This window comes from Ziziphus jujuba, chromosome 10 (assembly GCF_031755915.1).
Source record: "Ziziphus jujuba cultivar Dongzao chromosome 10, ASM3175591v1".
NCBI lineage: Eukaryota > Viridiplantae > Streptophyta > Magnoliopsida > Rosales > Rhamnaceae > Ziziphus > Ziziphus jujuba.
Window position 1 is genome coordinate 3689896 of NC_083388.1, and position 143744 is coordinate 3833639.

At 32.7% G+C, this 143744-nt stretch overlaps 14 protein-coding genes, 1 long non-coding RNA gene, 1 other non-coding gene and 2 pseudogenes across 20 annotated transcripts; 10 read left to right on the forward strand and 8 right to left on the reverse strand.

The window, feature by feature from the left end:
- The first annotated feature begins 2692 nt into the window (after positions 1 to 2692).
- Positions 2693 to 4136, forward strand: LOC107410541 (uncharacterized protein At4g22758). The gene is made up of 2 exons (XM_016017985.4): positions 2693 to 3433; positions 3575 to 4136. Exons 1-2 carry the CDS (start codon positions 3031 to 3033, stop codon positions 3787 to 3789), a joined length of 618 nt encoding a protein of 205 aa, XP_015873471.1. The 5' UTR covers positions 2693 to 3030; the 3' UTR covers positions 3790 to 4136.
- Positions 4137 to 8694: 4558 nt separating this feature from the next.
- Positions 8695 to 11982, forward strand: LOC107410531 (histone deacetylase HDT1). Its single transcript, XM_048469170.2, has 10 exons — positions 8695 to 8851; positions 9544 to 9614; positions 9736 to 9950; positions 10180 to 10193; positions 10293 to 10349; positions 10433 to 10629; positions 11146 to 11217; positions 11317 to 11407; positions 11497 to 11632; positions 11708 to 11982. The coding sequence occupies exons 1-10, from the start codon at positions 8839 to 8841 to the stop codon at positions 11766 to 11768; spliced, it is 927 nt and encodes a 308-aa protein (XP_048325127.1). The 5' UTR covers positions 8695 to 8838; the 3' UTR covers positions 11769 to 11982.
- Positions 11983 to 12929: 947 nt separating this feature from the next.
- Positions 12930 to 16181, reverse strand: LOC107410530 (splicing factor U2af small subunit B). Of its 4 annotated transcripts, none has more exons than XM_016017971.4 (6): positions 15858 to 16181; positions 15575 to 15661; positions 15390 to 15471; positions 15143 to 15269; positions 14613 to 15045; positions 12930 to 13292 (listed from the first exon to the last, which is right to left on the reverse strand). In XM_016017971.4, exons 1-5 carry the CDS (start codon positions 16092 to 16094, stop codon positions 14631 to 14633), a joined length of 948 nt encoding a protein of 315 aa, XP_015873457.1. In that variant the 5' UTR covers positions 16095 to 16181; the 3' UTR covers positions 12930 to 13292; positions 14613 to 14630. The 4 variants fall into 4 exon arrangements, with proteins under 4 accessions (XP_015873457.1, XP_015873455.1, XP_015873456.1 ...); XM_016017969.3 differs by having other exon boundaries at positions 12930 to 13221; positions 15858 to 16180; XM_016017970.4 differs by having other exon boundaries at positions 12930 to 14482; positions 15858 to 16180.
- A 230-nt stretch (positions 16182 to 16411) lies between these two features.
- TRNAL-UAA (transfer RNA leucine (anticodon UAA)) lies at positions 16412 to 16494 on the forward strand. Its single transcript has one exon. It is a non-coding gene; the product is annotated as a tRNA-Leu (tRNA).
- Positions 16495 to 19760: 3266 nt separating this feature from the next.
- LOC107410520 (E3 ubiquitin-protein ligase RSL1) lies at positions 19761 to 21405 on the forward strand. Its single transcript, XM_016017952.4, has 2 exons — positions 19761 to 20890; positions 21196 to 21405. Exons 1-2 carry the CDS (start codon positions 19944 to 19946, stop codon positions 21230 to 21232), a joined length of 984 nt encoding a protein of 327 aa, XP_015873438.2. The 5' UTR covers positions 19761 to 19943; the 3' UTR covers positions 21233 to 21405.
- A 1299-nt stretch (positions 21406 to 22704) lies between these two features.
- LOC112490556 (E3 ubiquitin-protein ligase RSL1-like) lies at positions 22705 to 23506 on the forward strand (annotated as a pseudogene).
- Positions 23507 to 25308: 1802 nt separating this feature from the next.
- On the forward strand, positions 25309 to 26269 carry LOC107410495 (E3 ubiquitin-protein ligase RSL1). The gene is made up of 2 exons (XM_025070506.3): positions 25309 to 26051; positions 26188 to 26269. The coding sequence occupies exons 1-2, from the start codon at positions 25309 to 25311 to the stop codon at positions 26267 to 26269; spliced, it is 825 nt and encodes a 274-aa protein (XP_024926274.2).
- A 1669-nt stretch (positions 26270 to 27938) lies between these two features.
- LOC107410526 (E3 ubiquitin-protein ligase RSL1-like) lies at positions 27939 to 29918 on the forward strand (annotated as a pseudogene).
- Positions 29919 to 37439: 7521 nt separating this feature from the next.
- LOC107410516 (E3 ubiquitin-protein ligase RSL1) lies at positions 37440 to 40098 on the forward strand. Its single transcript, XM_016017947.4, has 2 exons — positions 37440 to 38552; positions 39837 to 40098. The coding sequence occupies exons 1-2, from the start codon at positions 37642 to 37644 to the stop codon at positions 39916 to 39918; spliced, it is 993 nt and encodes a 330-aa protein (XP_015873433.3). The 5' UTR covers positions 37440 to 37641; the 3' UTR covers positions 39919 to 40098.
- Positions 40099 to 40604: 506 nt separating this feature from the next.
- On the reverse strand, positions 40605 to 46824 carry LOC107410498 (probable disease resistance protein At4g27220). The gene is made up of 4 exons (XM_048468519.2): positions 43934 to 46824; positions 42209 to 43663; positions 41253 to 42076; positions 40605 to 40888 (listed from the first exon to the last, which is right to left on the reverse strand). The coding sequence occupies exons 1-3, from the start codon at positions 46784 to 46786 to the stop codon at positions 41732 to 41734; spliced, it is 4653 nt and encodes a 1550-aa protein (XP_048324476.2). The 5' UTR covers positions 46787 to 46824; the 3' UTR covers positions 40605 to 40888; positions 41253 to 41731.
- A 2745-nt stretch (positions 46825 to 49569) lies between these two features.
- LOC132799627 (disease resistance protein RPS5-like) lies at positions 49570 to 50322 on the forward strand. The gene has a single exon (XM_060811937.1). It carries the CDS (start codon positions 49570 to 49572, stop codon positions 50320 to 50322), a length of 753 nt encoding a protein of 250 aa, XP_060667920.1.
- Positions 50323 to 72535: 22213 nt separating this feature from the next.
- LOC107410500 (uncharacterized) lies at positions 72536 to 76346 on the reverse strand. The gene is made up of 4 exons (XM_025070413.3): positions 75744 to 76346; positions 74049 to 75497; positions 73083 to 73908; positions 72536 to 72711 (listed from the first exon to the last, which is right to left on the reverse strand). Exons 1-3 carry the CDS (start codon positions 76344 to 76346, stop codon positions 73090 to 73092), a joined length of 2871 nt encoding a protein of 956 aa, XP_024926181.3. The 3' UTR covers positions 72536 to 72711; positions 73083 to 73089.
- A 39-nt stretch (positions 76347 to 76385) lies between these two features.
- Positions 76386 to 78596, reverse strand: LOC112490560 (disease resistance protein At4g27190-like). The gene has a single exon (XM_025070511.3). The coding sequence runs from the start codon at positions 78594 to 78596 to the stop codon at positions 76386 to 76388; it is 2211 nt and encodes a 736-aa protein (XP_024926279.3).
- A 2987-nt stretch (positions 78597 to 81583) lies between these two features.
- Positions 81584 to 83343, forward strand: LOC132799628 (putative disease resistance protein At1g63350). Its single transcript, XM_060811939.1, has 4 exons — positions 81584 to 81709; positions 81794 to 82456; positions 82564 to 82800; positions 82942 to 83343. The coding sequence occupies exons 1-4, from the start codon at positions 81584 to 81586 to the stop codon at positions 83341 to 83343; spliced, it is 1428 nt and encodes a 475-aa protein (XP_060667922.1).
- Positions 83344 to 97780: 14437 nt separating this feature from the next.
- Positions 97781 to 107924, reverse strand: LOC132799629 (probable disease resistance protein At4g27220). Its single transcript, XM_060811940.1, has 10 exons — positions 107690 to 107924; positions 107406 to 107603; positions 107055 to 107252; positions 106625 to 106873; positions 105936 to 106416; positions 105381 to 105667; positions 104774 to 105250; positions 104300 to 104535; positions 98161 to 98517; positions 97781 to 97897 (listed from the first exon to the last, which is right to left on the reverse strand). Exons 1-10 carry the CDS (start codon positions 107922 to 107924, stop codon positions 97781 to 97783), a joined length of 2835 nt encoding a protein of 944 aa, XP_060667923.1.
- Positions 107925 to 116744: 8820 nt separating this feature from the next.
- LOC107410504 (uncharacterized) lies at positions 116745 to 120709 on the reverse strand. Of its 2 annotated transcripts, XM_025070414.3 has the most exons (4): positions 119867 to 120709; positions 118154 to 119605; positions 117188 to 118013; positions 116745 to 116828 (listed from the first exon to the last, which is right to left on the reverse strand). In XM_025070414.3, the coding sequence occupies exons 1-3, from the start codon at positions 120695 to 120697 to the stop codon at positions 117195 to 117197; spliced, it is 3102 nt and encodes a 1033-aa protein (XP_024926182.3). In that variant the 5' UTR covers positions 120698 to 120709; the 3' UTR covers positions 116745 to 116828; positions 117188 to 117194. The 2 variants fall into 2 exon arrangements, with proteins under 2 accessions (XP_024926182.3, XP_060668457.1); XM_060812474.1 differs by lacking the exon at positions 116745 to 116828 and having other exon boundaries at positions 117082 to 118013.
- Positions 120710 to 121006: 297 nt separating this feature from the next.
- Positions 121007 to 122245, reverse strand: LOC132799301 (disease resistance protein At4g27190-like). Its single transcript, XM_060811941.1, has one exon. It carries the CDS (start codon positions 122243 to 122245, stop codon positions 121007 to 121009), a length of 1239 nt encoding a protein of 412 aa, XP_060667924.1.
- A 416-nt stretch (positions 122246 to 122661) lies between these two features.
- On the reverse strand, positions 122662 to 138464 carry LOC112490500 (uncharacterized). Its single transcript, XR_009634670.1, has 3 exons — positions 137983 to 138464; positions 137689 to 137819; positions 122662 to 123119 (listed from the first exon to the last, which is right to left on the reverse strand). It is a non-coding gene; the product is annotated as an uncharacterized LOC112490500 (long non-coding RNA).
- Between the last annotated feature and the right edge of the window lie 5280 nt (positions 138465 to 143744).

Genomic DNA, 143744 nt, shown 5'->3' on the forward strand with positions numbered 1-143744 from the left:
AGAAAAAGAAAACATATAAAATAGCACGAATCAAACATAAATACGGTGATGGATGTTTGATTAATATTGTAAATGGTTAATTTAATTATTTAGAAGCTTTTTTTTTTTGGGCGCCATTTTATTTAGAGCATTGCCATTGAATAGGCGAAATTATAAAATCTCTAATTGGTAAATTTGAAAGAAATTTTATTTATCTATTTATTTATTTTCCGTTGTTGGAGTGAATTATAACAGTATAAACAAAACTAATTTGTTCTCGTTTTATAAAATAATTTTGTTGGGATAGAAAAAATAAAAATAAAGATGTTATAACCTCCAGTGAAAAAACAAATTAATATTGTTATTGTACGCCATATCCTTAGATAAATGGAAGCCACCTTTAGCTACAACCGTATCAACGTCAGGTTGTTTCTTACAAATATATATATATGTGTGTATATATATATTCTCCTTACTTAATAATCGCATATAGCACGTGTATATTTAAAATGAAAATGGAGGATTTTAAATATATAATCTCCTTACTTAATAATAGCACATAGCACGTGTATATTTAAAATGAAAATGGAGGAAACAAAAATGATTCATTTTGATATATACTAAAACAAATATTACTTTTTTCTATTTTTTATATATAATAATTTTTAAAATATATATTTTAATTTTGAAGATGAATGATTAGAAGTCATATTCATTGTATTTGTATGAAGAAACGATGGAATTTTGACATTGAATTATTTTTTAAAATTAAATTAATAAATTATCATTATAATAGAACTTTGATGCACTAAATCTTATTTCAGGATCATCTGGGAGTATTATATTAATCTTCGATTTGAATCCAACTCTTGCTCTAATGAACAAATCCATGAAAAAAAAAAATTTGTATTTTCTAAAATTCACAGCTCATTCCTACATAAGACTCACATGTAATATACATTTGATTAATTGGAAATTAAAAATAATATGTAAAAAAAAAAAAGAAAAAAAAAAAAGAAAAAAGAAAAGGAGAAGCTAGTTTATCTCCATATTTTTAGCTGGAAACTGTGAGCAAAAGCAAGCAGGCAATACAAATTAATGTTGTAGCTAGCTAGTGGCAAAACAGTTGAAACAATCGTTTGCATTTTGTGGTTTAAAGTGTGCGTACTGCTGAGTAATAAATGTGTCCGATTCTCTCTCAAAAAGCCATTCGTCATCTTTCGAACTTTTAACTTTTATCAGTCTCTACTCTTTTACTCCTACACCATCTTTACCACACAAACAAACACAGCCTATATTCCCTCCCTTTCTATCTCCGGTGTGTGACACTTTCTCATCAACTACTAATTTGTGGTTTTCACTTTCTTTTATGTACTCTGTATACGATCTATTTTCAATATAGAATTACAGCAGAAAAGTCTAAAAGTTTACAATTGGTTCATGCATTTGCTCTCAAAATCAGAAGAAGTAAATAAATAAAATCTACAACCATTACCATATCCATATATAATGAATTTATTTTCCAACTTAAAATTTTTATTTTTACCAAATGAGAATTATTGGAATTACAAAAAGAAAAAAAAAACTGATATTAAAAAACGGATTAACATAAAACCAGTATATATCTTAGCTGTGACCAATGCTTAAAAAAAAAAAAAAAATCAAATAAATAATCTGATCTAGTTACGGGGAAGAATAAATTTGCACTGTCCGATCGATCCGATCAACCATTGTTGAACGCACCGGTTCAAGTGATTTATAATAACTCGTGTGCTGCGGACAAAATGGATGATTGCAACCTCACGTCAAAATATGATAACCGAACAGTTACTCGTATATTCCTGGGCCACGTGGCAGTTGTAGGGGTTGTTGGGCCAATTATTTCGTTTTTCGCTCCCTCTTCGAGCGTACAACCTCCCCCAGGACTGACCCTCACCACCCAACTCCAATCACGGCTTAGACATCATCATCAATGTCTCGGCTCCATGATCTGTTGAACATTTGATCCAAAATTACCCCTACATGTTCAATTTTAGAGGGTAAAAGGTACAAACCTCTACAGCAGAATTGTTTAAAAAAATTGTACATGACCAATCACGAAACTTCTCAATTCGGCAATGTGCTTTCGAGTGCAGTTCCATAAAGTATGTACACGTGCCAAACACTACATAAAAAAAAAAGCCCCAGCCCAACAGTCTGAGAGTCCCACAGCCGCCTTGGCAGGGCAAATAATTGTCTAAGTGACGTTCTCACCGTTTACGCAAAACTCTTTTTTTTTTCCTTCTGTTTTGTTTTGTTTTTTTTTTTTTTTTTTTTGAGACGGCCATTCCACAAATACACGTCCACGTGTTCACGTCGTTCTTTCCAACTAGGTTGGCGTTGCTCACCACTGGCCCCCGCGCACGTTAGCAAAAAGAATCCGTTAAACCAATACACTCTTATCCTTGTCCACACACATGTCCGATGGCACGGGTAGTAGCCGGTTAACCCTTTGCCTTTGCTTATTTGACGGTTGACCGTGAATCTTAAAAACTTGTTTAAAACTTTTTTTATAACACCTGATCAGGCACGCTTTGGTTGTCAGGTAAACCGGCTATAGGCGGTCATTTACTTAGCAAAATATCGTGATAGTTTTACCATTGTTTTTTTTTTTTTTTTTTTTTTTAATTTCCTTTTTATCTTCCCCTGTCCATATAAAATCCCAAGGAGGGCTTGGGTTGGTTCCTCGTCCGCTTCTCGCTCCTTGTTTTCCCAAGCTTTTTGATTTTGGCCTTTTTTTATGTCCTCCTCCGTCAGAATTACATTTATACCCCTCTGGTTATGATAGCTCTGTCTCATCGGAAACCAGAGAGCCGAAGCTCCTCCTCAGCTCTCGGTTTCCCTCGCCTCAGATTTTACCGGTACCGGCGCTTGAGGTAACCGCCGGCGAGCCAAACTGAATTTGCCCGGAACAAGATAAGAAAGAAAGCTTTTTCCATTTTTAGCTGTGGTGGGTTTTTTTTTTTTTTTGGATAGATAGATATATATATCCGAATTCATATAGTCACGAAAATGCCGAGTCCGAAGAGTCACCGGAGAGGGCAGGAGGATAGGAATCACAACAGAAGAGGAAGACTGTCGGAGAGATCGTCGTCGTTTCACAGTGAGAGTCCGGCGTCTAACAGCTTGCAACTTCGCCGGCCGAAAACCTTGCCGGACTTGCTTAGTAATTCAGCCAGAAATACATCCGGAATGGCGTTTTTCGATGGACCGCCAAAACTCACAAAGTTGTTGCTCAACGTGACGATTCAGGGGAGTCTTGGTGCCGTACAGGTGGTGATGTCGCCGGAATCGACGGTCGGAGATCTAGTCACCGCGTCGGTGCGTCAGTACGCGAAGGAAGGGCGCCGTCCGATCTTAACGACCACCGATCCTTCCAAATTCGACCTCCATTACTCGCAGTTTAGCTTAGAAAGTAAGCCTAAATTAATCAAATTTTGAATGATTATTTGAATTAATTACGCTGTTTGATTTGGAATTTTTTTTCAAAGGCGGTGATAGATATTTGATATCGACTGTTGTTTGGTTACGCTTATGTGATTGAATTTGATCACAGGTTTGGATAGGGAAGAGAAGCTGATTTCCCTAGGATCCAGAAACTTCTTCTTGTGCCTGAGGAAATCTGAAGCTGCAGCAGAACAGAGTGAGATTGGGATTGGCAGTGCTAGCGGTGTCGCAACGACGTCGTCTTCTTCATGTTCCAAAGAAGCTAGTAAAGCAGTCGCCAAAACTGGGTTTGCTTGGCTCAAGTTCATGGATTTCTTGCTGTAATTTTGGAATATGATTTCTTGTGTATATTAATTTTAAAAAAAGAAAAAAAAAGATTTTTTTTTTTTTGGCCTATATATAGTTAAAAGGTGTGTTAGATGACATCTCATTTTCTGAAACCTTTTTGCAATTGAAGGTTTCCATTAGAAGTTAAATTTAGCTATGGTGCACCAGCTCACAGGCAGATTTAGAGTTTTTGCAAGCAGAAAAAGAAAAAAATAATATTATAAATGCATTATAATAATTATTTGAATGTAAAGCCCTTTTAATTCATGCCCTTCTAAATGGTTATGAATTTATTTGTAATTTGTATATATGTAATGGTAAAAAGTTTGGCCAATTTTGTATAATTTGTTTTTGTTTGGTGATGAATAATCATGAAAATTGACATTCGAAATTGCAGTTGTCAATTTTCCTTTCTTCTTTTTTTAATTTGAAATTTAGTTTTGTTCCTTGTTAAACAATAACCATCACTATTAAAAAAACAAAATATTGGATTTGAAAAAGAGTTCAACAGGAAAAGAAAAAAATAAAAAAAATCTAGTTTTGGGATAAGTTTTTATATATTCCACTTTGGCAAAATGAGTTCAGAGTTTTTTATTTTATTGGAAATATTATAAAAGAAAAAAATAAAAAGGAAATTATCGGAAAAAAGATGATAGAGGCTTGGGGAAGACTGTTAATTATATGTGATAAGGGAGGGAAGGGAAGGTAGCTGTGATAATGATGAGTATCTCTTTCATATGTCATGTATGTAAGCTCATTCTAGGTTCATCTTTATCCCTGCATCCTGTAGGTATTTTTACTTGTGTATATATGTACATATATTTAAAAAAAAAAATAAATACATATTGGATTGTGTTCCCAAAAAAACAAAAAAATAAAAAATTGAATGGGTCAGATGGAGAAGATCCATATTAGTTGCCTCTTTATTTTGCTTCAGGAAAATAGATAACTATAAATATATATACATATATTAATAAGATTCTCAATTTAAAGGTATATTTATTTTGACATTGAATAAAAAAAAATGGCGTATTTACTCTTAGAATAATTTTTAAGTCACCGCGTTTTGACTGAATCCACCTTCTACTAAATATGAGAAAATATGAATCACAAGGATAATTCCCTAGATTTGATTAGGATTGGTTGCTTACTAAAGATTACTAAACACCTACTCCAACTACACCTTTTTTTTTTTTTTCTTTCTTTTTTTTTTGTGGTAATTAAAATTCCTAGTTTTAGAATTTTGGCCTTCAGACAGTTTTTTATATTCTCATAATAATTTTTTTTTTTTTTGGGATGAAATGAAAAATTAAAATCTGAATGAGCTTTGTCCAACAGTTACATCAAAGATTTTGTCCAAACCCAATCAACAAACTAACAGGGAACACGTTATCAGAAAACGCACGCATTTTTGCCTCCTAATTAGAAAACAGTACCATACCCACCCATTTTCTCACCATTGGTTTCCAATTTTTATTTTATTTTTCGATGGAATATTAATAATTTTTACATTTTTTTTCCCACAACACAACAAATAAAAAATAAAATCAGTGTACCTGCTTGCACGAATTTTGTGTTCAATTCGATTGATTTATTTAGCACACACAATAAAATTGTGTTGATAATTAATTAGACAACAAGATTCCCGGACGAAATTCCTCATCCATTGTGTGCAACAATGGAAACAATTTCCACGTTTTGTATGATTCACAAAAATATTTTTGCAAAAACAATTCATTAATTATTTTGTCTGTCTATTTATAAAAATATGGGAGTGGCACCGAAATTTCGTGTCTTCTTCTTCCATTCATTCATCTTTAGACACGATCATTTATTCTTTTTCTAATGCTTTCAATTTTGAATAAATAATTATTTCCGTTTTAGAGGAATCCCATTGGTTTAGCTGTCTAATGCTTCCAAATAATTCCATTTTAATAATCCAGCTCTAAAAAGTAATAGTAGTCAAGTATTAGATGTTTTGAAAGTTTAATGCATTGCATCTGAGCATTTTTATACCCAAACGAGCAATAAATTAATTGTAAATATTGATTGAAGATGGAAAATTTGAATTTAAAATCATTATTTGAAGAAATTTAAGTTTATCGCTTCGATGTTTCAATAGAAATGTATTTAAAGTCAATAAGTTATTTTTATGATTTTATTGTTAATTTTGCATTCTAGTTTTAATAAGGCAGCTCTAGCTTAATCCCTTGTCCTACTCAATTTGCCAACATTATGATACAACAAGATTATCAGATTTTATGACACCTAATTTCTTAGAATAGATAAGATGCGCAGTATCGGTTGAGTTCAGTTTTGCCGGCTCTCTCTCTCTCTCTCTCTTTATTGTTTTATTTATTTATTTGGTTTTTCTCACTAAGAAAGTAGAAAACCAATCCAGTCATATCGGAAATTTGACTTTGAAAACTCACTCAAATGAAGAATGAAACCGAAAACCCAAATAGAAATAGAAGTAATGGAACAAACTTATATTAGTTATATATATTATTATGTGCATGTAATTGTATGGTATTTATATACTCCCTACATCAGTTCGTATATGAAATTCGATAAAAATATTTAGCAACCGTATACTTCAATGGCATAAATTTAATTGGTATCTTTCAGATTAAATTAGGGTTCTTCGTATTTAGTAGAACCCCCATGGTAAAATATTTCAAAGTTGTTGAAACGTCAACAAATTTTATATAACTTTAAGACGGCAAGATCATATATATTTTTCAAGTTTCAATCATATATATTTTTCAAGTTTCAACCAATAAAGGAAACAAGAAATAATGGAAAACAAGAAATCCCACCTTCCCTCCACCCCCAACCCAAAATAAAATTAAAAAAAAAAAAAAAACATAGAACTTCTTTAGCCACCTGTTTTTAAAACAGTTTTCTGTTCTGTAAAATAGAAAATTATTTTTAAAACAAAAAATTACTTGTTTGACCACCAATTTTAAAAAGCAAATGGAAAAAAAAAATTTGAAAAATAATAAAATGATGTTTTCACTTGTTTTGAAAATAATAAAATACATATAATTTTAATTTGTTTTCTTTATCGTTTTTCTTTAGTCTGCGTTTCTCTATTTTATAAAGAAAAATTTGTAGAGAGAAAATATTACTTCAATTATTTTGAATATCTTAGAAAGAGAAAATTGTAGAGAAAGAAAGATAAAATATTATGCTTTGATAAATGTATCCAATTAAATTTTTTTATTTTTTTATTTTATCTTTCTCTTTTTTTTTTAATAGAACAACTTAAAAAAAAACTATTCCTCTTTTTTTTTTTTTTTTTAATCCTTTGTAAGTTACATCAATTATTTTTTATTTTTCTTTCCTTCGTTATATACCTACTATTTTTTTTTTTAATCTTACTTCTTTTATCATTTTTTTGGGGCAAATATTTCTTATATCAATTATTTATTTTTCTATTTTGTTCTTTTTTCTTATTTTCCCTTTTTTCCTTATCAAATACTCTCTCTCTCTCTCTCTCTCTGTTTTCTATTTTGTTCTTTTTCCTCATTTTCCAATTTTCTTTTATTCCATTATGTTTTTCTTATTTTCCATTTCTATCAGATTTTTTTTAATTTTTAAATTTTTACTTTTTCTTTTTCATTGGTTTTCTATTTTTCTATAAGTTATTCTTTTTTTTTTCTTATCTCCATTTTTTATTTCCTCTTATCTCCCATTGTATTTATTTTTTTTCCTTTTTATTATTTATTTTATTTTTATTTTTCCTCTGCAACAATATCAAGAAGGTCTAAACATGTGGCTTCACTGTGTTGATAACATATAAAATTTAGTAATTTTATTATTATGCTAATATGATATTTTATGGATGTTTATAGTTTGAAATATTATGTTAGACATGTAGAATTTAATTTTTTAATTAATAAAACTGTAATCTTCATTTTTATTTCCTATTATTTCATTCACACCCATTGAAATAATTTCATCTATGTCCCCTATAATAATCCCAGTTGTAATTTTCCAAATCTAAAAGGCTAAATTGAAATTAATGCAAACCTGTGAGTTTAGATGAAATATTCCAAAAAAAAAAAAAAACAAAAAAGTTCATTTTATGTTAAAAAAAATGAAAAAGTAGAAAAAATGAAAACTTAAAAAAAATAAAATAAAAATTGTTTAGCCAAACATCTTTTCTATTTTTTAGTTTGAAAATTGTTTTAAGTATTAATGGTCAAACGTTTCTTGTTCTCATTAAACAACAGAAAACAGTTTTCTATTCTTTATTTTGAAAGCAATGTTTCGAAAATAAAAAATATGGCTAATCAAGCCCATAAAGTTTCCCTAAAGAATATTTGTTTGTTTTGTTTCCTAAAATCAGGGGGCAAAGACCCAACAAACAAAACTATTAATATTATTTGGTTTTTTTTAAAAAAAGAGAAGCAAACCATAAACAATACAAGAAAGCAAAAAACATATATATACTATTCAAATTGAACAAACCTAGCATAGAGCTTTAAAGCAGATGAATCAACACCAGGCCCAAAACTTAGGTGAGCCATTTTTAACATGTAGAGAGATAAAAGAACTAGATAAAAAAAAATTATGTCTTCAATCACCTTCTTTTGTAGTTTTATTTTTTTTTTCCATATAAAATCAATGTGCATAAGTTCAATGGCTTTTTTTGAAAATAGTTGACTACTTTATTGAGTGGGAGTATCATTATAATTATTATTTTAACAAAATTGAATTAAAAAAACAAAATGGACTGTGGCCCATATACGAAATGAAGAATGTAGGCCCATAAAGAAGATTGGAACGGCAAGGAACACCGAGTGGAAGCCCAGATCCAAAAGCGGGATCTTAAGCTTGGAAAAAACCCTAACCAAACCATTAACCTGGCCGCAATTTCCTTATAAAAGGCCTTCAAACCCTCTCGTTTCCGCCTCTTTCGTCGGGCTCACTTTCTCTCTCAAACATTTTGTATATTCCTTTCTCTTTCTCTCTCTTCTCCAAAACCCTCCCAAAACCCTAGCATCCTTTTTCTCTCGCCGGCTAGCTTGCTTGCCTTCAATGGAGTTCTGGGGTAAGCTTCTATCATATTCTCTCTCTCTGTACCGTACCATTTCTGTTAGGGTTAGGGTTTTTTTCCACTTAACACAGTTTTGTCTCTCATTCTCTGTTCCATCGTCCCTTTTTTTTTTTGTGTTTTCTACTTAACCAAGCATATATGCTTGTTTTTGCTTCCCATTCTTTTAGATTGTTCACATTTTTGGTTTGCATTTCTGTTTACTTCGCTTTTTTATTCTATTTCGTGTTTGTTCTGTATTGGAAGTGCATAAATCTTGTTTTTGGACATTATCTCAGAATATGTTTTTTGGGTTTTCTCTTGGTACAAGTTTTATGGTGGTGATCAAAGTTAGTCATAGATTAATGTAATGTTAGTGAGAAAAAAAAAACACTTGAAAAGGAATACTATAATAAGTGTTATTGTTACTCTTGGTTGTATTATCAATTGTTTTGATGTTGGTGGAAGATTTGACTAAATAGAGGGGACTATTATAGGTAGTGTTCATGAATTAAGGGTTTATTTTACCGTGTACCGTGTCTTTTATAAAATGTAGGTGTTTTCTATTCACATTTGCCAGAAAACCTTGCCTGCTGTAATTTTCTTATTTTGTACTATTTGACTATTATTGTTATAGCGTAACGGTATTTCTTCATTTGACTTAAAGAAAAAAAAAGGCTTTCAAGTAATTATTTCCGTGATACTTTCAGGTGTTGAAGTCAAGGCTGGAGAGCCTCTGAAAGTAAAGCCTGAGTTAGGTTATGTCATCCATCTTTCACAGGTTTAAAATACTGTTTTTACTCATAATTGTACTGATTTGAGTTCTACTTTTTTAATTTATTTGTTTTGTAGGTTAGCTCATTAATTCATTGATAAGTTTTCTGTAATCTGCTTTTGTGTAGGCTTGCTTGGGTGAGACTAAAAAGGACAAAGGAAATGATTCTGTCCTTCTCAACCTCAAGGTTGGCGACCAGAAGCTTGTTTTGGGATTGCTTTCTTTGGAGAAAATTCCACAATTGTCATTTGATCTTGTCTTTGAGAAGGAGTTTGAGCTCTCTCACAACTGGAAAAATGGGAGTGTGTACTTTTGTGGATATCAAACCCAATATGGAGAAGAATATCCTTCACATTTTCACTATTAGTTTTGTATATCAACATTTCTTCCATCAAGTGTATCTTTCCTTAAATATTTTCGGAAAAATTTCCTGCATATTTTATTTTTCTTTCATATTTTGTCCTGAAAAGTTCCATGCTTTTGCATGACTTAGCTTGTACTGATAATTACCGTATTCTGTCGACTTTTTCTGATGTTTCCTTGACTTACTCTGCTGCCTTCTATCTGCCACAAATGATTTCTCGGGTGAGTGTTAAAAAAAAAAATTGCCTGCTTTAGTTTCTACTTATTTTTCTCCAATGTTAGTTACAAGTTTTCTTAAGTATATGTCTTCTACTTTTGTAGATCTTGATGATTCTGAAGAGGAAGAGGAAGATGTCCCATCAGCTGTCACTGAAAATGGTGATGCTGGCTTCAAGTTTATTTGTGATTTTATTTTGAGTGTTTAATTTATTCTTGTCACTTACTGGAAAATTGTTTTTCAGGAAAGGGTGGTCAAAAGGTTGAGCAAGCTAAGCCTGCTTCAGCCAAGAGCATTGCTGCCAAACCTGAATCTTCTGAAAAGCCAAAAGTTAAACTTGTAGAGCCAAGCAAAGATGAGGACGATGAGGATAGTGATGATGACGACGACGATGATGATTCTGATGGTGATGAAGGTTCTGATGATGAGTCCGATGATGAGGTATACTGTCATTTGTTCTTAAATTGATAATGATACATACAGTTACTGCAAAATTTGAGACATTATGAATGCTAGATGCTAAACTACTCTTGGATATTCTGTAATCTTTAAAGAGCTATTGTAGATAGTTTGTCAACTTAATTCATTATTATCAATTGCCATATCAATTTGCTTGACTTGCTGACAGAGATAGTGTAGTTTAATTACTGAACATTGCACAGTGGAATTGAACCAGGCCAAAACTGATTAAAGACTGTTAGATTGTCAATTTTTCATCTGAGTAAATTTTTATACTGAGAAAAAATGTCCACATGGACCAAATCTCTGTCTTTTGGATCTTAGATAAAATTGTTAAGCTATGGTTTAACGTTCTTTCTTGTGTATCCAACAAAGCCCTTTTTTAGGATTTTTTACATCATTATTATTCTACTGTATATACTATGTTCTGTGATAAATATTTGCCACTAAGATTTGTGCTAAATTGTGAATCTCGTCCATTATGAATGGTGGTTGTAGGATATGCTTGATGCTGATAGTGATGATGATGATGAAGGCAGTGATGAGGAAGATGAAGAAACCCCCAAAAAGGTAAGAACTTTGGTTTTGTTCATGTTTTTTTAAATTTCATTCTGGAAGTTTGGCAACAGTATGGTAAATATTAACATTATATTTTCTTTTATCTTCAAGGTCGAATCTGGCAAGAAAAGGCCTAATCAGTCTGCAGTCAAAACGCCCGTTTCTGTTAAAAAGGCTAAGCCAGATTCTGCTCAAAAGTCTGGTGGGTATCTATTACTTTTTTCCCTCCGAGAAATTGGATAATGTAATTATTCAGGAAGTAGTGAAAATATCATTTATGTGCTGCTGCAGGTGGTAAGAAGGGTGCCCCCCATACTGCAACTCCCCACCCTGCGAAGAATGCTGGCAAGACCCCTGGAACTGCTGACAAATCAAAAGCTCAGACACCAAAATCTGGCGGCCAGTTCTCCTGCAAATCATGCTCTAAGTAAGATAAAAGAAATCTTTATTAATTCTGTTACCTTTAAAAATGGTAGCAGGGCTAATTGGATCTTATACACAGGTCATTTGGCTCTGAGAATGCACTTCAGTCTCACTCTAAGGCAAAACACGCAGGAAATTAGGGAGCAGACAATGGATTTACTTTCACTTTAGCATGTTTTGGATGTAGTTTTTATATATATGAATTATAGAAAGTGATGTGTTAAGGTGTTTGGCAAAGAAGTTTTGAGACTCAGTAGCGTGGACAAGGTTTTTTATTTTTTATTGTCAAATGAACCCCCGTCTCTTACTCTAATGATATTGCTGGCAATTAAGTGATTTTCTTAATTATTTATATATCCCGTGTTTTTTTGATTTTATATAATTCCATTCGTATGGGCTGTTATTATCGTCGTTTAGTCTTTCATTCTGTTTTTTTGCTCTTTTAATATATTTTTTGGAAGTTGTATTTTTACCGCACATCGAGTAATTTAATTGACGATAACCTGATGAAAAAAAATTCCATAGCCCTAGCAGTGCTGTGTGCGCTTTGGTTTCGACACAACGTTCATAGTGATTTTTAGATACACGTGATGAATCATCCAGCCAAAAAACAATAATTCTAGAGTAATATTAGAGGTACAATAATGCTAAACAATACGAGAGGGACGTAGTTCACCACGAATCATCATTTAATTAGTTTATATCCCTTTTGTGCATCATTATTTGGTTGGCTTGTGACGGCTTATGTTTTAGATCCATCCCGTTAAATCTTGAACTCATTTGTAAGTAGTTCAGCTTAATATATTATTTGTAAGTAGATCATATTAATATATCATTTAAATATGTTTGATATATAAATAAATGAACTATAAATATAACAAAATATAAACCATAATATAATAATAAATAATGCTTTGCCCTGTATAAGCTTTTTAGCGGATCAATTGCTATCTCTTTAGCATTTTTCAACCATTACATATATTGCATCTTTTGAAAGTAATACTCGAGTTAAAGGATAGTTATACTTCAATGGTAGTTCAAAAAATTTGGCTCGAGTAATGAAATCGAAAGAGCTTCACTCCAAATCCGTTTTAGATACTCAATTTGACGGCTATTATTTTTTATCATGTATTTGAAATATAAAAAAGTATATTTATCTTTAATGGTACACATTTTTTCCGCCATCTTTGTTGTGGGCTTGCTCAGTTTCTTAGCCAGCCCTCTTGCAGTAGAATTGCATCTTCAGACTAAAAAAAGGATGTGTAACATGTCCCCAATCGAAATCTGAAAGCTCATACAGATTGAAATTAATGGTCCAACAGTGTAAATATATTACTGCTTCCAAAATGATAATACAGATCAGACGGAGTACTACAACAAAGAAGATTACTTTTGTCCGTAAAAAAATAAGATAAAAGAAAGAGTAATACTACTGCTTCCACTAGGAACTTGCCAGGGGACCAGCACACATTCTAGTAGAAACATAAACCAGTTTGTTGTGGTCACTGAAACTTGGAAGCTGCTACCTTTCAAGGTTCTAGGTAACCTGACTGATATTCATCCCTCATTCTCCTAACACGCTGCACCAACAACCTGTAAAGAAATCCCATGGTAAGCTGCAATTAACAAAACGTCTCGGACCTTAGAAGCAGGGATACCTGAACCTGCAAAAACTTGTAAAAGGTTTTGTAAGATCGTGATTATTCTTAAAAATCTTTTGAGAAAGGTTAGAAATATTAAACGAAAAAGAGAGTTAAGAAAACAAAACCCAAGATAGAATTTTGATCGTTCATTAGCCTTCATGTGCTCTGGTCACAAAATCCCTGACTGTAAAATAATGCATGTGTACACTCAACGCAACAATCAAACCAAGACTCTCATGAAGACAAGGCAACACTGGAATAAAATACGTAAGAAAACACTGACACGGTATCCATTGATACTGTGTATTATCAAGAAAGAAAATTCAGATCAAACAAACCCACTCAAAAAATAAATAAATAAATAAATAATTTAAAAAAAAAATAAAAAAAAAGAAGCTGCTGAAGGAAATTCACAGTTTGACCAGAAAGGAGGGATGAATTTACCAAAAGTAAAACAAATGTGTGATAAATGATGAATCAAACGGGAGTAAGTTGCATTGCAAACAAACAAAACTAGTTTTGTCTCTTTTTTTCCCCCCACCAAATCATCACTCAATCTTGTAACCCTTGTCATTTGCAATTCCAAAGACATGAGCAGAAGACCACTGAAATCTTGAATTTTTATACAATCAAAGTAAGTCATATTGCAACAGTTAAGTGAGAAACTAGTACACAAATAATGGTAAACAGCAAGCAAACGAACAAACAAAACAAACAAAATTCTTCTTTGGGGATGAGTTCGCTATTTCTAAAGAATTTTAAGTAAATCCTGATTTCATTAATGATGAAATTATAGAAAATTTTGTCAATCAAAAACAGAAGCATATATTATTTACTGCAAAAGAATTTTCAAGACATATTTGAACTTATGATTTTGAGCAACTTCAATTTCATATGCAGAGTGGAGTTACTTTTTATATGATCATTAGTTTCACAAACGAGAAATAAATAATCCTCAGAGCAGTAGAGTATAGAAGACAAAAACAAAGGGTTCACTCAAATGGGGACAATCCCGTTTGAAGATAAAAGCTCCAGGGGAAAGAAAGTCGGGGACAAAAATCATTGGTGGGGGCAACGGGCAAGTATTAATCAAAGCATATCAACCAAACAATCAAGCAATCATACAAAAGATATGCCACTACGAAAGGAAATGCATGAGACTGAAAAAACATTTCATTTTCCCTATCACAGAACTGTGAACCTGCACACACCTGCACAGTGGAAAATGGGCTGTAAGCTAAATTTATTATGTGGTTTGTCTTTGCTGAAACATAATTTCGTCCTAAGCAAGGAGAGTAAAACAATCATGAGGAAGTGCAAGTGAATGGGAAGAAAACGAACCACAAACCACAACATATATTAGTACTTCTGCTCCTGCTCATCGTATCCATTTTGCATATGTCCGTTGTAACCTTTTTCACCTTTGTTTTTTATTTCTTCAGTATTAACCTCACTAGCTTTTTCTTTCTGTTCCCGTTCCCTGTTCCATTGCTCAATTTTAGCTCTTCTCTCCTCACTGCCTTCTCTAACTGGACTGCGTTTCCTCCTAGGGCTTCTGCTCCTACTTCGTCCTCTTCTATGGCCAGGGCTCACACTCCTATGCCTCTTACTCCTACTTTCATAGTAATGATCTCTCTCATCATGCCTTCTGCTATGTGAACGCCCTCCATGTGAGCGATCTTCGTAGCTCTTATGCCTGTAAGGACTCCGGCTCCTGCTCCGGCTCCGGCTACGCCTTCTATGATAGCTTCCGAATAGCTCACGCCTCAGTTCCCTGATGAATGAATATAGCGAATAAATTAAACTAGTAACCTCTACTATCCCAGATTCCATAACCAAAGACAAGTTTAACGTCACCAAGAAAACATTACCTCCCAATCCTTTTCAGGTGCATAAAGTTGCAGTATCCACCACGGTTGCATGTATTCTCCTCGTACTGCCTGCAAGTGGCTTCACGGAAATCCGTCACAGGAGAGAAGTCAACGATGATTGGACGGCCTGCAAATAAAACATCAATACCAGGTCCAAGTTGAGCACATTATAGATTATTTACAATAAAGAAAAAACGGTGACCATAAAAAATAAAACCCACATCACTAAAATGAAACCAAAACTAACCAGCATAAAATCTTCCACTCAAGTTCCTGATTGCATTTGCAGCGTGTTCTTCCTCCCTGAACTGAACGTACACATTTCCCACCTGTCCATATAAAATTCAAAATCCGAAATTTCAATTTCAGAGAAGAAAAAAAACCCAACAAATAAGTAAATGAATAATTGAAAAACAATCGCAAGGTGCATACCATGTGGTCAGCAAGGTTATCACAGACATTCAGACTTTCAATTTCCCCATACTTGCTGAGCTCCAAAAACAGATCTTCATAGAACTCCTGAAATTTCCGCACGCAATTGTTAATTCAAATCAAAATCCCTTCACTAATATTTAAAATTCCACACTACAAAATCAATGAAACAAACCATAAAAAAAGCTCAAACATGCAAGAACTTCACAAACGAAAACCCTAATTTAACAGGAACCTAATAAAATCGAACAAAATCCCATGATGAAAATCACGAACAACGAACCTCAAAATGCCTCTGCATGTCTCTGGGGTCGATGGGCTGACCCTGGGCGTCGATTCCAGGTGTGACCATGTCAGGCCTCTGGTACATGTTTGAGAGCAAAAGTGTTGGGCTGATACTGGGCTTGGTATGGAGCCTCGAGCACCGGTCACCGTGCCGGCAAGCTCCGATCTTGAAGTAGAAGGGACAGTTGACCCTGTCCTTCTCCGTACCAAATATCGACGCCAAGTGCTCCGCCATTGTCAAGTTTCTTGGCTTCCAAACACCGAATGGAATGGGGAAAAAGAAAAGAAAAACCAAAGCAAAGCAAAGCAAGGATTTGGGCTTTCAACTTTATAGGGCTCTAGGACGACCAGGATCAAGCTGCAAGTAGCTCCATCGGACGGTGGAGAATTGTGGGTAAGGCTGTGTTGCAGATACGACGGGTCGTATAGAGGAGTTAAGGGGCTGTTTGGATGGAAGAGTCGCTTTTTACTACTTCCAGATGGTTCTCTGGGGTTGCAAAATTCTAATTACTTATTATACGATAATGATAAAGTTGGACCGGTCAACGGCAAGCTGGTTTGCCCGAGTGGTTAAGGGGGGAGACTTAAGATCTCCTGCACATAAGTGCGCGTGGGTTCGAACCCCACAGCCAGCATTATTTTCTTTCTTTCTATTTCATTTGTTGGAATTTTAAAACAAATTTTGTAAAAATAAATTTTATTTTGAAGTTTTTATTTTATTTTTTATAATCCATCTAATTTAATGCTAGTAGTTGATTTTTATTCAAATTCTGACTGAGAAATCTAACAAAATGACAACTTTAATTAAACATTATATAATAATCCTTGTGGTGAAATTGTTAAAAAAAATATATATTCGCATTATAAATTTTCATTTGAGGATATTTAAAAAAAAAAAAATTGTATATAAAATGAATGAATTTATAAAGAAAATAAAATCTAATGAAAGATTTTTTTTAAAAAATTTTGATGATTATAAGGTCTATTAACAAATTCCATAACTAAAAAAAAGTATCTCAAGATATATTTCAAATGTCATATGAAAATATTACAATATTTTTTTTATAAAAAATATGATAATATTAGGTTATTTAATTGTAGAAAAATGATTATTTGAAGGGATAAGATGAAAATGCAAAAAAAAAGAAAGAAAGAAAAAAAGAAAAAAAAAAAAAAGAGTCTACCAAGATACATACCAACTCTTATGTATTAGTATTTATTGTGTGTGTGTGTGTGTGTGTGTGTGTGTGTATATATATATGCATATAATTTGTGTGTGTGTGTGTGTGTGTATATATATATATATGCATATAATTTGATATAAGAGGAGCCACAGAGAAACGACGTCGTTTCATCCAGCAGCAACGCAAAGCTCGCCTTGCAAATTACCATCTGGCTAAGAGATCGTTTAGTTTTTGTGGGTCTCTAAATGCAGACCAGAAAATACTGTATGCAACCATGGATAAATACTTTTAATCCAAAAAATAAAAAGCAAGAAAAACCATGGTTGAAAACTAGCATGCAAAGATACACAAGCCCATAAAATATCCCTCTTAAAGAGATAAAAAAAAAAAAAAATTGTATACTGCTAAAATATCTTTTTTCACACAGGTTAATTTTCAGGTAAGAAAAAGACGTGGTGATTGACGAAATAAATAAATAGAAAGAAGCTAAACAATTCTTAATAACTTGCAGGAAATCTTATTTTTACTCCTGTTTTCCAATAAACCCTAGAATAACGTAAAATTTTAAACCCTAGAATAACATAAAATTTTACAAATTTGAGATGTAAATGTAGGCCAATAAACCCTCTTTTATCCTGCACTTGATTTAGCCAATACCTGTTAAATTGACAATACCAACAAAAGAAAACCCAAAAAAAAAAAAAAAAAGAAAAAAAAGAAAAAAGAAAAAGGGTAACGGTGATCTTATGCATTGAAGCCAAAGTTAAGGAACGTTTTACTGTAATTATTATTTGAGGTCTCTTTAAAAATAAAAAATAAAAAAGTCTTTTATCTTTTAATTCCACATTAAATCTTGTGTTTTCCTAATATAAGCTATTAATTAAGCAGAAAATTTAAAATATTTATTTGTTTACCCTCAAAAAGAAAGTTTATTTTGTTCATAAACGAGGTCAATAGTGTTAACCAAATTATAAAATTTTAAATTACCTCATTTAAGAGTTATATTAGGAAGGTGAAATATACTACTTCCCTTTTTCAGCAAAACTTATTATTATCGTATATGATACATAACTAATTAAATTAATGATAAGTGAAAAATAATAATGCGCAAGTTAATGTCAAAAAAGTAATAAAACAACAGATTGGCTATGAAAAAGTTTCTTAGTGACGTTTCCTCTGTCCATAATAAATTCATACGAACTTTTTTAAAGTCCATAATAAACAACAAAAGGTCTTTTTTTAAATAAAAAAAAAAATTCACTCCTATTCATTTTAATTTAACCCTTATTTTTATAATAATATGCCTAAATCCTAAAAATTATCCTGAAATTCTTAGTTAATTTTACTATTTTTTTTTAACCAATAAGTGATTTTTCATATTGACCTAGCCATTTGTTTATGCAAACTAGTCAGGATATATATATATATATATAATTGTCAAAGAGTATTTTTTCTTAAAAAATAAGAATTTTATACAGCAAAATGATATAATTACTAGATAGTAGTTTTTTTTTTTGTCCTTTAATAATATATATAATTATAGATTACTATATAATTATCACTCATGAGCATCAAAACTGAAGCACGATCATTGAGAATTTTCTAAGATTTAGCATTAATTTATAATTTGCCCCCAACAATTTTATGGATATCAAATTTTTGGTTACAGAACGAATGTGGCAGTGATAAAATCAATAAAATAATGTCAAATTATTTAAAAATAAATAAATAATAATAATTTGATTAATAAATTTAGTGAATTTATAATTACTATTTGCCCTACCATTTAAAATCTTGACTCAAAACATCTCAAATGGAATTTTTAAGATAAAAGAATATATTTTTTATAATAAAAATATCATTTAAAATAATTAGTAAAATTTAAAAATGTTCTATAACAAATTTTTTATTTAAACTCTTTAGTTTTAATTTTTTTATAAACATTTATTGTTTTTCTTGTAATCTTTTTCTTTTACATAAGTTATTTATCTCTTAAATAGTATAATAATGGCATATAAAAATCTGTTACATTCAACTAAATTTATATAATATTGAAATAAAAAATATTTTTGATTCTATAAATGTCAAACCAACTTTTTATATTAAAAAATTAAAATAAAAAATTTATTGATTTTTTTTTAAAATGTTATATTTTTAAAATAAAAAAAATAATACATTTAAAGAATTTCTTTAGGGGAAAACTAAATATTTATTCTCTTCATCCATTAATTAATTAATTTATCTTTTTTTTTTTGGGTCACCTTCATCCGTTAAATCACTGTTCTAAACATATTGCATTTAGTGTCAATAAATTTTATTTATTTTTGGTTGAATAAAGCAATTTATTGAATAAAAGAGAAGGTCATTACATCTGCCTGGATGATTCGTAGAAGCCACATTGGATATGTATACGGTGTCAATATATATATGTGTATACTGTTTTTTCCCAGCAATATATATATATACATACATATATATATATATATATATTTTTTTTTTTTTTGATAAATTTATCAGCAATATTTGATTTAAAATATTGGACGAACCTAAGATAAACAGGTCCTCTAAGAAATTTTATTAAAAAGTCGACGAGATATTCCCAAAATCTTTTCGATTTTTTTTTTTTTTTGGGTAACATAAAATATTAGGAAAGCAAGAAAAGTGATATAAGTCGAAGAAATTATATACTAACAAATTAACAATGTGATTTTTATATTGGGAAATTAAAACTCAAACCACAATTAAAAATCAAAAAATCCCAAATCGAATGTATAAAGCAATGGCCGACTGAGACATTTTAAAGACTTCTTGGAGAAGAAGACTTTATGTGATTTCTGATCAATTAAGCAAGTTTGAGATCGCAGAAAAAGAAACCACCAAAATTATTTTTTTCTATCACCATGGAAGTAAAAGCAGACGAAGTGGATGGAAACAAGACAGGACTAAGAAAATTAAAAAAGCCCAAATTGGATTTGGGAGGCATCGAAGTTATTGACATTGAAGACGATGATCAAAACAGCGTATCCCAAATCTTCAAACCCATCAATATCATCGAACAGAGCACAAACAAGTTCAACGCAATCTCAATCGACCACTATTCCAACTTCATCGATCTTTCTAATGAAAACGACGACGACGACGACGACGACGACGATATCAAAATCCTTCACTACAAACCCTCAAACACCACCTTCGGAAGAAAACGGAAAAAGCCCTTTTCCAATCCTTCGATTTTGGGAACAGGGCAGTCATCCAATTCCAAAGAAGAAACGACGTCATCGTCTTCATCGTCTATTTTCATCTGCGAAATCTGCATCGAACTCAAATCGGGAAACGAATCGTTCACAATCAAAGGCTGCGGCCATTTGTACTGCACGGACTGCACAACCAAATACGTGGCGTCCAAGCTCCAACAGAACATTTTGACAATCGGGTGCCCGATTCCAGGTTGCGTAGGCAATCTGGAACCCGAATATTGCCGTCGGAGTCTGCCACCGGAGGTGTTCGACCGGTGGGGAATGGCACTGTGCGAGGCTGCGATCGTTGGGTCCCGCAAATTCTACTGCCCGTACAAAGATTGCTTGGCGGTGATGATCTGCGATGGGGATAAAAGAAAGGTCCTGAGGGAATCGGAGTGTCCGTATTGCAAGAGACACTTCTGCGCCAAGTGTAGAGTTCCATGGCATACGGGAATTGAGTGCTCGAAGTTTCAGAAGCTGGATGAGAATGAGAGAGAGAATGAAGATATAACGCTGATGAAGCTTGCAAAGAAAAAGCGTTGGGGAAGGTGTCCAAAATGCAGGTTCTATGTTGAGAAAACAGAGGGCTGCGACCATATGAACTGCAGGTCAGTTTTGTTTCAACATTTTTCAATTCAATGCGTATCTCTAAAACTATATTATATATATATTTATGTATGTTACTTATATATGAGTACTACCATATTGTAAGCCTATATATATATATATATATTATCACAACCCCAAAAGAGAGTAAAAACTTTTAAAATGAAAAACCAACTGCTGTTCCAGTTTTCAACAATTTTTAGTTTTAATTTTATTTTTGGTTTTTAACTTCATTCTGGTCCCATGCTTTTGCATATAGAGCATATTAATTTTGAGTGTACAATATTAATTTTGGGTTGGATGGCAGGTGTGGAACGCATTTCAACTACAGGAGTGGAAAGTAATATAAAGGATTTGGTGATCAATAATACCATCAAAACAAGATGGTGTTTTGTACCATTGCAGTTATGAATTTCTCCTGTTACACTACGTTATTATGAATTTCTTCTTATTTTGTGTTTACCAATTTTATATGAATGCTTCTTATTTTGATATGAATTTTATATCAATTTTATTTTAATTCAAAGATTAAAGTTCCATTAAAATAAATCATATAACTCCAAATAAAAAAAAATCATTACCCCTTATGATGTTGACACTTGGCAAAATAATATATATATTATATGCATAGAATTAGGTTTATATCATATTGATCTCATAGTTTTAATATAAAAATATTATTTCATAATTTTTTCATAGAATAAAGAAAAAAAAAAGATTTTGGACGACTTCAAAATTTTTTTTTTTTGACAAAATAAGAAATGGGTTTTAAATTTATCTTCAGATACATTTATTCCAAATCAGATTTACATTTAGTATGTTATTAAAAACCCCTATTAGGGTAGTTATTAATTTTTAAATTCTAACATTCCAAGTGACTTTTTATACGAGCTTTAATTGTCTATCCATATAGTATTGTGAAGGAATTTTTTTATTAGTTTGGTGCTAAATAGATCACGTTATACTGTTGGTTCAATATCGTTGTTGTGCTAAATACACAATAAAAGCCTCTACTCAACACCCATATATTAGATAAAAGGGTTAATTGTATTTTACTACTTTTAGTTTGGAAATTTTGTAATTTAGATCTTCAATTTAGATTTAAATTTTTTACTATATTTGAATTAGTATTAGTTAGATTTTATCAAAATTTCAATTGATTACAAATTTGAGAGAAAGAAAAAAACAAATTGTGGTTCATATATATATATATATATATATATAATATTTTTGTCACATTGAGATAAACAAAGGAAAATATATATATATATATATATATATCGTGTTCAAAAATTATTCCATCATATTAGAAAATGATGTAAGGTCGGGCTTGTATGGTTGGAGGATATTCTCATAGCTGATAGTTGTACCCCGGTGATTCTTTAATATTTTTTTTTTAATTATTTTTTTATTTTATGATTTCAATATATATATATATATATATTCAAAATTTATATATTTAATGAAAGTAGGTATCCCGTATAATTTAAATTCTATATATATATATATATATTTATTTAGTTAAAGAAGTATACTATTCTTGATGGAATTCTACAAGGAAATCACCTTGCTAATTTTAAAATTTACTAATCAAAATTTCTGAATAGAAGTAGATTACTGATTACCTTTTAAGTAGTTGACTTCCTAAAGACTTTGTCAAAGGAAAGAAAACACAAAAAATAAAATTAAAAAAAAAAAACGTGTATTTATTTGAGTATATAAAGCGTATAAGAGAGAGAGAGAGAGAGAGAGTACCAACTTCTCTCATCGGTTCACTTAACTAAGGCTGCTGAAACTGTCAGAGTATTGTATCACCATGACTGTGAACGTAGTAGCAGCTCAAGTACCAGAAGCAAAAAAAAGAAGGAAGAAGAAAATTACGAAAGAAGGGCAAGATGGGTATAAAAACTATTGACGATCATAATAATATTATCGAAAAGCGGAAAAAGAAGCGGAAAAAAGCCCTTTTCGAATCTTTCGATTACCGAAACAGGGGAGTCTTCTTCCAATCCAAAAAAATCCAACAAACACCCAACGCCGCCGTCTAATTTCATCTGTGAAATCTGCATAGAACCCAAATCGACGGCGAACGAATCGTTCACCATCAAAGGCTGCAGCCATTCCTACTGTACGGACTGCGTGACAAAATACGTTTCGTCCAAGCTTCAAGAAAACGTTTCGAGAATCGGGTGCCCTGTTCCGGGTTGCGGAGGCTACCAGGATCCGGAGCATTGACGGCCGATTCTCCCACTGGAGGTGTTCGATCGGTGGGGAAACGCTCTGTTTGAGGCTGCGATTGATGGGTCCCACAAATTCTATTGCCTGTTCAAGGATTGCTCTATGATGATGCTGATCGACGATGAAGGAAACAGTGCGGCAGGAAGTCGGAGTGTCCGAATTGCAGGATACTGTTCTGCGCAAAGTGTAAAGTTTCATGCCATTCGGGGATTGTGTGCTCGGAATTTCGGAAATTGAAGAAGAATGAGAGAGAAAAGGAAGATGTCATGTTGATGAAACTTGCACACAACAAGCGATGGGGAAGGTGTCCAGATTGCAGCTTCCTTATTGAGAAAAGAAATGGCTGCAGCCATACCAAATGCAGGTATAGGTCCAATTAAGTTTCCTTGTTACTAAAGTGTGTGCGCGTGTATATATATATATATATATATGTAATAGAACAATTATGAGAATAATTTTCACATTAGAAATATTAGAAATATAGTACCGACTGATTTTCATTATATTCTGATTTTCCAAGATGTCAATTTCCTTTCAATTGAAAACTTTATGTTCATTCAACTTGGAAAGCTTTCTTGTTTGCTGAATGTAGCTTCCATTATTATTATTATTATTTTCTAATTGAAACTCCTCCATTACTTCCAAATAAGCCAATACAACCATCCAAAAACCACCTTCTATTCAATGAATTGATTAGAAGTACCAAACCAAATTAGTCAACAGAAAGACCTCCCAAAAAAAAAAAAAAAAAAAAAAAAACCATGATGTTTCTTTTTGCAAAATTACAACCTTAATCTTCATCATCCTTACTTTTGCAAATGAAGCCATAAGCATATGCTGTCCAGCCACGAAGCTATTAGACCGTGAATGAGAATATCGTGTTTTTTTTTTTGATACAATATCAATTTTGGTTTTATGGCAGGTGTGGAAGACGTTTCAATTACAGAAGAAGAAGGGTCCGTTTAAAGAGGAAGCTGTCTTCAATAATTATCAAAAATCATCTATTGTTGTTTTTTTTTTAGGATCATCGGACTGGTGATTTTTCAAAACTAAAATCAGTATAAGTGATTTTATAATTTTTTTGCTGAACAATATTTGAAGTACTTTTATCCTTTTATCCCTTTATAAGTGCTTTTAGCCATTTTAGATCACCTAAACCAGGCAGGAAAGTATTAATTTAGCGATTATAGTGTTAGAGTTACTAAAATACTTATTAAATTTGTTTAAGAAAGATATAGTTAATAAGTCATTATATTTAATTAATTTTTTTATTTACACATTTATCCGTATTAAGTTATATTAATATTTATCAATAAATTTCTTATATTAATATTTACCAATAAATCTCTTATGAGTGTTTATTAATTTTATATAATTGCTTATGAGAATTTGAGAAAAAGATTGAAGTTTTCACTAAATTAAACAAGGCAAAGTAAGCCCGCTTAAGATTATCTTTATTGATTAAATCACTTGTCAATAGTGTATTTTTTTCTTTTTAATAAAAATGCCACCTTCAAACACTTAACATGATCGGTTTTTCGTTCTTGTTATTATTATTTTTTTTATTTTTTACTTAATTGTTTAAAATTTGATCACCTAAAATTGTAGTTAATAATAATTAGTATTTGTTAAACATTTTAAACAATTTTAAACTTGAAAGAAAGAAAAAATGAAAAAAATATAAAATCAACTATGTTACCATATAGCAGCTTAATTGATTGTAGCATAAATTTATAAAATATCAACAAATTTTTTTGGTAATAATAAAATATCAACAAATTAATCAAGGTAAAATCTATATATATATATATATTATTCTTGATGGGACTCTAAAAGGAAATAAAAATATACTTCCCTAATTTTAACTTTTACTTATAAAAATTTCTGAATAAAAAATTGCATTACTGATTATGTGTTAAATTTAAATAGTTGACTTCCTATAGACTTCTCTTGAAAAACCAATGCACAATAATAATAAAACCAAACAAATAAAACGTGTACTTTATAATCGGAAATTAAAACTCAAAACCTAATTCCAAATAGATTCTATATATCAACGCAAAATGAGCACAGCTAATTGACTATATAAAAAATCGTATAAGAGGGAGACACTATCGATTTCTCTCTCATGAATTCGCCTAATCTAGGGCCGCTGAAATCGCCGGAAAAATGTTCTAACACCATGAATGTAGTAGCTCAAAAACCAGAATCAGAACAACAAGAAGAAGATGATCATACTAATACTATACTCAGCTTCTTCAAACCCGCCACAAAACCGAAAAAGCCCTTTTCGAATCCTTCGACTACCGAAAAGGGGGAATCTTCCAATTCCAAAGGCGACGAGTACCCACCGCCTCCGCCGCCTTTGCCGCCACCGTCTAGTTTAATCTGCGAAATCTGCAAAGAACCCAAATCGCCCAAAAAAGCTTTCACCATCAGAGGCTGCATACATTCTTACTGTACAAACTGCGTGACCGATTACGTGGCGTCCAAGCTTCGAGAAAACATTCTTAAAATCGGGTGCCCGGATCCCGGTTGCCGAGGAGGGTATCTGGATCCGGATCATTGCCGGCCGATAATCCCACCGGAGGTGTACAATAGGTGGGGAAGCGCGTTGCGGGATCAGGTTGTTGTGATCGTTAGGTCTCACAGATTCTATTGCCCGTACAGGGATTGCTCGATGATGATGACGATCGACGACGACAGTGTGAGGAAATCGGAGTGTCCGAACTGCTGGAGATTAATCTGCGCAAAGTGTAGAGTTCCGTGGCATTTGGGGATGCAGTGCTTGGAGTTTCGGGGGCTGAATAGGAACGAAAGAGACGAGGAAGATATAACGTTGATGAAGCCTGCACAGAGAAAGCGTAGGGTAAAGTGTCGAAATTGCAGGTTCTATGTTGACAGAACAAGGGACAAATGCACTAGGTCAGTTTACCTTTTCTTTGTTTAAAGTATTTTCAATTCAATGTGTTTTTTTATAAGTTTATATATATATAATAATAATTCTATATGAGCAGCCTGCTTGAGCATATAACGTTTAACTTTGGATTGGATATGTCAGGTGTGGAAAGTATTTCAATAACAGAAATCGAAGGGTGCAGTTTTGGAATAATTCTTTTAGTTACGCGATTTTCAAAGAATAAATTTGTTAAAGGTGAGTTAACAATTTTATTTTATTTTATTTTGTTTTTTACCAAACATTTTATACAAGTGCCTGGGAAGTCGTTTCTACAAACGACACAAATGATATGATTGATTGGTTTATTTTTTATTTATTTAATCATATTTAGGTTATAATATATTAACATGTACGTAGCATTATTATTATGAATTTCTTCCTGTTAGTGTTTATCAATTTTATACGAATGCTTGTGAGAATGTGAGATTACAGTTCATATAACTAATTTTTATGAAGTGTTTAGTTAGTGGTTAAATTAGTAGGAATTTAAAATTTTCTAGAAAAGTAAATTTTTTTTTATTTGGATAATTTTTAAAGGAGAAATTTATGGATTTCAGTGAAAAATAAATCTTATAATATGGAAAACTAAAAAAAATACACTAGTTTTATATATTTTTTTCAATATAATTTTATCTTTTAATTTTAATATATAAATTTATTTAATTATTTGTAAATCCTATTTTCTTTTATAATTAACTAAGTAGTATAAAAAAAAATCTAAAAAAAACTGATTCTTAGGAATCATCCTTCAATATTTTTCCTTTTACCAAATATCCCATAAGAAAAAAAAAAAAATTGTTACTTTTTCCCTCTTTTATGATGCTGGCACTTGGAATATATATATATATATATATATTTGTCTATCCATATAGTAATTTGAAGGACTTTTTTTAAAAAAAAATTTAATTTGGGGCTAAATGGGACCACCTTTTTCGGATTTTTTGGGCTTTGAATTTAATACATTTCACATAAGCTTTCAATTTACAATTTATTTCATATTAATCTTTTCTAAAATTTAAAAATTAAAAAAATTGATTAAAATTTTCAATTTATTAATAAGATAAAAAAGAAAACTGATTATGAGAAGATCAGTTATTTAAAAAAATTTTAAACTCCATATTAGTCAATTTCACAATTGAACTAATGTGAAACAAATTGTTAATTAAAGATATGATCTCAAATGTTTTAAATTTAAAGATTCAACATGCAATTGATCAAAGAATAGAATATTAAAATGAATTATTCCCCTTGGATAGGGGTTTCACTTAAGATGTTTGTGAAGAAGCCTCTTGAAATCTCCATTTCACATAGATTTTCTCAATTATTAGGTAACATGATTTTGATCTTTTAATCTAATTATGTATAATTTACATGACTCAAATGTTTGTTAATAGTAATTGAATTTTGTTAGGTCTCAACTAACTACAAGGAGAAACAAAAAACATAATCATAAAAAAAATTGTTATTTATTGCCACTTGTAAATATGATCACTAATAAAATTTATATATCAAGAATCCTGTGTAACTTGTTATCACTTTTAAATACTTAATAATTAATTTCATTTCTAAGTAAATTCAATATCTATCAACAAAATAAATCAAAATAAAAACAGATTATTTAAAGAATATGATAATACAAATGTAGTCTTCATAATTAAAAAATAATGACAAAAACCCAAAAAAAAAAAAAAAACGGGTGCAAAATGTGTTTTTATGTTAATAAATAATGTTAGCATGTACATACTACGTTGGCCACTTTTATCAGCAATTCTGTTACACACCCTAAAGGCATGATATGCGAAACCACCTCCCACTCTTTTGCAATCATAATCCTGCACTCATTTATCAAAGCTAAGAACAACCAAGAATCCATTTCAACAATATGTGTAGAACTCAAATTCATCCTACAATAATTAAAAGCCCCAAGCATTCAGTGAGATGGCCATTATTTTATTGGTTTACCTTATATTATATTTATCATTTGGAACGTTCATTTATTCATAATTAAGGTGTTTGGATCGGAGTTTGAAGCAAAAGAGAAAGAGACTTTTGATTTTTCACCGCCAACAATCTTTTATAACCATGAAAGTAATAGCAGAAGTAAAAGGAGAAGAAGAAGGAAGAAAATTAATGGAAAAGAAGAAGAAAGAAGAAAATTACGAAGGAAGCCGAAAATGGTTTCATGTACTGAAGCTATCGAAGTTGAAGAAGATGCTCACGATATGTTACGCTCCAAAACCACCATCGAAAAGGCCACAAACAACTACTCCCAGTACGGACACAGACGTCACCTCTACCTCCTCCTCATCATCATCATCATCACCAACGACAAAATCCAACTTCTTAGCTTCAACAGTACCCAATTCGGATTCGGGTCCTTCCATATTCGAAACCGGGGAGTCTTCCAATTCCAATAATTCCAACAATGACGACCCATCACCGTCGTCTTTCATCTGCGAAATCTGCGTAGAATCCAAGCCGGCCAACGAGTCGTTTAGGATCAAAGCTTGTAGCCATGGTGCTTATTGTACGGACTGTATAACCAAATACGTGGTCTACAAGCTTCAAGAGAACCTTTCGAGTATTGGGTGTCCGGTTCCGGATTGCGGAGGCTATCTGGAGCCGGAGTATTGCCGTCCGATACTCCCACCGAAGGTGTTCGATCGTTGGGGAAAAGGGTTGTCTGACGCTGCTGAGAAATTCTTCTACTGCCCATTCAAGGATTGCTCGTCGATGATATCGTTGAACGACGACGACGTCGATAAGAACAAGGTTGTGACGGAATCCGAGTGTCCAAATTGCAGGAGATTGTTATGCTCAAAGTGTAAAGTTGCATGGCATTCAGGGATTGTTTGCTCAAAGTTTCAGAAGCTGAATAAGAATGAGAGAGAGGTTGAAGATATAATGTTGATGAATCTTGCACTCAAAAAGCGTTGGGGAAGGTGTCCAAATTGCAGGTTCTATGTTGAGAAAACAACGGGTTGCAACAGTGTCAAATGCAGGTCTATAGCTCAGTATAATTTAATGTTTCTAAAAGATTTTGCTATTTTGTTTGTCATTTCATTTCTCAATTCAATGTGTGTGCTTCTTAAATACCTATTAATGAGTAGGCTATGGTAACTTGTTTAAAACTTTGTAAAGTTATTACACTTTGTACATAGATTGTAGAAAAATTTTCTTTAACTACAGCTAATTCATGGACCAACTACATTCAAGTTAGCTTGGCCATGATTATGATGTCTTTTGGATTTCATTTTTGTTATGCTTGTATTAATGCTTCTTCTGTCTTTTATACTTTGTAGAAGACCAATCTGCCAACTAAATTCTAAATATTTACTAATTAAAGGCCCTATACTAATTAATAATTCTTTTTAGGGAACTATTCCCTTGTTTTGAGTCCGTATGTAAAATTTCTTTATTCTTTGTTCTAATATTGTTTTAGTTTTTAGTTTTTGGATTTTTTATTTATTGATTTTTTACTTTCTTCAAGAATTGCTGATTATAGAGTATTAATTTTGGGTTGGATCGCAGGTGTGGAAAGCGTTTCAACTACCAAAGTGGAAGGTATTAATTTTGTGAATTATGAAGCTTTCATATTAGTGTTTATCAATTTTATAAAGTATGAATACTTAATTGTGAGAATATATATATATACACATATATATGTGAGAAATTAAGATTAGAGTTCCATTAAATTAACTGTTTGTTCCAGGTTTTACAACAGCTCACAAAAAGTGCTTCCTTTATGTCAATCTGGTTCAATTCTGGAGGATATATATTGCTTTCGTTTTTAGTTTTATTTCCCATAATGCATATACCCTTTTAATGGGAGAACCGTGTTACAAATGCTTTTATCTTCTATTATTTATGCTTATACAAACTTTTGCTCTTCTTATATATTGATTTTTCACAGTCAAAAAAAAAAAAAAAAAAAACACCAAGTCCCAAACAATTTTTATTTTTATTTTCTTACATTTGATCGAGCCAAAAGATATCCCCCTTACTACAGACAGGCTACAGCTTCTTGCCTTGTATTATAATATAATATTAGTAAACGCATTTCTTTCTCAAAATTTTCCCACTTTTTGGTTTAATAGAGGGCTTGTTAGCACCTTCCTTCGCCCTATCTATTAAAAAAAATTTCTTTTTTCCCCCTCCAAATGGACATTTAGAGGTGTTTTGTTTAAAGATCTTGAAATTATAGATCAATATATATTTCTCAATATATATATATCTATCTATCTATTGATGGAAAGATATGGATGTTTAGCCGGCCTACCTCAGTACCTTCAATGACTAACTAATTGATCGCATACTGTACAATTTCGGAAAGGGCAAATTCATCAATCAAGGAAAGTCAAATTTTGGGGTGGGTCGGCAGGTATATATAGCTAACATGCCACTGATATAAATCATTGTTTTAAAAGACTGGCCTAAGATTGTGCTGAGGGTTCTCCTCGAGACGAGGCTTTTAAAATTTGGAGTATTTCTCCTGTGAGGTACACGCTCTAGGGGATGGAGTTTATACTCTTGTACAAAAATGTGCCTTTTTTTTTTTTGCCTCGAATATTGGGATATATGCCTCAAAGATATACTTAAATCTAATCTTTTTATTTTTTATTTTATAAAAAATTATCCTATCATTACAAATTATTATTTATGAATTAGAAGTGTATATTTTATTAGTATATTTATTTACAATTTATTAATTTTGTATTTATGTAAATTTTAGTTGATTTATTTTGCAGTTTAAAAATTATTTATATTTTTATCCTTTAATTTTATATCAATTTAAGTATATATATATTTTTTAATATTAAAATTTAATTTCTGAAAAGCTTGGGCCCTAATATCCTAGGGCTTACGCTTTGCCTCCTAACAACAAAAACGTTTTGTTTTTGCATTTTCGCATTTTAAAACATTAACATTGACTTTAAATAAGTGAAAATTTCTGCTGTATATGAGGTTAATTTTATTTTTTTTAAAAATGTTTCTGAGTGATTTAAAAGCATTTGGACACAAATTTTCAAATAAAAATCTTGGATGTTAGTTCTATAACACTAATCTTATGATGTTAATTAGGGGTTCTTTTTTAAAAGGAATTAATTATTTTTCATAGTAATTTTATTTTCAAAATTTTGACATATCTACAAAATTTAATCCCATAAAATATTCAAATTGAAAGATAAAAGTGTGATCGAAAATAGTATAGAGATCATATATCTATAAGGGATAATCTAATGGTAATATGCATACTTCTCCAAATATAGATCCTGAATTTGAGTAACACAAGTGATAAAAAAAAAAAAAACTAGGATTAATATGTTCCATAATTTTTTTTTTCAAGAGTAATACTAAAATACCAAATAATATATCAAAATGTATACCGACTATCATGTGTCAATATTTTATTACTTAACATATTATTATTGTCAGGACCCGTCCAGAATTCCTCTCCGGAACCCTAGACAAGCCCTGATCCCAGGAAAATACCATCGAACCTTCCAACGGAAAATCCGACAAGACCTCCCTTAAGGGTAGGACTTACCAAAAATTACCTGTACTGAAAACACACTTCTATATTCACCCCCTTATTCCTCCCGCAAAACTACAAGTTGATTCCACAATTTACAATACTTCATAACAATAACGGTAAACCAGTGCATAAATAAAACATAAGTGTCCACATAGTATACAGAGCTTTATGAAGTGCTATTCAACAGAAAAACAACAAAGATGAAAGAAATAATATAACTGAAAGGAATGAATACAAAAGTACTTCTCGAAACACGATAGCGGCGGAGAACTGGTTCGCCCCGGAAGAACGTCTATCACCCCTTGCACCTAAGGGAACAGAACTTAAAAACGTGAGATGCTAATCATCTCAATGAGTAACCCTAGCTACTGAACACTTTTAATAATAATAATAATTGTAATAACAAATAAGGGAATTGAATTAATACCAACAATTAATAAATAAATAATAATAACAGTTGGAAATAATAACTTTCCTTCAAAACTCTCACTAATCACTTCGATGGAAATGTTCCCTTTTTAAAACAATTTCACAAAATCCGATATTCGTACTTCCCGAAAACCAAAGGATCAAACATTTGATAAACAATAAATAAATAAATACCCCAATATATAATTAAAATGTAATAAATTATAATAAATAATTTTTGAACACTTTTGGGGTTTGAAACTTTATTTGAAAATTACACTTGACGCACCACACCATATACCAGTGATGCCCTCCGATACCCAGCGTCCCGACCATCGACTGACGGGGAGATTAAAGAGAGAAACTTGCAAACAGCACTTCGGCGTCCCGACAGTACCGCTGTTGAAACCGTCATCCCGGCCAAGGGAGGGGCGGCTGTGGCCAATATCAAACTTGCCTGCCCACGGTCCAATGGCAACCACGGGAGACATAATACTTGCGTGCTAAACCACATAATACTTGCACGCTAAACCACGTGTACATACACCAGAACACCAATACTGTATGAGTGCGTCTAAAATAATTATTAAACCAACCGTACCGTTTTCCAAATTACCTTGGGAAATATATTAAATTTTCACACTTACCATCCCACATATTTTTATTTAACAAACCGGTACGAAAACATCGATAACAAATAATTCATAATTTTTTTGTAATACGAGGTTCAACAGATAAAATACCGTGGGCATAATTATAAAATTAAACCACTAATTTAACAAATATTTTCATAAAATATTTAAACCAATTATGCCCCAAAATAATATTTAAAACCACGTACGACTATTACCAAAATATACTTTGCTCATGCATAATAAATAAATTAAATCACAATAAAACCATAACTAAATTGTACCACATGAGCATAGTTTAAATACCAATTAAACATAATTAATTGCCCAAAATATTTTTGAAGGTGGGTCACTCACCTGGACCACGCAATTAACCTAAGATCTACCATGGGATCAATTCCATGACTCACCCATGCTCCGAATTGAAACTTGAGCGACGAGGATCACAAATCCGGTCTTACTTCCTGGAGATCGGACCGATGGTGGCCGGAATCTTGTCGGAAAGCTTTCGGGATTCAACTCTTCAATTCTCTCAATCCATCGCGAATTGGCGGAAAAAGGATGCTGGATTTGGACTCAGGAGGTCGGAAGCAGTGGACAAGGACTGGCGGTGCAACTAGGTACTTGCCGGAACAGTAACTTCCGGCGAGTTGCCGCGGTCATCGGCAACCGTCGCCGGCGGCGGCGTATGCAGTGGCCGTTGGCTGAGATTTTTGGCGATTTTGTAGATCGAGGGGAGAGAATTCCAACGGGATCGGCGGTGAGGCAAACGGAGGCCAGACGGCGGAGAAATCGGGGTTTGAAGATTTTCAGCCCCTCGCTGGAAAACGCTCCGATCCCGGCGCGTCGGAGGTCCGGTGGCCGTGAAATTTGGTGGATAGGCTGGACTTAAGGAGGTGGTGAGGGGTGGCTGGCACGTGTGGCCTGAAAATGGCCGAAAACAGGGCAAACGACGGTGGCTGGCGGTGGAGGGAAAAATCGCCGCCGAGCTTCGCCCCCTCGATCAGGGCGCGTCCGGCGACCAACGGCAGTGAAATTTCAGGGTTTGGCCGGAAACGGGGAGAGGCTTCCATCTGGCCTGCGCGTGTAATGAGAATCGGCCGGAAAATTTGAAGATTCCGGGGGCCGGTCGGTTTCTCTCTCCTCTCTCTCTTTCTCTCTCTTCCCTGAGATTTTTGTCAAATAAAAGCCACCGTGGTGACACTGTTCATCCACGTGGACCAATCAGGTGATGACACGTGGCATTACTGTACACTTAAGCCAGATATAATAAAATATTACGGTATCCAGCGAACTTCAAACGTCCATAACTTTTTAACCAAATGTCCGATTTAAGCGTGCCGCTAGTCTATGAACTCGTATAGACGAGCACTTTACAACCATGCAAGAGTCAAAACAAAATTACACAACAAGAAAAAGTCAACTCCGGCACCTTTTGGACTGTTTGCACCTCGACTTGTTTTGCTCATAACTTTCAAACCGTAGCTCCGTTTTCAACGTGCTACTAGTCTACGAACTCGTGCCAATGTGTACTTCGTAACGGTGCCTCAGTCAACCTAGAATTCCAATCGGGTCAAAAAGTCAACTTTTGACCCTTTCGGTCAACGGTCAAAGTCAAAGTCAACGGTCAACCTCGGTCACCCTCTGTCAACGTGCAAAAATTCCGACATGGTTCGGGACGGGGTGTTACAATTATAATTTAGTTATAGATAAGTGAATCCTTAAAGAGATAAGTATAACTAAATATAAATTAATTAAATATAAACACATGCAACTTGTGCACTTTTTGGTATATTTAGTTTATAACCTTATGGCATGTTTGATTTAAGAAATAAATTTAGGAATAGAATACTTATTCCAAAAATTTTAGAATACTTATTTAATAAATTTAGTTTTTTCGATGTTTAATAAATTTTTGAATTTGCAAATTACTATTTCATAGAAATGTATATACCTCCATTCGAAAGAATAACAATTCTTTTTAAAATCTCAATATTTCTATTATTATATTTTAATTTGGATAATCTTTAAAATATTTTTATTATATTTAGATTTATATTGAATATCATATATTAAAATTATTCTTTTTTTTTATATTATTTTCTATTCCGGTAAATGGTTGTTCTTATTTTATTGGGAATTGTTATTTTGTATATTAAATACCCTTATTATTATTCTATTCATAATGGGTTCTAAAAGGAAATGAAAAATACATTCTTACAAATTTTAAATTATATTCTAATCAAAATTTGTTAATTAAAGTACATTACTGATCATCTTTCACATTTAAATAGTTGACTTATTGAAGGAAAAAAAATTTGACTTACGAGGAAAAGAATTGAAAAAACGAAACAAATATCAAACAGTGTTTTTATATTCGGAATTAAAACTCAAAACCTAAAAAAGAAAAAAAAAAAAGATTCCTAAAGAGATTCTATAACACAATTACCAATTGATTAACCAGGCGTTCGAAAATCAGTGAAAAATTCGAAGCAATATTGGAGTTTGAAGCGAAAAAGCAAGGAAAGGAGAAAGAGAAGAAGAAAACAAAAACAAAAAAAAAATTAATAATAATAAAAAAAGAAAAAAAAAAAAGAAAAAGAAAAATGGAGTAGGAGAAGAAAGAAGAAAGAAAAAACCAAAAGAGGTTTCCTGCTTCGAAGTTGAAGAAGGTGCTCATAATATGTTTCGCTTCAAACCCATCATCATCTCATCATCATCATCAAAAAAGTGCTTCAATAGCAATAATAATACCGCATTCAACAAAAGGACAGAACGACCCGTCGTGTAATTCGATTCGTGTGCGAAATCTGCGTGGAAGCGAAGGAGTCGCCGTTTGGAGTCAAGGGTTGCAGCCACGCTTATTGTGGGGACAGGATAACCAAATACGTTTCGTACAAGCTGCTTCAACAAGGAAACGTTTCGGGGAGAATCGGGTGTCCGGATCCGGGTTGCGGAGGCTATCTGGAGCCGGATTATTGCCGGCCGGTGCTCCCGCGTGAGGTGTTCAAATGGTGGGGAAGAGTAACGTTTGAGGCTGCGGTTCTTGAAATTAAAGCAAGCAGAAATTCTTGTAGTGCCCATTCAAGGACTGCTCGGGGATGATTTCGATCGAAACCGACCACCATCAGCGTGCATGTGGGGTGAAAAAATAAGGTTGTGACCCTGTCAACTTGTCCTTATTGCGGCAGATTGTTGTGCCAACAGTGTAAAGCTCCATGGCATTCTGGGATTGCCTGCTCCAAGTTTCAGAAATTGAATAAGAAGGAGAAGGAGAAGGAGAAAGAACAAATAATATTTTTCATGAATTTTGCAAAGCAAAAGGGTTTGAAAAAGTGTCCTAAATGCAAGATCTCTATTGAAAAAAGAAGTGGTTGCAACTTGGTCAGATTCAGGTCAGTTTCTTTAAAGCTTTTTTCTTTTTGGACACAATCTTTCAAATGAAAATCTTGGTTGTTAGTTCGATAACATTAATCTTGTGATGGTAATTAAGGTTTTTTTTTTTTTTTTTTTTTTTTTTTTTTTAAATAAATTAATTGGTTTTCGTCGCAATTTTTACTTTCAAATTTATGGCATATCCACTAAATTCAATCCTATAAAATATTCAAATTGAAAAGTAAAAGTGTAACTGAAAATAGTAAAGAAAACATATATCCGTAAGGTATCTATACTTCTTCATACATTTTGGGTTCGAGTAACACAGTTGATAAAATAAATAAATAAATAAATAAAAACATTACAATTAATAGATTCCTTGATTTTTTTAAAGAGTAATTGAAAAAATCCAACAGTACTTAGTTGTCAGCTTGCTAACATGTTACATGGAAGGAATAACACTTCCATTAATGATTTGATTATAGACATTTGATTGGACAAATGATAAGCTTTACTATTTATTCATATAATGTGAGGCTATATTCCATAGATAATATATCATTATTTTTTCGTTCTCCTTCCGAAGAATTTTGCCTTTTTTTTTTTTTTTTTGGTTAAATCACTTTCCCCCTAATTTGGCTTATTCTCTGATTCTATATAAACGCAATTTTTTAGTTTTATGAATAATGAAAGAATAATGTGGTTTTTAAAATCATTGAAGTATATAATAAGTCATATTGTTATTTGAAACAAATTTTGATTTTAGGTTGTTTTGTTTTCGAAAAAGAAAATTAATATTTTTTTTAATAAAAAGAATGATAAGCTTGCTTTATATATATATATATATATAGAGATAGATAATTTCAAAAAAATATAGATAGATATATAAAGAATGATAAACTTAAGAATATCTTTATTAAATCATTTGTCAAGATTGTAAGTTTTTATTTATTTTTTTAGTTTATAATCTTCAAACACTTAATCAGTTTTAGCAAATTATTATCTAAATATTAACAAAATAAATCTTAATCGGTTTTAGCAAATTATTAACTAAATATTAACAAAATAAATCTAAGTGTTTCAAAAAATTAAAAAAATTAACCAAAGTAAAAAAAAAAAAAATGCAAAAAAATGCAAAAAAAAGTTAAAAAAATATTTTTTATTTAAAAGACATATATTATTCATAATGAGTTTTTTTGTTTGTCCCCTTATTCATACTGGGTTCTTAAAGCAAATAAAAAAATGCACTCGTACTAATTTTAAATTATAACCTAATCAAAATTTCTTACTTAAAGTACATTACCGATCATCTTTCAAATTTAAATAGTTGACTTACTAAAAAAAATTGAAAAAGCGAAACAAAGAACAAAAAGTGTTTTTATATTCGGAAATTAAAACTCAAAAAAAAAAAAAAAAAAAAAAAAGGCCGTTAAAAGATTCTATAATGCAATTACCAATTGACTAATTGAGTAAGCAGGCGTTCAAAAATCAGTGAAAAATTCGAAGCTATAGCGGAGTTCGAAGCGAAAAAGCAAGGGACTTTCCATTTCTCATCGATTTTTCAGCTTCAGGCCACTCAAACAGCCAAAGTCTTTGTTCATCACCATGGAAGTAAAAGCAGGAGGAGGAGGAGGAAGCAAATCACCAAAGAAGCCCAAATTGGAGAAAAACGTAAATTTGGCCATTATTGACGTTGAAGAAGACGATCATAATCTGTTCCGCTTCAAACCCATCATCGAAAAGGGTACCAACAAGTTCAACGCGATCTCTGTCGAGCATTACTCCAAATACAGAGACCTCCACCTCGCAAATTTCATCGATCTCTGCCACGAAAACCTCGACGACGAACTTCAATTCCTTTCATTCAAACCCGTCAATACCCAATTTGGGAAAAAGCGAGAGAAACCCTTTTCGAATCCTTCGATTAGCGAAACTGGGCAGTCTTCCAATTCCAAGATCAACGACCCTACTTTCGTCTGCGAAATCTGTGTCGAACCCAAATCAGCGAACGAATCGTTCGCCATCAAAGGCTGCACCCATTCTTACTGTACGGACTGCGTGACCAAGTACGTGGCGTCCAAGCTCCAGGAAAACATCCCGAGAATTGGGTGTCCGGTTTCGGGTTGCGGAGGCTATCTGGAGCCGGAGTATTGCCGGCCGATTCTCCCGCCGGACGTGTTCGATCGGTGGGGAATCACTTTGTGTGAGGCTGCGATTGTTGGCTCACGGAAATTCTACTGCCCATATAAGGATTGCTCGATGATGATGATTGATGATGGGAAAGAGGTTTTGATGGAATGCGAGTGTTTTAATTGCAGGAGATTGTTCTGTGCTCAGTGCAAGGTTCCATGGCATACAGGGATTGTGTGCTCTGAGTTTCAGAAGCTGAATAAGAATGAGAGAGAGAGGGAAGATATAATGTTGATGAATCTCGCGCGGAACAAGCATTGGAGAAGGTGTCCAAATTGCAAAATCTACGTTGAGAGAACAGACGGTTGCCTATTTATGCAATGCAGGTCAGTTTGTTTGTATGTATATTTTTTTTTTTTACAATTTGTTTATTCTGCATACTCTGTTTTGATGTATTGATGGTTAGCTCGAAAATCCTTGGATCATATTATGTCATAAATAGTTGTTTAATTATGTATTGAATGTGGTTGTATTGTGTATTATACTTCTATCTCATATTCACATGTTCGAGAGAGAGAGGAGGTCTATAGACAAATGTCATTTTTTTTTTTTTTTAATAAGAAACTTAGTTTGGGTTTTGAATTTTCATCTTGTGAAATCTGTTTTTTTGATTTTTAATATGGCCTATGAAATGGGTATATTTTATAAATTAGGGTTCTGACTGGGTTTGGTGGCAATTTCGCTTTGTATTTATAAATAGGCGCCGTACAGAGTTTGTCTGACATGTTGATATGAATGTTTGAAATATTATTTGTTTTGGTTCTCAAACAGTTGATGTATTGCTTTACACTTGAAATGCATATAGCGAGCTTAAATTTACAAGGTAGATAATAGAGCGTGTTTAACAAACATAAGGGTTTGCTTTCTCTAGTTCTCTCTCTATTATTATCTCTTTAAAAAAAAAAATCTTATCCCTCTTATCCAAGGTGAGGTTGGACTGGCTTTGTATTTTAGTAAGATTTTTGGGCATGCCACAAATGCTCAAATGCAGAGCTTTTTTCCTGGCAAATTTGGATGAAATATCTTAAACTTGTTTGAATGATGGTTTTGTTTTTGGTAAATAAATCAAGCTTATCATGATGATAACATTAACATAGTCTTTTAGTTCAAAATGAAAGCATCTTTTTTCCAAATGCATCTTATATTTAACAACCTTGGACATTAAACAAAAAAAAGTTAAATCTGTCAAATTTATGTCAATTTCTGGAAAACTCTTGTTGTACCTGAAGCCATGTATACTTTGAAATGCTTTAAATATCTGAAGCATAACCATATTGTCTCTCCAGATTTATTATCAAATATTGCCTTCTACGTCAATAAGCAATATCATGTTCTTTGATGATCCGATTTTCATGTGCCATTGTTGCCTATGAAATAACTGTGATAAGTGACTATTTGTCCATGTTCATGGGATTCAATTGTCGTCCTCAACTTTTAAATGCTTGAATATTCAATACGTCTTTTACTTGTATAATTGGTGCTCTTGGCAAGTATTTACCGTATTGGGCCAAATTTATTTTCCTGTAAAATTTCTTACACATTATATTTAAACTTTTAGTAATACATGAACACAGCATTATTTTATATTTTACTTTGGGGTTTGATTTCAGGTGTGGAACTGCTTTCTGCTACAACTGTGGAAATATTTATACGCAAAAAACATACCATTATTGCACGAAATGTCAGCGCTAATTATCTGTCGAGTGCCAATTGATAAAGATAAATTTTGTTAACTCTGTGGCTTATACTCGGCAATATGTTTATAAACTGCAAAATTATGAATGCTTCTGGGCATACGAAATAAATTTTTGATGTTGACCATATTTATTATTATTATTATTTGTTTTAAATTTTTTCGGTTGAAGTAGAAAATCTCTTTCTTGTTAGTTTGTGGCTGATGTCTCTATTCAGTCGCATCATCGGTTCGTGTTTTCCATTTTTGCTCTTCCTTCTCATGGCCCAATGACTAAATGTGGTCGTTGTTTCGTTTGTGTTTCCAACCAATATCTGCCTCTGATACTCGTGGTCCAAGAACGATGTGGCCCAATTACTAAACGTCATCATTTTAACCCAGGAGCAACATAACTATGTGTCTAGCTAACACAACTATAACAGGCCTCTTAGGTCTTTCCTGGGATGCTTCTAATTACACGTTTTCTAGCCCGTATACACCCAGATTATGAGAAGATGGAAGGTGAAATACAAACTGAGAGCGTGTTGGTTTGCCATACACTACATAAAAATCTGTTTTTGCATTCACGTTTTTTGAGGCAAATTAAACAAAGAATAAATATAAAAACTTTCATTAAACTAAGAACTAACCCAAAAGAAATTTGATACAGTCAGTGACCATATAAATCTGACGTGATCTTGAAATGGAAACATGAATGTTGTTTTTTTCATTGTCTCGGTAGCCGGTGGATTTGAAACTTTTCAGAGTATAACTTTTTTAGTTAATAAATACAAAGAGTTAAATAAAAACATAAATAACTTATAATTGAAATTCACAGGTACTAGTGTGGTTCATCCAAAAGAAACAATCTCAAATTTCTCAGTTTTAGCATAAAATTCAAGCCATATGAAATTTTAGCTAAACTATATGAAATTTGAATGAACTAAAATTAATCAAATACACTTCTAGTGAGTTCAATTCAACGCGACCCTGCACAACCAGAAAGAAAATGAAACAACATTAAACAAAAACAATAACGATGATAATAGTAGTAGTAAAATAATAACAAGATTATAAATTTTGGCAAACTATTATTATTATTATTATATTTAGGACATATTCATTGAACCTCATCCCAGAAAAAGAGTTAAATTGAAAGTTAAAATAGCGACCGTGAATGGTAACCAAGCAATTGATAAAAAAGCCCAAAAAAAAAAAAAAAGTGTAAGGCAGAGCAAACTAACCCGGATAAAATATTTCTTTTAAGAGAAAAAGAGAATAAAAAAAAAAAAAAAAAAAAGGATGAAGCTTTGATTTTGTGCCTTGTTATATAATTGTCTAATTGTGACATTACCTTGCTATCAAGTATCAACCGGGCCGCTTTCTGATAATTGTCTAATAGTGGCATTAATATCACCCTCCTTTAACTCCATCATTGGCCGATCACCATACTTATCATCAACATCCCATTCTTCATCTTCATAATCATCATCCCCATCTATAGAATACTCATCATCACTATGATATTCATCTTCCTTCACTGCACTTAATATTAATTTCTTCAGTTCCGGAGTGCTAACTTCTCCATTGCAGAAACTCCGCATCTGACAGCAGGACTTTACAAATACCCCTTCCAAATTTGGAAATCTCAAGATATGATTACTTCCTGAATAGAAACTCGTTAGGCTGGGCAGATTGCCAAGTTCCAAAACTTGCAAACGAGAAAAGACAATTTCACCTTCACTTTCATCACTTCCCTTTTGATGATCTCCCACTATTTGTATCATTCTTCTGCATTCAGTGATGATCATTCTTCTCAATTGTGACAGACTTTTAGCTGTTGAAGGTGTTAATAAATTCTCCATTCCATGGCATTTTGACACTGAGATATCTCAAGTTTTCGAAAGATATCGAACACGGCACTAGGTTCTTCAATCTGTCACATCTACTCACAAATAGAGCTTTCAAGTTGTGGAAGGCTCTTCCTACGGGGTGGTAATCCTCCTCCCATAAATGCATCAACTGAGGCAGCTCACTCAGTTTTAATCCTTCCAAACGGGAAAGTATTCCAGCATGTTCTATATCATCTCCGAGCTGGCCTTCATCCTGACAATTCCATATTGTATTCGGGGTGCCAATACCTTTCAGTGTCAATGCTTTCAACTTAGGAAATTTAACCTGATAAAAAAATAATCTAATTTATAATTTAAGAAACTAAAACCACATAATAATTGACTTACATATAGCAAAGTTATCTGGGTACGTACATAAAAAGTATATATATTTTGAGATTGTAGGTAAAGAATGTACCTTTTCGTTGGAAAAGGGTATGGGAAAATTAGTTGCAACCAATTCCTCCTCTCCAATCGGACATGTGCCATTTGTCTCCATTTCAGTGAAAACTTGTACAAATTTCGGAAGAGATTTAAGCTTCAAGGAATGTAGTTCTGGAAAGACAATCTTATTAGCAACTTTGTTGCTAATGTTTTGGTTATCATCTTCTATTTCATGGATAACTATTTCCTCCATCATATTGCAGTCAGCCACTCTGATTTCTTCAAGTTTCGAAAGAATTTTTGCTTCAGATAATGAGAAAAGACTCTTCAATCTGTTACAATTACTTACATCTATCTCTCGTAACTTTCCAAAACACTTGTCTGTGAGTTTCCCATGACAGAGTTTTTCAAGGTTCACCAATTTTTCAAGAACCAAAGACTCCAAGCTTACAAAGGCACTAAAAGGATGAATCTTGTCCATTGAGTTGATTATGTATTGAATTCCAACATTATTTTGGAATTTAAAAAACTTCAATTGTGGAAAACCCTCCCAATCTAAATCATAAACAACATTGTTCAGACCCTCCAATCCATTTAAACCCAATTCTTCAGACCCTTTCATTAGAATTTTAAGGCCCGCATGCTGATCTAATAGACTGCTTGTGTTGAGTTTGAGCTCCAACTTTCTCGAATTGTTATAATTCTTGAACTCATTGAGCTCGTCTTCTCCTATATTTATGTTATATCTTTTCAGTTTTGTACTAAACAAATCTTTTGGCAAACTGTTGACATCTGGTACAGCTAGATGTAAGGTGGATAAATGAGCCAAATTCTTTAATTCGGAAAGATGTGCATTACTCTTTTCACCGATGACTCCTTCAGTCTCCCATTTTGTAAAACTATTTTGAAATTTCAATTCTTCTAAACTTAGTAAGCATGATATGATATTGGGTTCAATCATTTCAAGTTTAGGACAATCTATCAAAGTTAATGACTGCAGACAAGTTAATTGTCCTATTTCTCTCAAAAGCTCCACAATATCTAACCTAGAAAGGCAGAGGGATTTTAAATTCTTTAGCTCTCCAAGTAAATCTGCAACTTCCAATTTTGGACAAGCATCTATACTCAATCTCTCCATGGTAAGGAATTTTATCCAACTTTTGGAGCAAAACCTTTTGAGGTTTGGGAGTTCTTCTAAATGCAAAGATTTTAGATTGGGAAGCAGTTTCTTATCCATCCCGTCTGAGTTTCTTAGATCATTTATGGTTAGTGCCTCTTCCATAACAGTACATTGACGTACCTCTAGGTGCTGAAGCTGTACAAGGCTTCGGGCCATAGAAAAAGATAATATATGCTTTAAACTATTGCAGCCGTCAACCCTCAAGCTTTTTAGATTCTGCATCTTGAAGGTTTCTGGAAGTTGGTCTGGCCATAACATTTCGGAGTTGACTGCAGACAATGTTAAAGACTTCAAGCTAGGAAATGCAACCTGCAAAGAGATAATTTTTAATTTTGTCAGTAATCAAAATTAACATATTAAACTAAGCCTTAATTCTACGCTATTTATAACCTTAGTTATGGAAAACGAATACTTATTTTCAAATTGAAATTTGTAATTATTTTGGTGCAATAATTAAGCATATGAGATCGGAGAAAATAACTAATAGCACTATCTATAATCTTCAAACTTAATTATATATATATATATATATACATATATATATAAATTGAAAATCAGTTGAAGTTTGAAGAATTATACCATTGTGTTGAACAAAGATATGCGACCTATATCTTCTTTTTGACTTGTGAAAGGGGCCTCAGATCCATCATGGAAAAAATAAACGAGCTCGGGTAAAGATTCCAAAGTCAAAGACTGCAACTGAGGAAACTCAAACTTAGCAATCGCTTCAGCAGGAATGATGCAGGGATCATCGTCTCTTAAATAAATAACTATCTCTGTCATTATCTTACATTTGATAACATTAAGTTCCTCAAGCTGTTTGGCAATGGAGAACGAGAAGAGATTCTTCAATCTATCACAATCTTCCACAATTACAGCTCTTAATTTGCCAAAAGAATCTGTTGAAAGTTTGCCATGGCATATCTTTTCCAAGTTCATTAGTTTCTTAAGATACAATACCTCCAAGCTTAGAAAAGCAGAGCAGGGATGATTTTGCTCCATGGGATTAATGATGCATTCCATATCATCGTTCTTCGCAATTATGAGACACTTCAACTGTGGGAAACCCTCTCGATCTAATTCAGGAACAAGATTGTTCACGCCTTTTGGTCGGTATAGTAAGAGATCTTCAGATCTTTTCAACAACATTTCAAGACCAGGATCGTCCCACAATCTTCTTATGTTGAGCTCAAGTCCCAATATTCTTGAACAATTTAAACTTGATCTCATTTTATAAATATCATTTGAGATGCGCATCTGAAAACGTCCTATTATTATGAAATATTTCGTCAACTTCATAGAAAACAAGCCTTTTGGCAGAGTGTTAAAATCCGGTATGTGTATACGTAAGGCGCTCAATCGAGACAAATTCTTTAACTCAATAAGACTAGCATTTCTTCTGTCAGTATTGAGTCTATCCATATCCCATTTTGTGAAGCTATTTGTGAAATCCAACTCTTCCAAATGTATTAAACTTGATATGACACTGCGTTCGATCACTTCAAGTTTGGGACAACCAGTCACACATAATAACTGTAGACGAGTCAGCTGCCCTATTTGTTTTGGCAATTCCACGATATTAGAGCCAACAATAACAAGAATTTTCAAACTCTTCAACTCTCCAATCAAAGCCACATCTCCTAAGTCACATTCGTACAGACCTAGACTTTGAAGATTTTGAAGGAAACAAAATGATCTAGGCAGAGTTGTTAAACACAAATGATACAACTCTAGAACTCTAAGATCCTTTATTTCTTCAAAAAAATGGTTTGACATTTGGGAATAATGATCACTCCATAGAGATAGATTATAGCAGAGCACTAAAAGAAACTTGAGTTGCGGACATTTTAACCTTTCAGGAAGTCGAGGATCATCAGTGCTATACAGCAGTGAAATTGCGGTTGCATCTTTGAGTTTTTTACTGTCTTCCACCTCCGGATCATAATTTCTAAAGCGAAACATTTGCTTTTCCTGGGACCCAATTGAGATGACAACATCTTGAATTACATCATGCATTGTGACCGTACGAGGGAGAGGACCATCCGACAGAAAACAACAAGTCTTTAGACTCTCAACCAGTGTAACCACCTTGTTATCAGCCTGTTCTAATCCTTTGATTCCTTGAAATAATTCCAATCCAATGCCACATATGAAGAAGGTGATAAAGGCTATGTAATAATCTTCTGGATATAAACCAATAAATAGCAGCATCAACTTTGCTTCATCACTTTCTAAATAGTTATAACTCAGCTTTATACTCGAATAGACTTTTTCGTGCATGCCTTTGATGTTAGTTGGAACAGACCTTCTTAGCTCTTGCAAGGCATTTTCCCATAAAGGAGATTTTCTGTTCTTCAATGCATTTGCAACCGTTTCTATAGCAATTGGTAAGCCTTCGCATTCTTTGATAATATCGCTTGCCAAAGGTTGGAACTCGGGGTTCTTCATCATTGAATCCCCCACAATTTTTCCAAACAAATCTTTTGCTTCATTATCATATAAAACTCCAAGCAAGAATATCTTCTCAGCTCCCATTTCACTCTGCACCACATCTTCAAACCTTGAGGTGAGCAGTATCTTGCATCCGTTCTTGTCATTCCCAAAAGCAATTCCCACTTCATGCAGCTCCAATTTCTTCCAGACATCATCTAGAACTACAAGGATCTTCTTTTCTTGCCCCAGACGACGAGACAATCGTTCTGCTCTAACAGATATGCTTTCCTCATCAAGTTTTAGGCCTAGATGCTCTGCAATTTCTCTTTGAATATTTTTAACATCAGGAGTTTGGGATATAGTGACCTTAACCATCTTATCGAATAACTTCTCTTCCATGGCTTGTCTAGCAACCTCTTTAGCAAGCATGGTTTTTCCGATGCCAGCCATGCCATAAATCCCAACCATCCTAACATTAGGATTTCTTAAAGTATCCATAATGTTCTTGATGGTGTAGATTCTTGAATCAAAAGTCATGTAGCCACCATGTCCGAATTCAATGACGCCCTTTGGAGGGACAGCATAAGAAACCTTTTGGGATAATATTGTGATTGCAAGTTTGATTTCAGCATCGGCAGCCTTAGCCATGGTCTCTGCTTTCTTGCTCAGCTTATGTCTTGACACCAACATTTGAAAGATCTTGCAAGAACACATGGGATTCGCATGGTCTTCATGTTTGAAAAAATCTCCAGCATTTTTAGCAACGTTGGTTACCCTGATCACCCAATTATGAACATCAGCTTCAATTTCCTCACCGTTTCTTGTAGCCTCATCAACCGAATGTTGCACGCGGTCTTTTGCACCTTCCAAAAGCTGAATTTGCGTCTTAAGGTTGTCTACATTTGTTTTGTAGTGGCAGGAATAACCCAATCCATGAACAACTGGTGCAACTGTATATTCACTAATTTTTGCACAAATTGAGATAATGAACTGATCCATGCTTACCTCCAATCTACTGTTTTTTTTTTTTTTTTTTTTTTTTTTAATAATCTTCTGTAATCACAACAAAAAAAGTTATGTGGTGAATATATTTGTAACAGAAAAAAAAAAAAAAAACTTTTTTTGTCACCAATGGTGATTGACAATAACGATAGTAACAGCTGACACGATAATAATTTGGTTTACTAAATTTTATAAGTCATCACTTTTTTCGGTATAGCGTTTCAACTTTAAAACTTAAAAATAAAAAATTAAAATAAAACAAATTAATAATGATTGTGTAAGTTATACGTGCAAATTGATGTAAAGTATGGAATAAAAGGAAATCCAAATCATAACAGCATAGCAGTATGGATGTGAATTACCTGATCAATTGGTTGTGAATCTAAATGGAGGGAGCAGCTGCAAGTGCTGTATAGCCACTACTACTATTTTTCCCTTTTTTTTTTTTTTTTTTTTTTTTTTTTTGTGGTTGTCAAAGTACAAGATATGTGGATCTATATAGAAAAGATGGCGACAATATAAAGAGAAATAAAGTAACTAAGAAAGCCAGAAAGTATGATGAAAAGGAGGATTAGATCAAGTAGAATTAAGAAACTGCAAGAAGACTCCAAATGATCACAAAATGGAAACAAGGAAAGAAGAGAGTGAGTGAGTGAAGGACAGACTTAATTTGGTTCTCTCGCAGATCAGTGGAGGTTTTCTTAACTTTTGGTAAATGACAAATCAGTAAAGGTTGGATGAGTGAGACAAGCACAAGGAAATAAATGACGCATGCTTTTTACTAATATTATTTTAATTTTGCCTTTACCATTCTCAAACTTCGGCATTGATATGGGTTTTTTAAAAATAAATGTTAATATTAATGTCAAATTTTATTATTATTATTTCAATAATAAATGTTAAAAAATAATATTGTCAGATTTTAGAATTCATTTAAAATAAATTATGGGATCCATGTTAAGAGTATGCACAAGGCTAAAAAATATGGCCTACTTTAAACATCCTTTTAACTAATTTAAAAAATAAATTTAAATTACTAAATGTATAAGTTACACCAATTTTTTGATAGTGAAATCTATTTACAAATATTAACAGCTACATTTTTTGCAAAATTTAACATCATAAATATCATCGGTAAAATTTATCACTTATCAATAAAATAGTAAAATAGACTATTTATGATATATTTTGAGAAATAGCATGCCATTGGAGATATTTAACTTCTAAGTTGTAATTACCGCTACAGAAAACTGGTATGAAAAGGATATGAAATGCCACCAAACTGTACAAAAGGGCGGTGACCCACGAGGAGAACGAATTAGCAAATTTTTTTTTTTTTTTTTTCCGATTGTTTTTGCTTCTTTCCCCCCAATCAAGCAATGTTAAATTGTTCACAACATATGGATCAAATAAAACATATGAATCAATATATCAATCTGACAATATAAATATATTCAGATACGAGACAGGCACAAAGCCACTTAATTAATAATTTAAAGTGAGTTTCAATGTGCATGCTTAATTAGTGATGCTTTGCCATTATCCTAATTTAAGTATAATTATAGTTAATAAATTAAATATTTGATGATTCCCCATAAAAGGAAGCAACGAGTGTGAATTTTAAACAACATTTTTTTTTTTAATCATAGCACGAATGTGAAAGTTAATTAAAGCAACTACTTTTTGAATTATATTCAACTTTTGCGATATTGGAGCTAAAAGAACTTACGGTACAGGAGTCAACATCCGACGCGGAAGTTTGGTATTCTCAAGAGAGGGAGAGAGAGAAAGAGAAGAAAAATGGAAGGAAAAAAAAAAAAGGCATGTGAACTTTCACCACATATCCCTCCCACGTGTTTGTCTCTTGAGAATACAAAAGATTCCCGTCTGACCATAAGTTTAAAAAATTGTTTATTTTTTAAACCTTTACGATATTGGAGCCAAAAAACTTACACCACAGGAGTCATTTTCAATCATCGGGAAACACCTTATCGAGCTCCCCACAAGGGGAAAAAAAAAAAAAAAACATGCTTTTCTCTTGGGAATACAAAGATTCCGTCCTGACCACAAGTTAAAAAAGTTGTTTATTTTTATTTTTATTGTTTTTATGTACACAATCAAAAAATTACTACAATCAAACAATTTTTTATTTTTTATGTTTTATTTTTATTTTTTTTCCTTCTTTTTAGCCAGAAAACAATTACAGAATATATATAATGAGTAACCAAACTCTTAGTTAATTTGCTATAAGTTTTGATAAGTGACATGCTAAAATTAGCTTCAACTATTTACCAAATATATCCATATGTATATATGTTGGACTGCAAATTGAGTAGATTAATTTGTTGATATTAGGCTATCTATCTATAATATTTATATATAAAAAGTAGAATTATATGACTGATTAAAACTTTCAGACCTTCTAAAATTATATAAATAACATTTTAGTTTGGATTTCAATGATGTAAAAAAGAGGTTATACTTTTATATTTTTGCAAAGTCAAAATGGATAGTTTGTGGTGCAAAGAAAAGGCTAAAATGGATAGTTTATACTTTTATATGTTTGTAAGGTCAAAATCCCTAGCTTATGTTTATATATTTACCCTATTTTTTCCTTTTTTGCCTCCTTTTTTTTTTTCCTTTTTTGTGCTGCTCGATTTGACCTCTCAACCACCCATCACACAAGCAACGACTAAAGTAACTGGGATCCGGGCTTTCTATCAAGTTGTTTCAGATGTTGGTGTAAAGGCATCAGCTGTGCAAGAAAGCTAGCGAAGGCCATGGCTCAGGATGTTGACACTGAAATCATATTATCAGCCTCAATACTATCCCAAAAGATTTCTATTGGGTCCCACCAAAGAATGCCATTGAAATCAAGGGCTACAACACTTCCCATTCAAGAATCCCCATATTTAAGAAAATTTATGGATGCTTTAAGAAATGCTAATGCTAGGATGGTTGGGGTGTATGGCATGGCTGGCATTGGTAAAACCATGCTTGCTAAAAAGGTTGCTAGACAAGCCAAGGAGGAGAAGTTATTCAATAAGACGGTTATCGTCCCTATATCCCAAACTCCAGATGTCAAAAAGATTCAAAAAGAAATTGTAGAGCATGTAGGCCTAAAACTTGACGAGGAAAGTATATCTGTTAGAGCAGAACGATGTTTGAGTCGTCGACTGGGGCAAGAAACCGAGATCCTCAGAGTTCTAGACGATGTCTGGGACAAATTGGAGCTGCATGAAGTGGGAATTGCTTTTGAGAATGACAGGAATCAATGCAAGATACTGTTCACCTCTAGATCTCGAGAGGTAGTGTGTAATGATATAGGTGCTGACAAGATTTTCATGCTTGAAGTTCTATCGTATAATGAAGCAAAAGATTTATTTGGCAAAATAGTTGGGGATTCAATGATGAACAATCCTAATATCCAACCTTTGGCAACTGAAATTGTGGAAGAATGTGGAGGATTACCAATTGCGATAACGACGGTCGCAAATGCATTGAATAGCAAAAGCTATCCTACTTGGGGATAATACCTCGCAAGAGCTAAGAAGATCTGCCCCAACTAACATCAAAGGCATGCATGATATAGTATATTTGATGTAGAAAATCCTAGAAGGAATTACCAAGGAGTAGATCTCAGGCTCTCATTCCTATCCAGGTCTAACTCTGGTCCAATTCCACCCCAGTCACGGAGAATGAGAGAAGACAAACACTTTCAATATATTTCAAAAATAAGAATTCTGTCCTTTACATTTTTTGTAGGCTAACTTTTATATCTCTCTTTTGTCACCATGCAGGGTGAAGGATAAAAGGCATAAAGCCACCTCAGCAGATAAAGTAACAAAAACAAAGCCATATTAGCAAGGAAAAGTAAAAGGAAATAAAACGCTGCGTTTAGACAGAAAACAACAAGAGTTATGCAGGAAGTATATAAGGAGCAAATATATTGTAGCTGCATCATTCGCTCACACTTGAAGAGAGCTCGACCACGAGCGAGGAAGATAAAGAGCAATCAGCAACATCAGGGGGATGGTATTAAAAAAGATCAGCAACGTTGAAGGTGTTGGAAATATTTAGATGTGAAGGGAGCTCAAGTTGGTAGGCATTATCTCCAAGTTTCTTTATTATGCGACAAGGACCGATCTTTTTAGCGTGGAGTTTGTTGTAGGCACCGACAGGAAACCTTTCTTTCGGAAGATGAACCATGACAAGATCACCAACTTCAAACGACTTATGGCGATGATGGAGATCAGCTGTAGCCTTGTAACGAGCATTACTGGCATTCAGATTGTGTTGGACCCGGGTGTGAATATCTTGAATTCTATGGGCCAAAGTGTCAGCAGTTGTGTGAGGAGGGAAAGAGGTGGAGGTAAGGTCGACAATATGGTTGGGAGGTTTGGTATAGACAATAGCAAAGGGACTAAATCCTGTGGAACGATTGACCATGCTGTTATAGGCAAATTCAGCTTGGGGCAAGTATGAGTCCCACTGTTTTGGAGAGTCACTAGCAAGGCTACGCAGCATGGAACCAAGAGTTCGATTCACAACCTCGGTTTGACCATCGGTTTAAGGGTGATAAGCACTGCTAAACTGAAGCACCGCATCAAACTTGCGCCATAAAGTTTTCCAAAAATGGCTAAGGAACTTTACATCTCGGTTAGAGGTGATCGATTTCAGTATGCCATGAAGTCTCACAATTTCACGGAAGAACAGGTTGGCCACATACGAAGCGTCGACAGCTTTCTTGCAAGGAAGAAAATGAGCCATCTTGGAGAACCGATCAACTACAACCAAAATGGAGTCGACTTTGCGTTGTGAAAGTGGCAGACCGAGGACAAAATCAAGTGAAATGTCCTCCCAAATATGATTTGGGATAGGCAGGGGTGTGTACAGGCCTGTGTTTTGTTGTTGGCCTTTAGTGGTTTGACAAACAGCACAATGTTTGACAAATTTGGTGACATCACGTTTGAGGTGAGGCCAAAAGTAGCGCTCTTCAAGTAAGGAAATTGTTTTGTCTTGTCCAGTATGAGCAGCCAAACCACCTCCATGAAGGTCTCTTATAAGCTGAAAACGAAGAGAAGTTCGAGGAATACATAGTTGTACCCCTTTAAAGAGATGGCCATCATAAATATGAAAATCGCCAGCTGCCTCATGTAAACGACACTTTTGCCAAATGTGTCCTAGGTCAGGATCATCGGGGTATTGGTCTTGGAGAGCATCGAATCCCACAACCTCGATTTACAACTTATTCAAGAGGCACACCTTGCGACTGAGAGCATCTGCCACTTGATTGTGTTTCCCAGCTTTATGGTGGAATGTATACGGAAATTTTTGAAGAAATTGGGACCATCGGATGTGCATCTTGTTGATGTGTTTTTGTGAGTTGAAATGTTGCAAAGCTTGGTGGTCGCAATGAAGGACAAATTCCCGCTGAATCAGGTAATGTTCCCAATGCTTGAAAGCTCTCACTATAGCATATAATTCTTGTTCGTAGGCCGACCACAATTGACGGGCAGGGCACAATTTTTCATTGAAAAACGCAATAGCACGTTATTCTTGCATAAGGACAGCTCCAATGCCTGTTGAAGACGCTTCCGTTTCGACTTCGAAGATCTTGTCGAAATCAGGAAGTGCTAATACCGGAGCTTCAGTAAGATGTTTTTTCAAAATTTCGAAGCTTTGCTGCTGAGCAGGCCCCCATTGGAATTTTCCTTTCTTGAGGCAGTCTGTTAGTGGACCTGCAATAATATTGAAGCTGCGAACAAAACGCCTATAGAAAGTTGCGAGTCCATGGAAACTGCGAACTTCAGTGACTGTTGAGGGTGTTTTCCAATCACGGATTGCAGCTACCTTTGAGGGGTCGACCTTGATTCCATGCTTGCCCACAATAAACCCGAGGAAAAGAAGTTCTGGGGTCATGAATACACATTTCTTGAGGTTAAGATACAAATGGTTTTCCTTGAGTATCACGAAAACCCACTGTACATGCTCAATGTGGGCTTCGTTTGAGTGGCTGTACACAAGAATATCGTCGAAATATACCACCACACAAATGCCAATGAGAGGTTGTAGAACTTGGTTCATCAAACGCATGAAGGTACTCGGTGCATTGCATAACCTGAAGGGCATGACCTGCCACTCGTAGAGACCCGAAGGAGTTTTGAAGGCGGTCTTCCATTCATCTCCAGGCCTTATCCGAATTTGATGGTAGCTGCTGCGAAGATCCAACTTAGAGAACACTTGAGCCCCACTTAATTTGTCTAACATGTCTTCCAACCGGGGAATGGAAAACCGATATTTGGTAGTTATTTTGTTGATAGCACGGCTGTCAATACACATTCTCCATTCGTCATTCTTTTTGGGGACTAGAAGAGCTGGTACTGCACAAGGACTTAGGCTTTCTCGGATAAGGTTCTTCTTCAGCAAGTCCTCAACCATTTGCTGTAGGATTTGAACTTCTTTTGGTGGCATTTGGTAGTGAGGAAGATTAGGAAGTTTGGCCTCGGGTAGCAAGTCAATAGCATGTTGGATGTCTCTCATGGGTGGTAGAGAATCTGGAAATTCACTTGGACAGATTTCAGAAATTCTTGAAGAAGTTGTTGAATGGGTTGTGGAAACTGAGAATCTTCAGGGGCTTGAATTGAAGCTACAATACCGAAACAAATCTGTGAGTGTTTAGCTTGAAGTTCAAAATGTTTTCCCGAGGTTGTTAAAAGTATAGGACCCTTTCCCGAAAGTTGTTCTGGTGGTACTCCAGATGTGGGCAGTAAAGTAGGATCATTTTAGAGCTTGGAAGGGAGTAGGACAATTTTCTCCCCATTCCATTGAAACGAATGTGTGTTTTGTCGACCATCATGCGATACGGAGTTGTTGAACTGCCAAGGTCAGCCTAAGAGAATGTGACATGTGTCCATCTCCACAACATCACAAACAACCTCATCGGCATAATGTTTTCCTATACTGAAATGAACTTTACACAGCTCAGTGACCTTAGTTTCGATACCTTTTTTTATCTAACCCACTTTGTAAGGATTCGGGTGACTCATGGTAGGAAGCTTCAAGGCTTTAACCAAGGACTTGGACACTATGTTCTCGCTGCTCTCGCTGTCTATAATTACCTCATACACCTTCTTGTTGATAGTACATTTAGTTTTGAAGATTGAATGTCATTGAGGCTCCATGGGGTGTTTAGGAGAGAACAATAGCTTTTGGATGATGCAAATGACTGGTTCTCCTTGGTCATCATCCACCAACTCGGTTTCATCCCCCACGGTGGCAAACTCTTCTCCCGAATCGTCTTGAGTTTCCACTATATTAACCTGTTTACGCAGTGGACATTCATTAGATTTGTGGCCCTGCTGGCCACACTTGAAGCACTTGAGTGGAAAGTTTCGGGCATAAGGATTTGAAGGCCTGTTGGGTTGATTTTTGGGTTTGCTGATATTTTTCATGGAATTATCAGCGAGGGTGGCCTTTTGGTAAGGTGCTTGTGGTGATAGGGATTTAACTTTTGGTGGGTACAATTCACTCATGGGTTTCCATTTAGTTGGTGTCTTAGTTACATGCCTCTCAATTTGCTTTTCAATCTTGAAAGTTAAATTGACAGCTTCACTAAGATTCCACACAGGACTAAGCTCTACTCTTTCTTGAATTGGAGTAAGTAACCCAGCCACATATCTAGCAACTAGTTGGCCTTCATTTTCATTCAAGTTCATCCGAGCACTCAGTCTATAAAATTCTTTAGTATACTCACTAATAGAATGGTTACCTTGGTGGCAATGGTGATATTGCTGGTAAAGGATTTGTTCAAAATCAACGGGGAGAAATCTGGCTCGTAACATTCGGCCTAATCGTGACCAAGATTGTATCGGACCTTTTCCTTGTTTTCGTCTATTACTCAGAACCTGTTCCCACCATGCCGAGGCTCCCCCACGGAATTTGTAAGCCACCAAACGAACCTGTTTATCCTCCGGTATGGACATATACTCAAAGAAAGACTCAACAGTTTGTACCCAATCAAGAAAATCCTCAATATTCAGAGACCCATCAAAATTTGGAATATCAACTTTAATTCAGTAGTCTGAAGGTTGGTGGTCTCGAGCATACCTGTTAGGAGCAGCTTTAGGGGCTCGATTCATGGCCATTGTCTCCATCTCATCTTCCGAGTCCGAGTCAATTGAGAGTGGAATACGTTGCTGAACATCAAGAAATTGACGGTGTTGAGTTCTGGGAATTCGAGGAGGAGGCGAGTCTTGGAGGTTTGGATCTGCTAGATGTGCCAATGGAATGGGCGTCTGTGGCATCTGTGTTGCTGTAGATCGGTCGCCGGAGTGCTCTGGGAGGTGAGAACCAGCAGCTCCAGATTTCAACGTAAGACCAGAATGTATTGCGGCACAAAGTTACCGAATCTCATTAGAAAGGGTGTCAAATTTCTGATCTAATTTAGCAACAGCAGATAAAAGCATTTTCAAGCTTGGGTCCTCGCCGGAATTTCATTGAGAGTTTTCACCAGAACTAGCCATGGAAATTTCAGAGAGGATAACCGTGCTCTGATACCAATTTGATGTAGAAAATCCTAGAAGGAATTACCAAGGAGTAGATCTCAGGCTCTCATTCTTGTCCAGGTCTAACTTTGGTCCAATTCCACCCCAGTCACGGAGAATGAGAGAAGACAAACACTTTCAATATATTTCAAAAATAAGAATTCTGTCCTTTACATTTTTTGTAGGCTAACTTTTATATATCTCTTTTGTCACCACGTAGGGTGAAGGATAAAAGGCATAAAGCCACATCAGCAGATAAAGTAACAAAAACAAAGCCATATCAGCAAGGAAAAGTAAAAGGAAATAAAACGCTGCGTTTAGATAGAAAACAACAAGAGTTATGCAGGAAGTATATAAGGAGCAAATATATTGCAGCTGCATCAATATTCTAGTATAACGGTGAGCTATAACCTTTTAGAAAGTGATGAAGCAAAGTTGATGCTGTTGTTTATTGGTTTATACCTAGAAGATTGTCACATACGCTCACTCACGTTCTTGATATATGGTATTGGGTTGGGATTATTCCAAGGCATTAAAGGATTAGAAGAGGCAGAAAACAAAGTTCTTATAGAGGTTGAAAATCTCAAGGCATATTTTGTTTTTAACATATGGTGCTGACCCTTTTAATGTCCAAATGCATGATGTAATTCAAGACGTTGTCATCTCAATTGGATCACGAGAAAGGCAAATGTTTAGCCTTTTAGAAATTATGTTCCCGAGCTGGAAGATAGTAGGCAACTCGAGGATGCAACTGCAATTTCACTACTATACAGCATTGATGACTTCAAGCTTCCTGAAAGGTTACAATGTCCGCGGCTCAAGTTTCTTTTTGAAGAAATGAAGGACCTTAGAGTTTTAAGAGTTGTTTACTCTGTGTTTATAAACTCTGCCTTCGTCGTTTCCATTCCTTCAAAATCTTCAAAGTCTTGGTCCGTATTATTCTGACTCAGGAGACATGGTTTTGATTGGAGAGTTGAAGAATTTAAAATATCTTATAATTTGTAACTCTAGTATTGTGGAGTTGCCAAAGCAAATAGGACAACTGGCTCATCTACAATTATTGTGTGTGACTGATTGTTCCAAGCTTGAAGTGATCGAACGTAACGTCATATCAAGTTTAACACATTTGGGAAATTTGAGTTTGGAACATAGCTTTACAAAATGGGATACCGAGGGAGGCAATCGCTATAGAAGAGATGCTAATCTTATTGAGTTAAAGAATTTGTCTCGATTGAGCTACTTATGTATAAATATGCCTGATGTTAATGTTATGCCAAAAGACTTGTTTTCTACGAAGTTGAAGAGCTATCGCATAATCATTGGATGATTTCCGACTCACTCTAATGGTATGTCTATTATGTCAGGAGCATATTGTTCAAAAGTATTGGGACTTGAGCTCGACATAAGAAGATTGCGGGGCGATCATGGTCTTCAAATGTCGTTGAAAAGATCTCAAGCTCTAAATCTATATACATCAAATGGTAGAATAATCTTGCTTGTGAATTAGATCCAGAGGGTTTTCCGCAGTTGAAGTATCTCAGAATTGAGAAGAATGATGAAATGTTATACATCATCAGTTCCATCGAGCAAAATCAATCCTGCCCTGCTTTCAAAGCTTGGAAACATTATATCTTGAGAAACTAATGAACCTGGAGAAGATATGCCATGAAAAAGCGTCAACAGATTCTTTTGGCAAATTGAGAGTGACAAAAGTGAGAGATTGTGATAGATAGGAGAATCTCATTTCATTCTCCATTGCCAAACAGCTTGGGGAAATCGAAGTTGTTAAACGTAAGAAGCTGAGAGAGGTAGTTACTTTTTTAAGGGAAGATGATCCTTGCATCGTTCTTGCTGATGCTAAATTTGAGTTTCCTCAATTACACTATTTGACAATGGAATCTTCATCAAAGCTTGTTCATTTCTTTCATTCTGAGGTCGAGACTGGTTTCACAAGCCAAAGGAAAGATCGACATCCCATATCCTTATTCAAGACCATGGTATAGTTCTCCTTCAACTTCCAGTTAATTAAATTTTCAAATTCATGTTTGTAACTTATTATGTTAGTTCTAAGTATTGACAAAATTGAAATTGATATTTTTACTGGTTTCATTTCCTAGCTTGACATACTTGTCGTTGTCCACTCTGAATTCAGAAGCTTTATGGCCAGATGAACTTCCCGAAACATTTAACATGCAGAATCTAACAACTTTGAAGGTTAGCGGCTGTAATAGTTTAAAGCATTTATCATCGTTTGCAATGGCCAAAAGCTTGAGCGCCTGGAGGTATCTCATTGCATTCTCATTGAAAGGATACTAACCATAAATGATATAAGAGACTTAGAAAGGATGGATAAGAAACCTGTTCCCAAACTAAAATTTTTAACTCTAGAAGATCTCCCAAAACTTGAAAGTTTTTGCTGCAAAAGTTGGCTTAAGTTCCTGTCGCTGGAGGAGCTGAATATAGATGCTTGTCCAAAATTAGAAGTTGCTGGTTTACTTGCAGAGCTAAAGAACTTAGAAATCCTCTACCTTTCTCATTTAGATTTTGTGGAGTTGCCAAGAGAAATAGGACAATTAACTCGCTTGCGGATGCTAAATTTAAGAAATTATCCTAAACTTGAAATGGTCCAACCTAACATGTTTTCAACTTTGATAAGTTTTAGAAGAGTTGAACACTGAGAATTGTTTTCCAAAATGGGAAACTGAAGGAGTCATCGGTGAAAAGAATTTTGAATGTCCTACCGAGTTGAAGAATTTGGCTCATTTATCCACTTTACGCCTAGCTATACCAGATGTCAACAGCTTGCCAAAAGATTTGTTTCGTACAAAATTGGAAAGATATAACATAAATATAGTTGAACATGAGCTCTTGCCTGAGAAATTTGGAATTTCAAGAAAGTTGAACTTCAAGCTCCACACAAGCAATCTATTAGATGACCATGCAGACCTTAAAATGTTAATGAAAGGATCAAAAGAATTGGGTTTAAGTGGATTAGAGGGTCTGACCAATGTTGTTTATGATCTAGATTGAGAGGGGTTTCCACAATTGAAGTTCTTTGGATTCCAAAATAATGTTGGAATTAAATACATCATCAACTCAATGGAGGAGATTCATTCTCGCAGTGCCTTTGTAAGTTTGGAGAGTTTGGTTCTTAAAAAACTGGAGAACCTTGAAAAACTCTGTCATGGGAAACTCACAGAGAAGTGTTTTAGAAAATTAAGAGAGAAAGATTTGAGTAACTGTAACAGACTGAAGAGTCTTTTAACAGGTTGAAGAGTCTTTTCTCACCATCTGAAGCAAAAGTCCTTTTGAAACTTCAAAAAATCAGAGTAGGCGAACGCAATGCAATTAAGGAGATGGTTATCCATGAAATACAAGATGATAACCAAAACATTAGCAACAAAGCTGCTCATAAGGTTGAGTTTCCTGAACTATATTCCTTGAAGCTGAAATCTCTACCGAAATTTCTACAAGTTTTTATTGAGAGGAAGACAAACGGCACATGTCAGAGTAGGGAGGAGGAATTGTTTACAAATTTTGTCATACCCTTTTTCAATGAAAAGGTATATTCTTTACATATATACACTCTCAAAATATAAATACTTTTTATCATTTTGCTATATGAATTAGTGAATGCAAAAGAATGATACAAATAATTGGAGATTATAAAGGAAGTGATGAAACAGAAGAAGGTAAAATTGTTTTCGATTGATTCGAAGTTTTGGTACTTGATAATCTACCAAGCCTCAAGAGTTTCTATTCAGGGGATAATCATTTGAAATTTCCAAACTTGAAAGAGGTAATTTGAGATCTTGCTGTCAGATGTTGAGTTTCTGCAGTAGAAAAGTGAGCACTCCAAAAGTGAAGAGATTAATATTTAGTGAAGTGACAATGATCAAGGAAGATGAAAATGAAAGTGATGAGGATTCTTTAGGATGGAATGATGAAAATGATAATTGATATTTAGCAAATTATGCATTTAAAGAAGGGGGATATTAATGCCACCATTACACAACTATCAGAAAGCAGCCCAGTTGATACTTGATATTTAGTGTTCCTTTTAGAACAAGGCACAAAATCAAAGCTTCATTCACAAGCCCACTCATCTAGCTTTTTTACTTCTTCCTTTTTTTTTCTTGGAGGAACTCATTTATCCTGGCTTTAGTTTGTACTTTCTTACACTTTTTTTGCTTTTTCTTTTTTTTCCTGATCAATGGCTTGGTTATATGCATGGTCACTCTTTTACCCTTCAATTCAACTCTTTCATGGGATCAGATTTTGTGAATATGTCATAAATTTGGAAAATTATTAAAAACAAGAAGAATAAGACGAAGAAGAAGAAGAAGAAGAAGAAGAAGGATGAGAACCTACCAATTTTACATTTGGCCAAAATTTTTAGTTATGTTGTTTTGATAAATCCATATATTGGATATATATTAGGGATTATATATCTGTGGTTAAATTTTCTCACCCCAAAAAAAAAAAAAAAAAAAAAAGGCAATTAATTATTATTTTACTATTAATAATATGTCTTCTTTTCTTGTTCTTCTTCTTCTTCCTCCCCTTTTTTTTTTTTTTTTTTTTTCCTTTGAATATTTTTATGTTTTCTTTTGGGTTGTAAAGGTTGCTCTTATATACATTATAGGATCAGTGAAGCTATGATGAACGTGAGACTTGTAAGAGATCATGACGGACATCTTTTCAATGCTCATCCTCAACTTTTAAATACTTGACTTCAATATATCTTCTACTTGTACAATTGCTGCTTTTGGAAAGAATTCCTGTTTTGAGCCAATGTATTTTCATGCAAATTTTCTTATACATTGTATTAAAAATATATATATATATATATATATTTTCTTTTTAACTGAATAATCCATGAATGCTGCATTATTTTATATTAATTTGGGGTTTGATTGCAGAAGTGGAAGTGCTTTCCACTAGAACTGCTGTTGATAAAGGTTCTTTGTGAACTTTGTGATTTATACCTCTCAATATTAGTGTTTAACTGAAAAAGTGTGAATGCTAGTGGGAATGAGAAAGAAAAGTAAAGCTCCATTAAATCATTATAATACTTTTGTTCCCCCACCTTTTGGTGTTGACACTATGTTTTTTATCATCTGTACATTACTATTAATTGAGGATCTATTTCTCTGTTTCGATCTAATGGATCAGTTTGCTCAATCACATTCTTGCTCTGTTTGTGTTTTACTTTCTTTCTTTACTCTCAGTCAAAGAAGGTTGTGGCCCAATAAATAAACGGCGTCGTTTTTGCGCGAGCAACGACATAACTAGCAATCTAGCACTACCAACCTGGCCTGTTTATAACCAGCCTCTCAACATTTATGCTTCTAATTACACCCCATTAGTTAGCCTGTATACACCCTGATTATCCGAAGATAGTATATGCACACAAAGTCGTACTTAAATCTCTTTTTCAAACAAGTTTTTTTTGTGAAACAATTATAAATTGGTTTGGTTTATTTATTTACTCATTTAAACTGTTGACATGTAGAATAGCTAGATGTAAAGTGGATAAATGAGTCAAAGTCTTTTTAACTTCGAAAGACTGGTTCTGAATAGGCTTTGTACTCATAGGCTTGATCCAGTGGTTGTACCGTTTAAAATACTCCTCTAGGACCAAAATTTAATCCTTTACTTGGGTGAGAAATCCCCCTCCCCATTGTTGTAATCCAAAAAAGGGAAAGACCGGCTTTACCTCGTCACCAATAACTCCTTTAAGTCTTCCATTTTGTAAAACCAGTCTCAATGCTCAAACTCTTCTAAACTTATCAAACTCAATATGATATTAGGCTCAGTCCTTTCCAGCTTACAAGGAGGACAATTTCTCAAACCTAACAAGCTTAAACAAGCTAATTGTTCGGCAACTCCGCAATATCTAGATGAGAAACGTGAAGGATTTCCAAGTTTTTTAGCTCCCCAGGAAAATCTACAACTTCCAATTTTGGACAAGAATCTATCTTCAGTTCCTCTAAAGATAGGAACTTTAGCAAACTTTTGGAGCAAAACCTTCTGAGGTTTGGGAGATCTTCTACAATTAAGGTTTTAGATTGGTGAACTGTTTCTTATCCATCCCTTCTAAGTCTCTCATGTCATTTACGGCTATTGCATTTTCATAATACTACATTGACATACCTCTAGACGTTCAAGCTGCACTAGGCTGTTGAGAGTGACACTTTTTTCATGCAGTTTAATTTTATGGTTGTCTATTTATGCTGGTTTGTGTAACTATTTTATTGAGTTTTAACCATGTTTTTGATAAATATCTGATGTATTACGTAGCCAAGATGTGGTTTGTGTAACTATTTTGCAAGAGTGTTGAAATATATTTTTGCTGAAATGAAAATATCCAGAGCTGTTTTTATCAGGATTTCCACCATTTTTCTGTGTTTAAACTCCCTAAAAGCCAGCATAGGCTTCTGACCATAGCAAAAGATGACAGATGCTTTAAACTATTAGAGTGATCAACAGTGAAGATGTTTCTCGAAGTTGGTCTGGCGATAACAATTCGGAGTTAATGTGTGGATAATGTCAAATACTTCAAGCTAGAAAATGCAACCTGCTAAGAGATCAATTTCAATTTTTTCAGTACTGAAAACTAGTATATTGACTAATATGCTCATGAATTGAAAATATAATTAACTTATTTCTATGGAAGTAACAAGCTTTGAAGTTTGAAGAATCATACCATTGTATTGAATAGAGGTATGGGAGGTCCATCTTTCCTCCGACTTGTGAAAGTAGCCTCCAATTCATCATAGAAGAAATGAACGACCTTCAATGATGACTCCACTGTCAAAGAGCGTAGTTGAGGAAACTCATACTTGCCAATGTCTTCAGTAGGAATAATGCAGGGTTTAGTAGGAAACTCATACTCTGTCAGCATCTTACATTTAACAATTTCGATTTCCTCAAGCTGTTTGGCAATGGAGAATGAGAAGAGATTCTTAAATCTATCACAATCTCTCACTTTTACAACTCTATGTTTGCCATAACAATCTGCTGAGAGTTTGCCATGGAATATAACTCTATGTTTGCCATAACAATCTGCTGAGAGTTTGCCATGGAATATCTTTTCCACGTTCATTAGTTTCTTCAAGATATAATAACTCCAAACTTGGAAAAGCAGAGCAAGAATGTTTTTTCTCCATGGAATTGATGATATATACCATTTCATCATTCTTCACAATTATAAGATTCTTCAACCATGGAAAACCCTCTGGATCTGAACCATAAACAATATTTTTTTCACACCTTTTGATATATGCAGATTGAGTACTTTAGATCTTTTCAACAACATTTCAAGACCATGATCATCCCTCAATCTTCTTATGTCAAGCTCTCAAGTCCCAAAATTCTTGAACAATTTGATCTGGACATAAAAGGCAAAACAAGTATTTTGGCATTATGTAAAGTGTTCCATCGGGACAGATTATTTAACTCAATAAGGTTAGCATTTCTTCTGTCACAGTAGCCTCCATTCATATCCCATCTTGTAATTATGTCGAGCTCAAGTCCCAAAATTCTTGAACAATTTGATCTGGCCATAAAAGACATGTGGTACAAGTTTGCTGCAGAACTTCCTATTAATATTTTATATGTCTTCAACTTCATAAAAAACAAGTCCTTTATGTAAAGTGCTCAAGTGAGACAGATTGTTTAACTTAATAGGTTAGCATTTCTTCTGTCACAGTAGCCTCCATTCATATCCCATCTTGTAAAGATCTTTTCCAAAACCAGATACTTACCAAAATCCAGGTAGTCGGTGAAAAAGTGTTATATGATCTTCAAATTTGCTCAGCAACATAATCCTGCACTCTGTAAGAGAAAATTAATTATTCAGATTATGTTGTCATTCTCTGAATTTTTCTCATGCATTTTCTTTCTTTTGCTGGTTCCCCACATATGATTCTCTTACAGAAGTCTGAACGTTTTCAAAAGGTGTGACCGATATTCAAGTATATTTGTATCATATATTCTTGGAGAATGCGATGTACGTTAAACCAGGGACCAATCATGCTTGCTGAAATAATAAAAGCAAGTTTGGTCAAACATTTTGGGCTTCAAAACTATTTTCATGTGAAAACACTACCAAGAACTATTTTCACAAAATAAAAGAAAGATAAATACCATAAACATACACATCGATTGTAAATAGTTACAAGAAATCAATAGTTCGTAAACAATATGATTGATTGTTTTGTTGTATCAAAGAACAAAGTGCAAATTGTGTTACAAATTAATAGTATTAGATTAACCTAATTTAACCTAGATAATAATTTATTCGATGAATTACCTGAATAACAATTTACTTGTCTTTGAGTCAGAATTGTTTATATGTATATATATGGCATTTGGGAGAAATGCAATTAATTTAGAAAATATATGGTGTGAGATGTGACCTAAATTGTCCAAAAGGGAAGTGAACCATGTGGGAGAAGAATAATGGGCAGAGAATAACACAAAAATTTGATGTGTGAATGTCAGATTTTCAAGACAAATTGTTAGGGTTTGGACAATAATAATAATAAATAAAAATACTAAATCCAAAAAGATAAAAAATAAAAACAGGCCCAACTCATCAGATTGAGACGGCACCCCAACTAACAACTTATTTAATAATATTATAAATTTCTCATACAACTCCTTTGATTGTCTGTATGTGGTATATGAGAAACAGAGAACATGTGCTAGGTAGTTTTCATGGTTAATTTTTTTCTTTTCTAAAGTTTCTTAAAGGTAAGAACTTGTTATAGTGAGAAAAATTAAAAATTTTTAGACACAAGTCTCAAAACTCAAACTAGAAGTTACTTATAAGAAAAGGTTAGATTTTAGATTTTCCAAGACTTGTTAAATTGGTTATAAAGACAAAAGCCATTTTTTTTTTTTTCAGCCTAAATTCTATTAGGCTGCATTTTGGAGACTTTTGGATTTTGAAGTATAACAGTCCAGACCATCCGCATGCGATATTGTCCTCTTTGGGCCTGGGGAATCTTCTTACAATCCAGCCCTCAAGGTTTTAAAAGGACTTGCAAGGGAAAGGTATCCACACCCACTTATATATGGAGTGTTTCGTTTTCCTTTCCAACCGATGTGAGACTTCATGATCCTCTCCCCTTGGGGCCCAGCGTCCTCGCTGGCACATCGATCCGGGTCCGGTTCTAATACCATCTGTGACAGCCCAGACCACCTGCATGCAATATTATCCTCTTTGGGCCTGGAGAATCCTCTTACAACCCTGCCCTCAAGGTTTTAAAAGGCCTCGTAAGGAAAAGGTATCCACACCCATTTATATGAAGTGTTTTATTCCCCTTTCCAACCGATGTGGGACTTCACAGAAGTGTCGGTTTTCCCAAACATTATGGGACCTAAACTTTGGAAAACAAACATTAAATATATAATTTGGGCCATTATATTAAAACATATTGAGAGACAGAGGGAAGATAAAAAAATCTTCCTACAATTGTAATTAAGTGCTCAAAGTTTCAGAAGCTGGATAAGAATGAGAGATAGAGGGAAGATATACTGTTGATGAACCTGGCACAGAACAAGCTATGAAGAAGGTGTCCTAACTGAAGGTTGCCTTTATATCCAATGCAGGTCAGTTTGTTTATATATATATATATATATTTTTTTTTTTCTTTCCATTTTTGTTTATTCTGTTAACTCTGTTTGATGGAATTTTTGGTTAGCTTGAAAATCATAGCATTAAAATCTATGTCATAAATAGTTATTTAATAATGTATTGAATGTGGCTTTATTAAGTATTATACTTCTATTCTCACATTAACATTATCAAATAAGTCTACTTCTATAAGTAATATCGATGTTCTTTGGTCAAAAGTAATATCAGTGTTCTTTGAATTTCAAGGGAATTACATTATTCCTTTGATTATTAATTTAAGATCCCTGCTTTTTTTTTTTTTTTTGGGGCCCTTTTTATGTATACATGGTTAGTTATGAGAAATTTGTAAGGTCATGTTGAACAATTTTAGTTTGTCATCCTCAACTTTTAAGTACTTTAATCTTCTTTATATATCTTGTATAATTGTTAATTTTCGCTGGTATTTAACTTAACTTTTATTTATTTATTTATTTGCTGAGTAATCCATGAATGCTGCATTATTTTTGTATTAATTTGGGGGTTTGATTGTAGGTGTGGAAGTGCTTTCTGCCACAACTGTGGAAATATTTGTAAGCAAACTGACTACCACTACATGAAAATAACGATTTAGCGACACCAAGTTTGCGATGTAATAAAAAAAATACGTGATAAAACGTCTCTTAATAAGACAATAAGCGATGCACTTTCCACGGCGTTGCTAAATACAAGAAAATTGAGATCTAGCAACACAAAAGTAGCGATGCTAAGAAACAAAATGAATTTAAGGTCGCTAAAAACAAAAATAAGCGACCCTGATTTTCAGCGTTGATGAATATATAACTCAACAGCTTCGGCTTTTGTTGTTTTATTCATTGTTTTATTTTATTTTATTAGTTATTTAATTATGTTTCAATGATAGTTTATTTGATATTGCAAGTTGCAATCCTAATAAAGTACTTTGTTTCCTTTATTTTGAGGGAACAGATGACTCATTAATAGCATAAAGAGTCGCCAGATATTTCAGGTGACACATTTACTGAAAAAGAGTCGCCATATCCTTACTTTACATTGCCAATCTCATAAACATTTTTTGTTAACGACGACGCATTTAATCAAAACAGTGTCGCCTGTTACATCATTTCCATTTGTCCTTTAATTATTTTATATATTTAATTTATCGACAAATAAATACTAAAAATATTTCTTAATATGTGAAGGAATATTATTTTTTCTTAAATTATTTGTAAGTTTTTAAATTGTATTTTTGTTTTTTAAAAAAAAGGGGAACAAATTAAAAAAAAAAAGGGAATCGGAGACGCAATTCCCCATGATTGCATCACCGATTGACTTTTATGATTATTTTTATTATTGTTCTCTAATTATTTTATTTCTCAAGTACAGTTTATTTTTGTTTAAATTTGTAAGTTTTTAAATTGTATTTTTATTTTTTTAAAAATGGGGAACAAATTAAAAAAAGAATGGAACAGGCAATGCAATTACCCCTGATTGCGTCGCCTGTTCCCTTTTATAATTACTTTTATTGTCACTCTCTAATTTTTTTGTTTCCCAAGTAAAGTTTATTTTCTAGATAAATTTGTAAGTCTTTAAATTGTATTTTTGTTTTTTGAAAAAAAAAACAAATTAAAAAAATAAAATTGGAATAGGCGATGCAATTCCCATTGATTGTGTCGCCTATTGCGTTTTATGATTATTTTTATTGTTGTTCTCTAATTATTTTGTTTCTAAAGTACAGTTTATTTTCTGTTTAAATTTGCAAGTTTTTAAATTGTATTTTTATTTTTAAAAAAAAGAGGAACAAATTGAAAAAAAAAGGAACAGGTGACGCAATTCCCCTTGATTGCGTCGCCTGTTGCCTGATATGATTATTTTTATTGTTATTCTTTAATTATTTTATTTCTCAAGTACAGTTTATTTTCTGTTTATATTTGTAAGTCTTTAAATTATTTTTTTGTTTTTTAAAAAAAAGGTGGAACAAATTAAAAAAAAAAATGGAAAAGGCGATGTAATTCCCCATGATTGCGTCGCCTGTTCCCTTTTATAATTATTTTTATTTCCTCTCTCTAATTTTTTTGTTTCCCAAGTAAAGTTTATTTTCTATGTAAATTTGCAAGTTTTTAAATTATATTTTTATTTTTTTTTAAAAGGAAACCAATTAAAAAAAAAATTATAACAGATGACGCAATTCCCATTGATTGCGTCGCCTATTGACTTTTATGATTATTTTTATTGTTATGCTCTAATTATTTTGTTTCTCAAGTATATTTTATTTTCTGTTTAAATTTGTATTTTTTAAATTTTATTTTTTTATAAAAAAGGAGAACAAATTAAAAATTTTTTTTTGGAACAAGTGATGCAATTCCCCTTGATTGCATCGCATGTTGCTTGATATGATTATTTTATTGTTGTTCTCTAATTATTTTGTTTCTCAAGTGCAATTTATTTTCTATTTAAATTTTTAATTCTTTAAATTGTATTTTTTTTAAAAAAAAAATTAAAAAAAATTGGAAAAAGCGATGGTTGCGTCTCCTATTTTCTCATATAATAATTTTATTATTTTCAAATTAATAATTTTATAAATAGTTAATACATATTTAATAGATAGGAAATAAAAATGTGATAAATTTAATTATTTTGAAATTTTTAATAGATAGAAATATGAGGCAAAATTATTAAACAATTCCTTTAATTTATTATGTTTCTATGATAAGTTATTTATTATACTTCTATGACATAATGTATAATTTTATAAATAAAAATTATTTTTAAGAGATTTCTTCTCAATAATTATGTCATTCAAGACTTCAAAAATTATTTAAAAAACTTTTTTATGTCAAAAAGGTAATGAAAAATTATTTAAAAAACTTTTTTAATGTTTAAAAACTAATAAGAGATTTTTTTTTTATAATGCGTCGCCTTTTATTGCATTTAGCTACTCTTTTTTTAAAATGCATTGCTTATTCCTATATTTAGCGACGAATCTGAAAATTATAACATCATAAAAGCATCGCCTATTCCAGCCTTTAGTGACCTTTTTTGTTTTTCTTTTTTCTTTTTTCAATTTGAAAGTTACTTTTTAATTTTGTCAAATTAGAATTATTTGATAGATAAATTCATACAAAATAGTTTATAGACAATAAAATTCAAATAAATATTGGCATAAGAATATAATATTTCAAATAAATGAAATATTAACTCATATAATAATTTTATTATTTTAAAATTAATAATTTCATAAATAGTTAATACATATTTAATAGATAGAAAATAAAAATATAATAAATTTAATTATTTTGAAAATTTTAATAGATAGAAATATGAGGCAAAATTATTAAGAAATTCCTTTAATTTATTTGTGTTTCTATGATAAGTTACTTGTTATACTTCTATAAAATAGTGTATAAATTAATAATATATCAATTATTTATGCTTATAAAAATAATTTTATAAATAAAAATTATTTTTAAGAGATTTATTCTCAATAATTATGTCATTTAGGACTTCAAAAATTATTTAAAAAGTTTTTTTTATGTTAAAAAGGTAATGAAAAATTATTTAAAAAACTTTTTTTTATGTTTAAAAATTAATAAGAGACTTTTTTTTTACAATGCGTCTCCTTTTATCGCATTTAATGACTTTTTTCAAAAATGCGTCGTCTATTCCTACATTTAGCGACGAATCTGAAAATTATAACATCAAAAATGCTACGCCTATTCCAGCCTTTAGTGATTTTTTTTTTTTCAATTTGAAAGTTACTTTTTAGTTTTATCAAACTAGGATTATTTGATAGATAAATTCATACAAAATAATTTATAAACAATAAAATTCAAATAAATATTGGCATAAGAATCTAATATTTCAAATACATGAAATATTAACTCATATAATAATTTTATTATTTTAAAATTAATAATTTCATAAATAGTTAATACATATTTAATAGATAGGAAATAAAAATATTGTGATAAATTTAATTATTTTGAAAATTTTAATAAAAACTTAATAAAAATATGAATCAAATATAATAAAATATTAATTAAATATATTATTTTTTTTATTTTTCAAGTACAGATTATTTTCTTATTAAATTTTCAAGTATTTTAAATAGTATTTTTATTATTTAGAAGAGAGAAGAGGAGATGCAATGTTTTATGAATGCATTGCATGTTCCATTTTTTATTTTTGGCTTTTATTCTTTAATTATTTTTTTTATACTTTTATTCTTTAACTATTTTCAATGTTTATTTGTAGATGAAAAATAAAAAAATAACCAAAGAAAAAAAAATTGAGAGAAAAGACATCGTTTTTAATTGTAAATGCACCGCCTATTCTCTTAATTCAAAAAAAAAATATTTTTCTGCTTGCAACTTTTAAAAGAAAATAAACTATACTTCAAAAGCAAATTAATAGCAATTAAAAAACAAAAAAATAAAAAAGTATCTAGCGACTTTTTTTGTTCTTTATGCATCGACTGTTCCATCAAATTAAGGAATAAAAAATAAAACTTAGAACAGGATTTTAAAGTAAATAAACTGTACTTGGAAAATAAAATAATTAAACTACCACTTTGGTAATTTTGTTTCACATATATAAGAAATATTTTCAATATTTATTTTTAGATGAAGAATAAAAAACTAATTAAAAAAAAATAATGACATTGATGGAACAAGTGACACTTTAAGATGTAAATATGTTGCCTGTTCTATTAATTTTAAGAAGTAAAAAAGAATCTTAAAAAGGATTTTAAAATTTTAAGCACTTGTGTTGAAAATTTTTAGCGCGTTTTAAAATTTTTATGCGCTCCTTTGAATCCTTTTTTTTTTTTTTTTTTTTTCTAAAACTACATCAAGTGCACTACCTAATAGATGTTATATTTGGAAGCAATCTAAGAGAGACATGAAGAGTGGGATATTTCAGGTTTCATTTTTCATTTGCCTACGTTTTCGTCAAAAAGCTGGATTTCTCTATTTCGCCCTCGTGCTTAGCTGGGTTTCTTGTTTCTTCATCTCCATCGTTTAGGTGAGTTTCTTTTTTCTTTGTGGTTGGCGGTGACATGTGGTGGGTTTTTTTTTTTTTTTTTTTTTGCCGCTTCATTTTAACCGTAGGTTAGGTTCGTTGGGTTTTCTTAATCTTGCTTTTGTAGATATTTTGTTTGTAATATTGCTTGACATTATTTTGTTAAGTTCAACAAGTATTTTATATTAAAGATCTTCAAGATGGTTTGTTGTTTCAACTCCACCATAACATCGTATTTTTGTTGAAGAAGATGTTCTTGATGATACTACAATGGCTCACAATCCATTTGTCATACAGTTGCCAAGTGTTGATGAAAATGATAATGAGGATGAATGTGAGAGTGGCTATGTTCGTAGCGATTGTGAGAGGATATGGTAACAAATACCTTCTAAATAAATTGGTACGTAGATTTTAAGTAATATTTATGACATTTATTATTATCCATTTAATTAATTTTTTTATTCGCTTGCATAAGAACAACGATAATATTTTTTAAACTTTCATCTACTAAATTATTACTTTTTAATAATTAATATATATTTATTTTGCATAAGTGTTTATAAATTTATTAATTTTTTCATATGCAGTATGAGGGTGTGTAATATCGTCAATAAGGGGATGACAACTTCCTTATCAATGAATATGCAATTCATGGAGATTTAGTTAATATCGCTTTTGCTTTTGCATATACATAGTTTACCAAATTGTAAAAATATTTTATGAGATACTATTCAATTTATTTGATAGGTATTTTGTTATGAAAATGTTTACTTTCAATTTTTGTATTCTAATTATTTTGAATCAAGCTAATTTTAATTTTTTTTGTATTTATTATTTTTTAATAAATTTTAACAATTAAAAAAAAGCAACAACGACGTACAAGAAGAAAATTGATGCTAAAAAGACTTGTAGCGACGCATAAGAACAACATTGTCGCCATTTTTGACCTTTAGCGATGCCTAATAACAACATGGTCGCCATTTTCGACCTTTAGCGACGCTCTAGACTTGAGTCCCTGTTTTTAGTGACGCTTTTATTTAAATATATAGCGCACAAAACAACGAGTCGCTAAAGGTTAAACAGATATGAAATTAGCGATACATAGTTGTAAGTAAATAGCGACGTATAACTACACAAGTCGCTAAAAATTCTACAATTTAGCGACGCATATGTTTACATAAAACAGCAACGAATTATAATAAGTCACTAAAATTTCTAACAATTAGCGACGCATAAAATATAGAGTCACTGGTTCTTCCATATTAGCGACGTATGAATTTACATAAAACGGTGATGCAGTATAGACATAAAAATTAGCGATGTAGAGAGTTAGAGTTGTGGATTCCTTTATGTTTAGCGTCGCAAGTCTCTTTACATTTAGCGACTTGTTTTTGTACCACGTCACTGTTTCATCCACATTAGGCGACTTTTATTTCTGCATTGCTATTCATATAATGTTTTTAGCAACACAACATTTGGCGGCTTTGTGAAATGCGTCTCTATTTATTGCATTTAACGCATTTAATTGTATCGCTAATCAGCGAGCTTCGCCTAAACCACTATTGTAAGAAATGTAAGCGTTAATTATCTCTCTAGTGCTTATTATTATTATTATTATTATTATTATTATTATTATTTTTGGTGAAAATCTCTCTAGTCCTGTTAAAAAGAAATTTTGTTAACTTTATGATTTTTACTTCTCAATTTTACTGTTTATCAAATATCCACAGCAAACGTTTGAATGCTTCTTGACATGAGAGAGAAAAATACAATTCCATTGAATTATTTGATACTTTTTCCCTCCATGTTTTTTATGTTGGCAGAATGTTTTTTTTTTTTTTTAAAGAAAAAAATTTAATCATATGAACAAATATTAATTGAAAATTTCATCATTCTTTTGGGTAGAAATTGATAATTTATTTGCTTGTTGTTGATGGATCACTTTGTTCAATCACATGTTTCGTTTGTGTTTTCAATTTCTGCCTCTAGTCCCCCTGGTCCAAGAACGTTTATGGCCTAATAACTAAAGTCATTGTTTTAGCCCGGGAGCAACATTAATATCAGTCTATCTAACGCAACTATAACAGGCCTCTCAGGTCTTCTTTGATGCTTATAATTACGCCATTTTTGTAGCCTGCATACACCCAGATTATGTGAAGATAGAAGATGAAATACAAACAGAGAGTGTGTTGGTATGCAATACGGTATACACAAAAAAAATAAAAAAATAAAAAAATAAAAAATTCTCTTTTTGCACGCAAGTTTTTTGAGACAAATTAAAAAGAGAATAAATAAAAAAAAGTTTAATAAACTAAGAACTAACCCAAAAGAAATTCAATTCAAAAAAAAAAAAAAAAGAAAGAAAAAGAAATTTGACAGTCAGTAATTATATAAAATCTTAGGTGATCTTAAAATGGAAACTTGAATGTTGCTTTTTCATTACGTAGGTGGCTGGTGGGTTATAAATTTTTCAGGGGTAATTTTTTTAATTAATAAATGCAAAGAATTTAATAAAAATAGAAATTGCTCATTATTAAAATATACAAGTGCTATTGTCGTTAATCCAAAAGCAACAATTTCAAATTTCTCAGTTTTATCACATAAAATTTCAATAAACTAATTAAGTCAGCTCAGTTGAAATTTTAGCTAAAATATATGAAATTTTAATGAACTAAAATTAATCAAATACTCTTTTATGAGCTCAATTCCACGCGACCCTGCACAAACCAGAAAGAAGACTTAACAACGTTAAACAAAAACAATAATGATGATAATAGCAGTAATAATATAGTTATAAATTTTGGCGAAATGTAAGATTAATAGGTTCTCACAGTATTATTATTATTATTATTTTTTAACTTTACGACATAATCATTGAATCTGATCCCAGGAAAGAGTTGAACTGAAAGTTAAAACAGTGATCGTGAATAGTAACCAAGCATTTGATTAAAAAAACAAAAAGTGTAAGAAAGAACAAACTAACCAGGATAAAACTTTTTTTTTTTTTTTTTCAAAAGAAGAAGAGAATAGAAAAAATAAAGCTTTTTTTTTTTGTGCCTTGTTATAGAATTTCTAGTTGTGGCGTTACCTTGCTGTCAAGTATCAACTGGGCCGCTCTCTGATAAATGTCTAATAGTGGCATTAATATCACCCTTCTTTAACTCCATCATTGGCCGATCACAATACTTATCATCAACGTCCCATTCTTCATCTTCATAGTCATCATCCCCATCTATAGAATACTCATCATCACTATCATATTCATCTTCCTTCAGCGCACTTAATATTACTTTCTTCAGTTCCGGAGTGCTAACTTCTCCATTGCAGAAACTCCGCATCTGACAGCAGGACTTTACAAATACCCCTTCCAGATATGGAAATCTCAAGATATGATTACTTCCTGAATAGAAACTCGTCAGGCTGGGTAGATTATCAAGTTCCAAAACCTGCAAACGAGAAAAAACAATTTCGCCGTCACTTTCATCATTTCCCTTTTGATGATCTCCCACTATTTGTATCATTCTTCTGCATTCAGTGATTATCATTCTTCTCAATTGTGACAGACTTTTAGCTGTTGAAGGTGTTAATAAATTCTCCATTCCATGGCATTTTGACACTCTGAGATATCTCAAGTTCTCGAAAGATATCGGACATGGGACTAGGTTCTTCAATCTGTCACACCTACTCACAAATAGAGCTTTCAAATTGCCGAAGGCTCTTCCTACATGGTGGTAATCCTCCTCCCATAAATGCATCAACTGAGGCAGCTCACTCAGTTTTAATCCTTCCAAACGGGACAGCATTCCGGCATGTTCTTTATCATCTTCGAGTCGGCCTTCATACTGACAATTCCATATTGTATTCGGGGTGGCAATACCTTTCAGTGTCAATGCTTTCAACTTAGGAAATTTGACCTGACAAAAACAATTAATTGTAATATAAATAAAATTTAAGAAACCAAAGCCATATAATAATTGAATTATATATAGCAAAGTGATCTTGGTCCGTACATAAAAAGTATATATGTTTAGAGACTGTATGCGAAAGAATATACCTTTACGTTGAAAAAGTGTATGGGAAAAGTGGTAACCAGTTCCTCCTCTTGATTCTGACATGTGGCATTTGTCTTCATTTCTGTAAAAACTTGTACGAATTTTGGTAGAGATCTCACCTTCAATGAATATAGCTCAGGAAACTCGAACTTATTAGCAGCATTGTTGCTATTATTTTGGTTATCATCTTCTATTTCATGGATAACTATCCCCTCCATCATATTGCATTCGGCCACTCTGATTTGTTCAAGTTTCAAAACAATTTTTGCTTCAGATAACGAAAAAAGACTTTTCAATCTGTTACAGTTACTCACATCTATTTTTCTTAACTTTCCAAAACACTTGTCTGTGAGTTTCCCATGACAGAGTTTTTCAAGGTTCACCAATTTTTTAAGAACCAAAGTCTCCAAGCTTACAAAGGCACCACAAGGATGAATCTTATCCATTGAATTGATTATGTGTTGAATTCCAACATTATTTTGGAATTGAAAAAACTTCAATTGTGGAAAGCCCTCCCAATCCAGATCATAAACAACATTGTTCAGATCCTCCAATCCATTTAAACCCAATTCTTCAGACCCTTTCATTAGCATTTTAAGGTCTGCATGCTCATCTAATAGACTGCTTGTGTTAAGCTTGAGCTCCAACTTTCTCGAATTTTTATAATTGTTGAACTTGAGCTCGTGTTCTCCTATATTTATGTTATATCCTTTCAGTTTTGTACCAAACAAATATTTTGGCAAACTGTTGACATCTGGTACAGCTAGATGTAAGGTGGATAAATGAGCCAAATTCTTTAACTCGGAAAGATGTGCATTACTCTTTTCACCGATGACTACTTCAGTCTCCCATTTTGTAAAACTATTCTGAAATTTCAGCTCTTCTAAACTTAGTAAGCTTGATATGATATTGGGTTCAATCATTTCAAGTTTAGGACAATCTATCAAAGTTAATGACTGCAGACAAGTTAATTGTCCTATTTCTCTCGGAAGCTCCACAATATCTAACCTAGAAAGGCAGAGGGATTTTAAATTCCTTAGCTCTCCAAGTAAATCTGCAACTTCCAATTTGGGACAAGCATCTATACTCAATCTCTCCATGGAAAGGAATTTTATCCAACTTATGGAGCAAAACCTTTTGAGGTTTGGGAGTTCTTCTAAATGCAAAGATTTTAGATTGGGAAGCAGTTTCTTATCCATCCCTTCTGAGTTTCTTATAACATTTATGGTTAGTGCCTCTTCCATAACACTACATTGACGTACCTCTAGGTTCTGAAGCTGTACAAGACTTCCGGCCATAGAAAAAGATAATATATGCTTTAAACTATTGCAGCCGTCAACCCTCAAGCTTTTTAGATTCTGCATCTTGAAGGTTTCTGGAAGTTGGTCTGGCCATAACATTTTGGAGTTGACTGCAGACAATTTTAAAGACTTCAAGCTAGGAAATGCAACCTTCAAAGAGATAATTTTTAATTTTGTCAGTAATCAAAACTAACAAATTAAACTATGTCTTAATTCTATGCTATTTATAATCTTAGTTATGGAAAACGAATACTTATTTTCAAATTGAAATTTTAAATTATTTTGGTGCAATAATCAAGCATATGAGATCGGAGAAAATAACTAATAGCAATATCTATAATCTTCAAACTTATATATATATAAATTGAAAATCTGTTGAGGTTTGAAGAATTATACCATTGTGTTGAACAAAGATATGCGACCTATATCTTCTTTTTGACTTGTGAAAGGGGCCTCAGATCCATCATGGAAAAAATTAACGAGCTTGGGTAAAGATTCCAAAGTCAAAGACTGCAACTGAGGAAACTCAAACTTGGCAATCGCTTCAGCAGGAATGATGGAGGGATCATCTTCTCTTAAATAAATAACTATCTCTGTCATCATCTTACATTTGATAACATTAAGCTCCTCAAGCTGTTTGGCAATGGAGAACGAGAAGAGATTCTTCAATCTATCACAATCTTCCACAATTACAGCTCTTAATTTGCCAAAAGAATCTGTTGAAAGTTTGCCATGGCATATCTTTTCCAAGTTCATTAGTTTCTTAAGATACAATATCTCCAAGCTTAGAAAAGCAGAGCAGGGATGATTTTGCTCCATGGAATTAGTAATGCATTCCATATCATCGTTCTTCGCAATTATGAGACACTTCAACTGTGGGAAACCCTCTCGATTTAATTCAGGAACAAGATTGTTCACACCTTTTGATCGGTATAGTAAGAGCTCTTCGGATCTTTTCAACAACATTTCAAGACCAGGATCATCCCACAATCTTCTCATGTTGAGCTCAAGTCTCAATATTCTTGAACAATTTAAACTTTATATCATTTTATAAATATCATGTAAGATGTGCATCCGAAATCGTCCTATTTTTATTTCATATCTTCTCAACTTCATAGAAAACAAGCCTTTTGGCACAATGTTAAAATCCGGTATGTGTATACGTAAGGTGCTCAATAGAGACAAATTCTTTAACTCAATAAGACTAGCATTTCTTCTGTCAATATTGACTCCATCCATATCCCATTTTGTAAAGCCATTTTTGAAATCCAACTCTTCCAAACGTATTAAACTTGATATGACATTGCGTTCGATCCCTTCAAGTTTGGAACAACGATTCACCCATAATAACTGTAGACGAGTCAGTTGCGCTATTTGTTTCGGCAATTCCACAATATTAGAGCCAGAAATAACAAGAATTTTCAAACTCTTCAACTCTCCAATCAAAGCCACATCTCCTAAGTCACAATCGTACACACCTAGACTTTGAAGATTTTGAAGGAAACAAAATGATATAGGCAGAGTTGTTAAACACAAACGAAACAACTCTAGAACTCTAAGATCCTTTATTTCTTCAAAAAAATGGTTTGACATTTGGGAATAACGATCACTCCATAGAGATAGATCATAGCACAGCACTAAAAGAAAGTTGAGTTGCGGACATTTTAACCTTTCAGGAAGTCGAGAATCATCAGTGCTATACAGCAGTGAAATTGCGGTTGCATCTTTGAGTTTTTTACTGTCTTCCACCTCCGGATCATAATTTCTAAAGCAAAACATTTGCTTTTCCTGGGACCCAATTGAGATGACAACATCTTGAATTACATCATGCATTCTGACTGTACGAGGGAGAGGACCATCCGACAGAAAACAACAAGTCTTTAGACTCTCAACCAGTGTAACCACCTTGTTATCAGCCTGTTCTAATCCTTTGATTCCTTGAAATAATTCCAATCCAATGCCACATATGAAGAAGGTGATAAAGGCTATGTAATAATCTTCTGGATATAAACCAATAAATAGCAGCATCAACTTTGCTTCATCACTTTCTAAATAGTTATAACTCAGCTTTATACTGGAATAGACTTTTTCGTGCATGCCCTTGATGTTAGTTGGAACAGACCTTCTTAGCTCTTGCAAGGCATTTTCCCATACAGGAGATTTTCTGTTCTTCAATGCATTTGCAACCGTTTCTACAGCAATTGGTAAGCCTTCGCATTCTTTGATAATATCGCTTGCCAAAGGTTGGAACTCGGGGTTCTTCATCATTGAATCCCCCACAATTTTTCCAAACAAATCTTTTGCTTCATTATCATATAAAACTCCAAGCAAGAATATCTTCTCAGCTCCCATTTCACTCTGCACCACATCTTCAAACCTTGAGGTGAGCAGTATCTTGCATCCGTTCTTGTCATTACCAAAAGCAATTCCCACTTCATGCAGCTCCAATTTCTTCCAGACATCATCTAGAACTAGGAGGATCTTCGTTTCTTGCCCCAGTCGACGAGATAGTCGTTCTGCTCTAACAGATATGCTTTCCTCATCAAGTTTTAGGCTTAGATGCTCTGCAATTTCCTTTTGAATCTTTTTAACATCTGGAGTTTGGGATATAGAGACAATGACCGTCTTATTGAATAACTTCTCTTCCTTGGCTTGTCTAGCAACCTCTTTGGCAAGCATGGTTTTACCGACACCACCCATACCATACAAGCCAATCATCCTAATATTAGGATTTCTTAAAGCATCCATAATTTTCTTGATGGTGTAGATTCTTGAATCAAAAGTCATGTAGCCACCATGTCCGACTTCAATGACACCCTCTGGAGGGACAGCATAAGAAACCCTTTGGGATAATATTGTGGTTGCAAGTTTGATTTCAGTATCAACAGCCTTAGCCATGGTCTCTGCTTTCTTGCTTAGCTTATGCCTTGAGACCAACATTTGAAAGAGCTTGCAAGAACACAAGGGATTCGCATGGTCTTCATGTTTTAAAAAATCTTCAGCATTTTTAGAAACGTTGGTTACCCCGATCAACCAATTATGAACATCAGCTTCAATTTCCTCACCGTTTCTTGTAGCCTCATCAACCGAATGTTGCACGCGGTCTTTTGCACCTTCCAATAGCTGAATTTGCGTCTTAAGGTTGTCTACATTTGTTTTGTAGTGGCAGGAATAACCCAATCCATGAACAACTGGTGCAACTGTATATTCACTAATTTTTGCACCAATTGAGATAATGAACTGATCCATGCTTACCTCCAATCTACCTTCTTTTTTTTTTTTTTTTTTTTTTTTTTTTCAATCTTCTGTAATCACAACAAAAAAGTTATGGGGTGAATATATTTGTAACAGAAAAAAAAAAAAAAAAACTTTTTTGTCACCAATGGTAATTGACAATAACGATAGTAACAGCTGACACGATAATAATTTGGTTTACTAAATTTTATAAGTCATCACTTTTTTCGGTATAGCGTTTTAACTTTAAAACTTAAAAATGAAAAATTAAAATAAAACAAATTAATAATGATTGTGTAAGTTATACGTGCAAATTGATGTAAAGTATGGAATAAAAGGAAATCCAAATCATAACAGCATAGCAGTATGGATGTGAATTACCTGATCAATTGGTTGTGAATCTAAATGGAGGGAGCAGCTGCAAGTGCTGTATAGCCACTACTACTATTTTTCCCTTTTTTTTTTTTTTTTTTTTTGTGGTTGTCAAAGTACAAGATATGTGGATCTATATAGAAAAGATGGCGACAATATAAAGAGAAATAAAGTAACTAAGAAAGCCAGAAAGTATGATGAAAAGGAGGATTAGATCAAGTAGAATTAAGAAACTGCAAGAAGACTCCAAATGATCACAAAATGGAAACAAGGAAAGAAGAGAGTGAGTGAGTGAAGGACAGACTTAATTTGGTTCTCTCGCAGATCAGTGGAGGTTTTCTTAACTTTTGGTAAATGACAAATCAGAGTAAAGGTTGGATGAGTGAGACAAGCACAAGGAAATAAATGACGCATGCTTTTTACTAATATTATTTTAATTTTGCCTTTACCATTCTCAAACTTCGGCATTGATATGGGTTTTTTAAAAATAAATGTTAATATTAATGTCAAATTTTATTATTATTATTTCAATAATAAATGTTAAAAAATAATATTGTCAGATTTTAGAATTCATTTAAAATAAATTATGGGATCCATGTTAAGAGTATGCACAAGGCTAAAAAATATGGCCTACTTTAAACATCCTTTTAACTAATTTAAAAAATAAATTTAATTTACTAAATGTATAAGTTCCACCAATTTTTTGATAGTGAAATCTATTTACAAATTTTAACAGCTACATTTTTTTGCAAAATTTAACATCATAAATATCATCGGTAAAATTTATCACTTATCAATAAAATAGTAAAATAGACTATTTGTGATATATTTTGATAAATAGCATGCCATTGGAGATATTTAACTTCTAAGTTGTAATTACCGCTACAGAAAACTGGTATGAAAAGGATATGAAATGCCACCAAACTGTACAAAAGGGCGGTGACCCACGAGGAGAACGAATTAGCAATTTTTTTTTTTTTTCCGATTGTTTTTGCTTCTTTCCCCCCCAATCAAGCAATGTTAAATTGTTCACAACATATGGATCAAATAAAACATATGAATCAATATATCAATCTGACAATATAAATATATTCAGATACGAGACAGGCACAAAGCCACTTAATTAGTGAATTTAAAGTGAGTTTCAATGTGCATGCTTAATTAGTGATGCTTTGCCATTATCCTAATTTAAGTATAATTATAGTTAATAAATTGAAAAACTCGATAAAGCCAGTTTCTTTAGTTTATTATATGCTAATTAAATATTTGATGATTCCCCATAAAACGAAGCAACGAGTGTGAATTTTAAACAACAATTTTTTTTTAATCATAGCACGAATGTGAAAGTTAATTAAAGCAACTACTTTTGAATTATATTCAACTTTTGCGATATTGGAGCTAAAAAAACTTACTGTACAAGAGTCAACATCCGACGCGGAAGTTTGGTCTTCTCAAGAGAGCGAGAGAGAGAAAGAGAAGAAAAATGGAAGGAAAAAAAAAAAAAAAAAAAAGGCATGTGAACTTTCACCACATATCCCTCCCACGTGTTTGTCTCTTGAGAATACAAAAGATTCCCGTCTGACCATAAGTTTAAAAAATTGTTTATTTTTTAAACCTTTACGATATTGGAGCCAAAAAACTTACACCACAGGAGTCATTTTCATTCATCGGAAAACACCTTATCCAGCTCCCCACAAGGAAAAAAAAGAAAAAAATTTAAAAAAAAAAAACATGCTTGTCTCTTGGGAATACAAAAGATTCCCTCCTGACAAAAAGTTAAAAAAGTTGTTTATTTTTATTTTTAATTGTTTTTGTGTACACAATCAAAAAACTACTACACTCAAACAATTTTTTATTTTTTTCCTCCTTTTTAGCCAGAAAACAATTACAGAATATATATAATGAGTAACCAAACTCTTAGTTAATTTGCTATAAGTTTTGATAAGTGACATGCTAAAATTAGCTTGAACTATTTACCAAATATATCCATATGTATATATGTTGGACTGCAAATTGAGTAGATTAATTTGTTGATATTAGGCTATCTATCTATAATATTTATATATAAAAAGTAGAATTATATGACTGATTAGAACTTTCAGACCTTCTAAAATTATATAAATAACATTTTAGTTTGGATTTCAATGATGTAAAAAAGAGGTTAAAATCGAAAGTTTATACTTTTATATTTTTACAAAGTCAAAATGGATAGTTTGTGGTGCAAAGAAAAGGCTAAAATGGATAGTTTATACTTTTATATGTTTGTAAGGTCAAAATCCGTAGCTTATGTTTATATATTTACCCTATTTTTTCCTTTTTTCCCTCCTTTTTTTTTTTTTTTTTCTTTTTTGTGCTGCTCGATTTGACCTCTCAACCACCCATCACACAAGCAACGACTAAAGTAACTGGGATCCGGGCTTTCTACCAAGTTGTTTCAGATGTTGGTGTAAAGGCATCAGCTGGGCAAGAAAGCTAGCGAAGGCCATGGCTCAGGATGTTGAACACTGAAATCATATTATCAGCCGCAATACTATCCCAAAAGATTTCTTATTGGGTCCCACCAAAGAATGCCATTGAAATCAAGGGCTACAACACTTCCCATTCAAGAATCCCCATATTTAAGAAAATTTATGGATGCTTTAAGAAATGCTAATGCTAGGATGGTTGGGGTGTATGGCATGGCTGGCATTGGTAAAACCATGCTTGCTAAAGAGGTTGCTAGACAAGCCAAGGAGGAGAAGCTATTCAATAAGACGGTTATCGTCCCTATATCCCAAACTCCAGATGTCAAAAAGATTCAAAAAGAAATTTAAGAGCATGTAGGCGTAAAACTTGACGAGGAAAGCATATCTGTTAGAGCAGAACGATGTTTGAGTCGTCGACTGGGGCAAGAAACCGAGATCCTCAGAGTTCTAGACGATGTCTGGGACAAATTCGAGCTGCATGAAGTGGGAATTGCTTTTGAGAATGACAGGAATCAATGCAAGATACTGTTCACCTCTAGATCTCGAGAGGTGGTGTGTAATGATATGGGTGCTGACAAGATTTTCATGCTCGAAGTTCTCTCTTATAATGAAGCTAAAGATTTATTTGGCAAAATAGTTGGGGATTCAATGATGAACAATCCTGATATCCAACCTTTGGCAACTGTAATTGTGGAAGAATGTGGAGGATCACGAATTGCGATAACGACGGTCGCAAATGCATGGAAAAGCAAAAGCTATCCTACTTGGGATAATACCTTGCAAGAGCTAAGAAGATCTGCCCCAACTAACATCAAAGGCATGCATGATATAGTATATTCTAGTATAACGGTGAGCTATAACCTTTTAGAAAGTGATGAAGCAAAGTTGATGCTGTTGTTTATTGGTTTATATCTAGAAGATTGTCACATACGCTCACTCACGTTCTTGATATACGGTATTGGGTTGGGATTATTCCAAGGCATCAAAGGATTAGAAGAGGCAGAAAACAGAGTTCTTATAGAGGTTGAAAATCTCAAGGCATATTTTTTTTTAACAGATGGTGCCGACCCTTTTAATGTCCAAATGAATGATGTAATTCAAGACGTTGTCATCTCAATTGGATCACGGGAAAGGCAAATGTTTAGCCTTTTAGAAATTATGTTCCTGAGCTGGAAGACAGTAGGCAACTCGAGGATGCAACTGCAATTTCACTACTATACAGCACTGATGACTTCAGGCTTCCTGAAAGGTTACAATGTCCGCAGCTCAAGTTTCTTTTTGAAGAAATGAAGGACCTTAGAGTTTTAAGAGTTGTTTACTCTGTGTTTATAAACTCTGCCTTCGTCGTTTCCATTCCTTCAAAATCTTCAAAGTCTTGGCTCGTATTATTCTGACTCAGGAGACATGGCTTTGATTGGAGAGTTGAAGAATTTAAAATATCTTATAATTTGTAACTCTAATATTGTGGAGTTGCCAAAGCAAATAGGACAACTGGCTCATCTTGTGTGACTGATTGTTCCAAGCTTGAAGTGATCGAACGCAACGTCATATCAAGTTTAACACATTTGGGAAATTTGAGTTTGGAACATTGCTTTACAAAATGGGATACCGAGGGAGGCAATCGCTATAGAAGAGATGCTAATCTTATTGAGTTAAAGAATTTGTCTCGATTGAGCTACTTACGTATAGATATGCCTGATGTTAACGTTATGCCAAAAGACTTGTTTTCTACGAAGTTGAAGAGCTATCGCATAATCATTGGACGATTTCGGACTCACTCTAATGGTATGTCTATTATGTCAGGAGCATATTGTTCAAAAGTATTGGGACTTGAGCTCGACATAAGAAGATTGCGGGGCGATCATGGTCTTCAAATGTCGTTGAAAAGATCTCAACCTCTAAATCTATATACATCAAATGGTTGAATAATCTTGCTTGTGAATTAGATCCAGAGGGTTTTCCGCAGTCGAAGTATCTCAGAATTAAGAAGAATGATGAAATGTTATACATCATCAATTCCACGGAGCAAAATCAATCCTGCTCTGCTTTCAAAGCTTGGAAACATTATATCTTGAGAAACTAATGAACCTGGAGAAGATATGCCATGAAAAACCGTCAACAGATTCTTTTGGCAAATTGAGAGTTACAAAAGTGAGAGATTGTGATAGATTGGAGAATCTCCTTTCATTCTCCATTGCCAAACAGCTTGAGGAAATTGAAGTTGTTAAACGTAAGAAGCTGAGAGAGATAGTTACTTATTTAAGGGAAGATGATCCCTGCATCGTTCTTGCTGATGCTAAATTTGAGTTTCCTCAATTACACTATTTGACAATGGAATCTTCATCAAAGCTTGTTCATTTCTTTCATTCTGAGGTCGAGACTGGTTTCACAAGCCAAAGGAAAGATCAACATCCCATATCCTTATTCAAGACCATGGTATAGTTCTCCTTCAACTTCCAGTTAATTAAATTTTCAAATTCATGTTTGTAACTTAATATGTTAGTTCTAAGTATTGACAAAATTGAAATTGATATTTTTACAGGTTTCATTTCCTAGCTTGACGTATTTGTCGTTGTCCACTCTGAACTCAGAAGTTTTATGGCCAGACGAACTTCCAGAAAAATTTAACATGCAGAATCTAACAACTTTGAAGGTTAGCGGCTGTAATAGTTTAAAGCATTTATCATCGTTTGCAATGGCCAAAAGCTTGAGCGCCTGGATGTATCTCATTGCAGTCTCATTGAAAGGATACTAACCATAAATGATATAAGAGACTTAGAAAGGATGGATAAGAAACCTGTTCCCAAACTAAAATTTTTAACTCTAGAAGATCTCCCAAAACTTGAAAGTTTTTGCTGCAAAAGTTGGCTTAAGTTCCTATCCCTGGAGGAACTGAATATAGATGCTTGTCCAAAATTAGAAGTTTCTGGTTTACTTGCAGAGATAAAGAACTTAGAAATCCTCTACCTTTCTCATTTAGATTTTGTGGAGTTGCCCAGAGAAGTAGGACAATTAACTCGCTTGCGGATGCTAAATTTAAGAAATTATCGTAAACTTGAAATGGTCCAACCTAACATCTTTTCAACTTTGATAAGTTTAGAAGAGTTGAACACTGAGAATTCTTTTCCAAAATGGGAAACTGAAGAAGTCATCGGTGAAAAGAGTTTTGAATGTCCTACCGAGTTGAAGAATTTGGCTCATTTATCCACTTTACGCCTAGCTATACCAGATGTCAACAGCTTGCCAAAAGATTTGTTTCGTACAAAATTTGAAAGATATAACATAAATATAGTATAACATGAGCTCTTGCCTGAGAAATTTGGAATTTCAAGAAAGTTGAACTTCAAGATCCACACAAGCAATCTATTAGATGACCATGCAGACCTTAAAATGTTAATGAAAGGATCAAAAGAATTAGGTTTAAGTGGATTAGAGGGTCTGACCAACGTTGTTTATGATCTAGTTTGAGAGGGGTTTCCACAATTGAAGTTCTTTGGATTCCAAAATAATGTTGGAATTAAATACATCATCAACTCAATGGAGGAGATTCATTCTCGCAGTGCCTTTGTAAGTTTGGAGAGCTTGGTTCTTAAAAAACTGGAGAACCTTGAAAAACTCTGTCATGGGAAACTCACAGAGAAGTGTTTTAGAAAATTAAGAGAGAAAGATTTGAGTAACTGTAACAGACTGAAGAGTCTTTTAACAGGTTGAAGAGTCTTTTCTCACCATCTGAAGCAAAAGTCCTTTTGAAACTTAAAAAAATCAGAGTAGGCGAACGCAATGCAATTAAGGAGATGGTTATCCATGAAATACAAGATGATAACCAAAACATTAGCAACAAAGCTGCTCATAAGGTTGAGTTTCCTGAACTATATTCCTTGAAGCTGAAATCTCTACCGAAATTTCTACAAGTTTTTATTGAAAGGAAGACAAACGGCACATGTCAGAGTAGGGAGGAGGAATTGTTTACAAATTTTGTCATACCCTTTTTCAATGAAAAGGTATATTCTTTACATATATACTCTCTCAAAATATAAATACTTTTTATCATTTTGGTATATGAATTAGTGAATGCAAAAGAATGATACAAATAATTGGAGATTATAAAGGAAGTGATGAAACAGAAGAAGGTAAAATTGTTTTCGATTGATTCGAAGTTTTGGAACTTGATAATCTACCAAGCCTCAAGAGTTTCTATTCAGGGGATAATCATTTGAAATTTCCAAACTTGAAAGAGGTAATTTGAGATCTTGCTGTCAGATGTTGAGTTTCTGCAGTAGAAAAGTGAGCACTCCAAAAGTGAAGAGATTAATATTTAGTGAAGTGACAATGATCAAGGAAGATGAAAATGATAGTGATGAGGATTCGTTAGGATGGAATGATGAAAATGATAATTGATATTTAGCAAATTATGCATTTAAAGAAGGGGGATATTAATGCCACCATTACACAACTATCAGAAAGCAGCCCAGTTGATACTTGATATTTAGTGTTCCTTTTAGAACAAGGCACAAAATCAAAGCTTCATTCACAAGCCCACTCATCTAGCTTTTTTACTTCTTCCTTTTTTTTTCTTGGAGGAACTCATTTATCCTGGTTTTAGTTTGTACTTTCTTACACTTTTTTTTTCTTTTTTTTTTTTTCCTGATCAATGGCTTGGTTATATGCATGGTCACTCTTTTGCCCTTCAATTCAACTCTTTCATGGGATCAGATTTTGTGAATATGTCATAAATTTGGAAAATTATTAAAAAGAAGAAGAATAAGACGAAGAAGACGAAGAAGAAGAAGAAGAAGAAGAAGGATGAGAACCTACCAATTTTACATTTGGCCAAAATTTTTAGTCATATTGTTTTGATAAATCCATATATTGGATATATATTAGGGATTATATATCTGTGGTTAAATTTTCTCACCAAAAAAAAAAAAAAAGGCAAATTAATTATTATTTTACTATTAATAATATGTCTTCTTTTCTTGTTCTTCTTCTTTTTTTTTTTTTTTTTTTTTTTTTTTTGCTTTGAATATTTTTATGTTTTCTTTTGGGTTGTAAAGGTTGCTCTTATATACATTATAGGATCAGTGAAGCTATGATGAACGTGAGACTTGTAAGAGATCTTGACGGACATCTTTTCAATGCTCATCCTCAACTTTTAAATACTTGAAACTTCAATATATCTTCTACTTGTACAATTGCTGCTTTTGGCAAGAATTCCTGTTTTGGGCCAATGTGTTTTCATGTAAATTTTCTTATACATTGTATTGAAAAAAATTTTTTTTTTTTTCTTTTTGACTGAATAATCCATGAATGCTGCTTTATTTTATATTAATTTGGGGTTTGATTGCAGAAGTGGAAGTGCTTTCCACTAGAACTGCTGTTGATAAAGGTTCTTTGTGAACTTTGTGATTTATACCTCTCAATATTAGTGTTTAACTGAAAAAGTGTGAATGCTAGTGGGAATGAGAAAGAAAAGTAAAGCTCCATTAAATCATTATAATACTTTTGTTCCCCCACGTTTTGGTGTTGACAATATGTTTTTTATCATCTGTACATTACTATTAATTGAGGATCTATTTCTCTGTTTCGATCTAATGGATCAGTTTGCTCAATCACATTCTTGTTCTGTTTGTGTTTTACTTTCTTTCTTTACTCTCAGTCAAAGAAGGTTATGGCCCAATAAATAAACGGCGTCGTTTTTGCGCGAGCGACATAACTAGCAATCTAGCACTACCAACGTGGCCTGTTTGTAACCAGCCTCTCATAATTTATGCTTCGAATTACACCCATTAGTTAGCCTGTATACACCCTGATTATCCGAAGATAGTATATGAACACAAAGTCGTACTTAAATCTCTTTTTCAAACAAGTTTTTTTTGTGAAATAATTATAAATTGGTTTGGTTTATTTATTTATTTATTTACTCATTTAAACTGTTGACATGTAGAATAGCTAGATGTAAAGTGGATAAATGAGTCAAAGTCTTTTAACTTCGAAAGACTGGTTCTGAATAGGCTTTGTACTCATAGGCTTGATCCAGTGGTTGTACCGTTTAAAATACTCCTCTAGGACCAAAATTTAATCCATTACTTGGGTGAGAAATCCCCCTCCCCATTGTTGTAATCCAAAAAAGGGAAAGACCGGCTTTACCTCGTCACCAATAACTCCTTTAATGCTCAAACTCTTCTAAACTTATCGAACTCAATATGATATTAGGCTCAGTCCTTTCCAGTTTACAAGGAGGACAATTTCTCAAACCTAACAAGCTTAAACAAGCTAATTGTTCGGCAACTCCGCAATATCTAGATGAGAAACGTGAAGGATTTCCAAGTTTTTTAGCTCCCCAGGAAAATCTACAACTTCCAATTTTGGACAAGAATCTATCTTCAGTTCCTCTAAAGATAGGAACTTTAGCAAACTTTTGGAGCAAAACCTTCTGAGGTTTGGGAGATCTTCTACAGTTAAGGTTTTAGATTGGTGAACTGTTTCTTATCCATCCCTTCTAAGTCTCTCATGTCATTTACGGCTATTGCATTTTCATAATACTACATTGACATACCTCTAGACGTTCAAGCTGCACTAGGCTGTTGAGAGTGACACTTTCACTGTTTTCATGCAGTTTAATTTTATGGTTGTCTATTTATGCTGGTTTGTGTAACTATTTTATTGAGTTTTAACCATGTTTTTGATAAATATCTGATGTATTACGTAGCCAAGATGTGGTTTGTGTAACTATTTTGCAAGAGTGTTGAAATATATTTTTGCTGAAATGAAAATATCCAGAGCTGTTTTTATCAGGATTTCCACCATTTTTCTGCGTTTTAACTCCCTAAAAGCCAGCATAGGCTTCTGACCATAGCAAAAGATGACAGATGCTTTAAACTATTAGAGTGATCAACAGTGAAGATGTTTCTCGAAGTTGGTCAGGCGATAACAATTCGGAGTTAATGTGTGGATAATGTCAAATACTTCAAGCTAGAAAATGCAACCTGCTAAGAGATCAATTTCAATTTTTTCAGTACTGAAAACTAGTATATTGACTAATATGCTCATGAATTGAAAATATAATTAACTTATTTCTATGGAAGTAACAAGCTTTGAAGTTTGAAGAATCATACCATTGTATTGAATAGAGGTATGGGATGTCCATCTTTCCTCCGACTTGTGAAAGTAGCGTCCAATTCATCATAGAAGAAATGAACGACCTTCAATGATGACTCCACTGTCAAAGAGCGTAGTTGAGGAAACTCATACTTGCCAATGTCTTCAGTAGGAATAATGCACGGTTTAGTAGGAAACTCATACTCTGTCAGCATCTTACATTTAACAATTTCGATTTCCTCAAGCTGTTTGGCAATGGAGAATGAGAAGAGATTCTTAAATCTATCACAATCTCTCACTTTTACAACTCTATGTTTGCCATAACAATCTGCTGAGAGTTTGCCATGGAATATAACTCTATGTTTTCCATAACAATCTGCTGAGAGTTTGCCATGGAATATCTTTTCCACGTTCATTAGTTTCTTCAAGATATAATAACTCCAAACTTGGAAAAGCAGAGCAAGAATGTTTTTTCTCCATGGAATTGATGATATATACCATTTCATCATTCTTCACAATTATAAGATTCTTCAACCATGGAAAACCCTCTGGATCTGAACCATAAACAATATTTTTTTCACACCTTTTGATATATGCAGATTGAGTACTTTAGATCTTTTCAACAACATTTCAAGACCATGATCATCCCTCAATCTTCTTATGTCAAGCTCTCAAGTCCCAAAATTCTTGAACAATTTGATCTGGACATAAAAGGCAAAACAAGTATTTTGGCATTATGTAAAGTGCTCCATCGGGACAGATTATTTAACTCAATAAGGCTAGCATTTCTTCTGTCACAGTAGCCAACATTCATATCCCATCTTGTAAAGCTCTTTTCCAAGACTAGATACTTACCAAACTCCATGTAATTTATGATGTATACCGTTTAATCATTCTTCACAATTATGTCGAGCTCAAGTCCCAGAATTCTTGAACAATTTGATCTGGCCATAAAAGACATGTTGTACAAGTTTGCTGCAGAACTTCCTATTAATATTTTATATGTCTTCAACTTCATAAAAAACAAGTCCTTTAGCATAATGTTAAAATCAGGTATGTGTATATGTAAAGTGCTCAAGCGAGACAGATTGTTTAACTCAATAAGGTTAGCATTTCTTCTGTCACAGTAGCCTCCATTCATATTCCATCTTGTAAAGCTCTTTTCCAAAACCAGCTACTTACCAAACTCCAGGTAGTCGGTGAAAAAGTGTTATGTGATCTTCAAATTTGCTCAGCAACATAATCCTGCACTCTGTAAGAGAAAATTAATTATTCAGATTATGTTGTCATTCTCTGCATTTTTCTCATGCATTTTCTTTCTTTTGGTGGTTCCCCACATATGATTCTCTTACAGATATCTGAACGTTTTCAAAAAGTGTGACTGATATTCAAGTATATTTGTATCATATATTCTTGGAGCATGCGATGTACGTTAAACCAGGGACAAATCATGCTTGCTGAAATAATAAAAGCAAGTTTGGTCAAACATTTTGGGCTTCAAAACTATTTTCATGTGAAAACACTACCAAGAACTATTTTCACAAAATAAAAGAAAGATAAATACCATAAACATACAAATCGATTGTAAATAGTTACAAGAAATCAATAGTTCGTTAACAATATGATTGATTGTTTTGTTGTATCAAAGAACAAAGTGCAAATTGTGTTACAAATTAATAGTATTAGATTAACCTAATTTAACCTAGGTAATAATTTATTTCGATGAATTACCTGAATGACAATTTACTTGTCTTTGAGTCAGAATTGTTTATATGTATATATATGGCATTTGGGAGAAATGCAATTAATTTAGAAAATATATGGTGTGAGATGTGACCTAAACTGTCCAAAAGGGAAGTGAACCATGTGGGAGAAGAATAATGGGCAGAGAATAACACAAAAATTTGATGTGTGAATGTCAGATTTTCAAGACAAATTGTTAGGGTTTGGACAATAATAATAATAAATAAAAATACTAAATCCAAAAAGATACAAAATAACAACAGGCCCAACTCATCAGACTGAGACGACACCCCAACTAACAACTTATTTAATAATATTATAAATTTCTCAGACAGCTCCTTTAATTGTCTGTACGTGGTATATGAGAAACAGAGAACATGTGCTAGGTAGTTTTCATGGTTTATTTTTTTCTTTTCTAAAGTTTCTCAAAGGTAAGAACTTGTTATAGTGAGAAAAATTAAAAATTTCTAGACACAAGTCTCAAAACTCAAACTAGAAGTTACTTATAAGAAAATGGTAGATTTTAGATTTTCCAAGACTTGTTAAATTGGTTATAAAGACAAGAACCATTTTTTTTTTTTCAGCCTAAATTCTATTAGGCTGCATTTTGGAGACTTTTGGATTTTGAAGTGTCGGTTTTCCCAGACATTGTGGGACCTAAACTTTATAAAACAAACATTAAATATATAATTTGGGCCATTATATTAAAACATATTGAGAGACAGAGGGAAGATATAGTGAGGGAAGATAAAAAAAACTTCCTACAATTGTAATTGAGTACTTAAAGTTTCAGAAGCTGGATAAGAATGAAAGACAGAGGGAAGATATACTGTTGATGAACCTGGCACAGAACAAGCGGTGGAGAACGTGTCCTAATTGAAGGTTGCTTTTATATCCAATGCAGGTCAGTTTGTTTCTATATATATATATATATATATATATATATATATATTTTGTAACAGCCCAGTCCACCGGCATGCGATATTATCCATTTTGGGTCCAGCCCGCACGGTTTTGTCAAAATGCGTCGTAATGGTTAGGGGGAATTCTTTTACAACCCCTACCTATCAGTCCCACTGGCACGGACATCCCAGGCCCAATCACGATATTGTCCGCTTTGAACCCAGTACGCACGGTTTTACTTTCCCTCATGGGAACGCGTTGCAAGGGAAAGGTATCCACACTCTCTTTTAAGGCATGCTTCGTTCTCCTTTCCAACCGATGTGGGATATCACATTTTTCATTTTTGTTTATTCTGTTAACTCTGTTTGATGGAATTTATGGTTAGCTCGAAAATCATAGCATTAAAATCTATGTCATAAATAGTTATTTAATAATGTATTGAATGTGGCTTTATTAAGTATTATACTTCTATTCTCACATTAACATTATCAAATAAGTCTACTTCTATAAGCAATATCGGTGTTCTTTGATCAAAAGTAATATTAGTGTTCTTTGAATTTCAGGGGAATTACATTATTCCTTTGATTATTAATTTAAGATCCATGCTTTTTTTTTTTTTTGGCCCTTTTTATGTATTCATGGTTAGTTATGAGAAATTTGTAAGGTCATGGTGAACATATTTTAATTTGTCATCCTCAACTTTTAAATACTTTAATCTTCTTTATATATCTTACTTGTATAGTTGCTAATTTTGGTTGGTATTTAACTTAACTTTTATTTATTTATTTATTTGCTGAGTCATCCATGAATGCTGCATTATTTTTGTATTAATTTGGGGGTTTGATTACAGGTGTGGAAGTGCTTTCTGCCACAACTGTGGAAATATTTGTAAGTAAACTGACTATCACTACCAGAAAATAGCGATTTAGCGATATCAAGTTTGCGACGTAATAAAAAAATGCACAATAAAACATCGCTTAATAAGACAATAATCAATGCACTTTCCACGGCGTCGCTAAATACAAGAAAATTGAGATCTAGCAATACAAAAGTAGTGACGCTAAGAAACAAAATGAATTGAAGGTCGCTAAAAACAAAAATAAGCGACTTTAATTTTCAGCGTTGTTGAATATATGACTCAACAACTTTGGCTTTTGTTGTTTTGTTCATTGTTTTTTTTTATTTTATTAGTTATTTGATTATGTTTCAATGATAGTTTATTTGATATTGTAAGTTGCAATCCTAATAAAGTACTTTTTTTCCTTTATTTTGAGGGAACAGGCGATGCATTAATAGCATAAAAAATCACCAGATATTTCAGGTGACTCATTTACTGAAAAAGAGTCGTGATATCCTTACTTTACATTGCCAATCTCATAAACATTTTTTGTTAACGGCGACGCATTTAATCAAAACAATATCGCCTCATTTCCATTTGTCCTTTAATTATTTTATATATTTAATTTATCTATAAATAAATACTAAAAATATTTCTTAATACGTGAAGGAATATTATTTTTTCTTAAATAATTTGCAAGTATTTAAATTGTATTTTTGTTTTTTCAAAAAAAGGGAACAAATTTAAAAAAAAAAAAGGGGAATCGGAGATGCAATTCCCCCTGATTACGTTGCCGGTTGACTTGTATGATTATTTTTATTGTTATTCTCTAATTATTTTGTTTCTCAAGTACAGTTTATTTTCTGTTTAAATTTGTAAGTTTTTAAATTGTATTTTTGTTTTTTTAAAAAAAGGAAATAAATTAAAAAAATGAAAAAGGAGACGCAATTCCCCATGATTGCGTCGCCTGTTCCCTTTTATAATTATTTTTATTTTCACTCTCTAACTTTTTTGTTTTCCAAGTAAAGTTTATTTTCTATGTAAATTTGCAAGTCTTTAAATTGTATTTTTATTTTATTTTTAAAAAAAAAACCAATTAAAAAAAAATAGAACTGGTGATGTAATTCCTCTTGATTGCATCTCCTGTTTCTCATTTAATAATTTTATTATTTTAAAATTAATAATTTCATAAATAGTTAATACATATTTAATAGATAGGAAATAAAAATGTGATAAATTTAATTATTTTGAAATTTTTAATATATAGAAATATGACGCAAACTTATTAAGCAATTCCTTTAATTTATTTGTGTTTCTATGATAAATTACTTGTTATACTTCTATGACATAATGTATAAATTAATAATATATCAATTATATATGCTTATAAAAATAATTTTATAAATAAAAATTATTTTTAAGAGATTTCTTCTCAATAATTATGTCATTCAAGTCATCAAAAATTATTTAAAAAGCTTTTTTTATGTTAAAAAGGTAATGAAAAATTATTTTAAAAACTTTTTTAATGTTTAAAAACTAATAAGAGACTTTTTTTGATAATGCGTCGCATTTTATTGCGTTTAGCGACTCTTTTTTTAAAATGCATCGTCTATTCTAGCTTTTAGTGACTTTTTTTTTTTTTTCAATTTGATAGTTACTTTTTAGTTTTATTAAATTAAGATTATTTAATAGATAAATTTATACAAAATAATTTATAAACAAGAAAATTCAAATAAATATTGGTATAAGAATCTAATATTTCAAATAAATGAAATATTAACTCATATAATAATTTTATTATTTTAAAATTAATAATTTCATAAATAGGTAATACATATTTAATAGATAAGAAATCAAAATGTAATAAATTCAATTATTTTGAAAATTTTAATAGATAGAAATATGAGGCAAAATTACTAAGCAATTCCTTTAATTATTGGTGTTTCTATGATAAGTTACTTGTTATACTTCTATAACATAATGTATAAATTAATAATATATAAATTATTTATGCTTATAAAAATAATTTTATAAATAAAAATAATTTTTAAGAGATTTCTTCTCAATAATAATGTCATTCAAGACTTCAAAAATTATTTAAAAAGCTTTTTATATTAAAAAGGTAATGAAAAATTATTTAAAAAACTTTTTTTATGTTTAAAAACTAATAAGAGACTTTTTGTAACAATGCATTGTCTTTTATGGCATTTAGCGACTCTTTTTTCAAAATGTGTCGCCTATTCCTACATTTAGCAACGAATCTGAAAATTATAACCTCAGAAAAGCACCGCCTATTCCAGTCTTTAGCGACCTTTTTTTTTTTCAATTTGAAAGTTACTTTTTAGTTTTGTCAAATTAGGATTATTTGATAGATAAATTCATACAAAATAATTTATAAACAATAAAATTCAAATAAATATTGTCATAAAGAATTTAATATTTCAAATAAATAAAATATTAACTCATATAATAGTTTTATTATTTTAATATTTATAATTTCATAAATAGTTAATACATATTTAATAGATAGGAAATAAAAATATTGTGATAAATTTAATTATTTTGAAAATTTTAATAGAGAGTTAATAAAAATATGTATCAAATATAATAAAATATATTAATTATTTTTGTTTAATTTTTTTGTTTTTCAAGTACAGATTATTTTTTTATTAAATTTTCAAGTATTTTAAATAGTATTTTTGTTATTTAAAAAAGAGAACAGGAGATGCAATGTTTTACGAATGCATCGCCTGGTCCATTTTTTTTTTCTGGCTTTTATTCTTTAACTATTTTTTTTTTATACTTTTATTCTTTAACTATTTTCAATGTTTATTTGTAGATGAAAAATAAAAAATAACCACAGAAAAAAAAATGAAATTGAGAGAAAAGACATCGCTTTTAATTGTAAATGCATCGCCTAATCTCTTAATTCAAAAAAAAAAAAATATTTTTCTACTTGCAACTTTTAAAAGCAAATAAATTATACTTCAAAAGCAAATTAATAACTATTAAAAAATGAAAAAAATAAAAAGTATGTGGCGATTTTTTTTGCTTTTTATGCATCAACTATTCCATCAAATTAAGGAACAAAAAATAAAACTTAGAACAGGATTTTAAAGTAAATAAACTGTATTTAGAAAACAAAATAATTAAACTACCACTTTGGTAATTTTGTTTCACATATATAAGAAATATTTTCAATATTTATTTTTAAATGAAGAATAAAAAACTAATTTTAAAAAAATAATGACATTGATGGAACAAGCGACACTTTAAGATGTAAATGCGTCGCCTGCTCTATTAATTTTAAAAAGAAAAAAAGAACCTTAAAAAGGGTTTTAAAATTTTATACGCCTGTTCAGAAAATTTTTGGCGTGTTTTAAAATTTTTATGCGCTCCTTTGAATCCCTTTTCTTTTCTAAAACTACATCAAGTGCACTACCTAATAGATGTTATATTTGGAAGCAATCTAAGAGAGATATGAAGAGTGGGATATTTTAGGTTTCATTTTTCATTTGCCTACGTTTCCGTCGGAAAGCTGGGTTTATCTGTTTCGCCCTCGTGGTTAGCTGGGTTTCTTGTTTCTTCGTCTCCATCATTTAGGTGAGTTTCTTTTTTCTTTGTGGTTGGCGGTGACATGTGATGGGTTGGATTTTTTTTTTCCCTTCATTTTAACCGTAGGTTAGGTTCGTTGGATTTTCTTAATCTTAATTTTGTAGATATTTTGTTTGCAATATTGCTTGACATTGTTTTGTTAAGTTCAACAAGTATTTTATGTTGAAGATCTTCGAGATGGTCTGTTGTTTCAACTCCACCACAACATCGTACTTTTGTTGAAGAAGATGTTCTTGACGATACTACAATGGCTCACAATCCATTTGTAATAGAGTTGCCAAGTGTTGATGAAAATGATAATGAGGATGAATGTGAGAGTGGCTATGTTCGTAACGATTGTGAGAGGATATGGATAACAAATACATTTTAAATAAATTAGTACGTAAATTTATTTCTATGTTTTAAGTATTTTGCAATGATATTTTAATATCTATATAAAGTAATTGTTTTTGAAGATGTGAATACATACACACACACACATGCGCGAGTGCGTGTGTGTGACTAACACTATTACATGTCAACATGACCTAGTAATTAAGTTAAAAGATGCAATTGAAGCAAAACTTAAATTTTAGATTCTCAAATTCATCCAATCTTCGTGACAACCTTTGCTGATCTGTGATTGAATCTCGGTCAACTTGTTTCCATCTGTCCTTGCGATCATTTGGAGTCTCCTTGCAATTCCTATATTCTACCTACTTAATTCCTCCTTTTTATTATATTTTCTGGTTTTCGTCCTTTTGATCATTTGGAGTCTCTTAGCAGTTACTATATTCCACTTGCTTAAATCCTCCTCATGATTGTATTTTCTGACTTTCATTTGTTCCTATATTTTACCGCATATTGTCTCCATTTTCTTGTATATTTTCATTCAGTACTTTGAAAAGGCAAAAAAAAAAAAAAAAGTTTAAGTAGAGTAGTGCACTAATTACGAAGCTATAGTTCCCCCATTTATTTTGACATCCAATCGATCAGGTGCTTATTATTACCTAAATTATAGAGATTTCATTTTGCTGCATATGCTGTAATGATTTGGTTTTCATTTCATTCTTTCATTTTTTTTAAAATTTTTTTAAGGATATTAAAGATTTTTTTTAAAGAATTAATATAAATATTTTAATAAAAATTTTATTCATTTTCATATGAAATCTAAATTTTATTTTAATTTTTTAAAATATAAAAATTTCAAAAACATTTTGAAAAAATTTTGAATATTTAAAACCTTGTACTAAGAACAATAGAAAGAAATTTCAGAGTCAGCCAAATTAATTTGGTGGGTTACAAATGTCACCAATTATCAAAGCCCACGAGCCCAAAGAAAAGCCCAAACACTCTTCAGTTACAGAAAAAAAAATAAAAAAAATGCAAAAGTTGGTGGAAGCAAAATAGATTGTTTGCGGACCAAGTAATTAAACCCTTGCATTTAATGGAGACATTGGAAAAAACCTCAATTTCTTGACAATTTCTCTTTTGTCTTGATGATGGTCTTTTTGTAGGTATTCGGGCCCATATTAGGTTTCAATGATAGAAGAAGGCAGGGCGATGGTGTTGGAAAATGGTGTCTAACAATAAATTTTACGGAGTCAAATTTTCCTAGCTAATAAATATAATTTTTTTTATAAAAAAAATGTAAATAACTCATTATAAAAATTTACAAGACAATTATGGTTAACCAAAAAACAACAATCTCAAATTTTTAATTTTAAAATAAAATTTGAATAAAACTAATATATATATATATATATATATACATATAAACTAATATATTAAACCATATGAAATCTGAATGAACTAAATGAAAGAGTGACCATGAATATAACCAAGCAATTGATCAATTGATAAAAAAAAAGTCGAAGAAAGTACAAACTAAACGAGAATCACTGGATCCCACCAAATCAAGCAAGGGAAAAAAAAAAAAAAAAAGCATGAAGATGAAGAAGAATAAAGAAAAAAAAAAAATGAATGGCTTTGTGAATATTTTTGTGCCTTGCTATAAAAGAAACACAATTGATCGAGTATCAACTGGGCGGCTTTCCGATAATTGTCTAACGGTGGCATTAATATCACCCTCTTTTAACTGCATCATTGGCCTATCACTATATTCTTCCTCATCAAAATCCTATCTTCCATCATCCCATTCTAAAATATTACCACCACTATCAACTTCATCTTCGTTTTGGTCTCCCATCTCCATCTTCATCTTTCTTGTTCGCTGTCAGTGCACTTAATATTAATCTCTTCAGATTTGGAGTGCTTATTTGTCCATTGCAGAAACTCTGCATCTGACAGCAACCCCCTTCAAGTTTGGAAATCTCAAAATATGATTGTTCCCTGAATAGAAACTCACGGGCTTGGTGTATCAACAAGCTCCAAGACCTCCAAATGGTCAAAAACAACTTCACCTTCTTCTATTTCAATATCACTTCCCTTGTAATCATCTACCACTATTTCCATCATTCTTCTGCATTCAGTGACACTCTTTTATTTATTTATTTATTTTTTTTTTTTTGCTGAAACTGCATTCAGTGACACTCATTCCTCTCACTTGTGTCAAGCTTTTAGCTGTTGAGGATTTTAATAGATTCTCCATTCCATGGCATTTTGACACTCTGAGAAATCTCAAGTTCTTGAATGATATGGGAGATGGGACTAACTTCTTCAATCTGTCACATCCATTCACAATTAGAATTTTCAAATTGTTGAATGCTCTTCCATGGTGATAATCATCCTCCCATAAATGCTTCAGCCGGGGTAGCTCACTCAGTTTTAATCCTTCCAAACTGAAAAGTATTCCGGCATGTTCTTGATCATCACCAACTTGGCCTTCGTATTGACAATTCCATATTGCACTCAGGGTTGAGATACCCATTAGTGTCAATGTTTCCACCTTGGGAAATTTAACCTGAGAAAACAATATTAATAATCTATACACAGCCTGCATATTATGCTAATTAAGTAACTAACTAAAACATTATAATAATCGAATTTATGCACGCAATACGCTATATAAGTTTTGTAAACTAATAATGCTAATTTTGTGAAGTCCAGCCGCACCAACCACAGCCCACCAACCACAGCCTCACCAACCACAGCCACCATTTTTGACACCATTGCTGCACCGATCAACAATTGTGGGCTAAGCTGTTGAAGATTGTGGCCTTGTAAGCCTATAAATAGGCTCCTTCCCGTTGCATGAAAACCAAGCCAAGAGAGCAAGCTCAATAAGTTCCAGAGAGAGCTTGAGAGAAGAGTGAGCAATTCCAGAGAGAATTGGAGAGTGTAGAGAGAGATTCCACGTGAGAATCCAAGAGAGAAGTTTTTGTATTTTTGTATTTTATTTCCAAGAGAGTAATAGAATTCTTTTTATTTTTCTTCTCATATTTCTTCTCTAAAGTGGTCGGAGAACCACAACAAGTGGTATCAGAGCTCCAGGTCGAGAGCTTAGGTCCAAAATTTGAAGAAATAAAGCTACTGTTCTTCAAGTTGGTGTTTTGAAAAGTTGCTCAAATAATTAATTTGACAATACCAGGTGAAAGTGCCCGACGAGAGGAGAACAACGAAGTTCGCCGGAGAGCAAGAGAACGTCGCACGCGCCGCCTGAAGATTTCTGCAACAACTCACGCGCCCCATGCGCTGCACACGCCGTCTGGAGGTTGAAGACGACCACGTCAGCAGCCACGTCAGCACACCCCTGCCACATCCCCTGCCACCCCAGCCGACACGTCGACAGCCACATCATCTGCCACGTCAGCACCAGTTGCCACGTCATCAATATTTTCTGAAATTATGGAACAGCCCCTGAATTATTGAAAATTACAGATTGACCCCTGTAGTTTTCTGAAATTACGGTACAGCCCCTGAACTATTGGAAATTACAGATTGACCCTTGTAGTTTCTGTATTTGCAAGTTGACCTAGAAATTTTGTGAAATTACAGATTTGCCCCAAAATTTCTGGTAATTATATTTTGACCCCGGAAGAGTCAAGTCCACCATTTTCGGCCGTTCCGGACGCAACGGTTAACTCCGTTTTGCCAAATTCAGCTCCATTTTTGGTCAAGCCATAATGTCAATGGAAGAATCATCTTCGGGAGCTATGGTTAAGCTCACTGCCACAAATTATACACTTTGGAGACCTCGAATGGAAGATCTCCTCAATTGTAAGGATCTGTTTGATCCTATAGAAGCTAAAGGAGAAAACCCCGATCCCAGCAAAGTAGCAGAATGGAAGAAATTAAACAAGAAAACGATCGGTCAGATCAAGCAATGGATCGACCACAGTGTCTTCCATCATGTAGCGAAGGAAACGAATGCATATGCCCTCTGGACAAAATTGGAGGACATGTACCAGGCCAAGACTGCTCGGAACAAAGCCCTGTTGCTTAAGCGATTGGTACATCTAACATTACAGAGTGGAACTTCTGTAGCCGAGCATACCAGTGAGTTCCAGAGCTTGGTAAATCAACTATCTGCTGTGGATTACCAACTAGGGGATGAGGATCAGGCCTTCCTACTTCTAAGCTCTCTTCCAGACAGTTGGGAGACATTGGTAGTCTCTCTCAGCAATTCGGCCCCGAATGGCAAACTTACTCTGTCTATGGTTAAGGATGCCCTATTTAATGAAGAGGCCAGGAGAAAGGACATTGGCATGGATCAGTCACATGCCCTCGTCACAGAGAGAGGAAGACAGCAAAGAGGTGGTCGAGATAGGGGGAGAGGCAGGAGCAAGAGCAGAGGCAGATCTACAGACGGCAGAAAATCATCGTATAAGTGCTATCATTGTGGCCTGGAGGGTCACATGAAGAAGAACTGCAGAAAGTTATTGAGAGAGCAGAGACTCCAAGGTAATCAGCCGAAGAAGGATGGAGAGACACTAGTCACTTGTACAGGAGAAGTGACGCTCTGCTCCACCGAAGAAGAGACATGCCTTCATATATCAACCCAAGATGTTGAGTGGGTAGTCGATACTGCAGCATCCTACCATGTCACTCCACATAGAGATTTCTTCAAAACGTACAAAGCAGGAGACTTTGGTACGGTAAAGATGGGAAATTCCAGTTTCGCAAAGATTATGGGAACTGGTGATATTCAGATAAAAACAAATGTTGGTTGTACAATCACTTTGAAGGATGTCCGTCATGTTCCAGATCTTCGGCTTAATCTACTTTCGGGAGCAGCCTTAGACAAGCAAGGCTATGACAACTACTTCAGCAAAGGCACATGGAAAATGACGAAAGGTGCCATAGTTGTCGCCCGAGGACATATTTGTGGAACGTTGTACAAGACTCATGTGAAGATATGTGCAGACAGCCTCAATATTGCAGAAGGAGAGGCGTCTCAAAATCTGTGGCACCAGAGACTCGGTCACATGAGTGAAAAAGGATTGTCCACTTTGGCAAGGAAGAAGCTTATCACTGTTTGCAAGGATGCTGCGCTAGATCCTTGTAATCACTGCTTGTTTGGTAAGCAACATAGAGTCTCCTTCAGTTCCTCTGCATTGAGAAGATCAGAGTTGCTTAGTCTGGTGCACTCTGATGTTTGTGGTCCCATGGAGGTGGAATCATTAGGTGGCAACAAGTATTTCCTGACCTTCATTGATGATGCTTCATGGAAGGTGTGGGTATATTTCTTGAAGACAAAGGACCAGGTATTGGATTACTTCAAACTGTTTCATACCATGGTAGAGCGTGAAACAGGAAAGAAGCTGAAATGTCTCCGCTCAGATAATGGAGGCGAGTATACTTCCAAGGAGTTCGATGCCTACTGCAGAAGACACGGCATTCGACATGAGAAGACGGTCCCTCGCACCCCACAACATAATGGAATAGCCGAAAGAATGAACCGAACCATTATGGAAAAGGTCAGAAGTATGATCAGTATGGCTAAGCTGCCAAAGCCATTCTGGGGAGAAGATGTTCGTGCCGCCTGCTATTTAATCAACAGATCACCGTCAGTACCGTTGAATTTTGAAATTCCGGAGAAAATGTGGTCGGGTAAGATTCCCTCCTACTTTCATTTAAGAGTGTTTGGTTGTTTAGCTTATGTACATGTATCCAAGGAGCTCAGACAGAAGCTCGATGCAAGATCTACTCCATGCATCTTTATAGGATATGGAGATGAAGAATTCGGATACAGGTTATGGGACCCGAAAACAAAGAAGGTTATTAGAAGCAGGGATGTAGTATTCCATGAAAACCAGAAAATGGAAGACATTGAAAAGCCCAGAATGTCTCCTAATTATAGTTCTAGTGCCGAGAATTTTTGTCCTAATCCAGCACCAGCACAAATAGCCACAGAAGATAATGAGGTGCATGAAGATATACCAGAAGCAGACCAGGAGGAAGAAGGGGATACTGAGCAAGGGGAGACTCAATCCTCTCAAGCAGCTGCAGGGCCATCACAGCGATCAGATGATGGTACATCTCCTGAAACCAGTGGTTTACAAGTTCGGAGATTTGAGCGAGGCCGAATTCCATCAAAGAGATTTCCAGAATCTGAGTATATTCTGCTTACTGAAGAGGGGGGGCCAGAGAGTTTCCAGGAAGCTGTTTCTCATCAAGAGAAGGAAAAGTGGCTGCAAGCAATGCAAGATGAGATGGAATCCTTGCAGAAAAATCATACTTATGAGTTGGTCGAGCTTCCAACAGGAAAGAAGGCACTAAAGAATAAATGGGTGTTCAAGCTCAAGAAAGATGGCAGTGGAAAGGTGGTGAAACACAAAGCTCGATTGGTGGTCAAAGGATTTCTTCAGAAGAAAGGAATTGACTTTGATGAGATTTTTTCACCAGTGGTAAAAATGACTTCAATTCGAGTCATTTTTGGTTTAGTAGCAAGTCTAAACCTAGAACTTGAACAGATGGATGTGAAGACAACATTTCTTCACGGTGATTTACATGAAGAAATCTACATGGAGCAGCCAGAAGGATTTGAGGTTTCAGGGAAAGAAAACCTCGTATGCAAGCTAAAGAAAAGCTTGTATGGCCTCAAGCAAGCACCAAGACAATGGTATAAGAAGTTTGACTCGTTTATGGTGAGTCAAGGCTATAAAAGGACTGCAGCAGACCAGTGTGTTTATATTCAAAAATTTTCAGGTGGAAACTTCATTGCACTTTTGCTATATGTGGACGACATATTGATCATTGGACAAGATGCAATGAAGATTAGTAAGCTGAAGAAAGAATTGTCTAAGTCTTTTGATATGAAAGACTTAGGACCAGCTCAACAAATTTTGGGAATGCAAATAATCCGAGACAGGAAAAATAGAAGGTTATGGCTATCTCAAGAGAAGTATGTTGAACGGGTGATAAAGAGATTCAACATGGATAAAGCCAAACCGGTCAGCATTCCACTTGCAAATCATTTCAAGTTGAGTAAGAGATTGTGCCCCTCATCCAAAGAAGAGATAGAGGAGATGGCTTCAGTACCATATTCTTCAGCGGTAGGAAGTCTGATGTATGCAATGGTGTGTACCAGACCAGACATTGCTCATGCAGTAGGTGTTATGAGCAGATTTCTTTCAAATCCTGGAAAGAAACACTGGGAAGCAGTCAAATGGATTCTCAGGTATCTTAAAGGTACATCGAAGCTGTGCTTGTGCTACGGGGGAGGTGATCCAATCTTAGAAGGCTATACAGATGCAGATATGGCCGGAGACCCTGATAATAGAAAGTCTACATCAGGTTATCTCTACACTTTTGCAGGGGGAGCTGTGTCATGGCAGTCAAGATTGCAGAAGTGTGTTGCTTTATCCACTACTGAAGCAGAGTACATTGCCGCAGCGGAAGCGGGTAAGGAAATGTTGTGGTTAAAGCGTTTTCTCACAGAATTGGGCATCAAGCAAGAAGACTACAAGATACATTGTGATAACCAAAGTGCCATGGATTTGAGCAAAAACTCAATGTATCATTCCCGTACAAAGCACATTGACATTCGCTATCATTGGATACGCGAAGTAATAGACCAACAGTTGCTGAAACTGATGAAGATTCACACAAAAGAGAATCCAGCAGATATGCTAACAAAAGTTGTTGCTCAAGAGAAGCTGAAGCTATGCAGAGACATAGCTGGAATAGATGGCAGATGACCATCAGTTTTAAATGCGGCTGGAGGGGGAGAATTGTGAAGTCCAGCCGCACCAACCACAGCCCACCAACCACAGCCTCACCAACCACAGCCACCATTTTTGACACCATTGCTGCACCGATCAACAATTGTGGGCTAAGCTGTTGAAGATTGTGGCCTTGTAAGCCTATAAATAGGCTCCTTCCCGTTGCATGAAAACCAAGCCAAGAGAGCAAGCTCAATAAGTTCCAGAGAGAGCTTGAGAGAAGAGTGAGCAATTCCAGAGAGAATTGGAGAGTGTAGAGAGAGATTCCACGTGAGAATCCAAGAGAGAAGTTTTTGTATTTTTGTATTTTATTTCCAAGAGAGTAATAGAATTCTTTTTATTTTTCTTCTCATATTTCTTCTCTAAAGTGGTCGGAGAACCACAACAAATTTATGCACCCCACGAAGCATGACAGACTAGTCATTAACAATAATAATTCAGACAGTAAAGCTTTCATGGAACATAAACTTAAGCATATATGTGTGTGTGTATATATATATATATATATGTATATAGGTTGACAGATTGTATGTAAAGAGTACACCTTTTGTTGAAAAAGGGTATGGAAAAATTTGCTACCACTTCCTCCTCTGCGCTCCAACATGTGCTGTTTGTCTTCATTTCAGTAAAAACTTGTATAAATTTAGGTAGTGATTTTAGCTTCAAGGAATATGGTTCAGGAAACTCAATCTGATTATTAGCAGCTTTGTTGCTAATGTTTTGGTTATGATCATCTTCTATTTCACGGATAACTATCTCCTCCATCATACTACATTCAGCTACTCTGACTTCTTCAAGTTTCAAAAGGATTCTTGCTTCAGATAATGAGAAAAGACTTCAATCTGTTACAGTTGCGCACATCTATCCCTCTTAATTTTCCAAAACATTTTTCTGTCAGTTTCCCATGACAGAGTTTTTCAAGGTTCACCAGTCTTTTAAGAAAGACTCCAAGCTTTCAAAGGCACCACAAGGATGAATCTCCTCCATTGAGTTGATGATGAATTGAATTCCAACATTATTTTGGAATACAAAAAAACTTCAATTGTGGAAAACCCTCCCAATCTAGATCATAAACAACATTTGTTAGACCCTCTAATCCATTTAAACCCAATTCTTCAGACCCTTTCATTAACATTTGAAGGCCTGAATGCTCCTCTAATAGACTGCTAGTTTCGAGCTTGAGGTCCAACTTTCTTGAAATTTGAAATTTCTCAGGCATGAGCTCATGTTCTCCTATATTTATGTTATATCTTCCCAATTTTGTATGAAACAAATCCTTTGGCAAACCGTTGGCATCTGGTATAGCTAGACGTAAAGTGGATAAACGGGTCAGATTCTTCAACTCGGAAAGACATGCATTACTCTTTTCGGTCTCCCATTGTGTAAAACAATTCGCCATATACAACTCTTCTAAACTTATCAAGCTAGATATGGTATCAGGTTCAATCATTTCAAGTTTAGGACAATTTCTCAAAGTTAATAACCGAGAACAAGTTAAATGTCCTAATTCTCTGGGCAACTCCACAATATCTGGATGAGAAAGTGAAAAATTTCCAAATTCTTTATCTCTCCAAGTAAATCTACAACTTCAAATTTGGGACAAGCATCAATCTTCAATCCCTCCATAGATGGGAACTTTAGACAACTTATGAAGCAAAACCTGGGAGATCTTTCAGACTCAAAAATTTTAGATTGGGGAGGAGTTTCTTATCCATCCTCTGTAAGTCTCTTATGTCATTTATGGCTATTACCTCTTCCATAACAGTGCAGTGACATACCTCAAGGTGCTTGAGATGTACAACGCTTCCTGCTGTGGCAAAAGATGACATATGCTTTAAGCAAAGACAGCCATTAACAGTCAAGGTTTTTAGATTCTGCACGTTAAATGTTTCTGGAAGTTGGTCTGGCCATAACATTTCCGAGTCAAGTTTGGACAACACCAAAAACCTTCAAGTTAGGAAATGCAACCTGTAAACAGATCAAGTTTAATCTTGTCAATACTCGAAACTAATAACTAGTACCAATACCTAAAATCCTAATTATATATATATATATATATATAGAAGTTGTAGAATTATACCATTTTATTGAACAATGGTAGGGGATGTCCATCTTTCCTTCGACTTGGGAAACTAGCCTCCAATTTAGAATAAAAAAGTGAACGAGCTTCGTTGAGGATTCCATTATCAAAGAGCGCAATTGATGAAATGCAAACTGAGCATTGGCTTTTGTAGGAATGATGCTGGGATCATAGTCTCTTAAATAAACTATCTCTCTCAGCATCTTACATTCAATTACTTCAATTTCCTCAAGTTGTTGGGCAATGGAGAAGGAGAAGAGATTCTTCAATCTATCACAATCTCTCACTTTTACAACTCTTAATTTGCCAAACGAATCTGTTGAGAGTTTTCCATAGCACATCTTTTCCAGTTTCATAAGTTTCTCAAGATATAGTAACTCTAAAGATAGAAAGGCACAGCAAGGATGATTTTGCTCCATGGAATTAATGATGTACACCATTTCATCATTCTCCACAATTACGAGATTCTTCAACTGTGGTAAACCTTCTAGATCTAAATCATAAACAAGATTCTTCACGCCTTTTGATTTGCGCAGATTGAGAACTTCAGATGCTTCCAACAACATTTTAAGATGATGATCTTCCCTCAATCTTCTTATGTCAAGCTCGTCAAGTCCTAAAATTGTTGAACAATTTGAACTCAACATAATAAACATGTCATACAAATTTGTTGGAAGTCTTCCTATTAATATTTGATATCTCTTCAACTTCATACAGAACAAGTCTTTTGGCACAATGTTCACATCCGGTATGTCTATATGCAAAGTGCTCAATCGAGACAGTCTTTAACTCAATAAGACTAGCATTTCTTCTGTCACAGTTGCCTCTGTCCATGTCCCATTTTGTAAAGCTGTCTTGCAAATGAGACTCTTCCAAATGTATCAAACTTAATATGAAATTGTGTTCGATCACTTCAAGTTTGGGACAATTACTCAAATTTAACAATTGCAGACGAGTCAGTTGTCCAATTTGTTTTGGCAACTCCACAATATTAGAGTCTTCAATATGAAGGTTTTTTAAACTCTTCAACTCTCCAATCAAGGCCACATCTCCTAAGTCACAACCATACAAACCTAGACATTGAAGTTGTTGAAGGAAACAAAATGGAGGCAAAGTTGTTAAACACAAAGCAAACAACTCTAGAACTCTAAGCTCCTTCATTTCTTCAAAAAAATGGTTTTGACATTTAGGAATATCGATCCCTCCATAAAGATAGATCATAGCATATCACTAAAAGAAACTTGAGCTGCAGACATTCTAACCTTTCAGGAAGCTGAGACTCATCGCTGCTATAGAGTAGTGAAACTGCAGTTGCATCTTTGAGTTTTCCACTGTCTTCCAGCTTAGGAACATAATTTCTGAGGTTGAACATTCGCCTTTCCTGGGAACCAATTGAGGTGACAACATCATGAATAACATCATGCATTTTGACTGTGTGAGGTTGAACACCATCTGTTAAAAAACAACAAGACTTAAGATTTTCAACTAGTATAAGCACCTTGTGTTCTGCCTCTTCCAATTCTTTGATGCCTTGGAATAGCCCCAACCCGGTACCACATATAAAAAAGGTGCTAAAGTTTATGTAATAATCTTTTGGATACAAACCAATATACAACAACATCAACTTTGCTTCATCACTTTCCATGTACTTATAGCTCAGCTTTATAGGTTTGAATAATTTATCGTAAGTGCCTTTGATGTTAACTGGGGAAGGCATTCTTAGTTCTTGCATGGCATTTTTCCAAATAGAAGAGGTTTTATTTTTCAATGCATTTGCAACCGTTTCTATAGCGATTGGTAAGCCTGTATATTCTTTGACAATATCAGTAGCCGAATGCTGAAAATCTGGATTGTTCATCAGTGAATCCCCTATATTTTGCCATACAAACCCTTTGCTTCATTATCAGATAGTTCTCTAAGCAAGAATATCATGTCAGCACTCATATCATTCTCCATCACATCGTGAAATCTAGAGGTTAAGAGCATCTTGCATTGATTCCTATCATTACCAAAAGTAATTCCAAGTTGATACAGCTCCAATTTCTCCCAGACATCATCTAAAACTAAGAGGATCTGCATTTTTTGCTTCAGTCGACGGCACAGTTGTTCTGCTCTAGCGGACATGCTTTCCTCATCAAGTTTTAGGTCTAGCTTCTCCGCAATCTCTCTTTGGATTTTTTAACATCAGGGGTTTGTGATACAGGAACAATAATTTCCTTATTGAATAACTTCTCCTCCTTAGCAACCTCTTTAGCAAGCATGGTTTTGCCAATGCCAGCCATACCATACACCCCAACCATCCTAACATTAGGATTTCTTAAAGCATCCATAATTTTCTTGAAGGTAGAAATTCTTGAACGGAAAGTCATATAGCCTTCAAGCTCATTTTCAATGTCATATTCCTTTGGAGATACAGCATAAGGAACCTTTAGGAATAATATTGTGGTTCCTAGTTGGATTTCAGTATCAACAGCCTTAGCCATGGTCACTGCTTTCTTGCTCAGCTTATGCCTTGACACCAACATCTGAAAAAACTTGCAAGAACACATGGTATTCACATGGTCTTCATGTTTGAAAAAATCTTCAGCCTCTTTGCTAATCTTTGATACTCTTTCCAGCTGATTCTGGACATCAGCTTCAGTTTCTTCGGCATTTCTTGTAGCCTTATCAACAGAATGTTGCATCCGGATTTATGCAGCTTCCAAATGCTGAATTTTGGTCTTGAGCTTGGCTACATTTGTTTTGTAGTGGCAGGAATAACCCAATTCATGAACAATTGGTGCAACTGTATATTCACTAATTTTTACAACAATTGAGATAATAAACTGATCCATGCTTACCTCCAATATGCTTTGTGTTTCTTCTCCTTAATTTTCTGTTAAACCGAGGAAAAATTAATTAAATTATTATTTGTAACAAAGAAGAAAAAAATTGTTTTGTCACGGCGGTGGTGGTGATTAATAATAGTGGGACTAACATTTGATTTGATAATTATTTGGGTAAATTTCACTTTAGCACCCTTTATTTTAGATTTTTTTGTATAAATCTGTAGCCTACCTAGGTTTCATTTTTGTTTCAGTTTAACTTTTTTAGTTGTAACACCCCGTCCCGAAGTACATCGGAATTTCTAAAATTTGACCAAGGTTGACCGGGTTTGACCGTCGTTGACCGAGAAGGGGTCAAATATTAACTTTTTGCTCTTGATAGAATTTCACATTGATCGAGGTACCGTTACGAAGTACACATTGTCACGAGTCCATAAACTAGTAGTACGTCAAAAACGAAGCTACGGTTTGAAAGTTATGAGCAAAACAAGTTGAGGTCTAAACTGTCCAAGGGGTGCCCGACTTGACTTTTGTTCATGCAAAGTTGAGCTTTGACTCATGCATGGTTGTGAAGGACTCGTCGATACGAGTTCATAGACTAGCGGCACGCTTAAATTGGATATCTGGTTAAAAAGTTATGGACATGTAAATTTTTCTGAATACCGTAATATTTTAATATATTTTGACTTGAGTGAACTGTGTGTGCCACATGTTGTATTTTTAACCAATCCCGTGATTGAACAGTATCACCCATGGGTGGCTTTTATTTTGTCAAAACACGGGAGCCAGGGAGAGGAGAGAGAAAGAAAGGAGGAGAGAGAGAGAAAGAGAGCTAGAGAGAGAAACACAATCGGCCAACCGCCATTCACCCATTTCCGACCACCAGAACAGTACACGTGCCACCCTAGCTTGAAGCCCACCCGAAAACCGGCCGGACAGCCAAAAATCATGGCCAACCGACCGCCGACGCGCCCGGATCGAGACTTTTTCGGCGGCGGTGGCGATTACTTCAAACCCAGATTTCCCCCTATTCCAACCTCCGTTTGCCTCACCTCTGGTCCCGTTGAGTCACCCATTCCCCGATTTACCTTCCCACCAAAAATCACAGCCAGTGACCATTGGACGTGCCGCTGGAGGTGACCACGGCGGCTCATCAGGAAATCGACTTTCCGGCGAGTTTCCAGTTGCACCGCCCATCCTTTCCCACTAATTCTGACCCTCTGAACCCAAATCCAGTGTCCACTTTTCTCAATTCATGACGGATTGAGAGAATCGAGGACTTGGATTCCAAGAGCTTTCCGGCGAGATCCCGGCCACCACGGGTCCGATCTCCAGAAGGAGCACGTGCGTGTCGTGGAATTTATCCCCTGGAGGATTTGGGGTTAATTGCGTGCTCGATGTGAGTGACCCACCTTCAAATTAATTTTGGAAATTAAATTTGTGAATATTTTGTATGAATTGAATATTTGAAATTTATATTTTATGTTTCAAATATTTAGTGGATTTATATGTGGAATTTGATGCCCAATTGAGTGAATCAAAATATTTGTATATTAAAAAATATTTTGATTTAAAGAATTTTATGAAATTGAAATTGAAATTATTAATTATTAAATTAATTTGTTGGAATATTTCATAATTGAATATTTCATAAATATGTTTATGTGTTCAATATTATGAGAATTTTTATCTAGAATTGTATTGCCAATTTATAATGTTTTTAATATATGTTTTGGTGCCAAAAGAATATAAAGAAATTGTGGTTTTGATTTATTTTAAATTATTGTTGATTTCATTGATGGATTTGAAATTGATGGAATTTATATTGATGGATTTATGCCGGTGATATTATAGAAAAATATGGAAATATGAATTTGAAAAATGGTATAATTCCCACTGTGAATTTTGGAAAAATTGGGTATTTTAATAATAAACTTGGTTATTTGTTTTAGACGCACTCATACAATACTGGTGTTCTGTATTGTGTATGTGGATGAGCGCGCAAGTTATAATGTCTCCTGTGAGTTGCCATCGGACCGAGGGCAGGCAAGTTTGATATCGGCCATATGCCGCCCCCCTCCATGGCCGGGATGACGGTTTAAGCAGCGGCATTGCCGGGACGCCGAAGCGACCGTATGCAAGTTTTTCTCTTTAACCTTCCGCCAGATGGTGCTCGGGACGCTGGGTATCATAGGGCATCACTGGTATATAGTGTGGTGTGTCAAGTATTATTTTTCTGATATAAATTTCAAATCCTAAAGTTTTAAAGCCACATTTAAATTAAATGTATTTAATTTGTTTTATTACCTATTTTCAATTAGTATTTTCTAAAATGTATTTATTCATATTTTATGTCATTTATTTTAAATTAATGTTTTTAAAATGTATCTTTCCATAAAAATATTATATAGGTTGGTTGAATATTTAAAAATGAATATTATAGTATTTTTCTACCATTTATTTTACATGATTGTTGTAAGTATTTAAATTATATTTTTGATACTATTTATTTTAGTTTATTAAATCAAATTATATGAATTATATATTGAATTTTTCTTTTATGTTATATTTCTTTCATGCAAGTATTCTAAATTTATTTTATTATATTACATTACTTTTTATACGTATTTGGATAATTTAATTATTTATTAAATTAATTACTCCTTCATTTTTGGGGCATAAAATAATGGGTTTTGCGAAAATATTTTAAAAGATGAACCTTTCTAACGGAGTGAATGATGAGGGTTTTGAGAGAAAATATTATTTTCAACTAATTATTATTTATTTACTTATTTATTCTTAATTAATCAAATGTGCTATAATTATCGTTACTATTATAATTGTATAGTAGATTGGATTACTCACTGAGCATCTCATGTTTTTAAATTCCGTTTCCTTAGGTCCAGGTTAGTCGACGTTAATTGTCCAGGGGCGAACTCGACGTCTCAGTTCATTGCCGAAAGTCCAAGAAGCATTTCTTCCCTTTTTCCTCTCCATCTTGTATTGCTTCTTTATCTAACATTGTATTAATTCCATATTTATTTGTATAATACTCTGTATACTGTATTGGACACATTTTATTAAATACTGTCTTAATTTCCTGTTATTATTTTGGAGTGCTGTAAATTTGTGGAATTAAATTGTAGTAATGTGGGAGGACTAAGGAGATGTAAATAGAAGTGTGTTTTCAGTGCAGAAAATTTGTGGTAAGTCCAACCCTTAGGGGAGGTTCTGCCGGATTTTCGATTGGAGGATCCGGTAGGATTTCCCTGGGATCAGAGCTTGTTTAGGGTTCCGGTGAGGGATCTTGAACGGATCCTGACATTAGTAGCCAAACTATTAGTCAATGTATAGTTTTGAGTTAAAATGACACTTCAATTTTGATGCTTACTCAGATTGACAAATATTTCCTTGGTTATTTTATTTTTATATTTTTAAATTTGTTTTCAAATAACAATTTTAAATTTGTTTTATAAGTTTCTTAGACATAAATGTTCAATAAACAAATAAAAAAATAAGATTAAGAAAATTGAAAATGTTATTTGAGTAAAATATATAATTTTGATTAGGAAAAATGGCTAAAACGGAACATAAAGGGTTATAGTGAAATTTTCCACAATAGAAATGCATTTGTCTCATTTAAAAAAAAAAATCTGAAGCCCAGGGGCTAAACTGAAATTTACCATTTTTCTTCCTTTGCATAAACGTCCTTTGAAATTTTTGCGTACTTCCAATTTTATTTTTTAACAAAAGCTTCCCTTTGAATTTTACTTTCTTTATAATTCCTTCATTTTTTTAGAATAAAATATAAAATTTGATCAAAATTTTAAATACGAAAACATAATAAATCAAAGTAATTAAATTCATTGTCTCATTATTAGAATAAAATACAAATTAGATATTGTAATGATAAGTCCAAACTATAACGCCTTCAAAAATTAAATTCTTGAGTCTCTAATTATTATTTCTTTTTTATTTTAATGATTTGCTAGTTTCACCCATCGATTTTTGCCCATTTTATATTTTTTTACTAAAAAAATGGAAAATTTGCAAATAATTTAAAATTCAGTTTCTGCTAAAAATGAAAATGTTAGCATAAGTGTGCATAAATTTCAAACTATAAGGGAAGCATATGCTAAAAATGAAAATAGGAGGTGTACAAAATTTCAAACCAATTAATAACGATAATTAATATTGACATATATCAAATGAATGTGAAGTACACAAAATAAAGTGAATGGAAAGCCAAAAATACCAATACATAGCAAATTCAAAACAATATAATGAAAGTAAGGTAATAGTTAAGTGCCTGAACAATTGGTTGTGAATAAAAAAGAGGAAGCAACTTCAGGTGCAGTGCAGTACATAGGGAAGGCTTTTTCCTTTTTTTCTTTTTTGAGCTTGGAATATTTTGCAAAGTACTAGATACAACTATGGAGACAATACGAATTGAAGAAAAAGAAACAAATAGGAACAAACAAAAACAAGAAAGTATGATTAAAAGGAGGGATTTGAGCAAAGTAGAATTTAGAAACTGCAAGGAGACTTTAATCAGAAGGACAAATGCAAACCAAGGAAACAGAGAGTGAGTGAAGATGAACGTCCTCAATTGGGTTCAATCACAGATCGGCAAGGATTGTGAATATGAGATGAGTGAGAAACAGAAATTAATATACATTCTATTAATAATTTAATTAAATTGGAAAAGCAAGCTAGCTAGCTGAGTACCATACAAGGCAAGCACAAATCCACCAACTATAGTTAATGTTTAATTAAAGAGAAAAGTGAGTTTCAATTTGCATGCTTACTCATTTGATGCTTTGCCATTGTCCTAATTTATGTATTTTGGATAATAAATTGAAAAACTCGAAAAAGACAGTTTCTTTATTTTATTATATGATATATGCTAATCGAATCCTTGATGGTTCCCCATAAAGCGAAGGAATTTCAAACAACATTTCTTTTTTTTTTTTTTTTTAAATCAAAGCATGAATGTGAAACTCAATTAAGCAACTACTTTTGAATTAAAAAAAGGAAAAAAAAAAAAGCGTCAAAGGAATATAATAATCCCATAAGTTCGAGACTTTGTTTCCTTTTTTTTTTTTTTTTTTTTTCTTTGCTATATGGTCCTAAAAAAACAAAAATACGAACACTTTTTTTTTTTTAACCACTAATTGCAATTAGGCTATTTATGTAGAATTGAATTGGATTGGATATAAAAACGAAGATTGGATTAGATTTAATAGAGTAGGATAGGATATTCTAATCCTACTTAATGTTTGGATTGGATTGTAATTAATTTTATATTGTAATTTTATTTGAGATGACAACCATAAATAAATAATAAATCATCTAATTAAATCTAAATATATATATATATATATATATGTATGTATATATATCATTAACCTGTTATTTCATCTTTATCAAAACATCAACCGTTATTTTATTTGTTTTGGACGGATGTTATTTAATCCCATTACATTTATGGGAAATTTTATAATGCAATTAATTGCCAAAAAAAAAAAAAAGCGAGTAGGCCAATCACCTTTCACTCTGATGACGCTGACAAAAAAACAAAAAAATTCTAATGAATCCATGCAAGTAGGCCGCAACCTCCTCTGCATATTTTTGTTTGTTTGCGGAATGGTCAAAATGGAATATTGAAGAACTAGTATGAGGATGGTTTGGCTCTATGGATGACGAGCTTGGTTCTATGAAGATTTAGAACGAAGTAGAAACCATTAAAAGGAGAGAGAGGGAAGGTATAATGTAGATGAATCTCGCGCGGAACAACCATTGGAGAAGGTGTCCAAATTGAAAAATCTATGTTGAGAGAACAGAAGGTTGCCTATTTATGCAATGCAGGTCAGGTTGTTTGTATGTATATTTTTTTTACAATTTGTTTATTCTGCATACTCTGTTTTGATGTATTGATGGTTAGCTCGAAACTCCTAGGATTAAATTATGTCATAAATATTTGTTTAATTATGTATTGAATGTGGTTCTATTGTGTATTATACTTCTATCTCGCATTCACATGTCCGAAAGGGAGAGAGAGGAGAGGTCTATAGACTAATGTCACTCATTTTTTTATTTTTTTTTTAACAAAAAAAAAAAATAATAATAAGAAACTTGGCTTTTTTATCTTGTGAAATCTGTGTTTTTGTTCTTTAATATGGCCTATGAAATGGGTATATTTTATAAATTGGAGTTCTGACCGGGTTTGGTGGCAATTTTGCTTTGTAATTATAAATAAGCAGTATACAGAGTTTGTCATATGTTGATATGAATTTTTGAAATAATATTTGTTTTGGTTCTCAAACAGTCGGTGTATTGCTTTACACTTGAACTGCAAATAATTTCACCCAGCTCAAATTTACAAGGTAGATAATAGAACATGTTTAACAAACATAAACGTTTGCTTTCTCTAGTTCTCTCTCTATTACTATCTTTAAAATAAAAAATAAAAATAAAAAATTATTAGCCCTCCTATCCAAAGTCAGGTTGGACTGGTTTTGGGTTTTAGTAAGATTTTTGGGCATGCCACAAATGTTAAAATGCAGAGATCTTTTCCTTGCAAATTTGGATGAGATATCTTAGTCTTGTTTGAATGATGGTTTTGTTTTTGGTAAATAAATAAAGTTTATCATGATGATAACATTAACATAGTCTTATATTTAACAACCTTGCGTATTAAACAAAAAAAAAAGAAAAAAAATTAAATTTGTCTAAGTTGTGTCAATTTCTGGAAAACTCTTTGTACCTGAAACCATGTTAGACTTGTTTCTAAATTACTTTGAAATGCTTTAAATATCTGGAGATATTGTCTCTCCAGATTTATTATCAAATATTGCCTTCTATTTCAATAATTAATATCATGTTCTTTAATGATCCGATTTTCACGTGACATTGTTGCCTATGAAATAACAGTTGATAAGTTACTATTTGTCCATGTTCATGGGATTCAATTGTCATCCTCAACTTTTAAATGCTTGAATCTTCAATACGTCTTTTAAATGGGGTTTGATTTCAGGCGTGGAACTGCTTTCTGCTACAACTGTGGAAATATTTATACGCAAAAAACATACCACTATTGTACCAAATGTAAGCGCTAATCATCTCTCAGGTGCTAATAGATAAAGAGAAATTTTGTTAACTTTGTTACTGTTTATCAACTGCAAAATTATGAATGCTTCTGGGCGTACGGAAGAAATTTTCTATGTTGACCGTATATATATATATATATGATAACCATATATATATATATATTTTTTTTTGCCTTTTTTTGGTTGAAGTAGAAAATCTCTTTCTTATTAGTTTATGACTGATGTCTCAGTTTGTTCAATCACATCTTTGGTTCATGTTTTCAAGGTTTGCTCTGACTAGAGTCATGGTCAGAGAATCTCATGGCCCAACGGCTAAATGTAGTCGTTTTTAGCCCAGAAGCAACATTAACATAAGTCTAGTCTAGCACTGCCGACCTGTAATTTTAATTACACCCGTTTCGTAGCCTGTATACACCCGTTTTGTGAATGTCTTTGTTCGTTGTTGATGAATATCTGCCTCTGATACTCGTGGTCCAAGAACGATGTGGCCCAATAACTAAACGTCATCATTTTAACCCAGGAGCAACATAACTATGTGTCTAGCTAACACAACTATAACAGGCCTCTTAGGTCTTTCCAGGGATGCTTCTAATTACTCCTTTTCTAGCCCGTATACACCCAGATTATGAGAAGATGGAAGGTGAAATACAAACTGAGAGCGTGTTGGTTTGCCATACACTGCATAAAAATCTGTTTTTGCATTCACGTTTTTTGAGGCAAATTAAACAAAGAATAAATATAAAAACTTTCATTAAACTAAGAACTAACCCAAAAGAAATTTGATACAGTCAGTGACCATATAAATCTTAGATGATCTTGAAATGGAAACTTGAATGTTGTTTTTTTCATTATCCCGGTAGCCGGTGGATTTGAAACTTTTCAGAGTGTAACTTTTTTAGTTAATAAATACAAAGAGTTAAATAAAAACATAAATAACTTATTATTGAAATTCACAAGTACTAATGTGGTTCATCTCAAATTTCTCAGTTTTAGCATAAAATTCAAACCATATGAAATTTTAGCTAAACTATATGAAATTTGAATGAACTAAAATTAATCAAATACACTTCTAGTGAGCTCAATTCAACGCGACCCTGCACAACCAGAAAGAAAATGAAACAACATTAAACAAAAGCAATAACGATGATAATAGTAGTAGTAAAATAATAACAAGATTATAAATTTTGGCAAACTATTATTATTATTATTATATTTAGGACATATTCATTGAACCTCATCCCAGAGAAAGAGTTAAATTGAAAGTTAAAATAGCGATCGTGAATGGTAACCAAGCAATTGATAAAAAAGCCAAAAAAAAAAAAAATGTAAGACAGAGCAAACTAACCCGGATAAAACATTTCTTTTAAGAGAAAAAGAGAATTAAAAAAAAAAAGAAAAAGGATGAAGCTTTGATTTTGTGCCTTGTTATATAATTGTCTAATTGTGGCATTACCTTGCTATCAAGTATCAACCGGGCCGCTTTCTGATAATTGTCTAATAGTGGCATTAGTATCACCCTCCTTTAACTCCATCATTGGCCGATCACCATACTTATCATCAACATCCCATTCTTCATCTTCATAATCATCATCCCCATCTATAGAATACTCATCATCACTATGATATTCATCTTCCTTCACTGCACTTAATATTAATTTCTTCAGTTCCGGAGTGCTAACTTCTCCATTGCAGAAACTCCGCATCTGACAGCAGGACTTTACAAATACCCCTTCCAAATTTGGAAATCTCAAGATATGATTACTTCCTGAATAGAAACTCGTTAGGCTGGGCAGATTGCCAAGTTCCAAAACTTGCAAACGAGAAAAGACAATTTCACCTTCACTTTCATCACTTCCCTTTTGATTATCTCCCACTATTTGTATCATTCTTCTGCATTCAGTGATGATCATTCTTCTCAATTGTGACAGACTTTTAGCTGTTGAAGGTGTTAATAAATTCTCCATTCCATGGCATTTTGACACTCTGAGATATCTCAAGTTTTCGAAAGATATCGAACACGGCACTAGGTTCTTCAATCTGTCACATCTACTCACAAATAGAGCTTTCAAGTTGTGGAAGGCTCTTCCTACAGGGTGGTAATCCTCCTCCCATAAATGCATCAACTGAGGCAGCTCACTCAGTTTTAATCCTTCCAAACGGGAAAGTATTCCAGCGTGTTCTTTATCATCTCCGAGCTGGCCTTCATACTGACAATTCCATATTGTATTCGGGGTGGCAATACCTTTCAGTGTCAACGCTTTCAACTTAGGAAATTTGACCTGAGAAAACAAGTAATTATAATCTAAATAAAAATTTAAGAAACTAAAGCCATATTATAATTGAATTATATATAGCAAGGTGATCTTGGTTCGTACTTAAAAAGTATATATGTTTAGAGACTGTATGCGAAAGAACATACCTTTTCGTTGAAAAAGTGTATGGGAAAAGTGGCAACCAATTCCTCCTCTTGATTCTGACACGTGCCGTTTGTCTTCATTTCAGTAAAAACTTGAACGAATTTCGGTAGAGATTTCACCTTCAATGAATATAGTTGAGGAAACTCAAACTTATTAGAAGCATTGTTGCTAATGTTTTGGTTATCATCTACTATTTCATGAATAACTATCCCCTCCATCATATTGCAGTCAGCCACTCTGATTTCTTTGAGTTTTGAAAGAATTTTTGCTTCAGATAATGAGAAAAGACTCTTCAATCTGTTACAGTTACTCACATCTATCTTTCTTAACTTTCCAAAACACTTGTCTGTGAGTTTCCCATGACAGAGTTTTTCAAGGTTCACCAATTTTTCAAGAACCAAAGACTCCAAGCTTACAAAGGCACTACAAGGATGAATCTTGTCCATTGAGTTGACGATGTATTGAATTCCAACTTTATTTTGGAATTGAAAAAACTTCAATTGTGGAAAACCCTCCCAATCTAGATCATAAACAACATTGTTCAGACCCTCCAATCCATTTAAACCCAATTCTTCAGACCCTTTCATTAGCATTATAAGGCCCACATGCTCATCTAATAGACTGCTTGTGTCGAGCTTGAGCTCCAACTTTCTCGAATTGTTATCATTCTTGAACTCATTGAGCTTGTCTTCTCCTATATTTATGTTATATCCTTTCAGTTTTGTACTAAACAAATCTTTTGGCAAACCGTTGACATCTGGTACAGCTAGATGTAAGGTGGATAATGAGCTCAAATTCTTTAACTGGGAAAGATGTGCATTAGTCTTTTCACCAATGACTCCTTCTGTCTCCCATTTTGTAAAACTATTCTGAAATTTCAAGTCTTCTAAACTTGGTAAGCTTGATATGATATTGGGTTCAATCATTTCAAGTTTAGGCCAATCTATCAAAGTTAATGATCGCAGACAAGTTAATTGTCCAATTTCTCTCGGAAGCTCCACAATATCTAAACTAGAAAGGAGGAGGGATTTTAAATTATTTAGCTCTCCTAGTAAATCTGCAACTTCCAGTTTTGGACAAGCATCTATACACAGTCTCTCCATTGATAAGACCTTTATCCAACTTTTGAAGCAAACCCTTTTGAGGTTTGGGAGTTCTTCTAAATGTAAATGTTTTAGATTGGGGAGCAGTTTCCTATCCATCCCTTCTGAGTTTCTTGTATAATTTATGGCTAGTACCTCCTCCATAACACAACACTGACGTACCTTTAGGTGCCGAAGCTGTACAAGACTTCTGGCCACAGCAAAAGATAAGACATGCTTTAAACTTTTGCAACTGTCAACGTTCAAGGTTGTTAGATTCTGCATCTTAAAGGTTTCTGGAAGTTGGTCTGGCCATAATATTTCGCAGTTAAATGTGGACAATGCCAAATGTTTCAAGCTAGGAAATGCAACCTGTAAATATATCAATTTTAATTTTGTCAATACTTAAAACTAACATATTAAGCTAGGCATTAATTCTCCATTATTTATAACCTTAGTTTTGGGAAACAAATATCATCTTTTCAAATTCAAATTTTTAATTATTTTGGTGCAATAATCAAACATATGAGATCGGAGAAGATAACTAGTAGCAATATCTATATCTTCAAACATATATATATATATATATAGATATTTATAAATTGAAAATCTGTTTAAGTTTGAAGATTACACCATTGTGTTGAACAAAGATACGGGACCTTCATCTTCTTTTTGACTTGTGAAAGGGGCCTCAGATTCATCATGGAAAAAAAAAAGGAGCTTGGGTAAACATTCCAACGTCAAAGAGTGCAACTGAGGAAACTCAAACTTAGCAATCGCTTCAGAAGGAATGATGGAAGGATAATCTTCTCTTAAATAAATAACTATCTCTGTCATCATCTTACATTTAATAACATCAAGTTCCTCAAGCTGTTTGGCAATGGAGAACGAGAAGAGATTCTTCAATCTATCACAATCTTCCACAATTACAGCTCTTAATTTGCCAAAAGAATGTGTTGAAAGTTTGCCATGGCATGTCTTTTCCATGTACATTAGTTTCTTAAGACACAATACTTCCAAGCTTAGAAAAGCAGAGCAGCGATGATTTTGCTCCATGGAATTAATGATGCATTCCATATCATCGTTCTTCGCAATTATGAGACACTTCAAGTGTGAGAAACCCTCTCGATCTAATTCAGGAACAAGATTGTTCACACCTTTTGATCGATATAGTCCGAGATATTCAGATCTTTTCAACAACATTTCAAGACTAGGATCGTCCCACAATCTTCTTATGTTGAGCTCAAGTCTCAATATTCTTGAACAATCTAAACTTGATATATCATATGAGCTGTGTATGCAAAATCGTCCTATTACCACCTCATATCTCATCAACTTCATAGAAAACAAATCTTTTGGCACAATGTTAAAATCCGGTATGTGTATACCTAAGGCGCTTAATCGAGACAAATTATTTAACTCAATAAGACTAGCATTTCTTCTGTCAGTGTTGACTCCATCCATATCCCATTTTGTGAAGCTATTTATGAAATCCAACTCTTCCAAATGTATTAAACTTGATATGACACTGCGTTCGATCACTTCAAGTTTGGGACAATCAGTCACACATAATAACTATAGACGAGTCAGCTGCCCTATTTGTTTTGGCAATTCCACAATATTAGAGCCAAACAATAACAAGAATTTTCAAACTCTTCAACTCTCCAATCAAAGCCACATCTCCTAAGTCACATTTGTACAGACCTAGACTTTGAAGATTTTGAAGGAAACAAAATGATCTAGGCAGAGTTGTTAAACACAAACGAAACAACTCTAGAACTCTAAGATCCTTATTTCTTCAAAAAAATGGTTTGACATTTGGGAATAACGATCACTCCATAGAGATAGATCATAGCACAGCACTAAAAGAAACTTGAGTTGCGGACATTTTAACCTTTCAGGAAGTCGAGAATCATCAGTGCTATACAGCAGTGAAATTGCAGTTGCATCTTTGAGTTTTTTACTGTCTTCCACCTCTGGATCATAATTTCTAAAGCAAAACATTTGCTTTTCCTGGGACCCAATTGAGATGACAACATCTTGAATTACATCATGCATTGTGACCGTACGAGGGAGAGGACCATCCGACAGAAAACAACAAGTCTTTAGACTCTCAACCAGTGTAACCACCTTGTTATCAGCCTCTTCTAATCCTTTGATTCCTTGAAATAATTCCAATCCAATGCCACATATGAAGAAGGTGATAAAGGCTATGTAATAATCTTCTGGATATAAACCAATAAATAGCAGCATCAACTTTGCTTCATCACTTTCTAAATAGTTATAACTCAGCTTTATACTCGAATAGACTTTTTCGTGCATGCCTTTGATGTTAGTTGGAACAGACCTTCTTAGCTCTTGCAAGGCATTTTCCCATAAAGGAGATTTTCTGTTCTTCAATGCATTTGCAACCGTTTCTATAGCAATTGGTAAGCCTTCGCATTCTTTGATAATATCGCTTGCCAAAGGTTGGAACTCGGGGTTGTTCATCATTGAATCCCCCACAATTTTTCCGAACAAATCTTTTGCTTCATTATCATATAAAACTCCAAGCAAGAATATCTTGTCAGCTCCCATTTCACTCTGCACCACATCTTCAAACCTTGAGGTGAGCAGTATCTTGCATCCGTTCTTGTCATTCCCAAAAGCAATTCCCACTTCATGCAGCTCCAATTTCTTCCAGACATCATCTAGAACTACAAGGATCTTCTTTTCTTGCCCCAGTCGACGAGACAATCGTTCTGCTCTAACAGATATGCTTTCCTCATCAAGCTTTAGGCCTAGATGCTCTGCGATTTCTCTTTGAATATTTTTAACATCTGGAGTTTGGGATATAGTGACCTTAACCACCTTATCGAATAACTTCTCTTCCATGGCTTGTCTAGCAACCTCTTTAGCAAGCATGGTTTTTCCGATGCCAGCCATGCCATAAATCCCAACCATCCTAACATTAGGATTTCTTAAAGTATCCATAATATTCTTGATGGTGTAGATTCTTGAATCAAAAGTCATGTAGCCACCATGTCCGAATTCAATGACGCCCTTTGGAGGGACAGTGTTAGAGTTTGTGACCCGAATTCTTGTTGACCCGACTCGAAAAGCTCGCGGTGCGACCCATTTGGTGAAACTAAATTTTGGAGAAAAATTTGGGGCTCTGTGGTGGAAGCGGAGGTCTCGGGCCGATAGGCCCGAGACCTGTTCAATTTTAGGGTTTCTTCTGTACTATATATATTTAGTTTTCGGCGGTAATTAGGGTTAGAAGGTATCGCGCAGTCAGGCTCACCTTTTGTACCAATCTTTCGATATTGGATTTGTTCTTCCTGCCCGTGGTTTTTCCCATCAAGGGTTTCCACGTTAATTTGTGTTTGTTCTTCTCTTTCTTTGTTTCCGTTGCTATTTGTTTTTCTCCCAATTCCGTAACAGACAGCATAAGAAATCTTTTGGGATAATATTGTGAGTGCAAGTTTGATTTCAGCATCAGCATCCTTAGCCATGGTCTCTGCTTTCTTGCTCAGCTTATGTCTTGACACCAACATTTGAAAGATCTTGCAAGAACACAAGGAATTCGCATGGTCTACACGCTTGAAAACATCTTCAGCATTTTTAGCGATGTTGGTCACTTTGATCAGCCAGTTCTGAACATCAGCTTCAATTTCCTCACCGTTTCTTGTAGCCTCATCAACCGAATGTTCCACGCGGTCTTTTCCACCTTCCAAAAGCTGAATTTGGGTCTTAAGGTTGTCTACATTTGATTTGTAGTGGCAGGAATAACCCAATTCATGAAGAACTTGTCCAACTGTATATTCACTAATTTTTGCACCAATTGAGATAATAAACTGATCCATGCTTACCTCCAATATGCTTTGTGTTTCTTCTCCTTAATTTTCTGTTAAACCAATGAAAAATGAATTAGATTATTATTTGTAACAGAGAAAAAATTTTAAAAAAACAAAAATCGTTTTGTCACCGGCGGTGGTGAGTGGGACTAACATTTGATTTGATAATTATTTATAATTTCACCTTACCCTTTATTTTAGACTTTTTTTCAATTTTTTTTTTCTAAAAAATAAATCTACAGCCCACCTAGGTTTTATTTTTGTTTCACTTTAACTTTTTTAGTAGCCGAGCTATTAGTCGACTTACAGTTTTGAGTTAAAATGCACTTTCAATTTTAATTCTTACCTAGATAGACAAATATTCCATTTGCTATTTTATTTTTATATTTTTTATATTTGTTTTCAAATAACAATTTTAAATTTGTTTTATAAGTTTCTTAGACATAAATTTTCAATAAATAAATAAATAATAAGATTAAAAAAATAAAAATGTTATTTGAGTAAAATATACGATTTTGATTAGCAAAGATGGCTAAAACGAAACATAAATGGTTTTAGTGAAATTTTCCAAAATAGAAATGCATTTATCTCATTTTAAAAAGAAAAGATATGCATTTTGAAAAATATCTGAAGCCGAGGGGCTAAACTGAAGTTTACCATTTTACTTCTTTTGCATAAACTTCGCTTGTAGTTTGAAATTTTTGCATACTTGCAATTTTATATTTTAACTAAAGTTTCCCTTTGAATATCACTTTCTTCATAATTTCTTCATTTTTTTATAATAAAATATAAAATTCGATCAAAATTTTAAATACAAAAACATAATAAATCAAAGTAATAAAATTCATTATCTCATTATTAGAATAAAATAATAATTAGATTTTGTAATGATAAGTCTAACTTATACATTAAAATAAAATAGTTTGTAAATTTTTTGATCACGTGTCATTCTTATATTCATTTTGTTTCCTTCCAAAAGTATTCCAAAAAAAAAAAAAAAAAAAAAAAAACTTAAACTCAAAAATAAAATTATCTTAAAAATTCCACAATCTTAAAATCATTGTCATATGTCATCCTTAGATTCATTTTATTTACTTCCAAAGACATTACAAAAAATTAAAATCCAAAAATAAAATTGTTTGAAAAATTCCACAATCTTAAAAAAACTTGAAAGTAATAAGATCTTGATTTTTCAAAATTTCCATAACGTGTGTGTATTATTAAGATTTGGTTATAAATGTTTGCAATAACATATACAACAGTTTTAGCGTAATTTAAATAAATAATAAAATAATTTATATAAATTTTTATGAAGATTTATAATTGTTATTTGAAAATAAATAATAAAATAAAATAATATTTCCACAAATAAACATTCCACAATCTTCATAAAACTTTATCTTGATTTTTGAAAATTTCCATAACATTTGTGTATTATCAAGATTTGGTTATACATCTTTACAATAATGTATACAACAGTTTTAACATAATATATATAAATAATATTTCCACAAATAAACATTCCACAATCTTCATAAAACTTGAAAAAAAAAAAATTGATCTTGATTTTAGAAAATTTCCATAATATGTACGTATGAAGATTTTATTTTTGGTGATAGAAGGAAATTTGGCAAAGTGATTTATTTTTTCTCCTTATTTGGTTTCTTTTAAAATTTTTTGAAGATAAGGCAAAAAAAAAAATGCGTATAATAAAAGATATTTTTATTATTAAAGATATTTTACACAAAAATTTCATATACTAATGCATATTTATATATAGATATGCGATAAATGAAATTTTATTATAAAATAATAAAATTAATATACAGTAATTAATAATAAAATTAATCTCTTTATCAAAAATCTAAAATAAATAATGCATTTTTTCAATATTTTCCAAAAAAATGCTTAAATCTACTTTATATATATTGCTTGGCTGGTTATACCGCCTTCAATATTCATAATTCATTTAATCATCTATTTTAATTAATTATTTATTTTCATTATACTTGGTTGGCTTTGCCGCCTCTATCTTTTATCTTTTGTCATTTTCATTTCCTTCCGCTTCCATATTCATACTCTGTTTCTTCCCTTGTTCTTCACATTTTTGGTGCTAACCCCCTTGACCCCTTGATTGGTATCAGAGCCATAAGTGTTCCGATCTATATGCTTGCTATTTCTTTTAGCACCCGTAGAGTATTATATCTGCTTAATTCATTCATTTCCTTATCTTAATTTCTAAAGCTTTATTCAGCCAACTTTATTGTTGTCATTCGTGTTCGTCCCTAGCTGAACAGTAAATGGTCCGTGTCTGAACAATAAGTCCCAGGTGAGGCATGAGAGGAGCGGTCTGAGAGGTCAAGGGAAGAGAGCAATCATATGACAATAGTAAATTTGAATTAATAGAGTTTTAAAAATTAAAATTTGAATATGGATAGATTATTTAGATCTAATTCTTCTACTAGTTCTAGATTAAGTACTAGCCCTAGGTTGTCTTCACTTAGCGGTAATAATACCTTAGGAATAGATAAAGAAGAACATATTAATTATCCCTCCTGTAGTCCATCTTGTAGTAAATCTAATTTCCCTAGTAAATCTATCAGTAATAATTCTAATATATCTCTAGGATCGTCTAGTAATAATCAAAAATCTAGATCTACAAATCAAAATGAAAGCTGCCAAAAAATCAACACTAATCAATTTAAACCAAATTGGAAATATTTAAATCAAGAATTTAAATTAGAAAAACATACAAATCAATTATTAGAATACCAACAATCACACACTAAAGAACAAAAAGCCCATATTTTAACTAGTTGGAAAGAAACAATGATAGATTTTAAAACTAATATATTATTTTTTAATTTTCTCGAAGATTATTATCCTTTAATAAACAAAAACATATTACCAAAAGAAACAGGAGAACCACCAGATAGATCAACAGTCGTATCAAGTCACCTCTCTGAAAAACTTACATCTTCTTCTTCTCGTACAAAACCACTCCTTCATCATCCTAGTCTAAATGCTTTAGATAAATCATCACAAGAAAATCTAGGATCACCTCCTTCAAAACCTAATAAAACACGAACCCAAACTTTAATCACCATTCATGATCTACAATCTGAATGTAAATCAATCAAAAAAGAAATAAAAGAATTAAAAATTCAACCAGCATCCTCTAATCACACTCTATGTCCCCAACCTACACCTAAAAAATGGCACATTCAACTCACCATAATCATTCAAGATTTTCAATTATCAACTATTGCACTTTTAGATTCCGGTGCAGATTTAAACTGTGTTCAAGAAGGTCTTGTACCTAGTAAATATTATACCAAAACAAAAGAAAAATTAAATTATGCCAATGGCAGTAAAATGGATTTAAAATATCAGATCAATCATGCTCATATTTGCCACAAAAATGTTTGTTTTATCACCTCCTTTGTTCTAATTAAAAACTTAATAGATCCAGTCATTTTAGGCACCCCTTTTCTTTCTTTGCTATACCCTTTCACCACAGAACATGATGGAATCATTAGTCACCCTTTAGGTGAAAAAATCAAATTTAAATTTATTCAGAAATAAAAAAATATACAACAAAATTCTAATTTAAAAACATTTAATTACATTCAAAATAAAACCAAACATCTACATTTTTTACAAGAAGAAATTAAATATAAACACATTGACAATCAATTATCTACCTCTTATAATCAACAAAAAATCACTGATTTTCAACAATATTTAATCAAAGAAGTCTGTGCTGAAAACCCTAATGCCTTTTGGCATAGAGCTAAATACATTGTTAAACTTCCTTATATAAAAGATTTTGATGAACGGAACATTCCAACTAAGGCCCGAGCCATTCAAATGAATCAAGAATTAATGGAATACTGCAAAACAGAAATCAATGATCTTTTAAATAAAAAATTAATTCGTCCTAGTGAATCCCCTTGGTCTTGTTCTGCTTTTTATGTCCAGAAAAATGCTGAATTAGAAAGAGGATCCCCTAGATTAGTAATCAATTATAAACCCTTAAACAAGTGTCTTCAATGGATTAGGTATCCTATTCCAAATAAACAAGATTTAATCAAAAGACTTAATCAAGCTACTATTTTCTCCAAATTTGATATGAAATCAGGATTTTGGCAAATAGAAATCAATGAATCAGATAGATATAAAACCGCTTTTGTTACTCCATTTGGTCATTATGAATGGAATGTAATCCCCTTTGGTTTAAAAAATGCTCCTAGTGAATTCCAACACATGATGAATGATATCTTTAATCAATATAGTCATTTTACCATTGTTTATATCGATGATGTCTTAGTTTATTCACAATCAATAGATCAACATTGGAAACATTTAAAAACATTTTTAAACATAATCAAACAACATGGTTTAGTTGTTTCTGCCTCTAAGATCAAATTATTCCAAACTAAAATCAGATTTTTAGGTTTTAATATTTACCAATCCCAAATCACTCCTATCACTAGAGCCATTGAATTTGCTAACAAATTTCCTGATGAAATTTTAGATAAAAATCAATTACAAAGGTTCTTAGGATCTTTAAATTATATTGCTGAATTTTATAATAATTTAAGAATCAAATGTAAACCTTTGTTTGATCGTTTAAAATCAGAACCCCCACCTTGGTCTTCCACTCATACTAAGCTTGTTCAAGAAATCAAACTCCATGTTAAGACTCTTCCTTGTCTTGGCATCCCTTCCCCTACTACATTCAAAATTGTTCAAACTGATGCCTCCGACATAGGCTTTGGCGGGATTCTACTACAAAAAATCAACTCTGATTCCCCCGAACAAATAGTTCGTTTTCATTCTGGCACATGGACTTCTTCTCAAATCAATTATAGTACTATTAAAAAAGAAATTTTATCTTTAGTATTATGTATATCCAAATTTCAAGATGATTTACTTAATCAAAAATTTTTTGTTCGCATTGATTGCCAAAGTGCAAAATATATCTTAGAAAAAGATGTTCAAAATCTTACATCTAAACAGATTTTTGCCCGATGGCAAGCTATCTTAAGTGTTTTTGACTTTGACATTGTATACATTAAAGGAAATCAAAACTGCATACCTGATTTCTTAACCTGAGAATTTTTACAGGAAAAGAAATCTCTCTGCAGGATTATCATGCCTCCCAAGAAAAAGGGGTCATCAACCCCAAAGGAATCATTGATTCCTCATCTCAATCAAAAGGGATCATCCATCCCTCTTTCTCAACATCACACCCAATCGTCCCGAAATCAACCACTCCCTGATGAGGATCAAATAACCAAAAATCAATCCATAATTTCCATGGAATCAACTCATCTTTCTCATCCTATCCCAATCAGTCAAATCAATTACCAAACTGCTTTGACCAAACCATACAATCCATACAGTTTAATATCTAGCCAACCATTCACCCCTCTTGCCCAATCACAAACCAAACCAACCCCTTATTTTGAAATTGCTAAAAAACTTTTATTTTACATCGAACCTTCTCTTACTAAATTACCTACCATTCTCCAAATCATTAATCAATTCTTACCACCCAATTTCCATTTCATACCAAAATTACCTGGAATAACTTTAAAATACTACACTGCCATTCTCCAACATACCCAATCCGCAACCATAACCCCACTCTTTGATAAAAATGATAATCAAACTATTATTTCCAATAAATTCTGGATCCATAAATTAATCACCCTTGAAGAATGGAATCAACCAGCCTATAAATCAAAAAAGATCACCACTCCTGGTGATGTTCCTATGATTCCCTATACATATAATTACTATGATTATATTGATGCTTGGGAATATATTTTCTATCATCAAAATGAATCATTTTCTCATTCTTGGTTTATCAGTTGGGATTCAAAATTTCAACGAAATTTCCCTAGCTGGTTTTTCCAGTGGTGGTGTGACCATGGTCCTGCAAAGGAACATCTTCCATCACAAATTCAAAACTTAATCAATCATTTTTCCGAAAAATATCAAATCCATTACAAAGAAAATGGATTTCCAATTGAATTAATCTTTATGTCTAAATATAAAGTCTCTTGGATATTGAAATGGCAATATTCTCGAGAACAAGATATTATTCATCGAATTCATTCAGTTAAATGGTGGGATAAATGGAATTCAGACCGAACTCATAAAATGGTCATGGATGAATTTCCTATTGTTCCTCCTAAAATAATCAAATCATCATCAAGCCAGACTTCCAGCAAATCAACCAAATCAAAGAAGGAGATGCTTGCTCACATCCAAAAATTAATTGAAGAGGTTGATCAACTATCAGACGACTCAGAAACATCTGATGAAGCCTCCAGTCAACCTATAGCAGAATCATCCAAATCCAAGGAACCTTTTGGCATAAGGTGGGCCGACTACCAAGAAAGTCAAGATCCATATGATTTAGGATCTGATTAAAATCTTATTAAATCATAATCAACAGCAGGAATCTTTGACAGTACAAAGTTGCTTTCAAAATTCCACTCACAAAAGCAGATCACGAGACTTTACTGTTCAATCACTATTCACGTACTGTTCACCGACAGAGCACTGTTCAATCAACTATTCATCAACAGGAATCAAGTCCTCCTTTGCCTATTTAAAGGAGCTTCATTTCCCTTCAAAATCAAGCTTGGAATAACAGAGTTTTGAGCTAGAGAGAGTTTAGAAAGTTTCTGGCAGATTTCTTTTCTACTCTTCTCCTCCTCTTCTTCTCCAAGTGTAATCAATTTATTTATTTATTCTGAGTGTTGAGTGTTGAGTGCTTGTAACACTTTGGTTCTTCGTAATCAAGTAAGCATTCATATTTATCATTCATTATTTATTTTTCATTTAAATTATTTATTTTTCATATATTGCTTGGCTGGTTATACCGCTTTCAATATTCATAATTCATTTAATCATCTAGTTTAATTAATTATTTATTTTCATTATACTTGGAAGTTCCAAAACTGAAGCCTCTTCTTCAAATCTTGCTACCATCCACAATAAATCCTCTTCTGATACAGAATCAAACCAATCTTCATTAGATAATCATATAAATAGACTTAAAAATCAAAAACCACGATTTAATACTTTTAAACAATGGAATAATAAACCATTACCCCCTGAATTTCAAGAATCAACTTCTAAAAATCAATTCTCTGTCAGTTTTGATAAATTATATGAATGGAATATCGATGGATTAAAGGAACAAGAAATACTAAACAAATTACACCACATGTCCATGGTTGCTAATAGTTATTTTACTAATCAAAACCTTCCCCAACCTGAAATTGTTGAATTACTAGTCACAGGTTTTACCGGTACCTTACACTACTGGTGGGAAAAACATTTAACAGATCAATCTAAATCAGAAATCATTCATGCAGTTAAATTAGATGAAGAAGGATTCCCCATATTCGATGAATCAATAGGTCAAGGTGTCCCTGATGGTGTCAATACCTTGTTAGCCACAATAATTAGACATTTTATAGGAACCCCTACAGCTGTCACAGAAAGAATTCATAGTCAGTTAACCAATTTACACTGTCCCACTCTTAGTGATTTCGAATGGTATGCACAAACATTTACCTCTGGAATCATGATGAGAGACGATAGTAATCAACCCTTTTGGAAAGAAAAATTTATTAATGGTTTACCTCAATTATTTGCTAGAAAAATCAGAAATGTCTTAAGTAATGATAGTGGTCACATAGACTACGATTCATTAACTTATGGAGATATTGTTTCAATAATCAAAAAAGAAGGATTAAAAATGTGCACTGATATGAAAATAGCTCATCAATTAAATAATGATAAAAAGAAAACTAAATACGAATTGTAAGGCTTCTGTTAAACAGATTTTTTGTGTACTTTTAGTGTGTTGGGTTGATTCTTTGTGAGTATCAGTGATTATCTTTTTATATTTTTTCATGTATTCTATTCTTTCATCAGGATTTTCTAATTTACTAAGTAATTCTAAGATTATATCTTCATCTTCTGTAGAATTAGTTAAGACACTAAGTGATTGATTACAACAGGTATCTAGACAACAAGCATCTAAACATCCTAAAGTAATTTTAGGGTTATCTGTGCCACTAGTGTGAATACTTGATTCGTCAGAACTTGATTCAGTGTAAATATTGTTTTCACTATGTTCACTATCTGTGTTGTGTATTCCTAGAACATTGATTAGATTTTGTTTTTGATCTTCTGGTATTTCTAATTGTTTGATTGTTTGTTTAACTTTGCAGTTATTAGCAAAATGACCAAACTTATTGCATTTAAAGCATTTGATTTTAGGATTATCTTTGGAATCTTTTTTATGTTTATTTGATTTATAGAATTTATCAGAATTGGGTTTATTAAACTTATGGGTTTTGTATTTATTGTTTCTAAGAGTGTTCTTACCAGTTTGGCGATGAAGAAGACCACAACATCAACAACATGCTGGAAGCTTGAAGTCATAATCAACAGAAGGAATCTTTGACAGTACAAAGTTACTTTCAAAATTCCACTCACAAAAGCAGATCACGAGACTTTACTGTTCAATCACTATTCATGAACAGTAAAAGTAGCCGAAAGCATATCACTGTTCAATCAACTATTTACGCACTGTTCACCGACAGAGCACTGTTCAATCAACTATTCATCAACAGGAATCAAGTCCTCCTTTGCCTATTTAAAGGAGCCTCATTTCCCTTCAAAATCAAGCTTGGAATAATGGAGTTTTGAGCTAGAGAGAGTTTAGAAAGTTTCTGGCAGATTTCTTTTCTACTCTTCTCCTCCTCTTCTTCTCCAAGTGCAATCAATTTATTTATTTATTCTGAGTGTTGAGTGTTGAGTGCTTGTAACACTTTGGTTCTTCGTAATCAAATAAGCATTCATATTTATCATTCATTATTTATTTTTCATTTAAATTATTTATTTTTCATATATTGCTTGGCTGGTTATACCGCCTTCAATATTCATAATTCATTTAATCATCTATTTTAATTAATTATTTATTTTCATTATACTTGGCTGGCTTTGCCGCCTATATATTTTGTCATATTCATTTCCTTCTGCCTTCATACTCTGCTTCCTTTAATCTTTTGTTCTTCATATTTTGGTGCTACCCCCTGATTGGTATCAAGGGGTTAAGGGGGTTAGCACCAAAAATGTGAAGAACAAGGGAAGAAACAGAGTATGAATATGGAAGCGGAAGGAAATGAAAATGACAAAAGATAAAAGATAGAGGCGGCAAAGCCAGCCAAGTATAATGAAAATAAATAATTAATTAAAATAGATGATTAAATGAATTATGAATATTGAAGGCGGTATAACCAGCCAAGCAATATATGAAAAATAAATAATTTAAATGAAAAATAAATAATGAATGATAAATATGAATGCTTACTTGATTACGAAGAACCAAAGTGTTACAAGCACTCAACACTCAACACTCAGAATAAATAAATAAATTGATTACACTTGGAGAAGAAGAGGAGGAGAAGAGTAGAAAAGAAATCTGCCAGAAACTTTCTAAACTCTCTCTAGCTCAAAACTCCGTTATTCCAAGCTTAATTTTGAAGGGAAATGAGGCTCCTTTAAATAGGCAAAGAAGAACTTGATTCCTGTTGATGAATAGTTGATTGAACAGTGATTGAACAGTACTCTATCGGTGAATAGTACATGAATAGTTGATTGAACAGTGATCTGCTTTCGACTTCTTTTACTGTTCATGAATAGTGATTGAACAGTAAAGTCTCGTGATCTGCTTTTGTGAGTGGAATTTTGAAAGTAACTTTGTACTGTCAAAGATTCCTTCTGTTGATTATGACTTCAAGCTTCCAGCATGTTGTTGATGTTGTGGTCTTCTTCATCGCCAAACTGGTAAGAATCATCTTCGTCTGGATCAATGTCTAGATCTTCTTCTGATTCTTGATTATTGTCTATATTAATGATTCATTGTTTTTTGAACAGTTTATAATAAATAGCAGCAAGGTCTGGATACATTGTTTTGTAATGAAAGGATGTGAATACATCATTCCATACATATCGGAATCCATGATGTAAATATAATTTTGTATATTGATTTTCTTTTGCTAAAAAATATTTTTGAGTAATATGTTGGAGATTAAAGTTGTCTCCATACACGGCAGCTCTCCAATGGCGTAGCTGTCTTGTGATTGGACTGGAACATCTACGTACCTGTTCGTCTTGGCAGAAATGATTAGTAGCATATTTTGATTTTTCAAAAGTGATTAGGTGACGTGCTGGTTCCCATCCATGGATCCATTCAGGTGGAGTGGATGTGATGTGAGCAGCAATATATCCTTGTTGTTTTAATGGGGCTAAATGGTGAGGTAAAAAGAGGCAGGTGATGGCCATTTTGATTAGTTCAGTACAGTTTTGGGCTTGATCTGTATGGGTGAATATAATGGTACCAACTAATCCCCAGTCAAAGAGGGTGGCCCAAGTGATTGTTTTATTTTGGTAAATAAAATTGTGGAAAGTTGGGGCATATAGGCTAACACGGTGAATAGCATAACTGATTTGGTGTGGACAGCCAACATGATTAAGGGGTATATTTTCAGGGTCACATGTGGTACATTTGATATTGGAAGGATGCAAAGCAGCTTCCGTATATACATACATACCACGGGGACAGGTATTGGGTGATTGGACAAAGGATCGTAACATTTTTTGAAGAAAATTAAATTCATCATAAAATTATTTTCTTTTGATTTTCCAAATGCGGGAAATAATGTCACTGGGTAAACCAGCTTGATGTAACCATTGATTAGGATAGATAAATATACGGACAGGATTCCAAGGTAAGGTGGAATTTTTGATTAAAGGATAAGGATTGTCAATGAGCTGAAAAGGTTGATTGGAATGGCTGGTTGAAGCTTGGTTTGGATTAAAAGATTGTTTTTTGGTCCAATAATCTATATCTTTTTGGAGGTGATTAATATGGAGTTGGTGAATGACATTATTATGGAGTAAGGTTTGAATTTGGTGTTCAAGACATTGGTTTTTGTGTTTGAGTTCATGAACTCGGAATTCTAAAGGATGTTCTATATTGAGGATGTCAAGCGGATATTGGATTTGAATAAGTTGATTAGTGGGATGTTGTGGGTTGACAAAGCCAGTGATTGGGCGAGGATGATTATGTTGCATTTGCTGGGCTGATTGGGAACTAGAGGCTTGATTAGAGATGATTTTTTGAACAGAACGAAGAGTTTTGGAAAACTCGGGATCCATTCTGACCCAAGGGTGAATAAAGGCTTTTGGACCTATTTCTCTATGGGTGATTTCAAGGGCTTCATGGAGACTGTAATAGCCTCGGTATTGGGTATTGATTTGGCCTGCTATTTCATGGGCTATTTGGGACCATGATTTATAAAGACCAGGGTTTGGGCCGGTGAATAAGATATAATGGGAATAGTATTTACTATCGGGTTTTTGTTTGATTGATTGTAAATAAAAACAAAGGTTATCAAGGGTTTGAATAAAATCTTATTTTTCTTCTGGTGATTCAAAATGGGTTTTGTTCCAAATGGAATTGATTAAGGCTCTTTGGGGAGTATCTAGTTCAAATTGGGTTGGGAAATTCTTTTCAGAATTTTCTCCACTCCAAATTGGAACAGATGTGCTGTTGATGATTATGTAGCCGCTGGGGCGAGACATGCTGTAATGAGAATGATTAGGAAAAAGATATTTTGAAATAATGCAAAGATTTGAAAAGGATGCAAAGATATATAAATATATTTTGTAAAATAAAGTTTTAATGATTTGAGATGTATAGAAGTATGATTGATTGAAAAATGGAAGATAAGAGGAATAAAAAGGAGGATGATGAATTTGGATTTGATTAAGCTATTTTGAAATAGATTGATCTTGAAGAGTCTGGACATTATTTGATTGAAGCAAGAAATCAAATTTGATTTTTTCACCTAAAGGGTGACTGATGATTCCATCATTGTTTGTGATGAATGGGTACAATAGAGAAAGAAAAGGGATTCCTAGGATGACCTGATCTGTCATATTTTTAATAAGGACAAAAGAGGTTGTATAATAGATTTGATTATGACAAATTTGGACTTGATTAATTTCATATTGTAAATCCATTTTACTACCATTGGCGGAATTTAATTTTTCTTTTGTTTTTGTATAATATTGATTAGAGATAAGACTTTCGTGTATACAATTTAAATCTGCAATGGTTGTTAATTGAAAATCTTTAATTATTATGGTGATTTTGATGTGCCATTTTCTTAATTTGATTTTTTGAATTGAAGCTATACAATTATCACGGGAAGATCCTTCTTCTTGTTCATCAGGTTGAGTAGGACTAAGATTATGGGGTTTATCCTGGATAAATTGTAATCGATGTGTGATTAAATGATTTTGCATTTTTAATTCTTTAATATCAAACTTGATTGTTTGAATTTCTGTTTGTAAATCTTGAACAGTTATGATTGATATATATATATATGTATATATATCAGACAAGATTTTAATAACGTGGATTTGCCCCAAAAAAAGATTTTAATAATGTGGAGGAATATAAAATCAATTTCATATAAAATATGGATTTCGTATTTAAAAGTATAATGTAGGATAATGTAAATTTTTTTTCGGTAACTATACAATATAATAAAAATTGTATAAAATTAATGACCATCAATTTTATTTATAATTATGACTGGGTTGAATTTTATGATCTTATTCAACCTCGAATCTTAATTGCTATCATGTACTGATTTTATTTTATTAACAAGAATAATAATAATATTAAATAATTATTCTACTTTTATTATTTTTATAACTATATTATCATATTCTTGAATATAAAAAAATGGATTATCTATAATTTTAATGTTTAATATTCAATATTAAATTATCAAATATTTAATATTTAGTATAAAAAAATTGAAGACTTTTCAAGAAAATATGTCAATGGATAATTTTTATTAATTATAAATATATATATATATATATATATATTTATACAGAATTTGACTAATATCTATAAGGTAAGATATTCTATGTATGATACAAATAATTTTAAATAGAAGGAATAAGCTATAAAATTTGAAAATAATTGTTTTATTAAGAACATTTTAAAATATATATAAAAGGAAAAATCCCTAAAATTAATATATATATATATATATATTAGATAATGGAAGAGATTTTAAAAAATACAATTATTCCATTTGAATTAAAAATTTTATCTAATCAAATTAAGTCTCTTATATGGAGAAATAAGATAATTTTGAAATTCATATTTTGATGGAGAGATAAAAATATATTTGAAATTTATATTTCAAAATTATAAATTTCAAGAATTAAAATTTAAAAGTCAAAAATTGAATTTTAAGAAGAAAAAAAATTGAAATTCAAAATCTTATTTTATCAAATGTCTCATAACTTTATAAATAGAGGGAAAAATAGGGGGAGAAACCAAAAAGAACAAGATGTTGAAAAAATAGTAGAAAAAAGGTTAAAAGTATGGAGGGGGGGGGGGGGGGGGGGGGGGGGGGAAGCGAAAGTATAGAGAAAAAAATTTATTGACATAGGCATAAGTGTTACATGAAAGTCTAATATTATAGATGCTACAGATGAAGATTTTGTTAATATAAAATTTTATCTTCAAATTGTTTATCGATAATATAAGAGCAATTAAACATGATGAATATACATTGTTTGATAAGTATAAAGCTAATTATGCGATGATTTATGTTTCTATAATTAATTTTTTTTTTTGTCAATTTTGTTGAAGATATAATCGAAGAGGTTGTTGTTAAAGCTAATACTAAATGCTAAGAATCTTGTGGATAGGCAAGCAAATTTATTTATATTATGTTTAAAGTAAAAAAATTACTTCATTCATAATTATTTTAAATGTTAAATGATAACTTTATTTGTATATATTATTGGAGGAGTTTTGATATATATATTTTTTTCAAATAAAATAAACTTATGTATGTTTTGTGAGTGAATTTATATGTGAGATTAATGGTTATTTAGAAGAAATTATCAATATTTTAAATGTATCATACCAAAAGATTCAAAAAAGATATTAATTTATAATTTTTAAAATTTACATATATTTCAAATTAGAAAATTTATTTGTGAAATACTATTTAAACAATACTTTAATATTTGATTTGATTATAATTAATTAATTTTTATTGATAATTATCGAAATTATTTATTACAATTACATTTTTGGTGCATCGTACAAGTTTAACACCAGTTTCTTTTTAAAAATTGAAAACAAAAAATTATATTTATTTTAATGATTTACTAATTTCACCTATCGATTTTGGCCCATTCTATATTTTTTACTAAAAAATGGAAAATGTGCGAATAATTTAAAAATCAGTTTCTGCTAAAAATGAAAATGTAAGCGTAAGTGGGCATAAATTCCAAACTGTAACGGAAGTAATGAAAACAGAAGGTGTACAAAAATTTCAAACCAATTAAAAACGATAATTAATATCGACATATAGCAAATGAATGTGATGTACACAAAATAAAATGAATGGAAAGGCAAAAACGAGCAATTCATTGCAAACTCAAAAACAACATAATTAAAGCAAGGTAATAGTTAGGTACCTGAACAATTGGTTGTGAATAAAAATGGAGGAAGCAGCTTCAGGTGCAGTGCAGTATATAAAGAAGGCCTTTTTTTTTTTTTTTTTTTTTTGTTGACCTTAGACTATTTTGCAAAGTACAACTATACAGAACTATGGAGACAATACGAAGTGAGGCGGAAAAAAAAATGAAAAAAAAAAAAAAAGAGAAAAAGGAACAAACAAAAACCAAGAAATATGATTAAAAGGAGGGATTTGAGCAAAATAGAATTTAGAAACCACAAGGAGACTTCAAATCAGAAGGACAGATGCAAACCAAGGAAATAGAGAGTGGGTGAAGAAGAACGTCCTCAATTGGGTTCAATCACAGATCAGCAAGGGTTGTGAATATGAGATGAGTGAGAAACAGAAATTAATATACATTCTATTAATAATTTAATTAAATTGGAAAAGCTAGCTAGCTAGCTGAGTACTATGTTACCTTCTGGCTTCCTCTTCTAGAAACGGAGCTTGAAAGGGCTAATTCGTTCTTAGCTGTCCTAGCTTCTTAGAAACATACTGAAGGGAACTACAGGACGATGTTACATAAAAAGAAAGAAGAAGATCAGCCGTTCTGATTTACTCCACCGTCCAAGAACATTTGCTAATCATGAGGAGTTTCGTCTTCTCTTTCTGTATTCGGTCTCGGCAATAATGACAGTCCCCACACTAAAAGCAACAACAAAAGCGAAAACATCTTTCAAATAAAAGAAAAAGTTTTCTGTCAAGTAAAGTTTAAAACAAAAGAAAAAAAAAAGAACAATTGAATCGATATATAAAAAAAATATAGACAAGTAGAAAGCCGTTTTTTTTTTTTTTTCAACTGCAAATAATTCCTTCCAAATCAAATATAAAACATCAAAAAAATAATATTAAATTAAAATTTTAAATTTAATATAACTAATTCAAATTTTAAAAAATTTATTTGAAGATTACATTAGTGGTTGAATTGATAGATTTTTCTTCTTTATTACAAATTAATATCTTTAATCATTTTTTATTTGTAATTTTGAAAACCGCAACATATAATTGTCTATAACTACAACATATAAATATTTGAAAAAATTTTTAAATCTTAAAAAAAAAATCGATATATATTATATAATATATTATATACACATGCACGATATTATTATATATAATATATACATGTTTTAAACAAATTTAAAAATCGTACAAAGTCCAAGGTACGCAAACTCTAAGCTTTACAGATTGTAATCATGGACAATGTTGGAACTAAAACTTGAACCATAAATCATCGAGCATACCATAAAGGGAATTGGAACAGTGATCCACTCACACAAAATGCCTTATCCATTTGTCTGAACAAATGAAACCCCCATTAAATGCAACTCATCTATTGAGGTACGTACAACAAAGCATATGCACATGAAAAAAAAGGTACAATGGGATATGCAGGCCTTGCAAGCAAATTTGTAGCCCTGACAAAATAATAATGCATACCCATTTAAGTTCCAGTTTGTATTATATATATAAAGAGGAAAAAAAATTAAAAAAAAAAAAAGAACTTAATCTGTTTACTGTTAAAAAAGTAATAATAATAAAATAACAATGAATCACATAACCAGAGTAATATAATATATATATATATATATAAAATATAAAAAAATAATAAAGAAAATTAAAATGAATATTATATGGTATCGCATTACCATCAGCATTAAAAGGAAAAATAATGTGTTAATTAAAGTTTAGTTAATAAATTATCCTGTTCAACCACTTGGATTGGTTATGATAATAAAATAAAATAATAATGTGTTAATTAAAGTTTAGTTAATAAATTATCCTGTTCAACCACTTGGATTGGTTATGATAATAAAATAAAATAAAAATAAAAAAAAGAACCCACATGGATTGGTTGATGCATTTTCATAAGGAATTTTCGAATGGTACCACCTAGATGTTTCATAATATGTAATTAAGCCCTAAAGTGTTGTAGGTAGAGAAGTAGGGTACTTTATAATGGAAGAAATTTACCATCATTACCAAATTAGCTTTCTATTTAACAATTTTAACATAACAATGCAAGTGGATGAGACATCCCATGTGATATGTATAACCGACACTGTATAATTCTAATCAATCATTAGTTTCAATCTTCAGACAAGAAATTATGCAAAAATTGTCAACTGACAATTGGAAATTTTTTCTACTCAACCCCCCACCTTCCTAATTCATTTTAAACCCCCACCTTCCTAATTCATTTTATTTCTATTTTCTCATAAGTATTCACATTATTCTCATTTCCTGGAGGCTTCCATTCCGTATCCAAATATATGTTTAAGCTTTCATCTTAAGATTTTAGTATTATTCTGACCAGCTCTTTACTTTAGAGGGAGGATTTGGTGGTTTATTTTGGAGGCTAGGAGGTTTTTAATATTTTTATATTATTATATATAATATTATATCTATATATCTATATATATATATATATTATATAGTATATTATATAACATGCATGATATCATATATATTATATATAATATATACACATTCACGAAATTCTATATATATTTATATATAATAAATAATATATAACGTAATATTGTATAATAATAATAATAATAATAATATCACTAATATGTAACGAAAATTAACCCAAAAAAAACAAAATAAAAAAACTATTAACACCATTTCAATACTATTAATTTCTTTTTTGTCATTAAAGCTTGGCAGCTCCTATATATTTATATATATAAATATATAACTATAACCATGGTGGAGTTTCCTTCCGTTTTCCTGTTTGGTAACCCACAAAATCATGTGCGTTGTTGGTACGCACTTTTTCTTTTCTACGTATTAATATATTTGCTAAAGAGGGCCCCAACCCCCACCATTTTCCCTACTTTGTGAAGCTTTAGCACAGCCCAATGCACAATTATTTCACATATTGTAACTTTTCAAATGGTGTTCCTTTTGAAAGCCTCTCAATTAAATCAAATTCAATTGAATCCACGTTTGCTTTCTTTTGCTTTATTGCACCTTTTCTGAATTATCTAATTTACCCCTATCGATTTCTGCCTTTTTCTTTGTTTTCCAATGGAATGTATGGAGGGCATGGTTGCCATTGTGGTTAGTGATAGGGAGAAAATTTAATTTGATTATATTATTAATTGTGAGGGAAAAGAGAACGGATGGTTTCTTAGTTTTCAGATTTGGAGTGGTCGCGGCATGAGAAACAGAAGGGAGGCCTTTGTACGGTGTATGATTTGTTCAACCATAATCATTATTGATATTGTTATTATTATTATTATTATTATTATTATTATTATGGTTCTTTTAATAATGAAAATTCACTTGCATTTATATATTTTGATAAGTCTCCATGACCGTGTACGGGGAAGATTTTGATAGTTCTTTTTTATTTACAAAGAGAAATTGGAATTTCTTTCGCAATTCGCTTGATATTCTAATGAAATATGCTAGAGGGTCTCAAATATCTATATGTTAACTTCATTGATAATTTAACAAGTAATATGCTGCTATATATATTCAAAATTATATTATGTATACAAAATTTTTCCATGGAAAACAATATCTACCCATGTTTTTCATAGTTAGCGTACAATTACAATTAAAGCGGTCTCAAATTTTTTAGATTAAATTCCAAATAGAATTATATAGTATATATATATTATATAGTATATTATATAACATGCATGATATCATATATATTATATATAATATATACACATGCACGAAATTCTATATATATTTATATATAATAAATAATATATAACATAATATTGTATAATAATAATAATAGCATCACTAACATATAATGAAAATTAAAAAGAAAAAAAATAAAACAAAACAAAACAAAAAATGTTCATCCATTAACACAATTTCAATACTATTAATTTATTTCTTGTCATCAAAGCTTGGCACCTCCTAATGTCTCATGACTCGAATTTTGAAAGTTCATTGTATCTTGTTAGCATTGATCCTGTTGATAAAATCGATCTGTCCTGTCATATTTGAAAATTTATTTAAAAGTTTTATTGATAATAAGTATATTTGGATCTTATTTTTTTTCAACGTATATTATAAAACTTTGTTAAGAACTAAAAATTTGACATTTATATATAAGACCATTCACTCATAAAGTTTAAATTCAAAAATGTTTATGTATTTAATTTTTTCCATATGTAGAATTTAAATTCAAATTCAAATACATTTATGTAATTTAATTCAAATTTATATGTATTTAAATAATATCTTCCTTTTATATAATTCAAATTTGAATTCAAATGTATTTTTAAATTATTTGTGAATAATCATTTATGTAATTTCCTCATAAAAATTAAGAATCTATATATGTATATGGATTAAGAGACACTCTAATTGATTTTGATTATTCAATGACATACTAATAAGGAAATTTTGATATTTATAATCAGAAAATAATTTAAATAGTTTTAGAGGTTACAACATATAACATTATGTGCGCCTTTGTTTGGTTCTTTTTGTTTTTTTTTTTTTTTTTTTTTTTTTTTTTTTTTGCTATATGGTCTTTAAAATAACAAAAGGATCTGAGATTTGATTCAAAGATTAAAGAAAAATGCAACCAAACCTTGCAAACCAGGAGAAGAGAAAGAAGCTTGGGGTTGGGTAAGGACTGCAAAGTCATGAATAAGAAAAACAGAAGATATTGTTCCTTTAGATCCAAGGTTGAAAGAAAATCTGGCATCTAATGGCAACTCTTTTATGGGTTTTTATTTTATTTTTTTCTTTTTGGGAAGTTTTGAACTTTTTTCTCATTTTGATCAGGGAGGTTTTGATGTTTACTGTAAATTTTTTTTCCTGTTCAAAAATATTAAAAATATTTTTGTTGGGAAAAAAAATTATAGAAAATATATTAACAATAGTTAGAGAGAGACCTTCTGAAAAGGAAAAGGGAGAGCTTATGGTTACCACTTACAATAACAAAGAACAGAGAAAACGGAGAGGTTAACGATCTTTTCAAATGTTATGTAATCATATGACATGGATTAAAGCAGCCACATGACATTAAGTATATGAAAGAAGTTTAAAGCCATTCAATACTCCAGAGCACTTGAAATTTTACCCCAAAAAACACCTTACCCAGCTCCAAAAAAAAGCATCGGATACGGAAGTTTGGTACCACAGGCATAAAGCATCCGATACAGAAGTTTGATAGACTCATAAAGACAGGCATATGTGCCATCACATATGCCTCCTACATGATTCACCAAAAAAGTGAAAAAAGACAAAAACATATGCCTCCCACATGCTTGTCTATTGGGAATACAAAAGATTCCCTCCTGACCACAGGTTAAAAGAGTTGTTTATTTTTATTTTTTCTTATTTTTATTTACACAACCAAAAAAAAAAAAAAAATACTACAAGAACAATTTTTTTATTTTATTTTATTTTTTCCTTTTTTTTTTTTTAAGCCAGATAACAATTACATAATATATATAATGACTAAACAAACTCTTAGTTAATTGCCTACACGTTTTCATAATTGATAAGCTCAAATTGGGTTGGACTATTTACCAAATATATATATATATATATATGTTGGACTCCAAATTGAGTAGATTAATCTGTCGACTTTGGGCTATCTATCTATAATATTTCTATATAAAAAGCGAATAACATAATTGTTTAAAACTTTCAAACCCTTCTGACTTCAATGGTGCAAGTTAAATTTAAAAAAAAAAAAAAAGAGCTAAAATTGATAATTTGTTCTTTTATATATTTGCAATGTCAAAATTGATAGTTTATGCTTGTATATTTACCCCATCTTTTTCTTTTTTAACCCTTTTTTCCTTTTTTTTAGTGCTGATTTGACTTCTCCATAGCATCCATCACACCAGCAAAAGCTAAAACTAAAGGGTTCTTTTTTTTTCTTTCTAATTTTTAATTTTTTAAATTTGTTTTGCTCGATTTGACGTCTCAGTAGCGCCCATCACGCGAGCAACAACTAAAGATTTTTTTTTTTTTAAAACAGAAATTAATAAGTTATAACTTTTTTAATCTAAATTTAGATAT

Bases quoted from the DNA above. Each gene is read 5' to 3' on its own strand.
- LOC132799301 (XM_060811941.1), bottom strand. From the start codon at position 122,245: ATGACTTTTGATTCAAGAATCTACACCATCAAGAATATTATGGATACT.
- LOC112490560 (XM_025070511.3), bottom strand. From the start codon at position 78,596: ATGGATCAGTTCATTATCTCAATTGGTGCAAAAATTAGTGAATATACA.
- LOC107410500 (XM_025070413.3), bottom strand. From the start codon at position 76,346: ATGAGAAGATTGTGGGATGATCCTGGTCTTGAAATGTTGTTGAAAAGA. The intron at 75,498-75,743 runs GTATAATTCTTC...ATCTCTTTGAAG, and splicing joins TATCTTTGTTCAACACAATG to GTTGCATTTCCTAGCTTGAA. The intron at 73,909-74,048 runs GTATATTCTTTC...TGTTTTTGTCAG, and splicing joins TACACTTTTTCAACGTAAAG to GTCAAATTTCCTAAGTTGAA.
- LOC132799629 (XM_060811940.1), bottom strand. From the start codon at position 107,924: ATGTCCGCTAGAGCAGAACAACTGTGCCGTCGACTGAAGCAAAAAATG. The intron at 104,536-104,773 runs GTTTTCCACAAT...CATTATCTGAAG, and splicing joins TTATGATCTAGATTGGGAGG to CAAGAATCCTTTTGAAACTT. The intron at 97,898-98,160 runs GTGAGAGGAATG...GGTTGCTGTCAG, and splicing joins CAGCTAAAAGCTTGACACAA to ATGCAGAGTTTCTGCAATGG.
- LOC107410541 (XM_016017985.4), top strand. From the start codon at position 3,031: ATGCCGAGTCCGAAGAGTCACCGGAGAGGGCAGGAGGATAGGAATCAC. The intron at 3,434-3,574 runs GTAAGCCTAAAT...ATTTGATCACAG, and splicing joins CTCGCAGTTTAGCTTAGAAA to GTTTGGATAGGGAAGAGAAG.
- LOC107410531 (XM_048469170.2), top strand. The intron at 10,350-10,432 runs GTGATGCTGGCT...ATTGTTTTTCAG, and splicing joins ATCAGCTGTCACTGAAAATG to GAAAGGGTGGTCAAAAGGTT. The intron at 10,630-11,145 runs GTATACTGTCAT...TGGTGGTTGTAG, and splicing joins ATGATGAGTCCGATGATGAG to GATATGCTTGATGCTGATAG.
- LOC107410495 (XM_025070506.3), top strand. From the start codon at position 25,309: ATGAATGTAGTAGCTCAAAAACCAGAATCAGAACAACAAGAAGAAGAT. The intron at 26,052-26,187 runs GTCAGTTTACCT...TGGATATGTCAG, and splicing joins ACAAGGGACAAATGCACTAG to GTGTGGAAAGTATTTCAATA.
- LOC132799628 (XM_060811939.1), top strand. From the start codon at position 81,584: ATGGATGCTTTAAGAAATGCTAATGCTAGGATGGTTGGGGTGTATGGC. The intron at 81,710-81,793 runs GTTATCGTCCCT...AAACTTGACGAG, and splicing joins AGAAGCTATTCAATAAGACG to GAAAGCATATCTGTTAGAGC. The intron at 82,801-82,941 runs GTATTATTCTGA...GATTGTTCCAAG, and splicing joins AATCTTCAAAGTCTTGGCTC to CTTGAAGTGATCGAACGCAA.
- LOC107410516 (XM_016017947.4), top strand. From the start codon at position 37,642: ATGGAAGTAAAAGCAGGAGGAGGAGGAGGAAGCAAATCACCAAAGAAG. The intron at 38,553-39,836 runs GTCAGTTTGTTT...GTTTGATTTCAG, and splicing joins TGCCTATTTATGCAATGCAG to GTGTGGAACTGCTTTCTGCT.
- LOC107410504 (XM_025070414.3), bottom strand. From the start codon at position 120,697: ATGGATGGAGTCAACACTGACAGAAGAAATGCTAGTCTTATTGAGTTA. The intron at 119,606-119,866 runs GTGTAATCTTCA...ATATATTTACAG, and splicing joins TATCTTTGTTCAACACAATG to GTTGCATTTCCTAGCTTGAA. The intron at 118,014-118,153 runs GTATGTTCTTTC...TTGTTTTCTCAG, and splicing joins TACACTTTTTCAACGAAAAG to GTCAAATTTCCTAAGTTGAA.
- LOC107410498 (XM_048468519.2), bottom strand. From the start codon at position 46,786: ATGGATCAGTTCATTATCTCAATTTGTGCAAAAATTAGTGAATATACA. The intron at 43,664-43,933 runs GTATAATTCTTC...ATCTCTTTGCAG, and splicing joins TATCTTTGTTCAACACAATG to GTTGCATTTCCTAGCTTGAA. The intron at 42,077-42,208 runs GTACATTCTTTA...TTTTTTTATCAG, and splicing joins TACCCTTTTCCAACGAAAAG to GTTAAATTTCCTAAGTTGAA.
- LOC107410530 (XM_016017971.4), bottom strand. From the start codon at position 16,094: ATGGCGGAGCACTTGGCGTCGATATTTGGTACGGAGAAGGACAGGGTC. The intron at 15,472-15,574 runs GTATGCACCTTG...TTATATGGACAG, and splicing joins ATAACCTTGCTGACCACATG to GTGGGAAATGTGTACGTTCA. The intron at 15,046-15,142 runs GTAATGTTTTCT...TTCATTCATCAG, and splicing joins CACCTGAAAAGGATTGGGAG to GGAACTGAGGCGTGAGCTAT.
- LOC132799627 (XM_060811937.1), top strand. From the start codon at position 49,570: ATGGCTCAGGATGTTGACACTGAAATCATATTATCAGCCTCAATACTA.
- LOC107410520 (XM_016017952.4), top strand. From the start codon at position 19,944: ATGGAAGTAAAAGCAGACGAAGTGGATGGAAACAAGACAGGACTAAGA. The intron at 20,891-21,195 runs GTCAGTTTTGTT...GTTGGATGGCAG, and splicing joins TGCGACCATATGAACTGCAG to GTGTGGAACGCATTTCAACT.